At 43.3% G+C, this 120,620-nt stretch overlaps 2 protein-coding genes across 11 annotated transcripts; both read left to right on the forward strand.

The window, feature by feature from the left end:
* Positions 1–28,160: 28,160 nt before the first annotated feature.
* Positions 28,161–29,402, forward strand: prmt6 (protein arginine methyltransferase 6). Its single transcript, XM_028969811.1, has one exon. The coding sequence runs from the start codon at positions 28,231–28,233 to the stop codon at positions 29,284–29,286; it is 1,056 nt and encodes a 351-aa protein (XP_028825644.1). The 5' UTR covers positions 28,161–28,230; the 3' UTR covers positions 29,287–29,402.
* A 2,786-nt stretch (positions 29,403–32,188) lies between these two features.
* Positions 32,189–115,269, forward strand: ntng1a (netrin g1a). Of its 10 annotated transcripts, none has more exons than XM_028965842.1 (8): positions 32,189–32,336; positions 39,484–40,282; positions 71,246–71,889; positions 88,991–89,163; positions 96,855–96,881; positions 103,988–104,155; positions 106,552–106,686; positions 113,593–115,269. In XM_028965842.1, the coding sequence occupies exons 2-8, from the start codon at positions 40,037–40,039 to the stop codon at positions 113,850–113,852; spliced, it is 1,653 nt and encodes a 550-aa protein (XP_028821675.1). In that variant the 5' UTR covers positions 32,189–32,336; positions 39,484–40,036; the 3' UTR covers positions 113,853–115,269. The 10 variants fall into 10 exon arrangements, with proteins under 10 accessions (XP_028821675.1, XP_028821679.1, XP_028821683.1 ...); XM_028965846.1 differs by lacking the exons at positions 32,189–32,336; positions 103,988–104,155; positions 106,552–106,686 and adding exons at positions 33,688–34,455; positions 99,902–99,946; positions 102,173–102,232; XM_028965850.1 differs by lacking the exons at positions 32,189–32,336; positions 103,988–104,155; positions 106,552–106,686 and adding exons at positions 33,688–34,455; positions 99,902–99,946; positions 102,176–102,232.
* Positions 115,270–120,620: the final 5,351 nt, after the last annotated feature.

Raw genomic sequence — 120,620 nt, forward strand, 5'->3', positions numbered from 1 at the left:
AATCGCCTTGTTGATATTTCTTAGCTGTTGTAAGCATCTGCTTGTACCATATTTAGCTTTCCACAATAAAATTCAGAATCACGACTGATCAGCGGATTTTTGTCTCCATTTGAGGCATGTGTGTAGTGCCTGTTTTTACCCACAATTAACATGGATAGTGAGGCCCTGTGTTTGTCCATGTCTCAGTGCAGCCAGTCTCATCCTTTTCTCATTTTCTTCAAGCTGCTTGCTTCACGAGGGATTCAGAATCCTGACAAAATCCCTGTAGTATTTGCATGATGAGTGTACAGTTGTCACTTCATGCAGGTTCCCCTACTGCATTAATCATTGCCATTGTCAAAAAGGGATCAAGTTTTAACCATGTCCAAGAAGTATGATGGGTGGAGCCAACAATAATACGAGCCGCAAATTTGGCTCAGCCCTGCAAACAAAGGAGAAAAGGACACACAATCATGTCTGGATGCAGATGTGACAGTAAAAAATAAGGTGTGTATGACTAAACAGGCTTGGATGGTTTTGAGGTCTGCTCTGTCACCAGGTATCTTGAATTTTGGGATTTATTGGTCTGCTAATGGCTCCTACAAAAAAAAAAGATGTTTCTCAGACTTGAAAGGAAGGGCACATTTTCTGGGTCACATTTGAAAGAGCCTCAGATCTGGGACAGCTTTGTCACAGTAGGCTCTTCAAATGCAGCCTTCAGTAGTTCAGAAAGTAATTTGTAGCAATTTAAACATTGCTCCAAAGCAACAAGTGAAAATGCCGATCCCAGGATGATGTCAGCTGGGTGACAGGATGAAACAAGGGACAGGGGAAAACTACGACAAAGGCAAGGACCCAGAAAAGCAACATAACCGAACTGAAACACGCGACTAGCCTAAAAACAACATAAACCAAACATGAACTTTACATTCACAAGACAATGACAGGTGAGTCCAGCAGGGGCTCCCGGGACCGTGACAACAGTTTTAATTGTTGTGTACGGTGTGCAAGATAACAAAAATGACTCTCACAAACCATCCAACAGGTCAAATTAATATCCTTTAAGGACATCATGTATAATTTGCCATTCTGGGGTCAAGCCTTGTTTTGTGTTCGCTTGCAGAAATAAATTCAGTGCTGCCCGTGTCCTGAGGCTTTAAGGTATTAGATCAATTGCTCTTCATTGGGCAGGCCTCTATGTTCCCTCATGCGCTTTGCTTTCTCACTCTCGCTGCATATTCAGTGGTGTTATAATCTTCTTGGCATGTAGGCATGGGAACTGGAGAGATAAGCTGAAGAGTTCATTTGTGCGGATGTTTATCTGAGACACCGTGTGGGAGAATGCCGCAGAGAGGAGGTTGTTACGGACGGCTCAACTGGGTGTGTGCATACATGATTTATATGGTTTAAGGAGGGGAAGAGTAAGCGAGGGTTAGAGAGATGGGATGAGGGGGACATGAGAGTCACCTTCCTCTGGTCACCACTTTTCTATAAACTTTACATACACATTTATACAAATGATTATTTTAATGTAGATTATCACAATTACATTATTACCATTATATTTAAAAAAATATATAATATAGATTTGCTATATTTGGATATATTTGATAATTAAATGCTTGTGGTATGGTGAGTAAATGCAGAATTGTCAATGCAAGAAGTTGTGATAGCATTTTCTATTTTTAAAATGATTCCAATAATGTGGTCCAATGAAAGACTTCACTGGACCTCCAAATCAGGTTCTTCCTTGCTTTCGTAAAACAGGGTTTCATAATGGAATAGTCCAGTATATGTGCAAGTTGGGGTTAAGCTAAAAATTAATATGGTATTTGGAAAATTACACAAAGTGGATAATTAACTAATATTTGTCTTGTATGTTTTTTTTTTACATGATCTGTATTTGTGAAGAATGCAGAAGATGCTGCAATTCCCAGTAATCCTGTGTGTTAAGCTGGAAAACAGACTCTGATTAAAGGGATCTCAACAAAGTGATGTTGTGCCACTGTTTATTGCACATAAGTGAAAAAGTCCAGTGCAGCCTGAACATGTGTTTGTGTCGGTGATATTTATAGATATTTATTTATTTATTTATATTTTAACTTTATTAATTCTGAAGGAAATTGCTTCTCTGCTTTCAACCCATCACTTTTGGTGAGCAGTGTGCAGCCATGACAGGCGCCCGGGGAGCAGTGTGTGGGGATGGCGCTTTGCTCAGTGGCATCTCAGTGACACCTTGGCGGATCTGGGGGCCGCTTCCTTAACCGCTAGGCATATAAACATTTAAATCTATCTGAACATTTCAACATAACTGTTTCAATGCTTCATTAACAAAATGTATTTAAATGTTCCACATATACAGACCAACACAGCTGTCACACCCATTCACACTTTTATCAGGAATACAAATAATGTTGCTGCTGCAAGCACGTGTAGTAGTCTCTCTGCACAGCCATAGGGCCCATCCTTGCTAGGATTTGATGATTGATGACGTAGCATCCTTGAGATGTAGTCTTCATCAACTTTCAGAAACACTCAAAGTCTTTCTTCACTTAGGTTAAGCATTAGTAAGGTGCACAGCCCCTGTCGGGTTTTCCACTGCTGGAAGGCATGTCGTTACACAACATGCACTACTGTAGTAGTAATATAGGCATTTTCTTGACACCCATCTTAGGTGTGTGGAGAATCCTAATTGTGTACGGGGCTCTGTGGACAGAAAGGTAACTCGTCTCCATGTCGGCTGTGGAGACAACGTCTTGGCGTACCCTGGAGCAAAGAGATTCTGACAGAGCTGCTTAAATTCAAGGAATATGTGCAGACAGCAAGAGAGAAAATGGGACAGGCGGCAGTGACAGCCCCCTTTTAATCTCTTTTATCAGTTAAAGATTCCTATTAGATGCCGTAATGCAATGCTGAGTTGTGCTCTGTGAAGATCAGGGTTGTGGCAGTTGGGAACTGCTTCCATCCCCCTTGTTATTTACGCCTCAGCCCGATCATGTCACTTTTTTTGCAAAACAGCAGAGCAAACCAGCAGCTTTATCCCGTGGTTCTTTTGAGACAGAACTGATAAACTCAGTTAACTGCTAAATTATGAGACTTTTTTTCCCTCTCTTGAGACCTTCATGTCATTAATTTTCTCCTAATGGAATGTCCACTGTAGTGGAATAATAATTATAACTTTGTAACCTCTATAGGCTTTAACCACCATAAGAGATTTTGGGGCGTAATTTCATTGCGCTGTAACAGGCATAGTCTGTGGTGAAAGAAAAAAAGAACAAGACGTTTTTTTACATAAAATAAAATTACAATGCTAGGAGGCCACAGGTATGATTGACAGCTCTCAGGCACCCTACTTCTCTGGAGCACGTCCACTATCAATCCAAATATGCTGATAAATGATCGGCCCTTTTATTCATGAATGTTTTATAATATAATATACTATAGTTTATATAAAGCCTCAAAAATAGCTGCCGTTGTGTTCACAATAACAGGACCCATATGAGGTCAGAGTGTTTATTTGTACGAAATGTGAAGAAGTTCAAAGCTTCATACACGTCCTGTGCTTCATATTCATTTAAGATTTATACAAGATTTCCCACATAATTGTGTGCCTATCCCTCGTACGGGAACGCAGCTATGCACACAGCGCCCTGTGCAAACGAAGGTCTGAATATTCATGGGTTTCTTCTTAATTTAGAAGAACAAACAGGTGTTTTCCCCCCTCTCTCAAAGTTCAAATCACAGCCCGCTCCTGACAGATTAGCAGGGAAAACATTGGAGGACGAGCATGTGGAGTGTCTCAGAGGCTGGCTGTCATTTTACGCCTTCGAAAAATTTCCTTGCCTGAGTCTAATTCGTATGGTTTCTACAGCCCTTTATTACATTCCGGCTTTTTCCACTGTCAACACGTTTCCAAATCGGTTTCCAATTTTTCCAGTGCAATTTCCCAGCCGCAGATGGCAGAAATTTGCCAAGACGTTTACTTTGAAGCCCAGACTGGCTGACATTATTCTTAGCGTGATGTACTGTGTAATGAGAGCAAAGTGATGCTGGCAGCGTGTGTGCCACTCCTGCATCCTCGCTGACTGCGTCTCGGCTTATTGTGTTTTTAGAACACACAGCATTTCTTACCCAGGAATATTTTATGTGGAAAAAAAGATTATAAACTGATGCCAGCTTCTCTTGGCTTTTGTGCCTTTCGGTGTCTGAATATCATAATCCTTCACTCCACAATCGCAGTCTTATGGGACTCAATGCACGGCTCCCCCTGGAACGGCAAACTAGATTCAGGCAGCTGTCTTTAGCCAACAGAAAAAAAAGAAAATGGGAAGCTGGGCATTAAGAATACTAAGGTGAGTCGGATAATCCCCATTGGAGGCTTTTGCCATATTAAATCATCCAGGAGCCGAAACCTGAATGTGCAGTTCACAGACACAACCCCTCAGGCAACAATCCACCACACCGGCTCACAATAGTGCGTTAATAATCTAAAACTCTGCCCGACCCCACATTTATCTCCCTGTCTCTGAATGGGAAATCCAGCACATCCTGTATAAATCCTTAATGGGGTGCCACGTTGCCTTCTACTAATTACTTCATAGACGTCATCCATTTATTGGTTTAAACAGAGCCATATGGTAAAGATGTAACCGCTTGATTAATTCAATATGTACATTTTTATTGATCTTCTATGTCATATCTATTATGTTTCAAATATCAGCTGCATTAGTAATTTTACTGAGACGTAAATATCATTGCACAATTTTAAAGGCAATCCACAGCTTCATTTTAAGTAAATAAAATTACTATATAGATTTATATAGAGAGTCATGGTCAGCAGTACATGTAGTAGCTGTGCCACTTTTCTACTTTAGTAGTTTAGTACTTTAGTAGAAAAGTGAAGGGTAAAATCGGTCAGTTGGCTGCATTTGATCCTTGGGCCTGGACTTTGGAATTCCCTGGCTGAAGAGGTTGTCATGTTTTTAGGCTCCATGACCCAGAATGCACGGTGTCAGAAACATGTACTTCAAGCAGACACTGCGACGACCGGGCACAAAAGGGTGTAAAATCAGATGGCAAAAGACAGAAGCACAGAAAGAAAAGTACACACTTCTGATGCTCTCATCAATGTAATTCCTTTAAAAAAAAATTTTATTCGTTACAGTGTCATTATTTAAATCACGAAACAGCTTCACGGTCATTCCAAAACATGAATATAATCTGAATAATACAACGTTGTGGATACAATTTGTGAACCCGCTGCAACATTTTACACACCCACCCCACATTCAGCAGTTAAGACAGTCTTGCCAGGACGTTCATACCCAAAATATGTAAATGTGCAAAATATTTTGGTTAATTCGTGAATTTATGGCTAAATCTTAATCCTGCTTCATTTGGAATAATGGATTATTTGGGACTTTAGAGAAAAAGAAGATAAAGGAGATATCTGGTGTACCATGAATGCATTGTTATTCTGTGTTTTGTGAGTTGAACACCATCAGCTACAGTTTTGTCCACAGCGATTCTGCAGAAAAATTGTGAAGCGACGTGACCTAAACGTGAGCCCTCTTCTGCCGTACTTTCTGTTTCCCAGCATTCAGATGTCACATTACAGACACCTGGCAGTAAAAGAAATAAAGAAATCAAGCCTGGCCTCCCCTAATCCCACCGGATAGGCTTTCTATCCATCATCGGGAAAGAATGCAAATCCTACTGGGAAATTACCTGGTTCCAAGCACATTATGAGTCGGAACATTTCTAATAGGCTTCTTGTGAGGCTCTGATCTCAGCTATTTCCCATGCTCATAATGTGACTTCAATTTTTCCTTTGTTATCGTGCAAATTTCACTGCAAAGAAATGAATTTTTTTTTAAAAATAAATGAAAAGAACAAATCCAAAAAGTGATGTGTAAACTAAATGCGTAATGAAAAAAATCATGGCGTGCCTGTCCCATAAATCTTTATTTGATGCTAACATTGGAGCAGCAGACCTTGAGCCACTTAAACTGTGTATATATTTACTGTGTCCATCAAGGCGTTGTGACTTAATGGGGTAAATTGATGTAAAGAAACTCAGATATTGTTTTCTCCCCTTCCACAATAGACCTCTGAGGCAAAAGTGTTTAGTGCGTGTGGCCCTATAAAATTGATTTACTGGCTTTCCCAGGGACTCCATTTCCAGACGTGAATGAACAATTTTCATTGGGGGGGGCAAGACGGCTGCCACACCTTGAAGACGGATGCCTCCCGTTTAAAGATTACATCTGTGAGCTTTTTTGCAGGCGAAAAGGGGTGCTCCTTCAGCCAGAATGGCACTGCCGCCTCCCATTAGGTCTCTATCTGTGTGTGTTTCTGTGTGACAGGGTCGCCTGTCACCCGCTATCAGGACAAGAACATGTTGTTCACCATCGACAATGATAAATAACCTCGTGGGGGGGGGGGCTGCCGCAATTCCTGGTGCTGACATGTCAAGAGGTTGTCGTAATCGAAAAATAACAAGTTTCCTATAGTTGTTGTATATTATTTAATTCCTCCTATAATTGAATGACCCTTTAACAACTTCAGTCTGTGTAAGATTCAGTTTTCTGTTTTTTTTTGTCACAATTTCCATTTATGCACCACAAAAAAAAAAAAAAAAAAAGAATTACGTCCCCTGGAGCTACTGCAGAATAAACAACAGTCAGGCGGCCAAACCAGTGCAAGTCGTTCGATTTGGTCGTTAAAATAAATAGGATGTCATTAACTCCCGAGAGGACACATGGCGAGGTCCTAAAGCCGTGATCCAATTATCATTCGGGCCTGGGAACGCACTGATGGGTTGAAAGGCTGGTGGATAGAGAGGAAGTTGTTTCGACCTGCGACTGTTGTACGAGGTTAAAGATGTCGCTCCCGAACTGCGGCGGCCGTAATTGCTTTCCCGCGAGGAGCGAGCCGTTTATGTATCGCGGTGCAACGCCGAGTATATCTTATTCACACAGTGTCGGCTTCTTAGTGGATCAGGCCCCCGTGTCACGCTGAGGCTTTTTAAATTACAGAGATGAAACAGCGACAGTGGGGGGGGGGCACGGTGAGTGGGACTAATTTTGGGCCCTCGCTTCCGCCCTCTGACTGATCCTCGAGCAAATTCTGGATCATCAAGGTTCTTGCGAGAGCACTTCACTTGATGACCTGAGCTGCTCCGCAGCACAAAAGGAGATCTGCAGCGGCAACAATCACGGAGCCAGATGGAGGGGATCACTCTGCTTCAGATGCTGTTTTAATGTTTAAAGAATTACATATGATCAGATTTAATGTAATATGAAGTGATCACAAATGACAGCAGAGTGGGATATGAGAGCAAAGGTGTTATAAACAAGTTACTCCAAAGGTAGCAAACAAATCTATGTAACCATAGCAACATAAAGTACTATACAAAAAAACTTAGGTACCAGTGCAAACCAGAGGATACAAGAGCACTGTTTATCTAAGATGCAATCAATTTTGATAATGTAACAAACTAAAAGTCAAACATTGACCAAATATTGGTTTCCTTATTTTTATTAAACACTGACATTATAAGTGTAAGGAAGGAGGAAATCGAAGAACCAAGTGGGAAACCACAGCAAACTCATGCACTGTCTAGAGCCCAGGTTCGAACCCACAGCCTTGGAGGTGAGAGGCCGCAATGCCAACCGCCATACCATTGTGTGCCCATCTTTTGTTTCATTATTTAAATATATAATTAAAGAATTTTCAACAAAATATAAGTGAATGCTTTCTTCCTTTTTTGGTGATTGATGGTATAAATGGGATAATCTCCTCCAAGGGGTGGGTACACCCCCCTTGCCTACATGCCCCTTTGACATGGATCATCCCTTATGTAATTTGAACTAATTAGTCATACTTAAAATAAAATTTTACAATTCTCACATACAATACAATTGTATGTACATACAATATAATTTCTGACAAAGGACATGCTGTCAGACACAATTATCCATGGTCAGGTATTTCCTGAACAAGGCCCTTGTGTAAATCAGGACGACTTCCTTTGCTTGATAGTTCTGCTGAAATTTAATTTGACCCGTTGCCATTGCGTCGGGCATCAAAAGGGGCCAGCGGTGAGGCACCCCGGCGTGTTGTCAGGGCTGTCTCCAGCGTCTCCGGGACCTGTCATCCACTGCCTTCTGTCTATCTCCCAACTCACACCTCCCCAGGATGCAGCACAGGATCATACCCAGGAGATGGTGTCTGAGTCTGTGCTGGGTTTCTGAATACGTGGAGCAACTTTAATCAGTAAAAATTGGATTTTTTCAATTTCCTGGTTATTTTCCAAACGAACCCTGTGAGTGAGAAGGTGGTTATTATTTATGCTAGTCATTTTAGAGACGTCAGCAACATGTGTTTTGAGGTCTGGAGTGAATAAAAAACAGAATTGAACATGACAACAGGTTGTTATAAGAATGATGAAAAAGTTTAGATGGTGAATTGATTTTCATTATGGTGCACAGCAAACACAGCATATGGTGCAGACAATGAAATGTTTACTCTGCAATTAACTACAAAAGTTAAGTACAAAACTGACTAGAAAGGCCTTTTTTTTATTCTGTTATGTATGGGCATGTCTCACACATGTAATTGTCTGTAACTGTTCATTGTTTGACGACAATGTCATTTTGAAGGGCTTTAGGATTTACATATGTATAATGTTACGAGCCAGTCTAGAGGTCCGGCCCGTACCAAAAGAAAAGATGAATACAAAAACCTACTAAGACGAAACAGAGAAATTTAACCATTATTTTGTTAACAATAAATAAATAAATACACACGAATTACAGTGAATAACGACAAACTAAAACGGGAAAACAGAGAAAACCAAACAAACACCGGGGAAGGGGAATCCGGAAGTGAAGCAACCCGGGAAATGCTAGGGAGGCCGGCGGGGTGGATGGCATGGCAAGCGCTGCAAACACCACACAAACACAGAACAGAAATGCACCACAAAAAGCAGGATGTTCCAATATATATGTTTCAGTTGTAGCTTTGCATCATATACACAGAGAAATAAAGGTACACACAGGGTACAATATTAAACCTCCAGGTCCAAAACTGGTCCTTTCAGTTGATTGTACCTCAAAAAGTACAGGACAGGATCTTTGTGATATCATGGTGTACCTTTAAAGGAACATGATTTCAAAATGTACATATTTGTACCCATGAACCGGCACCACATGTAAATGATCATAATTAACCCAATGTACCAACAAAAATGCTTGTAAATTGCTAGATTTCATATGCACAATAGTGATAGAATGGCTAGTTGATTTGACCAATTTTTCCAAAAATGACTGATATTCATGAGTCATTTTTTTCCCAGCAGCATAACACAACAATGGATGGACAAAAGGAATGTACATGAAAATACATCAAAGACAAAAAAAGAAAATCACAGACAGCAGCATATAGCTCAGTGAACTAAGACTGTGGCTCCTTATGCAAGGTCTTTAACCCTCAGCGCCCTGGGCAAAGCAACAAGTGTGCAAAAATGTACCTGCGAGGACAGGCACGTTATTGTTCTTTAGAAGGGTGCTGCCCTTCTGTGTACCATATAGGTACACAGTGGTATTTCCATTTCTCTGGGTGTATACCATGCATTCCAACCAATCCATCAAGCTCAACAGTTGCTTTTTGAGCTTTAGCTCTTAGCAGACTCTGAACTGGGAAGCAAAGTTACTCAAAGTTAAATAATGTTAGCCAGTCAGCATCTGCCTCAAGCAACCATTTCCACCCTCTATCCCCTCATGCACAAACCCACTGACTTTACAAAAGTGTATTTGAAGTCAAAGGTAGCAAATCTACAGTATAGCAATATGTGAAGGTGTATGCGCTTGTGTCTGTGTATGTATTGAGTCACAGGGCCATGCACAGAACTGCAGGATCCATACTTGAAAAGCGGAGGGAATTAATGCATCGGAATTCAGCACACCACTTGGAGTGGGAGCCTTTGGATATAAATGTGCCGGTAGCGCTTTTAAAATGTTGAGATGAGATCTTTGGTTGTTCTGAGCCCAGCCTCAGACAGTCTCTTTGTTAAAGATGATATCCCCATGGGTTGCCAGGCTGCTCACCATGGCCCCAATCCCCACAATGCCTGTTCGGGTGGAACAAAGCGCAGTAAGGCAGCATTTTCATATGTTAAATAGCTGCATTTCCTGAGGTCACACTTCTAAACAATGTACAAGAGCACTTAGAATTCAATGTTAACTGTATTAAAAAGAGTGCATTTGCATGTCACGCTGTCCACTTGAATTCAGATGTTTTAGGGGACAGAAAGGGGAAGATTATTGCCATCAGCTATTTCTCAGAAACTCCTGAAAGTGATGTCCATCTGAGAAGCCATGAAGAAACAAATTTTTTCCCAGGGTTGGCACCAGGAATATGAATAAATCTTGCAATCGGCCAGTTTATAACCTCATGCTTTATCATGCTTTCCTCCAAACTTAGTTGCTCTTCCTAAGGTTTCTCATGTCTGTTGGTTCAGTAGAAAACTGGACATGTCTTGTTGACTTTCTGAACAGACATCCCCGCCACTCTAAACAAACAATGGGCCCTCGCTGGGAAAGGAAAGCAGATGAGAGCTACCAGTTTATATAATCGATACACTATCACCTCACAGCAGGGTGTGAGGAAGCCACTCTTACTGTCCAAACACACAGGCAGGTAAAAAAGAATGAGTGCAATAATAAGACAGATTGGAAAAGAGAAGACGAAGACAATGGAGTGTATATTGTTCAAAGTCAAACGTGGCTTGACCTGATCTGTTGCTGCTAAGTGCTCATTCAGAACTGGCAACACTTAACTTGGCAGCAATAGTTCATTTAAAAAAAGATTGTAATGTACATTTGTATCATTTCATTTAAAATGGCTAAATAAACAACTGTATCCAAAAAAGCCCCTAATATATTTATAAAAATGTCCACAAATGTATTTATAAAAATGATTCATGCATTTGCACATGCATGAATCATTAAGCTATGTATCATTTGGAATTACACCATTTAGGAGACGGCCTTATCCAGAGCACTTTTCAGTCAGTTGTTACAGGGACAATCCCCCGGACACACTCAGGGAGAAAATAATAGGGGTTTGAACCTGTGACTTTCTGGTCCATATGCAGGTGTGTTATCCAAGAGGTTAATATCTGTAATATTATCAGAATTGGCATCTGTACATGCAAAAAAAAACACATTATCATGTGACCATTTGTGTACACTGGTCACTGTACATGCTACAATCAACAAGAAGCCAAATGTGCAATTATTAAAAGGAAATGGGAAATATGAGGTGTTGCTCTTACCTAAAGCAACACAGTACAGATGAAGTAGATTGAAATTCATGTGAATTCCAATTCATGAGTGTCCCCAAGGTATGAATAACTAATGATTTGGCTTGATTTTGCGCAATTATTTTTCTTCAAACCAAAAACAGCAGAATAAAGTTCTAAAACTGAATAACAGGCAAAAAGGTTTAGTTAAATTGATGCATTTTAAAATGCATACTGCATATGCTGTGTGGTACATGCTTATCTAGTTATAATAGGTAAGTATGCAGTTCAGTAAGAAATGCATATTTCAGAAACCACCATCACTTGCACAAATTAATATTGCACACCCAAAAAAAACTCTTGGAATGCCATTCAAACAGCTTCAGGGTGGTTGCTGCCAACCCAACCTCCTTTTCTGCCTCCTTCTTACCAACTCCCCACAGTAACACAAGGATCTCTTTACAGTTCACTTCACATTTCATTTGAGTGCCAGGAACACAAAGCAGACCCACGTCCACCCTCCTTTATGCTGCTCGCTGAGCCGAAGGGACAGGAAATCATTACAGTCAAAACATTCCTGCCAAAGGTCACTTAAATCTGGGGAAATTAAATTAGTCACCTTAAAGAGGAAGAACAGCTACAGCAGGTAGTTGGACTGTTTGAGAGAGAGACCAAGCAAGAGATGGACGCCTCCCCTCACATCAAGCAGAATTTATTCTGATTGTCTCATGGGGTTTACCATTTGACTGAAGGCAGGCATGGACTGCACATCTTTTGATGCTGACATTGGCAATTAGCAATCATTTTCACTTGAGGCTCATACTATGTGATCATGTCTAAGACTCAGGGGAACCAGCAGGAATAGACTGAAATGGCTGAACGGAAAGCACCTCATAATCAGTCTATGGACCTGTATGGGTGTGTTCACTGGCATGTATAGTTTGTCTTTGTTTTTTACCTCAAAACTAGGTGTAACAGTAGCTTAACATTAGTCTGTGTCACATCCACGAGCACCAATAAATCATTTCATTAAGTCATTCATAAAATAATCTGCCAAACAATGGGTCAAACAATGCATATATCTTCAGATTTAGGTCTTCATTCATAGTTTTGATGCCTTCAGTGAGAATCTTCCAATGTAAATGACCATATTGGATGGCAAGATTGTTGTAATCTACTAAACCTTGCCAGGCATCCAGATGACGTGAAGCTAATACTCTGAAAATTGTAATAGCAGTGATTGTGCAAAAAAATATATGTTTTGGGATATTTAAATGATAAGTTTTGATTAACTGTACAAAGTAAACACATGCGGAATCACAGGCAGTAGGCAACATCTAGACACCAATGGTGCTCTTGAGATTTACTACGCCAGCACAGTATTTTTTGGACACAGATACAGTCTTGACTGATTCGAAAGTGCTGTGTGAGCTCGTCTCCCCACGCGTCTTCATGTTCCAAGCGTCCAGGCCTGTTCCGAATCAATGAAGCAGTCCAACTGTGTTTTTGTTAGAAATTTAACATTGACAAAGATGACTCAGAGACTTCATTAACTGTAAAGCTGTAGAAGGGTGTCTCAGTCGGCTGCTGCTGCAGTACCTGGAAACGCGAGGCCAAGGACGGCGATGGGAGAATGGAGATGTGAGCCACAGCTTATGCACACCAAAAGCATTGGGAATGTTAATGAGAATGAAACTGTTAGAAGCGCTTGTGGTCTTTGAAAGTTTTTTTCTTGCTTAACTTTAAACAGAAATGTGCGCACACACACAAAAATTGAGAGAAATCCTTACTGAAAAGATTCTGTAATGAGTTTCAGGATCAACCCCGCAGACCTTCATGGGACATGGGCAGAAAAGTAGGAAAGGTCACAGGCAGAAAGTGTGTTACTATTGTTGGACCAGAGAACCTCTGCAGATTCATTAAGGGACCCATTCATTCCACCATTAACAGGAGTGCATTAACAAATGTCAAAGGGTCCGAGACTTCCACTGTATTTTTAGACCCGGGGAGAGCATTACAAATGATCTTCTCACTGTATCATATAAATTTAAAATGTAATGTGACGGATTGAGGCACTTTATCATATGTGCTTATATTTCATTTATGACATACAGTGTGACTTGTTCTTCTTTCTAAAATTCACACAAAATGTATAGCAGGATTAGGGTACTACAGTGATACTTCATACAGTAATTCCAAAATTCCAGTGCTATTTAAAAACAAAACACGGCCTCGTTTTTCTAGAGTGACTTAGTTTTATCATCTTTTTTACATTTCACAGTTTTACATCTTCATAGGCATTGAGGTTGTATTCAACTTTATATAATGCTGATGATTCTTTTTATCCACTGAATGAGAGCCAGTGAATGGTTGATGTTTACATTTTTACAGCATTTACCAGGCGCCCTTATCCAGAGAGACTTACAATCAGTAGTTACAGGGACAGTCCCCCTGGAGACACTGAGGGTTAAGTGCCTTGCTCAGGGACACAATGGTAGTAAGTGGGATTTGAACCAGGGCCTTCTGGTTCGTAGGCGAGTGTGTTACCCACTAGGCTACTACCACCCTTGATGTGGATAGAAATGCTTTAAATCAGACGATATGGACCTTCAGTCACCAGAGCTCAATCGGCTTCACCACCACCATCATCAGAAAATCCATCTGAATGATTTCTTCTTTAAATCATGACCCAGATAACACAGCGAAACACAAGATTGCATTTTTACACTTACGTTCAGGATCCAATGGTCTCAATAGAGTCTCAATGAATGAGAACTGATTAAGTTGTTTCAATATCCCCATAATTAATCCCTCAAATCCAGAGGGACTTTAAATCTCTCATCAGACTGATTTCATGTGCATGTACATGCACAGTCACTGTTAAAACACTTGTTTAATAATCCTAAGGATGAGAATGTGCACTTTGGAGTTCATTTACATGTTTTGCGGCATGGCCCACCAGGGCATAAAGTCGGTTGCTCTGTTTTAGCCTTGCAATGTTTAACGACTTCTGCTTTGGGCCCGGAGGGAATTGCAAAGTCTGCATGTGCATTCTGACCAATTTTCTTGGAAACATTTTGAAAGCCTTTTACTTATATATTAGTGTGTTTGTTGACCCAACTGTTCACCAGTCCACCTGGTTCAACAAACACCATGCCTCTCAAGTATATTTTTTATTAGTTCGTGGAAGGCTCCAATATGTGGAACCTCTTGGGCCAAAGCTGATTCAAAGCTACTGCAGCAATTCCTTCCAATATCAGCCACTTGATTGTGAGCGGATCCTCCAGAGGAAGACACTCTTCATCATTTGTGCTGGGCTTCTCTCTGTAAATCCCTCTTGGTTCTGACGAGGTGTTGGCAGTCCACACGCTCGGAAAAGAGTTTTACAGAGGGTGGTAAAACTGAAGATAACAAAAAAATCGGGCTTATTTAGATGACACGCATGGTAAAGCATTTTACCATGCGTACCAGCGACCCTGTTTAGGCCAATTTCAAGTTGTGACTGTTGCTCAAGGGACGAATTCCAAAAGCTATTAAAACCACTTCATGTGGCTTAATTTTTCTTTATTACCCACAGCAAATACTTGAGAAGGATAGGGAAGGCCTCGGACCATTATTTAGATCTTATTAGCCCTATGCAGAAGAGTACACCATGCTGTGAGGCCTGCCACCCTGCCTGCCTCAAACGATAATGCTGTCATCTAAAAGCAGCGGTCCTCCTCGCGTTTGCACTTTTGCCAAAGATGAAGTGGAAGTTGCCTTGGTGGCATGCCCGGGGGAGAGGAAAATGACCGCGTTAAATCGGAATACACCGGGCATTCGCCGGAAGAATTCGCGGAGGGATGTCATGCACCGCGCCAATTAAAGTACAGAATGAAAGGGCTCCCCTCAAGTCAGCTTTAGCGGTTGTTTTTGAATGCAGCACGACCCACATGCTTGAATATGTCTGCTGTCGTGAAAGGAGAGGCTGCACAGATTTCACACAGGTTATGGGCATTTCTTATTCCTGGTGTGTGCAGCACGTATAAGAGCCTCTACATACACGTCCCCCCTGTAATACTGAAAAAAAACGTGGTGCAATCCAGACCCACGTTCTTGTGGGGTCCTTGTAAAGACAATGAGAATGGCCTGGTACCTTGGCTCTCAGCGTCCATTTTGGCAATGCCCAAAGGTGAAAAGTAGGCCAGAGGGATCCAGTGCTGCATACAGCTAAAAGATTCATTGCCAGAAGATGAACTGTCTGCCAAAAGCCTTCAAAGCCATTGTCATTGTCGCGGTTTCAGCATGGAATGAACCAATCAACACATAATGCATTTTTTAAAGTAATAAATGTTACAATTTTGTGTCTATGATTTTAAGATTACCAAAAACAAAATGAAGTAGCCAAATGCCGTAAATGTAAATGTAAGAAGCCCTGAAGCAAATGTCATTTTTCAGATATACTGTTGAGTCTCTGTTTCTACTTGGAGGACTTATCCCATATCTGTCCTTGCAAATAATGTATTGGGTCATTTTGCATTTGTTCTTAGGTCAGGTGTTTAGGTCATGGGACAGTGAGGGTCACAGCTAAATCTTCAGCTTTCAGGTGCTGCCCAATCACATATGTGCTGGGTAAAGTTTTACTTTAACTCTGTTACACTTCACTGTCAAATATATTACTTTTTATTCCACTACATTTTCCTCAGGTAGTCATTTTTTTACATTTAAACAGCTGACCTTTGACCTGTTAGACCAAAACTAAGATGTGGGCTGTAAGTGCAATAATTGAATGCCAACATTTAAGATGGAGAACATGCCGGAGTCCATCTTGCCAGAACATCTATGGAACTATTTGTGAGATTTTTTATTTGTGAGTTTCTTCACTTTCACTCTTCACTTTCAAGCGCCTTATGTGCGTGCTTCAGGCCCATTCGATTTTGTCTTACAAGAATTCACAGTCTAGTCTAAGGAATAATAGAGGTAATAATTTAATTCTGATGCAAATGCTGAAATGCCGAAATCCGTTTCACCCGTGACAATGGGTCCACCAATACACTGTCTCTGGCTAAATTTCCAAATCGCTCACAGTAGCAAATTGTATTATTTTCTTCATTTCTTCAGAATACATCAAAGAAAGTGTTGTTAACAACTAATAGACGTACTTAAATAAATGAGGAAGTTGCTTCTAACAGTCCTTTTTGGGGCCTGGCGGGTAAGGTAAGCGGACCCGAAATCATAAGGTTGCCGGATCGAGTCCCGAACCGCCAAGGTGCCACTGAGGTGCCTCTGAGCAAAGCACCGTCCCCACACACTGCTCCCCGGGCACCTGTCATGGCTTCCCACTGCTCACTAAGAGTGATGGTTAAAAGCAGAGGACACATATTGTTGTGTCACGTGTGCTGTGATGTGTTTCACAATGACAATCACTTCACTTTCACTTCACTAATATAGGAAAATATTTTATTGAAATCTTAGAATCCCTGTCAGCCGTGGATCAATGTGCAGCGTGGAAAAGAAGGACACATTCACTCATCTCTCAACACACATACAAGAACATGAACCACAGGTGAAACGGTGAATGACACGAATAAGGTTGGGACACAGCAAGGATGCTAATTATGACAGCAGAAATTATCAAGATAATCAAGGGACCACCACACAAAGCAAACACAAAACACGGACAGGACCGGAGTGCTGGGAAATATCTGGGATCATGGCAATCATGCATCTTCACAGTATAGGCTCAGGGTGGTCTTGTTACTTGGGAAAGCTCTGCTTTTTTTTTTTTTTTTGCTTTCTGTCAAATTTATTCCTCTGTTTGATAAAAAAAAAAAAATCTTGTAAGTACAGAGACTATTTTTGTCCTCACTAGGGGTGTCTACTACTCTAGCCTCAGGCCCGATGCCCCAAGTTACCATTGCCGGGTGGTGTGGGGTCACTTCATGTCCCCTCCAGGCAAAAGTTTACTTTGCAGCGCTGAGGTGTGAGCTGTGGTTCTCCAAATAAATACACACTAGCATGCAACACTGCTGCCACATTCAATCCTACGTATTTCTGGATCCACGGGACTTTCTTTCTCGCTTGTGGCCCCTTGCCGAAATTTAAGACATGGGGTGTTAGAAGCACACAGGACACTTATTCAGCATGACATACGTTTTGAGTGCCTTATATCTTACCCAGACAACATGCTTCTTCATTTTTGGATAATGTGACTGCATGTTTCCCAAGCCATTAGTAGGACCAGTATGCAGTACAGTTTCTGGTTTAATGGTTGTGAGATCTACTTTTCTACTGTTTTTAATAATTTAATAATAATAGTAATTTGAACAATTTTTTATTTATTTATGCTATGATAATCAATTTTTTGTTTTTCATTGTTGTGTAAGATGAAGTATTTTTAGGGTTCCAAAAGTCCAACAAATTGCCTGAGGTGCCATAATGGGAATTTCCTGTGGGGGGGGGTCTGATGACCACTGCGCTCCTGTATCAGGAGTTCTGTTTGGACAAGACATACACATCACAATCTGATTGGTCTGTAGCAACCTTTCTGGGAGTGAAATGCCCAGCATAGAGGAGGTCCGCTTTTTCGCTGCGGGCTCCTTTTTTTTCCTTCTTCATCGGGGTTCTTCCCCCCTCGGCTGCTAGGGGTTCTCCCCTAGCTTCTGACCTCTTCTCTTCTCTAAGGTGTAAACTCCCTCTCAGGAGCCTGACCCCCTGCTCTCTCTCTTTCTGCTTTCTTTTATTTAGGGTTTTTCTGTAACATTTGGATATACAATATTTCTATGTAACTGCAATAATAATCTACCAGTGTTAATAAATCAGAAACTGTTCTTTCCTGAAGAACTTTCTTTCCTTTTTTTTACTGTTTAAAACAAATTTGAAAGATTTAAAAATGTTCTATACAATGAGTCTATGAAACGTATAACTCATCTAGTAATAATTAGTGAACTATAACGAACATGTTTAACACTGCTAAAAGATAATTCCTCCACTCAGTGTGATGCAAATTAACACTGAATTCATCAAAGGGTTCTTATGTTAAACTGCAATTCAGCAGAGGTAGAGTCAAATGAGAGACCTTCCTACAGATGTCCACTGATGACCCAATACATTGAATGGACAGGTGGTATGTGACCATCCTGGATTATTTAGAGAAGGGAGAGACAGAGAGACGGAGGGGGAAAAAGTGCAGGTTGGTCGTTTTAATATTTCATTGGTTTGTGGGAACCTTGAACATGCCGTGCATACCTAAGGAAAAAAAGTGATTTCTGTCAAGAGCAGAAATGCTGAATGTCTGCAATGTCCACTAACCAATCACTCACAGTCATGTTTTTTTATTTATTTAGGAGCCAGTGATGTGGTAGGAGATTAAACACCTTGGGATGCCTCAATATCACCCAGTCATTCTCATAAAGATCCTGCCTACACAAACAAGCCAGTAACCAAGGACAGAATCACCCCAGGAGAGCACACCACCATCCCAGCCCCCCTCAGCACACTTACGGACAGTGCACAAAGGCGCCAGGGGATGGGGGAGGTACAAACCACAGAGAATGAGGAAATAAAGAAGCGCTCGGCCAATGCGGCGGTGGATATTGAAGGTGAAAAGCAAATACGCCAGGCCTTGAATGAGAGGTGGGTGGTTTAAATGGAAGGAGGCTTGCGAATGAGGCCAATCTGGCCAATGAAATAAATATCCTGCGATATCCCTGTGACCCGATATGGATTTGGTGTTGTTATTTGCCCAAGCCATGATGAGGAAAAAGTCAGAGCTAAGTGCAGCGATACATGCTGGGGCTTAGGACTTACATTGATAGGTAACTGAAACTAGTTTTTTAACTAACTAGTTAATTAACTTGTTCAAAAACAGTGCCCAGTGTTTAAAAAGTCCTCTCCAAATGAAGAAATTAAAAGAGTCTGTCAATGAACATGAATTAAGGCCGAATGGAACTAAGGTTTAATAAGCTCAGAGGCTTTTTTTTTTTTATTTTCCCCTCAAATGGCTAACAAAGTAATTATGCCTATTGACAGCAGCTTGAGTATGAAATCAGCCTTTTATTATGCTTTTACAGTTGTCATCAATTTCTTAATTTAATTTGAAGCACAGCCATGCGTAAATCAATGCATGCAACTGGACGACACAGGACTCTGCAATTATGCCTTTTGCTAATGTACTGAAATGGATTTTCCTGAGCTGTGCTCCACTGCTAGATGTCTGGCCTCCCACATACCGTTTGCCGCTTAAACCGTTTTTAAAACGTTTTTTTATACATCTGGAAAGCAGATGTATATCTAGCCTATGTCCAAAACTACGTTCATAATTCGACATTCTGAGGTGAGAGGTGGGTGATGGTGCCATTTCTCTCGATTTAATGTTTTATATTTCAATGTTAGTTTTTTTTTTTTTTAAAGTTATGAAAAGCAGAAGTGCTACAATTCATAATGAATGTGTTATGATGTGGTATGGGTGCATGTCTTTTGCATAAAAGATCCAGGCTAAAATAAAACATTTCTCACATCTGTATTGTGATGTTGACCAACTGACCAATTAACACAAATGAAATGTTTAAGGAAAAAAATAAAACAGCTCATAATAATGCCCATGTTGACAAGATCATCCTCAACCCATTCATCGTCATATCATGTCCTTCGCTGATCTCCAATTCCCCAGTCCCTCAGCCCAATATAACATACGTTCAATGGGAAATTTTAATCAGCAAACAGCACACAGAAAAAATGTATGCATACAGAGGTGCACTTGGTAGTTGGTGTTTCTTTCTTTCTACAGCACCGGGGGGGTGACTGAGGACTGAGGATGACTGGACACACTGGACACAGATCTGACTGACTGAAATTCCTCATCACAGCTGTCTCAGCTCTATTTGGCTCTTGAGAGACATTCAGAACAGGGCACTTCTTCTCAGTCAGGAAACTATTGATTTTATTTCTCAGAAGCTCAAGGTCAGGTATGAGGAGAAACTTCAAGGCTTTGCAGTTTTTTTTTTTAACTTCTTCTTCTCTCCCATAAATTGAAATATTCTCTTTCGCCCTATAGTCTCTCAGTTTGTGTGCAGAAGAGGAAAGGCTATATAAAGCACCAGAACAAGGGTTTGATGACAGGCAGGAGTCCAGCATCAACTTAGTCTTCCAGCATTCAGATTTAGAGCAGGCTGCTTAGGGCATGTTTGTTAATGTCACATCAAGGATGTCTTTAGCATTTAAAAGCACAAAAATGAGAGTACTGGCCACTAGTTACCATTATCTTAGCTCAGAGGAATGGAACTACCCACCCAGTACCCACCATAATTCCTTATTCTGAACATTGTGTTAGCAAAATAGTCAAAATCCACCAGAACACACACACAAACTGTCAAAATAATCTATTTAACATACTTTCATAAACATTCTCAAGTACATTTCAAATTCAGATGTGCCCAACACAGCTGTCTCCACCCCTCCAGCTCCCCTGCATTTTATTTGCTCGCAACACCAGCTCATATTACAATCATGACCTATGCCACTTGATACCCCATCTCCTTCCAAAGCAAATGTGCAAATACCATCATCACTTTGATTCATGATTGCTGAACCCGTGAACATCCCCAGTGTCTTCTGTAGCATGATGAAAATATTACCCACAGACCCATGGCTTCAGCACCCTCCTCTCTGAACCGCGACATGCAGAACAAAACAATTACACATTCCGCGTTGTCGTAGCCAGGCAATGTCTTTACAACCCTTTACGCACGAAATAATAAATACTTGCTGTGCCGTTGTTTATGATGCCATCTGTTGTTATAAATACGAAGCAGGCACGTTACCTCACGCTCCTGATGTACCGCGCCCCAGAAAAGGCCCTGAGACGCAGTGCTCCTCTCTCCTGTGGTATCAATATCCCAAGTAATGCAATCGCGCCGCCTCCCCGGGCCGTTCTCAGCACAACGCTGAGTTCAGGGATGCATAGGCTGCGTTCGAGCCTGTAAACAAGTAATGGGCCTAATCACGCCAGATGACAGCTTTCCCAAATTAATTGTTTCCCCTTGAATGCCTTAATGTTTGCCAAAGGTGTGCAACAGGAATATGAATGGTCGGCAAGTGTGTTTGTCTAAACTGTGTGTGTGTGTGTGTGTGTGTGTGTGGTTGGGGCTGGAGGGGGGGTATTCGTCCTACCTGCAGCATGCCTAATTAGGCCACTCATATTTTAGAGTGTTGCGTCACTGCTTGATTTTGTTTGACGGCATGTTCGGCTGACTTAAATTAAGCTCACGGAAAAAGAGGGTGATTTTCTCCTCACGTCCCTTCTGTTCCTGCCCCAGATGTCTCTAGCGCTACCCATTAGCACCTCTCATCTGATGATTTCCCTGAAACGCACACACACACACACACACGCGCACAAAACGCACACACCAGCACAGTTCTGGGCGCGATTTCGCCTCCTGAATGTGGAGCGGCCAGATTCTCCACGCACGGCCTCCTGCCTGATGCTCTGTGTACCCATTTTCTCAGTCAGGGTCAGCACAGGGTCAGACCTGGGTGTCATCAACACTCCGCTACACTCTGACATTACCGCTACCTTCAGACTCTGGAGCAGGTCATGTTATGCAGTAGCTTACAGTCGTGAGGTGTAAAGCCTTTCATAATGAATGGAGGGTCAATGGTTATTGGATCTTGTGAGCAACATACAGTACCTTCACAGCATGAGGATGGCATTTATGTTATTTTAAGATATGATCAGGAATAGGAATTTTGAAATTAAGCTAAATTTGTATTTATGTAGGTAAAATGCATTTTTCTGCAATTTGAATGTTGACATAAAATGTTGTGTGTATGGTGCAGCATAAGTGATTTTTTTTTTTGGCTGTTGCCTTACACGCCATTAACTGTGCGCTGCACGTCAGCAACGCTGCAGGACCCCTGTGGTGGAAAGGCTTCCATATCTGGAGAGGCCCATGGAAATGACACATCACTGAAGTCATTTGGACAGACTGCTTACAGCTGTCCAGGAAAAGAAAAAAATGCCCTGTGTATGAGGGACACTGCCCTTGTAGTGTTCTTGAACAATTTTAAACTGATGCCGGGTGGCATGCTAGTCATGTGGCCTCACACCTCTGAGGTTGTGAGTTTGAATCCCGGCTCGGACCTCATGTGTGCACTGTGCATGCTCTCCCCGTGTTGATGTGGGTTTTCTCCAGGTCTCACTGGTCTCCTGCTACCGTCTAAAGGTATGTACACTAGGTTAAATGGCAACTCTGAATTATCCATAGGTGTAAGTGTGTGGGTGTGTGTGTGTGTCTGCCACCTGACCTGGGTGACTTTCTGCCCAGTGTCCCTGAGTGGAACTAAGCGGTTGTCTGAGTACAAATGCCTTCCACAAAACACGTAGAGAGAACCTGTTCCAATTTAATACATGTGAACAATGTAAACACAGTTGTAATCAAAGGCCCCTCAATAATTACAGAAGAGCTCTTAATCAGTAACAGCACACCAGGCCCCAGTTCTCAGACTGTAAGTGCAAGACCGTGGGCGCTTTACCGCAAACACCACAAGGTTTTCCCGAAGCTCTTAGCCTTTTAACCCGTCAGCAGGTCCAGACACCCATTGCAATGTCTGTGTCGCAGAGTTACTGAATAATAAAGAGGAGCTGTCTATGGTGCTGATTCCTGCATTTTTTTAAAGGAGCTAAGTCACTGCACCAGGAATCAAATAAAAAAAAAAACTTTTTAATATAAATTTTCTTCATTATTTCTACTTTGCAGTGTGTTTTATTTTGAAAAATGACCAGGCTGTCTGTGCACAATGGAAATGTCACCTAATTGATATTTTTAGATGAGCTGTCTGTAAGGTACAATAAATGGTCTGTTTGGTTGGGTTGGTTAAGGAGACAGATGAAACAGAGGGGTAATATAAGAAAATGACCAAATAAATTCCCAGTTAACAAACAATATTCAACAAGTAACCAATTTCAACCACAATTAATAACCATTTCCAAAGTAATTCAAAAACAATGACAATGTGTCCAATGTGGTCAGAACGCCTCTCTTGCTTTTCCTTTCTATTTATGTTGGTGTCTCCTCCGTGGCTGCCATAATTGCAGTTTCCACGCAGTAATTTAATCTAATTGCGGTGTAGTGTTTCTGATCCAGGGATAAGGAGTGTGCATGCAGGTCTTCAGGGAAAAGGAGGATGTAATTATTGAATTGATTAATGGTCTCAGAAGTGACGAGACAACGTTCTGCCAAGCAAACCGGTCAACAAGGGGCGATGGAAACGTGCATCAGCAAAGACTTTTAGCTTTTAGCACAGTTCCTTCCTGATACCAGTAATCAGATCATTTTTTATATTTACTTTTTTAATGCATATTCTCTGGCCACACTGTATATGTCCCACTGTATATAGTTACCTATAGTTTTACTGTTAATACCACCCTGTGTAATGTATTTACGTGTGTATGTATTTTATGCTATTGATTTCTGCAAGAAAGATTGGAGTGATGATCAATTTTCAGAGGGGAAAAATGCATTTTCGATAAGCCACTGTTCTCTAATGTTCCCTATTCTCTGGGAATAAAATATCAAAGTACTTCCACATTGATCCCCGGGAGCGGTCGATTCTCTACCAGAGCATCCACATATTAATTTCTCGGCAGGGCATTTTTTTTGAAAAAGGGGGGGATGGGGAGCATGACTGTGAGTGACTGGTGGGAGGCTGGGTCCCTGGGCCCAAGGCTGTTGCAAGCTGGGCTGCATGGGCAAACAGGTGACAGGTTCAGTCTTGCTGACAGAGGCCAGTCGTCTCCCCTGAGTCCACACCAACTGACAGCAGCAAGGCAAGAAAAAGGAACACAGTTGTCCAAGACTGACCTTTTTTGTTTCAGTCTTTAGCAGCCTACAGAGTCTAGGACAGCGCTATGTTTACGCAATGCAAATCTTTATTGTGTAAAGCCCTGAATCTTCTTTTTCTCGTTATATTTTTCTAAGCTGACTGAATATAATGTATAATGTATATATGTAGTGTTTACATTTGAATAAATTAAATGAGAAATTTTCATTAAATATTCACCTAGGAAATAAAGAATACAGAATATACAGTGGCAGATTCAGGCTGTTAGAAGGGCAGGGACAAAAACAATAAAAAAATGGCCTTTAATTGCATCATATGGAGCACTGACTCACATTAATTTTATATAGCTCTAACCTATGTAGAGCTATATCTCATTTCCTCTGCTGGAGGGGCACCAAGTGGGAGATTCCCCATCATTCTTAAAGCACTGCATCACATTTGGAGGTTCACCCTCAAGGGTTGGCTAACAAGGCACCTTTAACATCAAGTCTGGGTTATGGAACACAACGTTTAAACAATTAAATGTCTTCAATATATGGGCACTCATGAAAGTACCATAAGAAAAAAAAATGAAGTCACTCTGTAGGTGGCATTTTTCCAACTAGGAGGCTCCATACCCACCCTCACCCCTTTCACACTTTTCCAATGTGAAAGGAAAAACAATCCTTCATAAATAAACCCTTTGACATTTTGGACCATTTACAGCACAAATAAGTAAATTCACAGCAAAAAAACTGTCAAAATAATAAATCTAATGATTTTGATAAATGCAAAAAATTCACAAAACAACAACAAGCAGGCACCGATCCAGTAGAATATAAGAAGAGTCTGAAAATTAGGGTCTAGAAGAACAGTCATTTTTTTATCTGTATTCATATGTTTTTTATATAACCAAGCTTTATTTCCTAATAAAGAATAATAACAGAAAGCTGCCTTATGTCTCTCTTTGAGGATGAACTCTGGCACACTAGCATTTATAGACAGGTAGAAACATACATGTTCAAACTAATCATATATTAAGGCATTCGCCCATTAAAAGCTTTGAAATCAAGTATAAGAATATCTGAAGAAAATATGTTTCCAATGCATTGTTTTTAATAAAGTGCTGCCATGGAACAATCTCCAACGTAAGCCTTGGAGGACAAGGATTTCCAGCACAAGACGTATCCGGTGACTCCATCTTTTTTATCTCTAAACTCTAAAGGTTGCTGAAGGAATGTGGAATTTATGTAGAATTGTTCGTGTTTCTGAATATCCGTTCAAGACAAATAAAAAAATCAAGTATCCACAGAAGGGATTAGAGCCACTTACGTTCACAGCTATAAAACAGTTGAGGTAGGAAGGTGGGGAAGTTGACATGCACACCGATTATTCTACACAGATGAAGCGTGATCAGAACAGGTCAGAGGATGAATTCCTGTCACTCCACATTGCACAATAATTGTCTACAATCAATGTTTATTTATTAATCACGTTTTGTAGTTTATATCATGTCATATATCATATTGATTTATTACATTTTTTTATAATACAAAAGCCAAGTTTGGAAGAAAAAAATTATGAAGTGAATAAGGAAAGAACAACAAAAGCCATGAATGCACAAATCATTTTTATTTCCCAATGTATCTTTCATTTTCTGGAATCGTTTTGGAACTGATTTCTTCGAGAGGTTCCCAGCATATTTCTTCCTTTAAAATTATCTCTGGATTCACCAAACATGTTTTTTGGGCCACTGAGCAAAGCTCCAGCTCCGTCTTAGGCTGTATCTTGCAGTGCCCTAGATGGGCAAACACCGATCTTCCACTTTAATTAAAATGAGATCAGATGCCGATGTCTGCACAAACATACAAGCTTTAAGCTTCCAGCCATTTTCAGAAAATGGAATTATATTGCATGGACCTGGATTGTGTTTGAATTGTATGTTAATTTGCATCAGAAGTCATGTTTAATCATATTTTAAATACATTTTATACATGTTATATCATATTGGTAGAAACCTCAACAAATCTGGCCCACAACTTCGAGCAACTTGTCATTGCCTGGTTGTACCTTCATGTCTTCTTGGAGAATTTTGAAAAGAGTGCTGCTGGTCTGATCTCTCTGTCTGTTATGTGGGGTAGACAGATGTCTCTACAGATTCTCGAACCATACAGGAGCATACAGTGCTGGGCTGTTAAATAAAACCCTTGCCAGCACTTGTAACAAATTCACCTTGAACCATGAGCTCCACTCAGGGCACAGGGTCATTTACTGAAATCACACTTTTACATTATTTTCTTTGAATGCTTGCTACCGCTTGCCACACAGTGTTCTACTTTAGTTACTTTAGTTGATTTAGTCCCGTTGTGTTATCATTGCAAACTCAAACTTGAGTCTTGATTCACATCAAAATCTATATAAACCCAGTGCCAAATACAAGCCTCTAAAAAATAATAATAAATCCTAAGAGAATGACAGAGAAATTTATTTTAGAGACATATTAGTCTCTTATGGACTTTTACATTGTCATTTTCCTCATAGATTTAAGTTCATAGGCTTTTAATGGGTCTAAAATATAAAAACATTAATATAACATTATAATATGAATAGAATCCCAAGTATTACATACAGATACTATATACCATGACATACATTGCGTAGAAGCTTACATCAACTTTTTGATGTTTTTTATGCTTGCTTCCAGAATAACATGGATGGTGTATGCAAGAAAATGATTGTGTCAGATATATGAAACATATTTTTATCATTGTTGATTAGACAGGAAATTGGTCAGGTCATTTTGAGCTGGAGACCAAAAGAACAGAAATTTCCGGACCAAAAGTCTATTTGTTTTGGTATCTATCCCTCTGGGGGACTTTATATGATATACGCTGACAATATAAAAACAAAGAAAGTCGTGTCATGAAATGAACCCTAAAAATTGCAATGACAACGGCATATTAATTCACAGTGGTTTTCAGGCCACAACAGCTTCTCAGGCATACAAAAAAGGGAGAAATGTCTCCTTCTCCTCCAATATTTGAGGATTCATGATTTGGTTAAACAACAGAAGTTCAGCATCATGCAGCGCATTGATGCAGAAGGATTTGCCTTGTGTCAGGTGGAACCTCTTTGCGATAGCCATGATGATGAATTGTTATTTTCTTAAGGTTAAAGGCAAATCACGTCATCCATCATCAGAAGGGATGTGGTTTGGCTCTGGCGGGGCCTTGGTTCCCAGCCAGAGATGCTACAGCTGGGAACAGTCAGCTCAAACAAACAGCTGCTTAGTTCTATACGCCAGGATAAGCGGGGGAGGGGGGGGGGGTGCATCCACCTTATTAAGGTATAAAATTGCTTGCTCTTTGTTTTAGGTGTTTTATGTGCTGTGTCAGTCGTTCTGTACACAAATAGGCATCTGATGCAAGAAGCATTAGTTTTTCATATGAAGCCTCTTACAGTCCTTTCGACTGTCCTTTACATTTGTAAAAACTGTGTAATTGTTTTCGTAGGGGAAAAAAAACGCAGCGGCATATCAACATTTGACACGGGGACATATGCAAGCATAGCTTTTCCACCCAAGGTGGAAAGTTACAGCTGCACAGTGCACACCACCACTTACAAGACGCCAACACAATGACACAGGACAGGCAGGCTGTAATTTCCGTTCATTTCTGCTTGCCGTGAATTTGCATTTTGCTGTGAGTGCTGCACTCAGTCTGTCGCCAGTCTTTTCACTGTGTCATTTCATCTTTTGAGCTACCACCACCCAACTGTCTATGAGTCTGTGCACCTTGCATGTGCATTACAACTTATCATTAATTAATAATTAAATATGGATAATTTGTTTCAATTTTTTTGTGATCGTAAAGATAAAACAACTACCGTCACGTTTTATAATGTAACATAAATTGGGGTTTACGCTTCTTATTATTTGACGCACCGACCGCCACACAGATTAGGTTGTGCGTAGGAATTCGGCGACGAAACCCTCAGCTTCTAACGACGCTGTAGTTCTGAAGGGCGAGCTCGCGGTGCACCGAGGTGACAGGTGCACTACAAATCCCAGAATGCAACAGTAACCTCCTCTCCGGAAGTTTAAGGAGTTTCTCAGCAACTACCCGAACCTGGTCGCATTTTTTCCAATCATGTCTCAGTCCACCAAAAAGAGAAAGTTGGATAAACGTCTGCAGGACAACTTGTACTTCGACAGCTACTCGGACGTCACTATACACGAGGAGATGATCGCGGACCACGTGCGCACCAGCACGTACAGGACGGGCATTTTCAGGAACCGCGGCGCGATCGAGGGGAACGTGGTGCTGGACGTCGGCGCGGGCACCGGCGTGCTGAGCGTCTTCTGCGCCCAAGCCGGGGCCAGGAAGGTCTACGCGGTGGAGGCGAGCTCCATCGCCGAGCAGGCGGTCGGCATCGTCAGGCAGAACGGGCTGGAGGACCGCGTGGACGTCATCAGGGGGACGCTGGAGACCTCGGAGCTGCCCGAGCAAGTGGACGTGATCGTGAGCGAGTGGATGGGCTACGCGCTGCTGCACGAGTCCATGCTGAACTCGGTGCTCTTCGCCCGGGACCGGTGGCTGAAGCCCGGCGGCCTGATTCTGCCCTCCAGAGCGGAGCTGTACGTGGCGCCGATCAGCGACCTGGTCGTGGAGGACCGCCTGAGCTTCTGGAGCACGGTGAAGAGCCAGTACGGCGTGGACATGTCCTGCATGACGGACTTTGCCAAGAAGTGCATCATGAACCGCGACATCGCGGTGAGCCCGGTGACGGTGGAGGACGTGCTCTCGCACCCGGCCAGGTTCGCGGAGATCGACCTGCACACGGTGACGCAGGAGCAGCTCGGCTCCGTCCGGGGCGCGTTCGCGTGCGAGTGCTTCGGCTCCGCCTGCGTCAACGCCTTCTGCGTGTGGTTCACTGTGACGTTCCCCGGGGGCGACAAGCCCCTGGTCCTCTCCACGTCCCCCTTCCAACCCGAGACGCACTGGAAGCAGGCGGTGCTGTACCTGGACGAGCCGGTGGACGTCGTGCAAGACACCAAGGTGACGGGGGAGATCAACATGTACCCCTCAGAAGAAAGTGCCAGGCATATATGCATCGACATGCAATATACAATAGGGGGATGCAAAAAGCACTCCAAGACCTTTTCCATCCCGGACGGGTATTCCGAGGGCCTGCACCAGTGTTGAATTTTGTTGTCCTGTGGATATTACGTAATGCGTGTTGCCGGCCAACGTAATATTTTTACCGCTTTGCCTTCACACGTTTTTTTCGAGTTTGTATCGCAATAAACTATCCGAAAAGATTTTTGTAGTCATTTCAAGTTCACGTTTGCAGTAGACTGCATTGGCTAACCTTTAGATTTCATTACAGTCAGATGTGGGCGGCGGAGGGGTGTGGACGCCTCAGGAACACGCAATTGGGACACTATCCCGGGTATTGTCCTTGTTGGGGGTTCAGGACAATCCGAGTCCCCAAGAATAAGTTGGTTTTTGTGCAAACGATACAAAATCCATATTTTCATATTCCTCTTGTATTTTCTTTTGTCCTTGTGTTTTTGAAGTGCTTTGCATTAAAAGAGTCAACAAACACTAGTTTGGCAAGAAGGCCGTGCTGGTACCATTGGGATGCAAGTGGGCGGGGCGCAAAGTGAATAAAATACACATTAATCAATAGGCTATGCCTTCTCTTCCTCCGTTCCTGAACCCAACAGCAGGTTGCTGAATGCTGAATACGGATTTTTGTCTACCTGTATCCATCTATACGAGTTTATGTTTGTTGCTGTGTCTTTATTTTGCTCTTGGCCTGCAAGTCATTCCATGTTTTCGCTAAATTGCATTTGGCTCCTGCTTAATCCTGTGTTCCTCCATTAATCTTCAGTAATCTCAGGTCAAGGTTCCCAAGTTCGACTGACCCCCATCGTCATCCCACGGGCATGTGACAAATAGGGCTCATCAACCCAGGCGAAAGCTCCGCCCCTGCACCCGCCACAATGCTCCCGCCAAGGCTTTAGCAAATAAGCCCGTAGCGGTGACTGGTGCCAAAAAACTGTTCGCTTCGGTTGGAGCAGACATTTATACATGGGGGGAGGGGGGGTGTTTAAAATGTGTCACGTTGAGAATTTCCTGCTTGTCAGGCACACGGAATAGCAATTATACCCCATTTTTATTCTGTGTGTTGACACTGCACAAGCAAGAGTGTGAAAAAACGCATTAGTGTCATAATCTTAAAGGCTCAAGAAAGCCATATAGATGTTAGGTCCATGTGAAAATGAATTTGAAATGGCCTTTTTTTTAATACTAACAGAATGACGCAAGGTGCATAATTGTCTTTTGCTGGAAGAACATCGTGGTGATGGAGCTCTGTCTGGCTTCAGCCGCCTGCCGCGTAGACGTATTGCAATATCCAATATACAGTATCCCGCTATGCTAATTATATACTGTAAACGCGCCATGAGAAATCATTCGCCACCGGCCTGTTACAGTAACCAATATCCCTGTCGAGATCTCCTGAGATGACAAATTGGTAGTATCGGCAAAACTTAATTTAGAAGACCAATTTCCTCGGCTCTCGCTTTATCCCAAAGGCAGATAGAGGGAAAATTCCGTGTCCCATTTAATCATTTAATCTCTTTTTTTTTTTAACCTTTATTTGATATGATGCCATTGCATGGGCCTGTTTACTAGAACAATTATAGGTCGCATAATTGCAGTTGGCATAGGTTGTTTAGCACCGTTTCATTGCCCGTGCCGTGCATTAAACTGCAGGGGGTTTTCAGCACCTACACATCTGTGCATATTTTGCATGAAATTGCTAGTCGGCATGCAACCCGCCTCACTGGCGTGCTCGGCGAAATTCGAAAAAAAAAAAAAAAAAACTCATCTGGGCTCTGAAACCACGTGTGGCTGAATGGTAGGAGCAGGGCTGCCCATTGGTGCTTTAAAATAAATCCTAAATCACTGGCACCACACACACACACAAAAATCCAGACAGAATCCCGTATCGCCCCAATCGCTATCAGCCAGAGCCTCAGGAGCCTGCCTGAACAAGCACAAATCCACCTACTGTGTCAGACTTTATAATCCGTTTTCAATCATGCACTTTTTGGATTACGCCATTGTTTTTGACTTAATGTGATATTTCAATATAAGGGAAAAGTCCCTTTTAGGATTTAAGGCACCAGGACGGATAAGTAGGAGCTCTGGACGTGAACTGGAGCAGGTTCCTCCTCTGAGCGCATGCATGTGTGCCGTAGGAAAACGGTTGCTTCACGTGAATTCAAGGGTCGCCGTACCTCAGGATCAAAACTGAAGTTTTGTGGGTTTATTTTAGAAGGGCACCATTTTGTTTTTGTGAATAAAACTTCCATGAAAAGGGTTCATGTGGGTCAGATTTCATTTCTCTGTGACTAAATCCTGAAAGAAAAAAAAATATATGCACAAACGCACAACACACACACACAGACAGGGTAGTATGATGGATAATAGGTCATGTGACCACTGACAATGCCCGCTATTGATCCTACACATTGGTTTTTAAAAAGAAGTGGCCACTGCAAACGTCCCGAAAGCTGTAGCGTCACACGGACTATTCAGGTGGCTGGAGATGTGATGCTCCTCCATCCGCAGCAGCGAATTAAAGTCGCCCTCCAGCAGCCAAGGTCATGACCCCTGAGTCAGCCTACACGGCTCCCAATGGGTTTATGCCATTCGGTTGTATCAACGGTGGCCAGATTAAAGGGGTCGTGGTGCCATTTTTAACACACAGCCGATTCCTCTCCTTTTTTTTTTTTTTTTTGATGCTAAAAGCCAGAAAGGAGCCAGACTCCAAATGTCCAGGACCTCAACTTTTTAAATAAACGGAATCGCAGGTGCACATCTTGAATAGAATTACAACCGATGTAATAAATGCAAATATTCATTTTGTAACGTGTATAATTTTTTTTTAGCATCTTTTAGCAAAAAAAAAATCGCGAACGACTTGGTTCATCTTCTCGAACGCGGGATTTCGATCCGCCGAGAGAGGCGCTCCGGACGCGCGGCGCGCGCTCGCGTCCTGTGCGCGCGCCCGGTGCGAGCGGGCGACCGTCGGCGGCGAGATCGGTCCATCCATCCATCCATCCATCCTTCCTTCAGCGCAGAGTGCCGCGATCCATCGCGTTAGCGCCGCTGTTCGCCCGGCCCTGGTTCGAACCCGGGACTGGAACTCCGGAGAGAAACTCGTGAGAGCGCGGGAACAGGTAAATAAATGAATACATAAAATAAATAAATGAATAAATAAATGCTTTCAGCCTCAGATAAGGAAACTTTTGCCTGGGAAAGTTCCAGGACTACATAGACTGTGTAGACGTTTAGATTTATAACTCCGTCAGCAGTTTTTTTATTATTATTATTATTTTATTATTGAATCGCTGAACTGTCCGCCGTGTCATCGATAATCTTCCGTAAACCCGACAAGAAACGAAACTTCATGATAACTTGCAGCGCCGTGGCTTCCCCGCTCCTCTCCCCACGCTGTGATCCACGTGCGTGTGATGGACACGAGTGGAGCGGATGCAGGAGACCTCCCCGCTTTTATCGGCGTGAGCGTGTAAATATGATCCACCTGTTTCTACACATCGCGTCATATACGTATGCACGGTTCATATATGTACGTTTTTACGCTGTAATGCATGAACTTGAGGATCACGGCCGAAACGAAACTTGTTGAACTACAGTTTACTCTCTCTCTCTCTCTCTCTCTCTCTCTCTCACTCTTCCGTTTAATTGTCCTGCACGTTGTTCTTCTGCGTGGCTACGTGTGGCCTAGTGTCGTGAAAAAATGAATCTCGTGCTTTATTGAACATACCTGCAGTGATGAAATTGTGCAGAAATACACATTTACTTTAACTCATATGTTCTATCTATCTATCTATCTATCTATCTATCTATCTATCTATCTATCTATCTATCTATCTATCTATCTATCTATCTATCTATCTATCGATCTCGCTCTACACATCGCTGTGGGTTTGCTGGACGGATCGAATGTTAATAGCAGGGCGGTGTCACGCCGATCAGCATCTTCCACCTGAACGCGAGCAGGTACATTCAGAGCAGGTGACACTAGCAGCGGTTTAAATGCGACAGGAGCCACCGGAGAAGAGCGGAAAGCCACGCGGGACGGAACGGGCCCGAGTGGGTGGCATCAGATTGGAAGCGACTTGAAAACTTCCGAGGCGAGTGGCCCGTAAACGGCAGAAACGGCTGTTCGAGCGAAATGGCAAACGTGTGAGCGTTCAACCAGGTTTTTTTTTTTTTTACTGGTTACGAATTTGTGTCGCTTTTCTTGGGCGCGGAAGCGTCACAACCTTTAAACGAATCAGAACCAACGCAGCCTGCTTCGATAACACGCGACTGGTGCACTTAAAAAAACTACACATGATTAATATGACGCTGCCCGTGGACATGTGCTTATATAGTTTTATATATATATAATTTTTTTTTTTACTCAACGCTACCTCTAGGACCCTGCGGCGCGCTTTATTTTTTGCAATCGCTATATTAGCGCCCATTTGTGGGGAGACTTTGTTATCTCGCCGGTATCTCGACGGGCGCCTCTTCGTCGTCTCCTTCGATTGTCCCCACCGTGTCCCCAAACAGTTTCGCGCGCCGGGAGAAAGCCACACGCACGCACGCACGCACGCACGCACGCACGCAGGTCTCCTCTCCTGGAGGAATATCGGGGCCGAGCGCGCGTTACATCAGATGGAGAGTCCGAGTGCGTAATCTGGACGCGAGGAGGAGGAGGAGGAGGAGGAGGACGCGCGAGATCAGACCTCATCTGCTGACAGTGTCCGGGGCGACTTCGTAGATAGTCGGAGGGATAGCGAGATTTTATTACATTTTTTTTTGTCTAATGAACAAAAACGAACAGCGCCTCGCCTCTAAAGTTTCTCGCGAAAAGGCGTCAGCGTTGCGAAGGACCGCAGCCTCCCGTCACCTGGTGACGAAGATGGACTGACGAGTGACGGATCCGCGACCTGCGTCTCATGGGGACACAGAGAGGCAAAAAGCCGATCACTTTGAACGGTGCGTGATCAGCTCCCCGTTCCGCCGGCTCCTGGACGAGGCGATGTGTCAGGTGGAGATTGACGCGCGGCAGGACGCCCCCGACGGCGCGGCGCGGCGCGTTTAGTCAGCGCGTTTCGAACTCGCGCCTTCATCAACTTTCACGGGATCCCCGCGCTCGCCCCGGGACCCCGGCGCATTAAGACCGAACGCGCGCGTCCGTGAAGACGCGTTCCCGCGGCCGCCCGGCGGACTTGTTGAACACCCGACGGAGACGGGACGACCTGGACGGATTTACGGATTCTGCGTGTAAGTCCGAGCCACGGCCCGCTTTTTTTATTTTATTATTTTTTTTATTTAATTGCGTCGAAATGTATTATGTATCGATAATTCATACACATATATAATCGAGTAATCGATCATTACGATTTTACGCGACAGGGTGTGTGTTTGGCGGACACGGGACCGTCTGCAGCATCGCAACTTTCCCGGTACCGGGAACCGGGGTCTCATTTCAACTTAATTCCCCGGCAGGGAGGATTCGTTGTTCTGATGCGTAAAACTCACTAGGGTGATGATTTCTTTTTTTCCTGCACCGTATTAATTCAGAGTCTTGTAGTTTACAGACTTGGTGGAGAGTAAAAAAAAAAAAGAAAAGCCTCGACGATCCTGTAAATGTGCATAATTGGGCACCGCGGCACGTTTTAAATCCGAAAACGTGAATCCGGAGGGGTTTTCTGTAGGCACGAGGAACGGGACTCGAGTGCAGCGCCGTCTTGTGGCCGCAACGGGAAAAAAAAACGGGATATTTTCGATCAATTTACTTGATAATTTCGCTCTTATTTTCCACGGCGTTGTGCGTTTTACATTGGGGTTGGGGGTTTTCTCTGCGAGTCTGGGGGCTTGGTCAGTAATCCCTGTAGATGCAGACGACATGCAGAAGTTTGCTGCTCTTTGGACTTTCTTTTCAAACGAATCCGTAACTAATCATATGGACGACTATGCCGCTTGTTATTGTATTAATATTTCGCTCATTATTAGCTGGATGAACTGCGATTGATGGCAGTTGTCAGCGCCGATCCAGCGCACGGTCTCATGTTGTGTAATCACTTTAGCCAGTTGTATTGGATATCACCATAATCGGGTTTACTCTATGATGCTGGAGCAATTTTCTGTGCCCTCCTAGAACCTTCGTATTCTCATAATGCTCCTCTGAGCTTTTTTTTTTTTTAATGCAGCTCCATACCTGTGTTCTGCAGTTGCGTCACTCACGCTCACGTCGAGTGAATTTCTACAAGCTCGTGTCTTCTTACATTTGGGTAAAATATCAGCAGTTGACTGGCTGGCGGCGTCGAATGTTTCTGCACAATGATAAATGATTCGAGTGTGACGGCTTGTTGTGTTCTATAGTAGTCTCTTTTTGGAAAAAAAAAAAAAGTGACTTTAATAATGCATGGGGTCCCCCCATGTCACTATAAGAAACGCAGAGTATAAGGTGGCCGAGTCTTGAAAGAGAGAGAGAGGATTGGGAGGGGGGGGGTCGGGAACGTGCAGAAGATGAGGGGCGGTGGCACGCTGTCGAACTCGTACACGGCCTCTTCATTTATTTCTTTTTATCCTGGACCAAGATAAACCTCCCCCAGAGCTGAGTAGCTCGAGCCTGTCAACTGGACCATTCCGTCACACGCAAACGGCAAGTGGCGGCTCTCCAGCCGGTGCGAGCGCGCGACTCTGGGGCAAATCCTGTCTAACCGCCGGGCTCTGCCGAGCCGTTCCACCGTCGCCTGGCGTGAGTGTTCTGATCAGACCGCAGGGAGAGATTATAACCGTTATAGCCTCGTCCACGTTATCCGGACGACGTCAGGCCGCGAGGCCGTGACACGGGAAGGTCTCGTTGGGGTCTGTGTGAGGCCACCGCTGTAGTTTATAGGAGCTCCCTGTCTGAGGCCTCTTCACTTCTTCTTGCTTACTATTTTTTTTTTTTACAAAAATGCACACTGCTGAAAGGAATATTTTTTGAGGTAATTCCTTTGCACAAAATGTCAGGTCAATTTAAATGATGTCGAATGAATTATTACCAAAACAAACAAACAAACAAATAAATAAATAAAATGAAAAATGTAATTCAACGTGTAGTAGAATTAATTAAGTAAACGTTGAAAGATCTCTGTAGTTTTTTTTAATAAAAGTCATTAAGGCCAGCAGGAGAGTGGATTTAAAAGGAGGACAGAAGGGTGGGAACGAGAAAAACGAAAGTTTGAATCATTACAAATGATTAAAAAAACGAGATTGCAGGTAGGTAAATCTGGATATAAAAAGCAGACAGTGAGTAGGAAGTAGTAAGTAGGTCTGGTCAGGAAAGGCTGGTCATGACTATTCCTCGCTCAGCTATGCTTCGGCGGCCCTGGGAGCGAAATGGGAGTGAACTTAAGAAAGGAGGGGGGGGGGGTAATAAAATATCTCGTCTCAGTTCCACCCAGGCCGTATGGAACATGTAAATCATTTATGAGGTCTGATCTAAAATCGTCTCGAGTCCCGGCCTTTTTCCAGGCATTCGCTTGAAAAATAGAATTAGCTGTTTATTCAGACGTATTGTTGTTGTTCCTTTAAACAGAAGTCAGTCATTTATTATCATTACTGCCCGCCCTTTTCCCGCAGTGTCAGACATTTAAGTCTAACGTACACTGACATGCTCTACTTCATTGTAAATTTAGGCATCATAGCTTCCTTCGTGTCCCACCAAAATGCCCCTCGCTAACGGTGATCGATGGGAAGGGAAGTGACCTGGCCCCATCGGCCTCGGTGCCTCGATTAAGATTCGCCCCACGCCTCCCTCTCGCTCTGCTGGAACTGCCAGTGCTGGAGTGGCGTAATGAGAGAGGGATGGAGAGCGAGAAAGGCACTTGTCTGAATTGTAGGGGGTGATAATGACAGAGGCCTGTGTGATCTTTAACTTATCTGGCCCCTGTATCACCGTAGCCTCATTACCGCACGCCGTCCCCTCCCTTCAGCCAGCCCTGCCCCCTCGATTCCACGGACGCCTATTCCCCATTAATGTTATGTCCATTAATCACAGGCAGCTCCACAAGACCCAGGTTCGGCCTCTCGAATGGGTTTCATTTTAATACTGAGAAGATGCTTTCATTGACGTTCCTGCCTTTCACAGCACTCACATTCAGTAATCGTCTTCTTCTCCACCCATGTTCCCTTCCCACCATCTCTCAATACCAATTTCTCACATTATACATCCAGTAATTAAACTTCTGTTTTGGACTGTAGTTATTATAATGTTAAGGGTCTTTAATGGGAAGGTACCATCCCTTTAAACTCATCAAAACGGACCTTTTCACATTCCGCATGCATCCCAGGGTAAAATATTGAAGTTGAGCTTTGAAAATGACGATAAGCTGGGGCCACCTCTTCGTCAGAATAATAAGAATTTAGAAATCGACAGATTCATATAAGTGAGGGAGCCTCAGAGGCGCGCTAACACGTTTCCCACCCGGTTGGCGGCCGAGAGGCGGGAGCTGGCCAAGTGCGATCTCCAGGTTTTGTCATCATTCTGAGAAAACATAGCCCTGAAATTTGGCCTTGGTGTCCGCCAGCAGTGGACTAATGGGAGTCTTGGAAATGAAGATCTCCCGAGCACAAGGCCTAATTGATTGCTCTGGAGGGGAGCCGCTGATGCCGGGTCAGCAGTCGCATCGACTGGCCCGGCTGATTAACGGCCGCTAAAATGCGCATGCCTCCATCTCCTGGAATGTTCGGTAAACTGCTGCTGTCATCACTTGTCCATCCGCTGGTCACTGTAGTTAAAGGGAGGGGACGGAAAGCGCAATCTCTGGTTGCGGTCGTGTCTCTGTTGCACAACCAGCCAGTTGCTGGTTACAGGTGGGGGGAAAATGCAGGGGCGTACGGGAGACCCTGTTAGTTCTCACCCTTTCCCAAATACCAACAAATCTATACATAATTATGTCTGATGGCCTTACAATTGATTGTAGAATACATGCCATTTCTGTGGCGTCGTTGAACAAAAGCTTATGAATCCCCCCAAAAAAAACGTTAAAAAAAGGAGGCGGAGGATGAAACAGACCCCCCCCCCCTGTTAGCAGAACATGGGCTGGTAAATGGAATAAAAGTGGGTTGTTCCTGTTGCACCATCTCCACCTCTCTCCCTTCAGGTGTTTAGGAGACAGGCTGTCTGTGAACGCCGAATCTATTTCAGGCCCTCTTCAAATGTGACTCTGTTCTTACTGTCACCAGTCGGCACTGAAACATTAAGTCTGGAGAGCTTTAATGCCACGTGTTGGCCAAAAGGATAAAGGAAATGGTGCAAATATGATGAATTGAGAATGAACAACTGACATTAGACAGTTTCATATATTTGGGGCAGAACATAGTCATAGTCATATTTTATTCCATATTACTTCCTCAGCACTACTTATTTTTTTGGCGCATGGTCATTCGCTGCACAGAATGCATCTGCTGTTCACAATTAATTAGTATGCCATTTTCTGGTTACAGGGTCTCCACGAAAATTGCTTGCCTTTTTTCGTTTCGCCGATTGTTTTGGCGCCGCATTCCTAATGCCCCTCAGCCCACTGCTCAAGTCGGTCCTAGTGCCAGCTTACTTACGGGGAGATTTGCGGTGCTCTTGAAGGTGTGTGGCCGGAATTAGACTCTTCAGCCGTGGATGGGTTTGGCATCTTCAAACGAACGGGAATCGTTTGCTCTACCCCATGTTTGCGCGGGCGCGTGTGGGTGCTTTTAACTGCAGAGGTCATTTCTGCACTCGTCCAGTTCACATTCTCCTCATTGACTTGCATCTGCAGTTGAAATGCAGCTTCCTCCTTCAAGCCGCCAATAGCACTTGTTACTATAGTAACTTTTGTTACAGTTCCTTTAGCTATTTGACCGTGCTTTCTGCACACGGCGACATTTTTCCCCTCTCATGAGCGCGTTAAATGTTTGAATTAAGGTTTGCAGCATAAATCATTCACGATTGTGAGCACATCGTGTCGGATTGAGAGCACACCAGAATGCAAAGCAGTGTTTTTCCGAGGTTGACTGGGATGCCATCGGACAGACTGATGGCTCATGAAGGGCAGGGGTGTGAAGGGAGGTGTGAAAGCGGCGTATCGCATTCTCTCTGATGGCCTTCGGGTTATGCGATCTTTCTCCAGCCACGTACACAAGACACCCACCTGGCACCGCGAACCTCGACAGGTCGCCTTCTACCCTTCCCGTCGGCATCTGCTAATTCTCAGCTCTCTGCCAAACCCGATCTCCCCGCTGCATGCGATGCTCATCGTCTGCTGTCATTGTTTCCCTCCACAGCATATGGGTGCAAGGCCACAACACAGGCGAGCCGAAGAAAGGAAAGAAGAAGAGACGGGAGCAAAATGATCGACGGGAAACAAAGCTGAAGACGTCCGCCAATCACCGGCACGAGCCGACGGAGAAGGGCGGCCCGTTCCGGCGTGTCTAGAGGCTGTCTCTCCAACCTCTCACTCAAGGTCCCCTATTCCCAGCCCCACCATATTCAAGAACCCCCCCCCCCCCTCCCCCCTTCCCCTCCTGCTTCCATATTCTATCCATTCTACCTGACTGCCCTCCTGTCAGCCAAGGCCTCACATTCAGCTTGAGGGGTTTGGCAGACGAGACGCGGAGCTCCATCCAGCCGAAGAAGCTGCGACCCCTCGCCCCGCAGGCTGGCATGCAGCCGCAACACCTCCGTCTCAGCAAAGGTTGGATTAATTCATAATTCCAGGGGCCTGGGCTGCATTTCCTCTTTTTCCAGAGGAGAACGAGGAGGAAGGATACTACGCGCGGTTCTTTTTGAAAAAGTCATCGTAAGATACAGTTGGAAAAAAAGAAACGCTAGGCAGCCATGCGTCTCCCCGTGATCTTCACGCTGCAGGCGGCGTGGCTCAGCCTCTGTCAGACAATGCAGCACTACCAGTCCACCTGGGGACATTACGACATGTGCAAGTCACAGGTGTACACGGAGGAAGGACTCACCTGGGATTACATGGCCTGCCAGCCCGAATCCGCTGACATGACCAAGTTCCTGAAGGTGACCCTCGACCCCCCCAACATCACCTGCGGAGATCCTCCCGAGACATACTGTGCACTGGTAAGTACTGCTCAGTTCTTTTCGGATTCGTTTGGGGTCATTTCTAACTAAGAGATTAGGGATAGTCTCACTAAATCAGTGTCTTAAAAGGACAATCTGAGATCAGAAGGTAACTAACTAAACCCTAATCTGTTCCAAACTTTAAAAAACAAAACAGAAAAAAAGGAACATTTGCGATGATTTAGTACAAGATTAGTTAGTTAATCTGGGTTTCAGTTGTCAAATTGCAGATCCTCCACACATACTGCACATACTCCACACCCCAGTCTTCGAATCTGAGCAGATCATACACTGTGTGCACAAGGGCCTTGTTAATCAAGCTGAGCTCTTTATAAAGTTAGTGGCCCACAGGTCTGGTTAGTGGGGCGGGTGGGTTTTTAGGGATATGCTGTTAGTACAAGTACAGGAGCTAATAAAATATACGGTAGCCCCCCATGTTCTCAAACCCTGTGGTCATTAAAAATGCAGTGGTGACAGGATTTTTTTTTTTACTTCCGTGCATTTTTCTGCATTTAGACATCATTTGCAGATTTACGAAGTGAAACTGTTGAGTACCATGTAAAATTCCGGCTTTCTGTCTCTAGCACGGGGATTGGGGGGAGGCGAGCGCTTCATTAGAAAAGTGTCTCCTCTTCATTTGCGCCTCTTCTCTTTGAACCTCTCAGCTGGCTCCTGTCTTTGGGCGACATGGAGACAATGAAAGATGAATCCGCTCTGGGCTCTGGGCGTCTGCATGGGCCCATCGCAGATTCCATCAGAACAAACGCACTCCTAAAAACTTCAGAAGCCTTTTAAATCAATAGGAGCGGTTTCAAGAAAGCAGCTGCTTATGGCACTTGAGGAATAAAAATAGTGTCTGTGAGTGAGTGGAAAGAGACGGGGGCAACAGGAGGGGGAAAAAGTCTGGGAGTGACAGGAGACCTAATATCTGTAGTGCAAGGGGTTTGAAAAGTGAATTATTCAATATGTTTTGTGGCTAATGTGTTTTATTCATAGGATACATTATTCAAGGCCACATTTCCCAGGCACTATTTGAAAACGCTGACTCCCTCTGATAGATACCCAAGGTTAGGAAGTGGGCTGGCACCCATATTTGAGGGTCAGCCTCACATTTCCACCCCCTTGCCCGAAGGGGTGCTCTGCACAAGCGTATAACACACCCGCCAACCCCCACGGTCACCACTGCTAAATTAACCATGGGACAAATAACTGTTTATCCATGCTGGCTTTGATTTTTCGGTCGGCCATGCTTAATTTCATAGCCAATGGCGCGGCAATATGGCTGTGTTTATGGCCTCTGAAGGGATGATTGAAGCCAAGTTATCATTATTAGCGCCGTCTTTTAACAGCCCAGTGCTTTTGCGGTCCATTACCATAGAGATCCCTACAGCAAACAACCATTACCCTTTTTTTCCCCCTCTTTCAACTCTTTCAATTAAGCAGGCACTTGTCACTTATTAGTTTGGATACGAAGGCTGCCTACCAGGAACAGTTTACATGGGCGAAGATAAAAGCTCGCTTGAATTCCTCATTGCAGGCAGGCTGTCATTGAATCGCTGGTGGTTAGACTGCAGATCAATTTCTGAGCAGTTAGCGGAGAATTGGCAGCTAAAATGACGGCAATATACAGATTATGCCAATAACAGTTTTCATTATTGCCGTGATCATTCTTTTCTTTCCTTTTATGTCCTCCCCTTTCCAATTTTTTTTTTCATACTCGTGCGATTGCCATTAGTATGCATTATCAGAGAATTCAATCCACTTAAATTGATTTCTGCGTACACTGAGACCAGGCTTGGGGCCTCCTCAATGTTCGGGCCTGTGGGGATGCTTCCTGTGATTAGGGCTGTATCAGTCAGACAGACCAGGTCGGCCCCAGTCGGGGGTCCCAAAGTGAACTGCTCATCCTAGGATCTGTGGCACTGTGACCTTTCAAGGACTGTAACATCACCGGTAATGAACTTTGACATGCATGCTTGTTGTCCATTTTAAATCCACTGAGCCATAAGGGTAATTGTATTATGTGATGTATGGTGTAACTTCTGCAGGTACTCCATCTTTAACTATAACTGGTGAAGAAATGTGAAATCCACCCACATTGCAACCCACATATAGTCACATGCCTGCTTTTGGTTTGACACAGAACTATAATTCACCCCTTTTGTGGGTGATTAGGGTGACTACATTCAAATTTTTTTCAGACTTGGAGACACGCTTGAGAAACTCCCTTTGTTGCTCAAGCGTTTTTGAACCTTTTAGTGTTCAGCTATCAGTAACAATTGAAAGAGGAAAAACAGCACTGATGACTTTATAATCCTCTGAGCTGGTTTTAAACTGCTGTTCCTTTTGAAACCCATCACTCCCAAAGTTGCCATAGAAGCAGGTCAAATCTATACGAGCAAATAAGGAGATTATTAAAAAGAAAAAAAAAAAAAACATAGCGCGCTACTGCCATAAGTATAACATTATGAGAGGGTCATTAAAGTTATTCTAGGGAGACAGGGAAGCTTTGCTAATGCAACATGTCCTTAATTATGTCCTCATCTTACCATGAGTAGACATGCTATGCCTCCCAAGCTCTATATAATATGATTTGGCCAGGAGACGGTCAGGGAAGAAGAGAGCAATCTAATATGAAGAGCACTAGAAATGGGAGTCTGGCTTCGTTCATATCTCAGAACCGTTCTTTTATACCAATCAAAGAAAGAAAGGAAGAAAGACTTTAAGTGGAACACAATATGCAGCAGTTTATCAACAGCGAGGTGCCCCAAATGAACATCGCCACATCCTGGAATCCATCAGGCGCTCATTATCCAATGAAATGACAGTGCTTTATTTCTGTTTTGATCTATAATTCTGACCTTTTTGCGAGTAGTTCCCAGTGATATTGCGGCGCTAGGGGGATGACGGAGAGCACTTTACCTCATCATTCCTCCCCTCGCGATGGAGCCATTCCTCACGTGGCCGGGAGCTGACATTTCACACAAAAATGAGTCTGCTGTCAGCAACAATACTGTATGGCTTGTTTCATATTTAAATTTAGGCCTCGATGAATGCAGAGACGAAGGGTTCTTGCCAGTGCTGTGTTGTCTCAGAAAAATGGCGACATTCCACTCTGTCCGCTTTAATAAGCGAACGAATGTGAGAATCAAGCCGTAAGGCCGTTTTCCTTTCCTCTGTGGATATTTTAGGGATGAGCCTGGATTCTATTAGGACACGGTAGATTGTGCTAATAGGACGTTCCAGCAAATATGCATTTTATGTAAGTTTTGAAATAAAAAAAAAAATCTTTAAATGGTCTGCAGTAAGAATGGCTTGTGCCATGTGTGGGACCATTAAAATGGAGCCACCTTAAGTGGGTACATGTTTGCTTTACACAGAGGATGACACATCGGTGCCTCTGTGACTCATACACAGAGTGTGAACTCTTGAAGATCACAAATTGTCATTATCACACAGTCCGTCAAGACCTGCAGATTCCCTTTGTAACCACAGGCATTAACATAATGGCTCTGGCTGCCGATGGCAGGTCCATATTAAATATTTAATAGGGACTTGACATACAGTATGTCTGCTTTCAAACTGGCCACAAGCAAGAGGAACAAAACGGAGTTGCAGGAATAAAACCGTTTAGCACAAACAATGAACAGTATGACATGAATTACCTCAGATGAAACAATATGAATTCTGGCCCTTTCTGTGTCGACCATATCCTGATATCTTATAATGGAACTTATGACACGCCCCCTGCCATTTCCGGGATCTGAAATTTAAACATCTTTAAACATAATTTTATGACGTCTCAACATTTTGTAGACATTTTTTATGGTGTGATTAACTCAGAACGGCGTTTTTTTTACGGCTTGTACTTCAAGGCCCGGTTCTCACTACTGAAAACCAAAGACCTGACATTATGGTTCTTTCTGACTGCATGTGTTCCTAAACCCGGTGCGCTTACTCGTACCTGTAAGCCTGCAGCAGGAGGGCCAGAAAAAGCCATTAACTAGGCGCCAGTGGATTTTTTTGTTTTAAGTCGTATCCTGGCTCAGTCATGGATCTCCACATTGGCCCCGGTATCCCTGGCAACACAGAGCCGCAGAGGTATTGTCACCCCGGAGCGCCCCCTGTATCTGATGTACACTTGCGCAAACCAATAGGACACAAGTGAACAAGCGAGCACATTCATCTCTCCGTGGACCTGCTGCGGGCAGCGCTTGGTGCCCAGCACAATGCACCATGGGTATTTTCGGCATCGTTGGTAAGCTAAAGACGCTAGCTTGCTATGACGTAATTAGCAGGCTAGGCACACACAAAAGCTCACACCCTCCTTTAGCGCTAATCTCCACTGTAATTCTTTAATGATCCTAATTAATCATTGAAGTATTAAGTCATTAAAGGTTTGAGCAGAAACGCGGCAGGCGAGAAAGTCTTTCTCGCTCAAGGAAAACGAATTGTCGATTCTACCCATCAGACTTAGCAATCCGGAGGCCATCGCTCTGTGGACTAGATGTTCACAGCTGTCGGGTACAACAAGATAAGCTCGGACCTCCCTGCTCTCCCCCGTCTAGCCGCATTTCATCAGCATTCATCGTCCTTCCTGAAATGTAAGTGGAAGGGCTCGGACGAGGGGAGTCCATTTTACCCACCCTTCAAACCACGCCCGACAAGTCATTTTGCATCGGCGGGAGGAAGCAATAGTTGTTTCCGTGTGAACTGGCGTTGCTCACAGAGAACGCTGAACTAGGCGGCGCAGCAAATGTCTATCATTTAAAACGGCCGATCAAATCTTAATAAACGTTATTTCGGACTTCTGGGACAATCCAAGGGTGCAATCCTTGCACCCTTAAATTTCTTCTTTCCATTCAAAATGTGTCCTTTTGGAACAGCCATGCCCTGCGAAGAACAGCTGTGTGAGGAACCTTTCTGCTGGCTGGCTTCATTTCGGTGAGAAAAAAAAAACAAAACGCTCTAATGTATTCCCTTTGCCAACGATTTTTAAATTATTATTTTTTTTCTGTGCTCTGCAAAGCGATCCCAAATCCCCCCTCCTCGTAATGGGGCTTTTGTTGTGTTTCACAGTTCATCATGCATGGAGAATTAGCGGCTGAAGCCCTCCTCTGTGTACGGCTTCTAAGAATAGCTGTAATACAGTAGTAGCCCATCTGACTCAGGGATCCATTGACTTTTAATTGCTGCTGCAGCCTCTCCCCACCTCCATGTTCCTCTGCGTTTTTCACCACCATATCTTCCCCCGCTGGATGGACAGGGCTTCCGCAGATCCTTAAAAAGTCTATAAAAGTCTTAAATTGGATTTTCCAAAATTAAGGCCTTAAATATCATTTAAAAATGACTAGTAATCCTTAAATCCAGAGTTCTTAAAATGGTCTTAAAAATACTGCAGACCCAATAAATCAAATGAAACACCTCGTCGGACGCACCTTGCAAATAGATTCAGGCGCCATGCCAGATTTTCAGTTTATTATAATAAATTAATAATAATAATAAATAAAAATACCCCACACAGGTTTGCCAAGGGATCTGACAGTATACCTGAGAGGCACAGCACTAGTCATAAAGCAGCAGTCTGAGCAATGCAACACACCTCTGTGCAGGTTCAAGCTCAATTTCTATCATCGGGTCGAGTCAAGGCGAGTTAGCACGGTAAATAAGTGGTTAGCAGTGTTACCAGATCCTAAATTTTGCAGCATCTTAAATGAGCGTATTTTGAGAAAATTATTATACACACATAATTTCCATTCTGAAAATCTGAAAAATATTATATTAACTATATTATAGTTACGCAATTTAATAGAATATTAGCAAAGAATATCATTTGCAGCTTGAGACACACCTGGGCCCAATCAGGACAATGTTATAAAAGGCTCTGTGGTTCCACCCATAGGAGCTGCGACATTCCTTGTGACCTCTTTAGTGGACCCTGCAACTGTTTGTGTTAAGTTGTCTTGAGTTTTGGCAATCGCCACACGCCTGCGGGCTAGTTTTGGTTCTTCTCCTTTGTTTCCCCATTTTTCGGCCATCGTGCCTGGTTTCCTTTATTGTTTAATAAATCATTGATTCCCGTTATGTCCCGACGTCAGCTCATGACATGATGTGACATGCACCTTGCAACAGCGGCCTTTTTCCCATTAATTTCTGTAAATATGATGGTGACGCTACTCTTTGCGTCATCCATAACTGCAACTCCACCATGCAAATCCACGCTTGTCCACTCATCATTGTTTACTTTGTGCGTCACCATGTGTTACATTGTCCGTTGAAAGATTGTAAAGAAATTTGAGAAAACTGCCAGATGAAATCGGTGATCTATACCATGTCTTGCTAAAATTAGGATCTTTGTAATTATTGATTATACAGAGGGTAAAATTACAGTACAAATATGATAATTATTGTACATCTGGCAAACACGAACTTCTGGTCTATAGTATCTATGTTTTCCTTGTGATTCGCTGCTTACATTTGTTTCAGTGATTGGCAAAAGTTTCGCATGTTGTAAATTATTTTTATTAAATGAAATGTTAATTTGATTCGCAAATCTCAGCCACCGTTGCCAGGTGATGCACATTTAATTATCACATAGATGCGAAAATGGATGCTGATGGGGCGAACGTAGGCTAGCCTCTAGCGATTTAAACCGGCTCATTTAACCGTAAATTTAATTTTCTTCTTAGCTCAGCGCTCCTAGCGCACGCTAAGACAGCTGGTCTTTTAAAAAGAGTACTTGTGTACTTGGGCCGGGTCACGTTTGCCGGGGGCAACACCCACAGCAGATTTTACATCCTCAATGACCAATGACCAGCATTTGAGTTATCTAGTTTTAGACAGCAACTCTCACCAGAGTTTAAAATTCAAACCAGAAACCTTCTGATTACAGGTCCACTTGCTTACCCACTAGGCCACCACTAAAAACTAGTTAAAAGCAGGGATGGATTTCTGAACAGGCCTACCAGTCCCAGGGTCTCAAAAGCTCTTGTGCTCTGCACAAAGATGCTGCTGAAAATAAAGGCTTAAACTGGGTTTATTCATCCTTTGACTTCCACAAAATTCACCAGAATTTTTTATTTAAGGGTCTACTTAAAAACAAATCCTCGCAGGGGAGCATACTCATGGACCCTGCTTTACAATAATGATGATGAATAAGATCATATATCAGGCTGTTTATATATCTCGGCTCTGGGGCCAACAAGTTATGAGTTAAAAGTGAGGTACTGCTCACCTCTTGAGCATGGAAAAAAGTTCAGACTTTCAAACTGAAAACTGAAAAACCGATGCCCCCGATGCCACCTCCATCCACAATGCCATATTGAATTAATCAATAATATGATTAATTACATTAATTACATACATTAATTATATATTAATAACATGTAAATTATATTGTAAAAAAAAATATGTAAATAATATTGGATTTTAGAAGAGCATCTGACCCTCAGAGTGTCTGCCGAGAAAAATTCTGGCCCTTGGACAAATGGAGTTGTCGATGCAGGGTCTTAAACTGGATGAAATTGGCTTTAAAAAAAAGGTCTTAAATAGTCTTAAATTTGGCTTCCTTAAGCCTGCGTCCATCCGGGGTTCCTTAAACTTTTTACAATCTGCCCATCATTACAGCGGAGACAAAACAAACCAGCATCCAGGCTGACTGGAACTGACCGCACGATTCAGGATCCAGGCAGATAATGTTCGCAGCGGGAGAGACAAATGTATGCATTTTAAATGCCTATATCACTGATGGCATCCCTTGCTCAGATTGCAGCGCTGGGGTCACAGGGTCCCTCGGCTCCGAGACTTCCTCTTTATTTGACATCGGCGTGCTTTGATCTCAGCCGCATTAACTACCCAATGCAGAAAACGTGTGAAGATTAATGAGCGCGTGCAGTTCCTGGACGTCAAAACAAACCCATTTACTAAATGGAGACGGAGAAAAACGGGCGGAGTGAAGAGAGGGAAGCTATTGATAAACAAACGGATTCGCTTTAAACGGGCAACGGCCGACGAAATGCAAACGTGTCCTAGCGAGGCAGATTCCGGGGTTTGGAGGAAAAGAAACTAGATGGGAGGGGGGAATTAACAAACGTATAACATTCAAGTCCTTGTCTCACAGCCGCTCAGCCTCCCTCCCTCCCTCCGACGGGCTGGTAGAGAAAGGGATTAATGGGTCTATTCATTTTCAAGGAGAGCAGAGAGAAGAAAGCTTTGAGCGAGCCACTCATTTTCGGGGGAGAAAGACGAAGAAGCCTTCTTTTCTGGCCTGAAGGGTGTCTTCTGTACAGGACAGGCAGATAGAAGCTGCCTCGTCGGCCTCCATCAAGCCCCAGACAGACACCATGACTCCGCTGACTGACAGTTCAAAACTGCAATGATCTGTTGTGTCTGGGTCCAAGCAAGGTCTGGAGGAAAAAATGTTAAATTGATGGCAGCTCTCTCAGAACTCGAAATCAAACGCTACGTCTGTCCCTGGACATTCGATGCATAATGACATTTGCTGCTCTGATGAGTCGCCAAAGCATTTTCCTCTATTGACAGTAGATTCGTTTGGTATAGGATCTTGCAAGAGCGACGTGAGCCGAAGCGTGGACTGAAGTGAGAATTCTGCAAAAGCGCTCGTTCGGTTTCTCAACACCCACGCCTAGTTTTCCATTTTTTGCCCAATTTTGTGAAATTCTGGTGAATAATCAATATCCCCATTCTCAACCTCCTTCTCCTCCTTCCTTCGGAGGCGCCTGTTAGGGGTCGCCACAGCGAACCAGGTAAAGGTTCCTGGTGCAACCCTCCCCATTTACCCAGTCTTAGGACCATCACCAAGAAACGCATTGTCATTCTCATTCTACACTAAACACTATCAAATATCAGCTTGAAGAACAGAATTGTTTTTTTTTTTTCTGGAGTAATAAAGTATTAAGTAATACCTAATTCCTAGAATTTGAGTCATTTCTAAATTTCTCTATGTCGTTATTCGATGTCTGAAGATATTCAGTGCTTCAGTTGTTTGGATATTTGGGAAACGTACATTCAGGGCTGCAGGATTGTCTTATTAGTGATTTAAGTTTGGAAGGAGCTGGTCCATTTTTCACTTTTTTAGTCAAGCACCAGCACTTTGAGTCGGATGCCAGACAGCCAGTTCAAGGAGCCTAGGAAAAGGGTGGTGTGGGCAGAACAATGTTCAGAACAACACTCAATTCCCAGAGCATTTGGGGTTTAATGGCACAATTTCTGATGTCACTGGTCAAAGTTTTTATCCTATTGTAGATGTGCTTCACAAGGTGCCACTGAGGTGCCACTGAGCAAAGCACCGTCCCCACACACTGCTCCCCGGGCGCCTGTCATGGCTGCCCACTGCTCACTAAGGGTGATGGTTCAAAGCAGAGGACAAATTTCACTGTGTGCACCGTGTGCTGTGCTGCTGTGTATCACATGTGACAATCACTTCACTTTTCTTGTTAGTCGCTCTGGATAAGGGCGTCTGATAAATGCTGTAAATATAAATGTAATTATAAACCCAAACATGCTGACTCAACAAACAGACAGTGATTCTGCCCCGGAATATTTACTGAGGTGTGGTGTTGCCTCAACACCGGTCACTGCAGCAGAGATCCGAAATGTGTTTGGCTTAATTAAAGAGACAAAATAGGGTGGCCATTCACACCCGTTTATTATATAAATCTGTCTTTATTGTGCAAATGAGACTGTCTCAGGACCAATTTAGGAAAAGCCCAAGAGCTTTCTTTTAATTAGTAAGACTCTGATTAAGAGTGGGAGAGGCGAGGGTGCGGGGGAGTGCAAGAGAAATGAAAACGCTGGGGTGCACGGCTCAGAAATGCTGTCTGGACATCGAGACGGTTAGGCCTTTATTGGCACCGCCCGGGCCCATTCGGTAAATTGAGTCCGCTCGTGTGTCGGACTGCAGCGTCTGCAGCTCCCTGTCCTTAAGGCGGGGGCTTACGCGGAGTCTGGCATTTCCACACTGACAGCCTCATTTGCTCACCCTGCAGGATGCTGTCGGTCAATTCATTTTCAGGTAATTAGCCACTTCTTTCTCCCTTCTTCGTCTTCGGGATTCAGCAAAACACTTCGGCAAAAGTGACAGTGGCAGAGTGTTGCCATAAATGTACTCAGGAATACCCGGGGGCAACTTTTTTAGGCAGTGCTGCATGGCGATGGCACTGGGACAGCCAGCAACATCCTTTCTGTCTGAACAATTTTGTTGTGGGCTGCTTTTTATCATTCTTTCCTAAGCTTTATCATTCTTTCATAACCTTCCGTAACTAGAAGGTTGCCGGTTCAAATCCCGATCCGCCACTGATGTTCCACTGAGCACCGTCCCCACACACTGCTCCCCGGGCGCCTGTCATGGCTGCCCACTGCTCACTCAGGGTGATGGGTTAAATGCAGAGGACAAATTTCACTGTGTGCACCGTGTGCTGTGCGGCTGTGTATCACATGTGACAATCACTTCACTTCATAATGCAAGCAGCGAATGACCACATGTGCCCGTGTTCTAATTTAAATTGCAGTTACCTAACCACCGAACGGGACAGAGTTGACAGCTACAGAAACTGATGCAGAACGCCAGGCGGAACGCCAGGCCACCGCAGGGAGCACGCCCCAGTCGCACACACCTACGGTGCAAATTGGAGTCGCCAATCGGGAACCCACCAGAAAACCCACACCAAAGGAGAGCGCACAAACTTCACAGGAGGTTTTTAAGGTGTGAGGCCACAGTGCTTCCCACTGCACAACAGTTCCCGGCCAAATTCGAAATACCGTACTCTGAAAACATATTGGCATTACATGGGGGGGGGGGGGTTCTGTTATTCCATTTCCCGTGCTTGCCAGCTGCAGACAGCCCAAAAGACAACCACTAGCGGTGCTACATCTCCAAAGCGCCCTCTCGCGATGTTCCACGTGTCCTCCCGCCATGTATTACAGCACAAAATCGCGGCAGCTGTCGGACACCGAGCTATGCCCGGGAAGATGTTCAGAATGTGCACTTCTGACGCCTTTCGGCACGTTTCTCTGCTTTATTCCGCCGCACACGCTCACGTGCCGTATCGGGGTGGCAGATGCCACGGCGGTCGACTATTTCTCCTGATAAATGCCTGCAAATTTTCTTCGTAGTGCTGTCCTCAGCCAAAATACTACAGAGAGAGAGAGAGACAGAAAAATGTAGATTTAGAAAAGGAGCTCAGAGTATGCAAATGGGTTTTGTAGACATCCATGGAAAAAAAAAAAAGATAGAAAAATCCAGTCCTTTGGCAGGGTTATACACGCCCATGGATTCGGTCTCACTTGCCAATTCATCATGCTGCCTCTCTCCCGTTCTCCTCTGTCGCTCTTTTTTTTTCCAGAGTAAACAGAATCATTACTTTAAGCCACATTGCACTTAAATCTCGGCTGACCGGGGACCGTAGACAACAGGTTTCAGTTTCAGATGCTGCTTGGCGCTCGTGGGAGACTGGTGGGGGGAGCTCATGTGCACCGCTGGCTCCACAGCATTTGAGCAACTGCACCAAGTAATTCCTAAATGAACCCTAGTGGGACACACCCGCATCCAAATGGAAAACAGACAGACGGATCCCAAATGACGAGGGATAAAAATATACGGATGTCTTTTTTTCTTTTGCATTTCACAGCAAAACGAAACTTGCGCGCAGCTCATCTGGGTTACTATCCTGTTATGTATATAATCGTCTGTAACGCAATAAAACGCTAATGACGATTATGTATTCCCAGCTGTGGAGCAGGGATCTGCGTTTTAATAAAAAAAAAATAAAAAATCAGCTGAAGTGTTATCATCCTCATTTTGACATTCATTTGGTGCTTTTTTATTTTATTTTTTTTCTCGATTAGACCCGGGAAAAGCCTCTGCAATTTGTTTCTATTCCCTCTTGAGTAAATTACACCCCACTAATAATCCTAATTAGTCCTGCTAATGTACTTTTTGCTCAAACCTCCTCTCCAGGGTGTGCTTGGAGCGTGCGAGCTAAAACGGCAGACTGGCCCGCCGCGATCTGCTCCGATTGTTTTCTGTTTGGCTCCCGTGATCGCAGACGCCCCAGTGTAGAATTTAATATTATTCCACCACCGGCAAATATTCGACACTCCCTGCCGCACTGGCTGCAGAACAAAAAAAAAAAAAACGAGAAAAAAGGATGGGCACAGGTGAATCGGTGATGCTCTGCCCAATTAGCGGCCGCGCGCCTCGAGTTTGGTGCCGTCCCCGCAAAATGATCCGCCTCCCCTGATCAGACGGCCGCTCCGCGGGGCCACTCCGGTGCGCCGGTGCTAATGATCCGCATTGCTGCCGCGGCGCAGGCCTCTTAATTCCGCCGGATCCTGGTAATGCTTTTGAACTCTGCTCCGCTTTCGCGGAACAGATGAAAGCGCGGGCCTGTGCCAGCATGCCATGTGGCACCGCGTCGGGGCTTACCCAGGCAGGAGATAAGAACGGCCCCTAAGCTCTGTGCCGCAGGAGCCGACAGGCTTTTGCCACCGCATTATCTTCGTGGAAAAGTTGTCTTGTGTTGGTTCGCTCCACCTCTACAAAAAGCTACTTTAACGGCTGCCATAAGTAGATCCCCTATCTATGTAAACGCTGTTTTCGAAATATGTAATTCCGGTATGTAATTAAATGATGCCCCAATTTGCACATATTTGACGTGATGGACATCACATGGGGCAGAGGTGGCCTAGCGGTTAAGGAAGCGGCCCCGTAATCATAAGGTTGCCGGTTCGAATTCCGATCCGTCAAGGTGCCACTGAGCAAAGCACCGTCCCCACACACTGCTCCCCGGGCGCCTGTCATGGCTGCCCACTGCTCACTCAGGGTGATGGGTTAAATACAGAGGACAAATTTCACTGTGTGCACTGTGTGCTGTGCTGCTGTGTATCACATGTGACAATCACTTCACTTTATCACATATCTTGTTCTTAAAGTCAGCCGGAACAGGTCGTTAAAGCGAGATCATGTGCTTTCTGATGAATGGCAGTTTTCAAGCACTTCTGTCTCATTGGCTTTGTTTTAAGTGGGAAACCTGCCTGGTGGAGGTGGGTGTCAGACAATTACACTGCTGATAAAAACAGGCGAGAGACACTCATTAAGACAACAATGTCTTACTTTGTTTCCTTTTTTTTTTTTTTGGAGGAGGAGGAGGAGGAGCATGTCTGGCACTCACACTTGGCTTCTTTTCTGAGTTGTACTGAAAATCTAACAAAAAAAAAAAGCATCAATCAACTTGTATCTCCAACCCATCCAGACATCCAGCTCACCTCATACCCTCCTGCCGATCCCCCCTTCCCGGTCCCTTGATGGCAAACTCCCACCTACACCCCCAACAACAAGATCCACGCTGTGCCATTCGCTCCAACATGCCCATGGCTGTCATCATATATCATGGCTCATCCTCAATCTCTAACACGACAGCTACAGAGGCCTGAGCTTTCCTTCTCTCTTATCAGTTACTGTTCATTTGTTCCTTTTTAAATAGAACATATTCAAATGCTGAGAAGCAAAGTGTATCCAGCAGATACATTTGTTCTGCTTACAGCAGCCTTGTTGGGTGTCGGTGCACCATCTGCAGATGTGAGGAAATCTTATTTGCATAATCCATTGTCATTCTGCCTGATCAGTTGCAGATATTTTGTGAGTGTGCAAGCATGCACTTGCACAGAGAGGATCAAGGAATGGTACAGATTAGAATACTGAGGCCACTCCTACAGAGGCACAAAACTGCCTTAAAACTCATCAATGTTTTATCACATAATGATCTGGGATCTTTTTCTCATGTTCACTCTCATGTTCACACTCATTTGTTCAATTCTGTATTCACAAAACATATTGTTCATCAAATGCTGTCAAATCATCAGTCATCAAATCAAATTGATCTGCACTATTTCTACACTTTTATTTTTTGGCATTTAGCAAGCACCCTCATTTAGAGAAGGTCATAATTAAAGTGATTACCCTTATCCAGAGCTATAATCAGTCGTTAATGGGACTATCATCTGGGCAGTTTGTGGCCTAGCAGTTAAGGAAGTTGCCCCGTAATCAGAAGGTTGCTGGTTCAAATCCCAAGATGCCAAAGTGCCACTGAGGTGCCACTGAGCAAAGCGCCGTCCCCACGCTCTGCTCCCCGGGCGCCTGTCATGGCTGCCCACTGCTCACCAAGGGTGATGGGTTAAATGCAGAGAAGCAATTTCCTTTGGGATTAATAAAGTATAATAAAAAATAAATAAAAATCTTACCATGGTAGGAAAAGGGGTTTGAACCTGCAACTTTTGTGGTCATCTGTGTGTTAGACAGCTTCCACCTTCCACATAATGTTGCTTTCTGTTTATCGTAGGTAGGTTGGTCTTGCTCTCTACTTACAAGTAACCATATTTTGTTGTTAAGATCAATTGGTCTGTCTTTACGTTTGTAGACTTCATTGCAATAGCATGTAGGTCTTAAATTAAAATTAATGAGCGAGTCTCCGCCCTTTTAATTGTTTTTTTGAAAAAAAAAAAAAAGTTTGCATTCTTGATTCAGGGGTATCTTATATCCGGTACAAATATAGTATTTTGGTTTAAATGAGTGAAAATGAGAAACGACTGAAACGGCTGTTTATGCATTGTCCTCCGATATAATACATTGTCAAGGACGAGGCCTTGCAGTCAGACACAAGCATTTCTCATTTCCTGCTCTATACCTGTATGTATAATACAGAGGCTCATCTCTGCTCTGCTCAGAGGGTGCAGCAACCTGGAGATCACGAGGAGCAACGAAATCCCAGATAAGTCCTCAGCAGCGTTATCATTACATGCGACACAATTGCATCAACCCCGTGACAATCCAGCAATCTCCAGAGCATGGTGATCTTAAGACCTGTGTGTGTGGAACACTGATGATGGATTAATCAGCTGGATCCAGCACCAACATCAGCAGCAATATTTATTCAAAGAAAAAGACACAAATTCCAATTGCATGACACCAGGTCTGGCGCTGGGCGTTGACTTTGTCGAGGTGGGAGTTGTGAGAAAACATTAAGAGGACGCTACGGTTAACAATGGTCACCACCCCTAACCTTAACCAACCCTTAACTTGACAGGAAGGCAAGGGACGCACCACATGCTCGCTGCAGCTAAGTGGATAAATGCCACGGCCGTCAGGGAGAGAAAGGGAGGGCCTGCAACCCCCCAAGGGGCCAGATAGGAATGACGGATGTGGAAATAAAATCCAGTGAAGTGGCTGACCGAGAGGATTCCTCCTCCTTTTGCATGTATTGCAGAAAGTGGCTTTCTCATTTCCACTACATAACTATAAAGGAGGATATTTTTACTGTGCTAATTAAGATGTCGTGCGTTGGGAGTGTTCACCAGTTCACCAGTCAGAATGCTTGATGATCTATCTGCATGTTTGGTATAGGCTGAAGTCTCATGATGACTATGAGCATCATTGTCAAACAGTACGATGCGGTAAGTGTTCTCAGGACCTACATAAATAGATCAAACAAGAAAGAATCTCTTGGCAACTACCCTAAAACTTTTTAGAAAAACATCCTGTTGAAGTTCATATTTTGGCTGTTAGCTCCCTCTCTTCTTTCTATCTATCTATCTATCTATCTATCTGTCCATCTTTCTAGATCTAGATCTATAGATGGTTTCCAATCATGCCATCACCGTCCCCTCCACACTAGCAGCCGCACGGCACGTCTCTCGTTTTTTCCTCTCTCCTTCTCCTGCTCTACGCCTGAACTCCCGGGAGCTGCACACAGAGCCTTTGTTACAGAGGTGAGCATCAGTGGCTCTCAGAAGAGAAGGGAGCTCTTTGATTCTAATCAGGCACCTCTCAAACCCTCCCCTGCCGGGTTCTGCAGGGTTTTACAAAGCCAGAGAGAAAAAAAAAAAAAGGGTCATGCGTTAATGCCTGATGCTTTTCAAAGCACGCTGCTTTGTAGCACAAATCTTGCCCGGCGCGATTCTGTCGCTTGAGTGTTTGTCATATCTGCATTTAGGAATGTGACAAGTTCAAACCTACTCGTGTGCTTCGGCAAAGGTGTTGTTTGAGAAATAGCTGTGTTTTTCCCTTTTGTCGGAACAAAATATCCCACTGATCATTTTTTTCAGCCTCTGAAAAATCACTACATTGGGCAATAATGTCTAACAACTGCAGCTGTTTGACAACTTAGTTTGATTCCAAATGCCACTGGATTCAGAAATGAGCCTGGATTAATTAAGTGTATTATCTGCATGGCTAGCAATATGGGCTCCATCAAAACCTAACATCCTGGGAACCACCATTCAGAATGAAAATAATGTCATGAACAGTCAAAAAGCAATGTTGTAGTAGTAGCATAAAGGTTTGTTTTACATGTTATGAGATGAAAAGCAAACAAGAATATATATGGATTTTTAATCCATATATATTCATATAATATCATGAGTGTGTCATACAGACACATGCTTGAGCTTGGTTAAATCCCAGTAACCTCAATAACAATGATATTGTAATATAATCATTGTAGTTCTATTGGTTATAGTTGTAGTATTAATTGTGTACAGTACCATATCGAGAATATAAGACATTTTGATATGTTCCAAAAAACTACATTAAAAAGTAAAATTAAGGCTACCTTGTTCATTAGTGTCAAGACACATTACAATTACTCACGGATTTAAAATGTCAGAAATGTCTGTATTGTGATCAAATACACTCATTTACGGCATTTATCAGACGCCCTTATCCAGAGCGACTAACAATCAGTAGTTACAGGGACAATTTAGGGTTAAGTGTCTTACTCAGGGACACAATTGTAGCAAGTGGGGTTTGAACCTGGGTCTTCTTGTTCATAGGCGAGTGTGTTACCCACTAGGCTACTACCACCCAACACCCTTCCATCATATGTGTATGACCTTCAGCACTTTCATAAACACATGCATTTTATTTTCAATAAACTGCAAAACAGAGGTATATTTATTTAATATGTCTTGTTTTTTTATGTGCATTGTTGCTTTAGAAATCCATGACATCCATGGCAGGAAAATTACACAACTTGTTTGTAAAGCTCCATTGGCTGCTTTGTTTCATCTTTACTGTACAAGTCTACAAGAACAGAGGCATCTCCCAGGTGTGCAGTTATGGTGTTAAATGTCTCAGCTCTTTAAATAGGTTTGCCCAGTAAGGGTCCTCTTTCTAGCCCTCTTTGTGCATTGTCAGCTTGGTGTTTTTTCTCACATATTCATGGTGCATCATGTCAGGAAAACAATTATCTTTGAATTGCATAGCCCCTACACACAGCCAAGAGATGATTATACCTATTCACCAAATACCAAATTGTTTCCTCATAATATTAATATTGTTATAATCTCTCTCTGTATTTATATATACTTCCTTTTAGCAGAAAATCTGGATAGACAAAGCCAGCTAGATTTTTATTTAAAATCACATGACATTTCTTGTTGTCCGTATACATAAGCACATGTTCATTAATGTCCCATCAAATAAATCCTCTGGGTTCTCTGAAATGCACATGAACAAGAAATGCCTTGGTTGTTGGTTTGCTTCCAGCTTTTTGTTTTTCAGTTGTTTTTATGATTATTTGGAAGACTTGTTTGTTTGTCACACCAACCTGATGCCAACCTGAATTTTATTTCGTATCAACCAAAAAGTAAATCAGTGGTATAGCACATCCCTAGTGGAAACTGCTCCTGTACAGATTCAACTGCAGTGTAAAGATCATGTTCGCCAAGGCAACTGAAGCACTGCATTATGGGATCTGTATTTTTTTTTTCTTTTTTGTTATCAGTGCTTCATATTGCCTGGCCATAATATAAGATCTATATAACGTGATCTTGCAGGATGTGGCCCGTGACCCGCAAGTTTGCATAATTTTTGGCATACTTACTGTAGTCTATTATTGGCCAACAAGGCTGTGATTATGGGACTGGAGCTGCCCCAGAAGGGACAAGTCAAAATCACCCATATTTCAGGATGTCCCAGACAATTTGGAACGGTTGGCAACTTTATCCATCTCCTAAAAACACTCAGATGGCTGCCTTCCTGTGGTCAGAATGACATCACTTATGAAGGGATGTGAAGATCCCAACACAAATTGTACATTACAGGCCAGATCGGATAGAAATCTCAGAGGAATCTCAGTGTGGACGGGGCCTGTTTAACTTGCTTAACTAGGTTGTCTAATCAATCAAAATAAAAAAAATTAAAAAATAAAAACATTGCACTAATTAATTTTCAGAGAATACACTGCTAATGGATTTGAATTTACAAAACAGAGATCTCATTTAATGACTCATGCGAATCTGTTCAGTGACATATAAATGTAGTGTCAGACCACAAATAATCACTAAATCTCTTTACACTTGGTTAATTTTTCCATTTTAATAGCCCCCCTCTAATTATTAACAGTTTGCTCGGTTCACTGGCATCTGATTTAATTACATGTAGCGACTTCCATATTTTCATTAAAAATGAAGCCAGGGAGAGGGACTTGGCATGGCCTCTGCAGCTCACTGCCAAACAACGGCCTCCCTGCAACTCTTGTCTGCAACGCCGGCTGTAGACGTGGAGCTCATATCAGTCTTTCTCTTCTCGCTTACTCTCTGTAGGGTTCCTTATCAAAAGTGCGTGGACTTCTGATATTTTTTTATTTCTACTATTGTGTGTGTGTGTGCCCCCTGCATCGCAGGTTTTGTGCAGCCCGTCTGCTTTATGTATGCCTGTGCGAGCGTACAATGCCTGTGTTCTGAGTGAGGGCCAAGATGCCGGGTAGGCACCCGGGAGGACCACAGGTCTGACCTGTGACCCCGCTGAGACAGGAGGTTGGGAATGGCCAGGAGCAACGCCCCACAATGATCCATTTTCTGGCTGGCAGAGAGGATGACAGGCTGAACATCAAACGCCCGGCCCGGATGGTAACGGCAGAGATGCCCTCTGTGAAGTGCAGAGTACTTCTGACACATCCCTGCCATGAGAAACACAGAAATATTAACACATTCGGCACCTTCTGACATTAAAACTGTCAATTTCTATTTTTTTTTAAAGAAAAGATTATTCAGTAAACTAGTTGTAGATTAAATCTCTGACTTACTGCAAAGAGAACTGTCACTGGCCATTAAAAAAACCCAGCACACTCAGTTGTTACAGTTTGTGTTAGATATCTGTTCTTTCATCACTTTTGACAACAGGACAACTGCTGTCTGGATATCGATAGGTGATGGAGCACTCTCTACCTAGCTCACTTTCTCTGCCTTATACACATTTATCAAAACTACATCAATATCCCACTGCTATGCTGGGAATGATCCTATACACATGAGTTATATACATTTTCTGCAGCAGCAAGTTGGATATTGATGCATCTAGTAGCTGACACGTATCAGCGATGTGTATGGCAATGAATGTAAGAATAATAAAACGACCAAACATATTTGATATTTCTTAGAATATTGTCCAGCTCCATGGGTAATTAAAATGACACTTTTTTAAATACATGGAACTGTTGCAAGTGACAATGTTAGAAAGTAGGGCAGGCTGCTGAAATATTCTAGTGGTGCCTGGGCACTCGCAGGTGCTGCTGGGTGTAGAGTGGGAGGGGACGGTACAGTGAGGCAGTCTGCTTGGAGCCGGAAAGCTACACTTGACGAGGCATCAGAGGCCTGTCGGCTGCATCCTCGATGTTACGTTACGCTGGCACCTCCGCCCATGTTTTTCCCCCAACTGCATAGTCATGCCTTTAATGAAGTGACTCAAGGAGGGTCGGGGGAGCCGATCGAGGCTGGTTAAGGGAAAAAGAGAAAGACAGGCCAGAAAAAGAGAGATAACAGCAAGGTGGGGATCTGTTGGAGGAGGCGGCTAGGCCTGGGAGATGCAATGGGGGTCTAAAGACAAAAAAAAAAAAAACTCCTATGCCTTCAGTCAACTCTGTCAGCGGCATCGATCTCTAGCAGAAAAGTGTCAGTCTGCACTGAAAGCAGGCTGGCTGTGGGAGCGGGCGGCCTTACAGAATAACAGATGGAGAAACAGAGGAGGAAACCGGGAATAGTTTGACAATAAACACAAACTGGAGGGGGAAAGACGTCATGGGAGACAACAAAAGGGGAAGATGAGGGAGCTGGGGCAGACGAGACGTGTGGAGGAATAGAGATTCAGAGTTATGACAAGTTATTGAGGGGAAATGTCTTGATAATGTTTCATAAAGCATGGATGCAGAACAGGGTACTTCCCCAAACATTTCCCACAAAGTTGGAAGCATCCAATTGTCCAAAATGTCTTTGTTGGCTGAAGAATTAGGACGAGCACTTTGGTATTGTTTTTCAGCTTGGCTCAGTAGTTTTTGTACTGAGGTTCATGCCAGTGGACTTTTATACATTATGTGCGATTCCACAAAGCCGCGCCTTGTTTTGTACTGCAGTTTATGGGTGACCATTTCATTTGTAATTACAGTGAAGCAAAAAATTGGCAGCTGCTGATTGTGCAAGTTGTCCTGCTGAAAAGAAAACAAACCAGGAAATCACATTGCATGGTTTTTAAAGAATTTATTTGTATAATGGTGCAGAAAATAAGTATTTTGTCAATAGCAAAAGTTCAACTCAATACTTTTAATTTAATATTGCACAATCAGTGGCTGTCAAACACTTTTTGCCCTACTGTATGTACCATTACTTGAATGTGTGCCAGCAGAACAGTCAAAAAGAGTGTCAATTTTTTTATCCAAAATATTAAGGTATTGTCTCCCACCACTGTTACTAATGTAATGTCTTCACCAGCAGGGAACCATCTTCATGCCTTGTGTAGACGTGCTACAAAATCAGATATGTGTTAACGGAACCATGCTCCCATAGACAAAAATTGCAATAAATTATCTTGCTTCAATCTCTGATGCCTCTGTCCAGTGTCCAGTTGAACATCATTGTACTCAAGATGTTTGTACTTGCAGAAACTGGGCTATGGATTAGTAAGGAATGTAAAAAAACAAACCATGCAATCCAGCTCTAACTTTACGTGGTATGCCACTTCATTCCAGGGTTTTTGTTGTCTCAGACCTCATTCTCACTTATAGCTAAATATGTATATCTGTCATGGAAGATACCTCATGGCCACACAAAACATGGCATCCAATGAGAGAAGCATGCTTCATCAGAACAACCCCTTCTCAACCAGAAACGTAACTGCAGACTACTGCTGCTGGATTCTCTTCACCTGGGGCAGTCGGTCTGAAACACTTGAATGTACTGAATAAGAGTCCCAGTGAGGGTGACAACCTTCTAGGGCTATATTTTCAGACCGAGTCCAATAGAACCGGTGAGATAAGTCTGTCCCATAAGTCTGTATACAAGATTCTAAACTATCTAAAACACTCTCAACATAATTTTGTACTTGGTCCCATCTACCAGTACTGCATTTTTTTTGTGCTGATCACGCATGGCCCCACGCATGCATTTTGAGACCCTTAAAAAGGACTTCTATTTCAATATGATCTTATTTCATGTTCCATTAAAATTGTTTGTAATGTACATTTTTACTAATGTTTGCAAAATGTATGGTCAGTGACACATTTAACAATACTTGGAGACTGCAGTTTTCAAATAATGCGGTCATAGAAGACTGTGTATTTTGGTGTCTTGCAACTGAATTCAAACATACCCAAAATGCATTTATGCTGATGGGAGGTCCACCATGGATGTCACCATGCTCCACAGTCTAATTTTCTCCAAAGGCTCTCGAGATGGGGCTTTTTAAATTAACTTGATTTTCCCGCACTCACCAAAAATTTGCCTTGATTTCAAATGTATTCTTGGTAAGATTGCATCTCTCCAGAATCTCCTGACCTTATTTCACGGAAACCGGCTGTTGACAGGATAGCACTTGAAACACTCAAATCTGCTCCTGCTCCTATGATCCCCCCATGACTCCCCCCTCCTCTGTCTCTCATTCAGTTCAATGCCAAGTCCTGACAAGTCAAAAATGAGTTTTTCCAAGCCAAGCTCTCGTTTTTCTGTGTGGTCTCATTAGTTTAAGTCTCACGACTTAATTAGACAGTATCAGAGCGCTTAATTCGTCTTTTATTTCTGTGGAGTGGAGCTGATGAGCAGAGCTGCTCCCCGTAGCCCTTTTAAAGTTTTTAATGGCTGCTTGTCGCGGGGAGGCGGCGGCAGGTTCACTGAGAGTCTGTTCCACATCTCCAGGGCCCTGATTACGCATGCAGAGGGTCAACACCACTGTCACGGATGGAATAAAGATGGCTAACGTTGTCACAATGCTCCAACGAAGCTGCCGAGGGAGGGGGGGGGGTCACACAAACTGAGCGCGGTGCTTCAAATTTCTGCTCACAAACAAAATATGGAAATGTTATCTTTTTCCGCATCCCTTTATCTTTTGCCCTCTTTCTTGCTTTCATCTCCTCATCTCTCATCTCGCTCCCTGCCTGTGAATGCTTGGAAGTGCCTTTTTTTTCTCCCTCTTCTCCTCCTGTATGTTTTGGTTTGGAGAAACAGCGGACTGTGCTCTGGTCCCCCGAGCCACCTGTCAATCATATCTCACATTCAGGAGGAGAGAAGAGCAGTGTCCCCAGAGGGGCGGCCAGCGAGACCTGCTGGCTCAGAGCAGACACTGAAGCTAGGAGAAAAGATTTTTTGAAGCGGCATCCGCGTGTGGGCGCATTTACCAGCCTATTGATTTTAATCATCTTAAAACGCATCTAAAAGACAGGAGATGCAGCGGATATAGCAGAGTGCCAAACTGTAGCGTAAAACGTTCAGATCTTGCTCTGAGGAGATGGGGACGGGGTGGCTTATTAGATTCTGTCACAACCTTCAACACTTTGGCCATCAATGAATTCCTCAGAGACAATTAAACAGCAATCTACCCAGCGCCGCAATAAGGGCCTAAGCCAGTTAGCATTGGAAACGCATTCTCCAGTATAATCCATAAATCCTAATTAATGGGAGTCAAACAGACCTTCCATACATGATGTTCCCAAGGTCTCCATGAGAGATAAATATACAAAAAAGGCTTTCAAATATATTCAAAGATTTTTTGACAGCCAATAGCAAATGAGTCTAGGTTTAATCAGGCTGATATTGAGAGTTCACAGATGTCAGGGAAGTATCATCTTCAAAGCGTGCCTCATAAAACACTTCAAATGGGATGTGTGTGTGAACCCTTAGATGTTAACAAAATTGCCATTTATACACATTTCTGCCTCACTATGATCTGTTGAGGAAACGAGTTTGACCCTTCATATTTCTAATATTCATACATTTTCATGTCATTTCAGTGGTGCCGAACATCTATATTGGACATCTGCGCATTTTAATCTCGGACCTCATTTATCTGTTAACTCCGTGCTCAGTTAATTAGTAATTGTCTTAAAACCATCTTAGTACCAGGTATAAAAACGACACTTTTAAATATGGTTTGTGTTCCCATCTCCTGCTGTTACCAACAGTTAATAACAGTATTTTAAAAGCAAAATGCTCTGTGTGAGTTAAAACAACCACAGTTAGTGTACTTGTTAGTTTATAAACCTTAAATGATGTATTGCAAAGGATGAACCCCTCAGACGTCTTCAGCTAACTCTCTGCGAAGTTTGGTGAAAGTTTCCTGCTGAGGTTCCTTGCCAGGTTACCACATCTGGTATAGTTTTTGAGTGTCTGTCTGGACTTCCTTCCTCTCACATTCATATTTTACTCTGCAGTGGCTACACTTATCTTGACAGTGACTTATTTGGTGATTTGATGGCACAGTAGATGAAGAGTGACTCTGTATAGAAGGGATTTAGATGCATTATTTTTCTCACCAGGTCAAGGTGACAGTGAGAAATACCTCTGTGACAGACTTTCTGGATCTATGCCTCACCGAGCTTGGTGAGACACAGAGAGATATGAGAGGGAGGGAGGGCAGTAGGAAGTCTGGTCTCAGTATCCAATCACCGGGGGATTTATTACTGAAAGGGAACTGTGAACAAGTCCATTCTTCATGGGCAGAGCTGCCATAGAAATCTGGCCACCATGGCAATGGCCATGGGCCAAACTGTGTAACCGAACACTAACGTTAACCAAGTGCTTTATGATTTACAAACCTGAGTCGCAAACGGAAGCGGCACTGAGTGAGCGATACCATCACTCAGGAGAGTGATGATGGAGAGACTCAGAACACAAATGATCAGCACCCCATACCAGCCAATTCTACACAGTAACAAAGTCTTTGTAATTAGTCTCTGCTGTTAAGTATCTTTTTTCCTTATTTCTCTGCATAACTCCACTACATTTCAAATTAAAATATGTTATTATACACTCCATACATACATTATTGTGCTTTATTAACTAGGTTTTAAATGATGGAAATCTTTTGCCTCCAATGCTTTGTGCATTGAATGTTATTCATTATATTAAAAAGTAATTTACACTTGGCAGCCAGACTACTTAACTATATAATATTATATCAGATTTGTGAAAATGTTATCACTATTTTGATCTTTGTCCATGTTCAGTGTGTTCTTTGTGAATAGCAAGAGAGTGGAGGGTACAGTTGCATAGATTGTTGTGAAGCGGGGAGCACTAGCCTTCCGTGTTGAGACGCCCACTTTTTGGTTATTATTAAATCAAGTCAAAGTGGGGAAAGAGCCGGGGACCTTATTATTGTCACCAGGCACACCACACTCAGACACCGCTGTAGGATACAAAGGCTCGGGTCGCGAATGATTCATCGCCAGAGGCACCGATCCAACTGGAAACTGTCACGAATATGGCTGCCACTGGCCGTCAACATTTATAAAAGCCACAAGGTTATTCTTTTCTGCTGCAGATGGGAAAATGGCACACAGAGGGTTCGCCGGTGTTGCATTGTTTGCATTGGAACTTGAAGGCGCAAAAAAAAATAAAAATTGAGCCGTCTGAAACTTTTAACAATGGCGGCTGAATGAGCTGATGCTTTCAAGTTCCACTCAAATGGGGAAAAAAATGCTAGTTTTTATTTCCTTTCAGCGTGGAGGCTGTATGCTTACCTTCACCAGAGATAAAAACTGCTTTATCATAATTCCGGTGCAACGTAGTGTGTACAGTGGTTGCGCCACGCACCGCGGGTATGTATAATTCAGCGCTGATGCATAATGCATCGTCATTGTTTGGGTAATGATGTGTGATGATTAAGCGTGTTAAGGGGTATTAAATAGGCACTACGCTGTTAGAGTGAAATATATCATCTGTGAAGCACGAGGAGCCGTCACCTCCTTCACTCCCTTCAAGTCTTTTTATGAGCGTGCTCTAGGGAGTCCTGAATGGCCAATAGAATGTAATCTGTTAAATAGAGCGGCACCTACTGTAGGATTTATGTAAAATATATAAGTAATTTCTTTTTTCTTTTTTTTTTCGGTACAGATTATTTTAAGGCTCACAAAGCCCACAAAGTATGATGCTGCAGTGTTGCAAGGGTCACTTCTTTAAATGTACACACCGTCTTGCCTCATAACCCCTTCTGCTAGGCATGGAGCCCACACGCCGACGCTGCTCATCACCCACAGATAGAGATTGAATTCTCCATGCTGAAGCAGCAGCACACACAAACACACACACAAGTAGTTTCAGCAGGCAGCTGAAGTGATTGCGATACACAGCAACACAGCACACAGTGCACACAGTGAAATTTGTCCTCTGCTTTTAACCCATCACCCTGAGTGAGCAGTGGGCAGCCGTGACAGATGCCCGGGGTGCAGTGTGCTCAGTGGCATCTTGGCGGATCAGGATTCGAACCCTTAACCACTAGGCCACGACTGCCCCGCTAGGCCATCACTGCCCCAGTGTAGATAACGGCTTGTTAACACTCACCTCAGCAGAGCCAGCGTCATAATCACCTTTCAATGGTGGAGGGAGAGGGCAAATTTGGGGCAAGGATATGTATCAACTCTTTCTTTTCCGTCATCCTTTTCCTCGATCTCTCTCTTTCCTCTCTTTTTTATTTCCACGTTTGGCGTGAAGACCTGATGACCTCCTCCTGACATGCAGCAGTTTCATGATGTAACTGTAATCCTTGCTGGGATTTGGCTGGGTGTCTATTACCCGCGGTAATCCGCGTTCCGGCATTCCCATATTCACGCTGCATTAGGGGTTAGTCTCATTCATGCTGCGGTAATGGGTGTAATGCTGACTTTGTTGCACACAGAGTCAGGCCATGGAGTTTTTCTTATTAAGTGAAACATGTTAAATCTCACCTTTTAGAGTATTCTTCCCTCAGGCGTGTGTGCAAATACATATTTAAAAAAAAAAATCTCCAGGTTTGGTTTGATGTGTGTGTGTGTGTGTGTTTGTGTGTGTCATTGAGAACCAAGAACATGAAACATTCATTTTCTGAAGACGACCCCCTCAGGTCCTGCATTTGCATTTTAAACAGAAATGCAAGCTGCTCGCAACGGCCCGTCAGGGACATGGAAACTCTTATACCCCAAACATCACCATGGCCACTAAAAGCAGCTATTCATGGAGATAATGGGTAATATTTTTCACCCAAAATAGAAATGAAATGTATCAATTTCCCCGCACTTGCCAAAAGTAGTCACAACCTGCTGAGGCAACGTGTACGGTGGCATTTTATGTTAGAATTGAGGGTAACTGGACTCGACTGCATTATTCCTAGCACCGCAGTGCTTGTTTATTCTGTGTGTGTGTGTGTGTGTGTGTGTGTATGAGAGAGGCACAGAGCAATCTGTGGTCTGGGTTACAAGTCAGAAACATCTGTCACACAAAAGGATTTGTTTGATTGGTTGGGCCCCATACATCAAGCTGGTGGTGTCAGTGGCCAGTAAATTTACTCTCCCCCCCATCCTCCCTCCGAGCCACATCTTCTATCGGCGATCGCGTAATCTGCGAGCGGTGCTGTCAATCTCGAAAGCCATATCTCATTCATGTTAATAATCGGCCCCGGCCCCCCCCCCCCCCAAAAAAAGCCGCACCGGATAGCGGAAAAGGCGCCAGCTACACGTGGACGCGTCCGTGACACGCACTGGTTCTCTCTCTCCATCAATCTTCCCCTTTTTCCCCTCGCTTTCGTATCATTTCTCTCCCATTCCGCGTCAACTCCTATTATGGTTATTTATTCAGGTTCGGGTTGAGTTCAGTTTTCGGGGTTTTTTTTTTCCGTTTTCACCTGAGAATTTAAATGCAAGACCCATTCTGCTTTGACGGCGGTGACTTTTGATGTTTTATGTAGGAGGCATTTGCAGACAAAATAAATAAGGTGTTTCAAATGGCGCAAGACATATCATCCGGTCCCTCCAAGTAAGGACGTCTGAGACAAATTGCATCATTAGTTATGTGTCCCCTTGCCAAAGCTTTTGTGTGAGCAGGCATGACAAAAGCACTTTACAGCGACCCCGCGAATCAAACGCAAACGGGAAAAAAAAAAAGCAAAGCAAAGGAACATTTGTCGGAAACAATCGCCCGTACGGTGAGCGCGGTGTCGCCAGAGCGATTCATTAAGTGCCGGTGCTGCCCAGTCGGCGGGTGAAATTAGCCAGAACACTTTTAATGGGGACGACAGGGCCAGGATTAAGAACGCGGGCTGCGATGCGGCGTGAGAAATAGTCCCCCCGTCTGTCAGTGACGCAGACGATTAGATTCACCCAACGTGTTTTCAGTGGGGGCTAACAATATCATTAGCTGCATTTTTTTTTTTTTTTTTTGCATGACCTATATGCTCCGCTGGATACAATCATCTGTAAAACACTCTGGCCGTCTGTCTAAACTGATCAGATTAGGATTAATAGAAACATCTTTGGTAATTACAGTCCCGGGCCAGAGCAGCAGGGGTGTCAATTATTTTAATGGGCCCCCAAACCATTAAATCTCTAATAGAGCGCTCAGTGCCATAAAATAAAACACAACTTTCGTATTGATTTTCAATGCGACGTCCAGTAATGCTATCGCTCTATTTCCTTCGGCCCCCGCACTCTTTCTCTCTTTTTCTTTCTCCCTCTCTTATCTTCACCCTCTCACTCTGCCCTGGTCTGTGCGCAGTGGCCAGAGAGCGTATTGATCTTCATAAGGCAGTATTTTGTTGTTAAATCAGTACTGGAAGTGACTGTAATGAAAGGTTCTAACCCGCATGTTAGTATCTATACGGGGCTGCCAGGTGCAACTCAGCACATTTCTACCTCCTGCCAAAGGAAATCAATATGGATGCATCTCTGTCTGATTAAAAACGGTTGTGCCGGGCAGTCGAAGTGTGCGTAGGCCTCTTTAGGGCCTTTTCTGTTTTGGCAGATACATAAGGAAAACATTTTTTAACCCCCATGAACTTAATTAGGCCGCAAGACAATTGTCCTTTACAGCAGCTCTTTCACAATTTCTCCTAATCCCCAGTATCCATTGTCCCTTGTTAGGACCTGTCTGTCTTACAAAATACCTTCATGTGACATTTATTTCACTGTAGGTGGACATTCGTCAAAGTTATGCATGGCAAGGACACTCCGACGTGGACCACTGTGGTGATGCAGTTAGTCTGTGTGGAATAGTGGAGCTTTTATTCTTATGAGCAGAGTTTAATTACAGAGAAGGTAAGGGGAAATCCACGTACTGATGAGGACACAAGCTCCCTGAGATGCTTTGGGGGAGTCCTAAAACGTTAAATATTACAAGTAAATTTGTAATTGTTGCATTGCTTTAGTTACATTGCTTTTTCTGAACATCCAATTCTATTCTTACTTCTTGCATTACTGAAAAGCACCGTCCCCACACACTGCTCACTAAGGGTGATGGGTTAAACGCAGAGGACAAATTTCACTGTGCGCACTGTGTGCTGTGCTGTTGTGTATCACAAGTAACAATCAGTTCACTTTCACTAATATTTAAAATAATACTTCAATGTAGTCATGTGCATAGAACATTTTCGTTCATGTTTTGTTTTTGTTTTTTTGTGCCTGTGGGTCAGATTAGAACGTGATCAGTTTATACTGGGGCAGTGGTGGCCTCGCGGTTAAGGAAGCAACCCCCCGTAATCCCAAGCCGCCAAAGTGCCATGGAGGTGCCACTGAGCAAAGCACCGTCCCCACGCACTGCTCCCCTGGCGCCTGTCCGTAATCAGAAGGCTGCCCATCACAATGACAGTCACTTCACTTTCACTTTCATACTGGAATCTGATCATAAACATAAGGCAGTTAGACGACCCTTCTTTTTTTAGACTAGAAACACACCAAATATACTATTTATCTACCAGTATTGCATTTATTTGGTCTAGACTGTGGACGCAGGATGGCACCACCTTTAAATGTGTACTAGTAGCCTGTAGACAGAAGAGATCTGTATCGTCCATTCTGTTTCCAATTCCCACAGCCAACGTGCAGTTGTTGGAAATAGATAGTGATTTCTCCAGTTCCCCAAAAGCAAAAAAATGGTCCGCTGCAGTCGTGTAAGTGAACAGATGGGAGGTAATGGCACCCCTGCCCTCTTGAGTGTGACATCCAATGAGACCCTAGCAGAGATTTTTTTTTTTTCCTCCTGCTGCCAGACCCTGATTGCTCTCCCCAGGTTCACAGTGTCCAGCGCACCAAGACGACTTTTGGGGACTGAGGGGACAGGATATTAATGCCACTCTGATAGAGTTAGAAGGCTAAATGGTTGGCAGAGCAGTGCTTCATTGTCACCTTGCCTTGGAGGACGAGGGAAAAGTAAAAGCTTATTAACAAGGACCCTTAATATCCCCCCTCCCTTTCATTTCTCTCCATCGTTAATACTGTCACCTCCTTTTGTTTCTCTTTTTGTCCTTCTCTCCCCCTGTCTCTCTGCATCTCAGCAGACTTCTTCATTCTCCTCGGCTGTGAAGCCACACCACGAACCTGACATTTTCAACCTAATGAACTGGCGAATTATCTTGTCCTGATAAATTGTGGGCTCGTAGTTCTTGAAAGGTCTTTCTTGAAGTACTCCACTGCTAGGCCACAACAAGCAGTTCATGCCACGGAAAGGTAGAACATTCCATCACAATGATTCCTATCCGTGTGGATGTTATGCTGGACGTTACGCTGTCCTCTGTGAAAACCCATTCGAGCCATGCTCGTGTAGATTAATGTCAGTATCAGGTTCTGAGCGGTGACCCTTCCCATCTCAGATGAGCCCGGCATCCCTCACAGTAACACCACCAGTGGGAGAGGAACAGCGGGGAGGAGACTTTTTTTTTTTTTTTTAAATTTCACTATCCCTCTGTGGCTTTCCAGACACAGTCTTTGACTCTGAACTGTGGATATTTCTTCATTTGCCCCGTGATTCAACAAAAGCACCTCTGGGCCTCTTTTTTTGTGTGTGTGTGTGCAAGAGCTCCGATCAAGGCTTCCTTTATGTGAAGGGATGAATGCTGGAGAGAGCAAACTGTAACTCATCGTTCCCCAGCCTGACCTTCAGAGAATTCCCGCTTCTAATGAAAGTTTGGCGAGGGGAATCCTCCTCTGCGGCTTTTTGAGTCCTCCTGGGGCCGTTCCACACTGACTGGTCTTTTCATAATTGCAGGGAAGCTATTATGACGAGTTTTATAAATCATGCGCCCTGAACAATTTGTAATATTAGCATGAGACTGTTTCTTTTTTCAACAGGCTTGTGGCGGAGGTGTGTGTATGAATGTGTGTGTTTGTCAGGGGTGGCTTCTTGACTGTAACAGCCCAATAAAAAATGGATGTGTCTCTCTGGGTGTTTTATAACCCCTCCTCATCTGGATTCAGCCCGTGGCACAGCTGGAGCAGGCAGAGGCTTCAACCGGCACATCAATTACACATGCGATTATGCCATGTCACACCGGGCCGCGGCCGCCATTACGCCGGGCGAGTCCTCAGAACCCGCTACATCGCTTTAACCTCTGCGGCCCGGTCCATTCAAAGCTAATGCTAAAGGGTCAGAGTGTCACGCAGCCTGTTTAGCTCATGCTCTTCTTGGTCACTTATCGTTCTCTGTTGTGTTTTGTGCTTCTCACAGGAAAACCCCTACATGTGCAACAACGAATGTGATGCAGCCACAGAGGAACTGGCCCACCCCCCTGAGCTGATGTTCGACAATGAGGGACGAAACCCAACCACGTTCTGGCAGTCCACCTCCTGGAGGAAGCACCCCAAGCCGCTACTGGTAAACATCACCATCTCGTGGAACAAGACCATTGAGCTGACGGATGACATTGTGATTACCTTCGAGTCGGGTCGTCCTGAGCAGATGATGCTGGAGAAGTCACTGGACTACGGGCGCACCTGGCAGCCCTACCAGTTCTATGCCACGGATTGTCTGGACGCCTTCACCATGGAGCCCAAGACTGTGCTGGACCTGTCCCAGAACACACTCCTGGACATCATCTGCACAGAGGACTACTCCAGAGGTTATGTGTGGAAAAATGACAAAATGGTGCGCTTCGAGATCAAGGACCGTTTCGCACTCTTTGCTGGTCCAAAGCTCCACAACATGGCCTCGCTGTATGGCCAGTTGGACACCACAAAGAACCTGAGAGACTTCTTCACCGTCACTGACCTGAGGTTGAGGCTGCTCAGGCCTGCGACCGGAGCCACGGGGGTGGACGAGAACAACCTGTCCAGATACTTCTACGCCATCAGTGACATCAAGGTGAACGGGAGGTAAGCCTCTTCAGAATGAGAGTAACGCAGTTGTTACTTTGGGTTTTGCCTACAATTCCATTCGCCTGAAAGCCTGTTCTGCACAGAGTATACACCCTTCCCCCTTCGCGCCTCCAGTTGAAACAAGAATGCGAAACGATGAAGTGTTTACTCATTAGGGACAAAAACGTTCCGAGATTTAGTTGCTATTTTCTCCAGACAATATGTGCTTCAGAGTGCTTCTCTGTAAAATTTATTTTACCAGCCACACTGACATCTATGTCCAATTTCCTGCAGTTGCACTTGGTTGAATGCAGTTGTTGAATGAGATTTGTTGCTGAACTGCCATGCAGCGAGTGTACTGACTTTATAAGAATTTGCCACACATAGACAGCTGGTTACAAGCATAAATAGAAATACATAATGTTTTAACATTTGTCACATTTTTTGCCATTTAGAAATATTTATTTATTTGTAGTCCCTTGAATATTACATCTCTCAATCGTCTAATTTTGCATTCTGACTAAGAGCAAATGAACCATTGTCTTGGACATATCAGGACAGTCAGTCAAGTGTCTAGTTTGAAAATGCCCGGACAGATCAGAAAATTGCACAATCACAGTGCCATGCAAATGTTTTTGTCGTTATTTGTTTAAGAAATCAGTTCGGCTAATGGTACAGAGGGAGCAGTTTTACAGTGCATGACTTTCAATTAAGCAAATGTGCTTGAAGGAGAGGCGGGAAATGAATGCTTAATTGTTTCTATTCCACATGCTGGATGATCACAGAACAATTGTGCAAACCTCCCCCCACACACTTTGCATAATAGGCTCAACACCCTCCCATTCTACTGGACGTCACTGATTATAATTTAGGAATCCTGTAATGATGTTTAGGCTATGGTGAGCGTGCAGGAGTGAGAGCGTTTAAAGAATCAGTCAATCTGTGACCAGACACACATCCTGACTGCCTAGCATATTGTGTATCGTAGGCCAGATGTCCATGCTCTGTAGGTGAGCTGCAGATCGACTGTCAATAAAAGACTGTACGGTTGAATTACGGTATGTGTGTGGCCTCAGGAGGACAAAAAAGATTGTGTTAAAATACAGGTGAATATACGATTCAAGTATCTTAAATGTGTATCGTATCGTTCAATCGTACAAAATTACTAATCTGACGCCATCTACTGGTATTACCTTTTTTGTCTAAAATGCCAACAATTAAAACATATCTCATATTCAGGTCAATATGTTGAATAAGACTTAGTGGACTCCATCATTGATAATAATTTGCACCAAGCATTATAAGATTTAAAACGCATTCTCTGTTAATGTTCCTGGTTATCTGCACGGTTCATTCCTCCTTTTCCTCCCACAGCGAATCAGTGTTCCATCCCGTCTCCATGCAGTGTTCCCAGGGCCCTTAAGCTCCTTAACCCTGAAATACAATTCTGCCAGGCAGCGTGTGAGATCTCAGCCTCGGCAGGGTGGAGGATGGGTGTCTTAGATCTGGCATAATTCGCTGGACCCTCTTTCCTATCGCATAGGAGGCCCGACTTGCAATTACGAGCTCTCGGAATCAGTTCTTCTAAGTGTGAAACAAAAGGAAGGAAATAGTGCAGCATTACTGGCTGCAAAGTAGGTCAGTGGGGAGGGAGAGAGCGGAGGAAAGGTTGAAAAGTAGACCTCTGTCTGTGCAGCATGCGCCGACTGCATACTAAAAGTTTGTTGTCTGGGTAGGGCTGTGAATTATTAATGCTGATTTCATTATAGTTAATTATGAATGGCAACGCGAGCGAAGAAATTGGGGAAAATAGGAGTGGATCGATACACAGCATTAAAAATAAAAATGAAGCGCGCATTCGCGTGATGGCGGTGAATAATGCATGGAACGGATAGGCAGAAATTAATTTGTCACCCCTGCTGCCTGAGTCTATCAGCACTATTTAAAAAGAGCTGCGGAGGGTAAAGGAGACGCAGATGGAAGAGACGGAGCCACGTTTTCTAATTACTAATTGTGTTGATCTCTTCTTCGTTCTACCACCACCCCCTTTCCCTGTCTTTTCCTCCTATCCATCATTCCCTTCCCTCCATTAGATCAATAAAGTGTAATTAAGGCGAGGGAATGCAGAGTTGGGCCGGAGCTCCCTGTCGCAGCCGACTCTGTCTCCTCTGACACACTGCCTTCCCCCCAGTCACTCGCTGAATTATACATGGAGCGACACGACCAGCCGCCCCCCCCCGACAAAACCCCAAATCCCACAGAAACAAGAGGCTCCACTAACCACCCAGGTTCCCTTTCTGCTGGGATGGTGTGGCTGACCACCGAAATGATATACCCTCAGCAACCTCTTTACCAACCAGTCCACTTTACCAGTGTCATTTCCTTTTTCTTGGTGATTTAATTGTTTGATTACAGTCACGTGGTATAGAGCTGAACGGATTGCCATAATTACGTGGCATTTATCTCCCTTCAACATTAATCTGTGAAGCTGGAATTAAATTAGGAAAAGAATAATGTTGACTTTCCTAGTTTTCAAAAACGGCCTTCAGTGGCAGAGATTAAATTTCCCTGGTTGCCATTTACACATCGCTATAATACAGCTTCAGGGGGGAAAGGCAGTGTTAGAAAAGTGTTTGGACTGCAGGTGGATTCATGATTTACTTTTTTGCTGGCTGGGAAGTGATTATACTTCTTCTTCTTTTTTTTACATTTTTTGTAGAGCTGGCCAACATCCTGTGGCCATATTAAACTGAGTTACCGTTTTTACCGGTTTTCTGTGGCTGTATCAGTCTCTCAGCAAGCCCCAGTATCTCTAAAACAGCACCTTGCAGAGTGGACTTTCACTCTGTCTGGCCCCCATTAACTACGGCTACAGCCAGAACGTGCCTTTGGTCTGGCCACAGGAAATACACTGTCAGTCAGGGCAAATTGTGACCCTGCAAAGCAGGAATTTCAGAGCATGGAAGCCAGAGGAACGGTGGACAAGGCGGAACTAATTCTAATTTAATCTTCATTCGTTTCTGAAGAAAACCACAGCACTTGAAATACCTGGCTTGCCAAGGTGGCCCCTAAATGTCATGAAGACGGAGAGACTAGACAGGCTAAGTAAGATAGGCTTTCTGAACACAGAAAAACAAAGAGGCATTACATTTATTTAATCAGAAGCTACAATTAGAAACAAAAATGGACCTCTTCCTCTTAATGCTTTTAATTAAGTGGCCTTCTGGAATTTGCACTAAAATTGATATTGATATGGTCGTCCAATGTGGGGATGTACAAGAGACTGTACATGCGATGCATCTTGCAGTTTTGAGAATAATGTAAAAACAGCATATAAATAGTGCCTGTAAATAAAGAGGAACGTGACAGAAACTCCCGTCTTCCTGTTGAAATAAACATCTGCCTGGAGAGAAATGTTCCTCACTCGGCTTTTAGATGCAAATGAACTGCATTTCTGCATGCATATACATATTTACATTTTCTAACAGCGCTGAACAGTGGAATCATTAAATCATCTAAAAATAGCGAGACCCCGTAGTGACCTGTGAGAAGCAGCTTCTCTCTCAAACAACAAACCGACATTGCTTGACAACAAACATAAAAAACTGTCTGAAGCAGAGATTGAAAAACTGAGCATACAGCGAATTCTGGTGACTCCACACGCACCTTTGATTGCCAACTACTGTAACAAGCCACGGCGTTTTCTTCTGCGGCCTCCTCAAATAGTTCATGACCATCTGAGTTGGCGAGGTGTAGAGACTAGAAAGGTTTGCACGCCGCTTTTGAGGTCAGAACTGGAGGATGGTGGAGGGCACAAGCATCTTCGTTGCATTGCAGAGCTCTGGTGGGATCCATGGCAGTTGGTGGAGAAGGATTAGGCGACAGCTCAAACAACTGTTACAACAAGGAAAAGGGGAAAAAAAAGAGGACCTGGTCCAGAAGGAAGCGATGTACCTTGTGCCAAGGCAAACGTCACTATTTCTGGTAATAATGTTACTGCTATAGCCACATCGACCACTTTAAGCATCTCAAGGCATGGAATCAGAGCAAAAAAATAGATCAATTCAAGATTGGCCGCTGAGGGTGGACCAAGGAAAGCAACTCAGACTGCCAGAGACCACCCTTTTGAAATCATGCTGGAGCTTGGGAGAAGCATATGGAGATGTCCAACAAGAGGATTAAGGGAAATGTGTGATTGGTGAAAAACACCAAAGCCAGTTGGTGGCTTTGTGCAAAATGCATTTTTACAAAAGATACATCCATGGCATCACTGGAGTACAATTTTAGTGGCAGCTAGAAACTTCCAGATGGGTGTAGATCAAGAGGGACAAGTCATGAGCTAGTGGCCATTGGACATGAGAACTGATCACTTCTAGTTGAAAATATTTATATATTTGTTTTTAATTCCAGTACCCAGTGACCACATGTACTATGAATTAGGATCCAAGTGCATCACTAGATGCATGAATGCATGCATAAAAGTGTAAAACACTAAAATTACAATTATTAAAACATTTTGTACTTGCTTGCAGTTTGGATAGTTTTGTTTTCACTGGTTTGTATCACACAGTACAAACTCACTTCACTTTCAAAAATGCAGATGATATGGAACAGAATATTTGGCTAAATATTGGCCATTCAGATTAGTGTGGTCAGTTAGATGTTTTCTGCATTTTCATTCATGCTACGTGCGAGGTGGATGCTGTCTGAGGACAGCTGCTAACTCAGGACTGGTCATAATGTGATTGATAGTTTAATTGCAGTCCCAAACACAAGTCACTTTTTTTCCCTCCCCGCCTCTCCCCAATATGGTGTCATGAGAATTGAGGACAGATAATCCATTTGTGCTAATTTCCAGATTTTTCCTTTTTTTCTCTCTCTATCTTCTTGTCCTCTGGAACTCATTGGGCATGCCTCGTCTGCTCAGTTTGACTCTCGTTCCATAAGCATCTCTGTTAGCATGTGCTGGGGTCGGCACTTTGAGCTCCTCTGCATCAGCACATTTGATTTGTCTCGTTGACTGGAGCCTTAGCAGTGAGGGCTGCTCACTCATTTACAATTACTGTCTTGCATCATTTCATCTATGCTAATTTCCCCCTAGGAACATTATGAATGCTTATCTGTCATTTACTTGTCTTGCATTATAAGCATTATGCAAAGATCAATATACACACATTGGCATTCCCATCTAAGAAGTACTTGATGTCGTTTTCTCATCTTGTATGGATTGCAAAAGTTGAGCATTGTGTGTCCCAGTGTCTCGTTAAATATATTCTTAAAACTATATTATTTTTCAGTATGTGTTACACATCAAACCCATCATGCAAACATTATCACTGGACCTTTAGTTAAAAATTATAGTGATCATGACAGCTTTTGGAATCTTGTTTTAAACTGAAAATGAATTTATTTGAAGATGACAGCAGTAAGGTATAATTATTTAAATTATGTCATTACATCACTTGCATCTTTTAAATACATTTGTCACATTTAAATGAGATAAATGAGTGTGCATTTCATTTACATTTACATTTACAGCATTTATTCATTTATGTGCAAATTTCATTTATGTGCAAAACATTGAAAAACATAGCGTAAATATGGTATTGTATCAACCAATATGGTATTACAGTATTGATCAAGTACATGTATAAAAATAATCATTAAAAAACAAAAGCCAATTAGGCAATTACACAGTTGATTTTTTACTTAGTTTTCAAGCAACTAATTTATCTCCCCTGTTCTATCTCACTGTAATTTATGATCCGGTCATTTAGTGTTACAATATAATTTTATAATGGAACACAGTTATTAAATAATCAAAATTAGCTGTCCATGGTGCTGATTCTTGGTCAATTCTTTGACAATTTTACATCCCATTATTTAAATGAAAATGTACTGTATATAATGAATACAGCATAGAATGGAATAGATAATGATAATATGGATGCAAAACTGGTGCTTATTGATATAATAGTGATGCTCCTTTCACACGTATACTTTACTTTTGGTCACATTGCATTCATATTGCATTCAGTCCATTTTTTCCATAACAAGAAGTGTTTAATGTTCAGTGCTACATCCTGTGTGTCTGAGGTGATGTGGTCCAGGAGGGATTGTGGGTAAAAGGAACTTCAGTGAAGTGGAGATGATGCGTAATTACAGCCCCAATTGATTCTGGCAACTCATTCATCATTCCGTCATCTTGTTATCCACAAACGCTATTTCCATATGTCAGCTCAGCTAAGAAAACAATTTAATATGTAAAAATACACACTTGACCTAGCAGATCTTCCAGGCATTCACAGCAGTTCTTTCCCTCAGGGGAATCAAGATATCCTCACAATTCTGTGTCCTCATCAGAAATCCTCTCACTTGGATTTCTGGCAGAGAAAGGAGCAAAAAGATATATATCTTAAACAGAAACTTTAAAAAGGGTTAAGATTTCCATGGAAGATTTGTGTGTTAAAAATGAAAGATTTACCTTTGCACTTAAAATGCTCAGGGGGCCGACCTGCTTTCCAAGATTAATGTTTCACTCCTTTGTGATTGATAGTGCTCAACCAGCCAATCTGCTCAGCCTCAGAAGCCACAAATCTCAGCTGGTCGCCACGTCCGCTCCATCTGCATCCCAATTCACCCAAATACTGACCTTGACTCCTCTACGACTTCCGTTAAGGCCGATTGCACCGAGTCTCCTCCTGTGCCAAGTTCCCTTTGATCACAATCCCTTCCTCCATCTCTCCCGTCAGCCTCTCTGTGCCCCCACTGAACCAAGTTTCTTCCTACTTATCACCAGATCTTAGAAACCAACTCACAACTTTTTTTAAAACACAGACTTCTCTCTCTTCCATCTTCCAATCTCTCCTCCATCTGCTCTGCTCAAAGGCACCTCAGTGGCACCTTGGCAGCTCGAGATTCGAACCGGCAACCTTCTGATTACGGGGCCGCTATCTTAACTCCTAGGCCAACACTGCCACCACTAAGTAGAAGATCTGAGTTGTTCCTGTTCAGGCCATACAAGCAGAAGCGCTTTTCCCCATTACTTTCCCTCCACCTGCTTCCTCTAGCTGCTGCTCATCTTCTGCCGGTCGTGATGGAGAGGCAGGACAGACTCAGAGACACGGCCTGACATCTGACTCCTCATCTCCATTACCATGCCTGCTGAAAGAAAGGCTATATTTTCAAGCCTCAACAAGTAACTTCAGCAGTCGCACTACTTGGACACCTTTCATCTTTCCCTCTCATTCTTTCTCTCCTACTGTATTGACTGGCTTTAGTGGCATGGTAGTGTCGGCAAAGAAAACCAGCTACAACAACAGCAGTAACTATCAGCAGCACTGCCAAGCAATAACAAGTCTGACGTTGCACTCCTCTTGTCCGCCTTTCCCGCTATCCTATTATTATTATTTTAGAATTTGATTTCAAATGACTGCAGCAGAATACAGGGCCTCAGTACATGGATCTGCACTCAGAGCTGCTATCTCTCTGGGTTTAGGGTACCCATCCCTGGGGTTGTGGGTCATGATGTAGCAATCCATCCCCGATTCAGCCGTCTCACTTTGCTCTAAAACGTCCTCAAGCAGTTCACCTGTGAACCATGAAGGTAAAAACAGAGCAGGCGAGCGAGAGAGGGCATGCATGCGGGTGGGAGGGAGAGCGGGAGAGAGAGAGAGAGCTGGGTAACCTGCCATGGTATCTAGAAGGCCCAGCTGGCAGGTCCCATTCGTCTGCATATGGCTGTTGGCAAAGTCATCCGACTGCCGCTCCTCCGCTATCAGGACTGAGGGGGGGGCGGGCCGGAGCAGATGTGTGTCACATAGCGACATGTTACCTGCCAATCACCACTGTGCTCAGATGCTTAATTACTTTTCATTAAAAAAAACGGCTCCTGCATTTCTTCCCTCTGTCTTTTTCTTCTTCTTTTTTTTCTGTATTGTCGTTGGGAAATTATTGATGAGCGACTCGAGATGCCACTGCGAAAACATAAACTCTCCCCCGAGGTGAAAATCTGCAACACTGATATCAACATATCAAATCCGTGTGCCAGAAATAAATAGGCTTCAAAAGCTGAGCAGCATGTCCACTAATGGATGGTGCCACTTGATTACATTAACTCTTATGAAGCCACTTTGCAGCATTTTTACTGCCTCCCACGGCAGCAGGGTATATACACATGAGTGACAAATTAAAGGATAATGAGTGGAGGAACTTAAGTGTAGGGGACATGTTGGGTCCATTTTGCCAAACAGTTGTACTGGGAGTGTTGAGTATCCATAGTTGATGAATATGGATGAATGTGTAAATCATATGAAAGGATATTTGGTTGCCAGGTCCCAACTAAACTCCGGTGGAGTAACGGAGCAAGTCAGTTCTGTGAACAGATACTCTGGTGGGTTATACACATCGGTATGACCATACACTATTTCTAAACATTTAATTTCAGTGAGTTGGCAATGTATCTGCAAAATAGGGATGCCAAATCAAACCCCCTCCAAAAAAACTCCGACCATGGCATGGTTTTCACTTGTGATCTGTATTAGCTTTGAAGTGGATTAGGAGGTAAGGAATAATGAGTGAAATATTGAAAATTATATATTTGAAATTAAGAAAAAAAAAAACTGCAGCTATGCTGATAGTATTTTTTATCGCCTGTGCAGTTTCTCTGGAGGTAGAGTTTTGAAAGAACATAAGGTAGTGCACGCACACACACACACAAATACACGCGCACACACACACACACACACACACACACACACATACTGCTCTAAAATATTTATTAGAAAAACTGTCAGAAACGAAGCTCAGCTCGCAAGGCCAACATTGGGAAAGCATTAATTTATTAAGCCTTGATTATGTTTCTGTCCTCAATAGAAGACCATCAAAGGCCCTCTAAAAAACACAATGACCTCTCACTTGTAAAACCTACAGGCGAGGAGAATAGTAGGAAAATTGTTATTATAGCTACATTTTCCCACCTAAACCAGCATTAACCCAAAGGAATACAGGCACAGAAACACACAGACCTTGCATTGCATCTTTAAGAGGCCCAGAAAAGCAGGTGCTCTGGCTTGCATGGCCTGTGGGAATGAGGTGATTGCGTATTTCTAATAACAGCCCGAGCATTTGGGGGAGCCCCCTGGGGCTCAGCTGATTATTAGCCAACACACACGCACTCTCTCATGATACATTGCATAGCTCTCAAGCCACAGGATTTTTTTTTTCCTCCTCTGTCCTGGCCGATAGGCTTGGAAAATGAGAACAGCAAGCAGGAGTCTGAATGAAGCATTGACAAATCTACGTTTATATTTATTTGGCTGTTGCTCACACTGTTTCCTATTGGTTTCTGCCTTTCGGTTAGGCTAATCAAGGCTGAAGAGATGAATGTAGCCTGTCGTTTGGAATTGTGTGAAAGAAGTGGTAAAAATATGCAGCTTGGCTCATACATTCTTTTCTTTTTAGATAGTGTGTGTGTGTGTTAATGGAGGCCAGTGACAGAAAAGGAAGGGACAGGGCATTACTCATAATTTTTTGCTGTAGTTTGTGACACGTCAACCCGTTCGAGACTCCCCAGGTCTTGTGTTTCTCGTGAGGGGAGCGGGACTGGGGCTTTAGAGCGGAGGAGGGAGCGGAGGAGGGAGTGAACGGGTGCAGGGAGGCATGCACTGTTCATGCATTTAAATGACTCCGTATCCCCAGCCCATCACTCTGCCACACAAAGACAGGTGGAAATGACATCACCGGATCGTGCCCATGCACTCACCCATTTTATGTTATGGATGGTTACACTGACACTGACAAACCTGTGTTGTTGGCTAATGTGTGTGCCTGTAGATCAGTGTATCATGTGCATTATGTGCATTTACATATGCACGTATGCATATGTGTTTGTTTGCATCCTTAGGTCCATGTGTGTATCACCTTGTGTGTGAAAGTGCATTGTGTGTGTGGGCGTCAGAGTGTGTAAAATTTCCCTGGAGTCAGGGGTGCTGTTAGTCGCTCTGTAATAGAGAAATACTGCCTCCTTCCTGCAGATCTCCCAGACTGCTGTTCATCAGCTCCATCAGCATTCATCTCACTCTGCCCATCTTCTTCTGATCTCATCTCATCTATCGCACATACAAATGACACAGCACACGACCGGGGCTGCTGCCTGTCTCCTGTTTTTAACATCCAGAGATAGAGACGACAACAACAACAGCAACATGCTGGGATTAGATACATCACATACACTGATTTCTTTCCTTTTCTGGTAGTAGGGGTGTGGTAGCAGGCCACAGTGAAATAAATTAGCAGCCCACACCGCTATCACGTTGTAATTGAATTTTTATGTTTTGGGTTTGGAGCCGGAGACACGGTGTGCTTTGAATGACAAGTCAGCCACACGCAGACGGCCATGCCGAGCTCAGCGCCATATGCTGCTTAATAAACAGGGAAGAGGCTAGGGTGAGAGCAGAGGCGGTGGTTGGCAGGGGTTCATTGCCCAAAGATAGTGTGAAATTCCCCCAAAAATGAAATAAAGTAAAAATAAAAGAAAAGGGGAGACAAAAAAAAAAAAAAAATCAGTGTCCTTCAAACTGATTTTCAACTAGAATTTACATTGAGAAGCTCTTGACTTGGACAGAGGCCATTAGCACACGCCGCTTTAGAGCATCAGAAACTTCCTGCACGAGCACAGCTTTAATTTTCTCTCCTAAAATATGAAAAGGGGACCTCAATGAGAGCACTGAGGCATTAGCGGCCTGGTTCTTAAGAATGGCCTTCCTGCACACATTAAAAAAGTCAATTTCCTCCATTGTGCTCCAGTGGGTAGAAAGAAGGGACTTCGTATTAATTTTCTTTTCTCCTATATATATATATATATATATATATGCAACCCCTGCTTTGGTGAAAGGCACACATTCAACATTCATAGGGTGACCCACTTAATTAATGGTGAGGCTCATGGGCGTGCAGCTGGGTTTTCTTTGCCCTGCCTTCCGGACTCAACTAACGCGTGCCACTGTTACCACATATTCAGGACTAATCCTCATGGTGACCTTACACTCGTGTCCACCCCCATTGGGACGAGTGTCATCGAATGTTTCAGATCGTAATGTGTCCGCTATTCTTTTTGCTTTTGTAAAAACTGTGTTTTAAAAAAATGACCCCCAATTTTTTTTCCTCCTAACCCCCCCAACTGGAGAGTTTTAAATATGAGTCCATTCACCAGCAGCCAGCTTGAACACTTGTAACTACAACAAAAATGAATCTGAGTGAGGACATTCGAGGTGATATTGCGTCTCTGCATTAAATTTCACTACATATCATGTCAAGTTCAACCCGACCGGCAAGATATTATAACTTGACTGTACCGGTGATGTGTAAATGCATGCAGTGCAGTTGACAGGCTATAGCTTTAGTTCTCTGTGACTAACCATGTCTATTTTGATAAACGTGTTTAAATGGACATGCATTTAGTGAAGGCCTAGCCTTATTCACATCAGTGGCACTGAACAAGACTATATGGGGCAGAAGAGCGATGACGCTCTTTTCGCTGCTGGACACAGAATACCGGTTGGCTCGCGACCTTGGCCACATCTGCACATTTCCTGGAGATTCGGCTGATGGATTAAGAGTCTTTAATCATCACAGTCAGGGAGTCTTGGCAGTCGTAGCTTCGCCAAATTAATGTGCTCGCGCACTGAGGATGGCCAAGATTTCCCTGGTTCTTTCTCTTCCGCTTGTCAAAACACCAGTACTCTCAGCAATACATGGAGACAGACCGTCTCGGTGTTGCTGTGAGATTTGTATTCCATGTTACACCTTTCACTAGCACAGAACATGACAGTGCCTGACTGTAAAAATTGGCGCTGCAGGAGAGACGTTCACCAGTTTGAGTCCTAAGTCCCAGCGCTGTATTTTAAAAGTCTCTTTTTAGGTATTTTAAAGAGTTCATTCAGCCTTGTGTTCTACTGTGTGTCAGTGCCAGCTTCATTCTGTTTCATGTGTTGATCTCCTAATTGCTCATAGGCACACAATATAATTAATCAGGCGGCAGATTTTAGGAAGAAACTACAGAAGATCTGAATCAACTGCAAGATCTATGTGACTGATCTTAAAAGGAGAATAAATTGAATATTATGGATGCCAAATTCAGTTTTGTTAGAAATTATTATCAAGACTTCTTTGGCAATTTTAACTGATACCATGATTCTACTGACTTCTACTTTTCCTCTATACTTTAAGTCCAAAGATTTGAAATCATCATTTATGGTCTTTCATTTCACCCTGTTGGCTTCTCTAAACCACATTAAGCTAGAGTTCCTGTATTGAACGCCTTTTGACTTTTTTCTTTACTCATGATAATGAGCATTTACTGAAGCAACTTACTCGTTACTTCAGACCTGCGGTTTAGTACGGAGTTTTGTAGTGTCAATAATGTGTTCCGGATTGCCCTGATTGTGTGCAGCTGTATAGGTCTATAAATGTATCGTTGTATCATGTCCTTGTCGGGTCGTGGATTGTTGTCCTGTCTTGTATGTCCTGTGTGTTTTCTGTATTGCACTGCACTTGTTGTGCAAGTGCGTCCATCCATTCACCTTGTCTCCAATGACAACACACAATAATCTGATCATTGCTTCCTGTCTTCAAAATGGATATTGCGTAATTTGACTGGTATTGTATGTCTTTGAGCAAATTGAGACAAATTGTTTAGTAAATGTTTTTACATTCATTTGAATTAAAATTTGCATTATATGATTGCATTAGAAGCCTCGCATTAGAAGTCTTGAAAAGTATTTTATTCTGTAAAGTGTCAGTCTGGTTATTTATGTGACATTTATGTGATGACCAATATGGTTTAGGTCCATGGTGTTTAGCACCCAGAAGAGGTTGTCCGGTTTGAAGGGGGCCAATTGGTGGGAGTTTTCCAGTATATGTTGAGCTTTATTGTCTTTTTTTTGTCTTCATACATGTTAAACAGCGCTTAGTGAAACAAAAAAAACAACATTTCTCCGTAACCTGGTGCTACATGGAACATTAACATAAAGTGCAAACATGGGATACAGTCAGTGCAAGGATAACATTTAAGGCAAGTAAATAGTGCAAATACTCCTGGGTAATAATAGATAATATATTATAAACATAGACAAGGTTGTGTGTGTCACAGTCTGGAAGTGAGGGCCCGTATGTTGCGGTACCTGTTTCCGGATGGCAAGAGTGTGGTGAGTGCATGTTAGGGTTGTGTAGAGTCCTTCACTCTTCCCTTAAGGTTCAGAGATGCCCCTGAACGTAACTTCTCTCCCTGTCAAGACCAAGCGGGAAGGGCGAGGAGATGTTTGCTAAGGGCCATCTCAGGAGAGATAGCAGCCTTTTCTCACTTCCCATACCGCGCTGCAGATCGACACAAGGCATCTCCGGCAATTAGGGCAAGTGGGAGAGACGTCGAGATTCGTTTATTGCTAATGCGATGTGAAGTAAGTCAATCCAAACCATGACGCTGGAGAAGGCAGGGTGGAATTAGCCATAGGCGCCCACTTATTATAACCACCCTTTAATTGTGCCCCTGCCCCCAACAGTCAACAACACATTTGTTCACAACTCTATTTAGTTTTTCACCAACATAATGGGTCTAGGGAGTGTGTGTGTGTGTGTGTGTGTGTGTGTGTGTGTGTGTGTGTGTGTGTGTGTGTGTGTGTGTGTGTGCATTTTGTTCCGCCGCTGATATGGCATTTGACCCACATGGTTTTATTGGAATAACACCTGCACATTTGATTAAATTTAATTGCCACACTTACTTAGCTCACTTAAAGGCTGCTCCACTCAGTCGGTTTAGAGCAGACTGATTACACATGCATATGTCGACTTTGTTTGCAAGTAATTATGATTAATTATCCACTGATAAAAGTAGGAACCGAGCGCCGGAGAGGAATTTCAACCAAAACAGAGAAAAGAGTGAAAAGGAGGGAGAGAAAGGGGAGCACTGTTGTTGTTGTTTTTTTGTTTTTTGGGGGGGAATTTTAATAATAATATTAGTGGCGGAACTGCAATATGTTGTCTGGCTCTCGTTGTCAATCACAATTCCATTATCGTGGAGGTCACAGACTCTGCCGCTCCAGGCGAGTCTTGCGTGGACGCACGTGGCTCGTTCTTCTGCTCGTCTCTGAAAGATAAATAAATAAATTACCAACTATGAACTGCGTCTTCTGCAGACTCCTGCAGGTCAAGGAGAACCTTTTCTCTCTTTTTTTTTTTTAAAGACGTCTTTGACAGAGATTGAGAACCAGAGGCCGTGTTCATTTAGTGCCGCAAGTTAAGTTCCCTTTCGGTGTGACCAGCTTCTGAAGGAAGGAGTTGAGGTAAAAAAAACAGACCTGTCATGTTGCACACGTGTAGACCCCATTTACAACCAATGCTCTTGATAGAATTGTATGAATGAGGCGCACATGCAGCGCCAACAGGAGCGGATTTGTCATTAAACTCTAAAAAGGCACAGTTTTGACAGGTCTTCGGTTTCCCATGGCGACAGTTCTGAGTGAAGAGCGTTCTGTTCTTGATTCCAATGCAGCCATGCCAACGGGCAAAAAGACCCATGCAGGGCCACCTCTATTTCTACCCGTCATCCAAGCCAGCATCGCTTTAACCGCTGGGTCGAAACCTTCAGTGCATTAAAGGGACCTGGAAGTCCTCTGAATTCCCAGACCTCTGACGTTTTGTGGATTAAACTGTGACGAAACCACCCCATTAGCATTTTATGCATGAGTGTCTGAATGCAACATTGCACAAATTAACAGTCTAGCCCATATGTACATGTCTTCTGTATTGACAAAGTTTTATTTCACAGCCTTTGACGTGGAATGATTTACTTTGCTGCCCACAGTAGTGATAATAAAAATCACTTTTTTTTTTTTTTTTGTATAAACATCAGGTGGGGAATAACATGTGTTAACTCCACCCGATTTGGAGTTTTTAGAGATTTTGCCGGACAGGTGGCAGTTTAAGGAATGACGTCTTGATAATCGCGAATGCCCGGGAGCGTAATGCACCCTTCTGAAAGCCCCCCTCAATAATGAGATGCAAATCAGTCCCGTCTGGAGAATAATGGCCCATCATTTATGCATGGAATGTGTACCTGCAGGGGCGGCAGACTCATCCGTCAATGAGACGTGCTCTCGGCGCATCGCGTCAATCCGTCCGCCCCAACACATCCCCTCCGCACACAGAGCCGTAATGGCTTTAATGATAGGCCGCATAGTCTCACTGAGCGAGATTTACATTGCGAGGCCTTTCCATTTTACCCTTGTAATCACTCCAGAGACGAACTTGAGGGGAGTTATTGGTTTAGGGGGACCACTGGTTTCTTACACTGTCATAGCTATCTGCCGGATCGGTTTAAGCATCTTAAATCTGAACGCTGGCTGTGACCGGATCAACAGTGCCAGCTGTCACTAAAGTCTCTTTGCCAGGGAAAGCGTTGGGCTGTCTAGACTTTCATTTTATTAATGATTTTGTGTGTGTGTGTGTGTGTGTGTGTGTTTGATGCCAGTCTGCTGTGTAGAGAGAAAAGGGAATTAACATCACTCAGCTGCCTTAAGATTCGCGTCAGAGTTTACATTTTAATGCTTCTCAGGCGTCACGACGCTCGTGTATTTTCTTAGTGCTTTGGGACCGTTTTACCCTTTTCCAGTCTTCGTTTTAATTTGTGGTGATATTTGTGGTAATGACGATAATAATCTTGGAAAATGCACTGTAATTATTGTGAAGTTCATGAAGACAAATCGCCCTTTATGGGGTCATGAATGTGCATCGTCTGATAGAAATGAGTTCACCACCGGAAAGATTGAACAAGTTCTTCTTGCTCTGGGCATGTCTGGAGTTTTGCCAGTAGTGTTAACACAGCACACATGATATTCCGCTGTAAACAGACTCCCAACCCGAGGCTCCGGTTACAAACCCTGCCGATACCCACGCGCGAAAGCGGTTTGTTTGTATGCTACACACTGGTAACCTTTTGCTCTCTTGCACCAAAGTCAATGGCCTCGTCTTTATATGCCAAGAGGCAGATCTGAAAGCTAGACCACCGTGTCTGGTTGTGATCTGAGGCAAAACCATTACTCTCCCTGATGTACACAGCGCTGAATATTTAGCAGAATTTCTCTTCTGTTATTTTCTAATTTGTTCTCTCTTATTTTTGTGTACATATCTATTTTTTTCAGCAGTCGCGCTCATTAGAGATGCATAATAATTGCGCCATTACATCAAATTAACTTCAACCTTGGCACCAAGCCATGGCCATGCAACAAATCTCGAAAGTGAAAAGAATGCATGTGCCGCTGTTTGCATGGTATTAAGGAACCGTTGTCAAATTATTTTTACTATTTTAAATAACATGAAGGGCGGGAAACCGTTCTTTGTATTTTGTTGACGTCAACATAGAGCAGAGGCAACTAATCTAGTACTCTGTGGGTCAAAATATATATGCAGATTTTTGAGCCACTAATTAAGCCAAACCGTAGGTGTGAAAGCACTTGAGCCAATCAGCTTCCTTAATTAGAAACGCATTGAGGGATTTATGCATCAGGCACGAGTGCTCAGCCCGCACTTTGTGGACAACAGAGCCTGCATCTGCTGCGGGATAAAGGTTTGGGGATAGCAAATGTGTTTAAGATTTAAGCATCTTATTATGCAATTCATCATTATAATGCCCCAGCAGGCCTGCCCCCCTGCCAGTCCCCTAGTGATGCGCTGTTGGCATTATCCGATCCGAAAATGAGAACTTTTTTTTTTTGCCTTTCACTGCAATTGTGGCATCTCTTCAATTACCCATCTTCCTCGGGGGCACTTATGAGGAAGTTGTTAACCTTAGAGTAAAGGGAAAAATGTTATAAAAATGTGGATGGTGGCTTTGCTGAATTGCTCGTTCCCCTTACATTGAAGCTTATTTATTTATGTGGAAAACACAGGATGCTGGTGTGGGTGCTGACGTTCCTGTTTAGATGTTCTGTTGAAATGCAAATTTTGTCCAATGTCACACCAACCTAATTTTTTTTTCCTCTTTTGCCCTTTAGTTGAACCTCCTCATTGGATTAAAAACCAGATATACTGATGCAATCTTTTTTTTTTTCCCTCCACTTGTCAGGTGCAAGTGCAACCTTCACGCCAACAGCTGCATTTATGACAAAGAGAAGCTGAGCTGTGAGTGTGAGCACAACACCACTGGCCCTGACTGTGGCCGCTGCAAGAGGAACTACCAGGGCCGCGCCTGGAGCCCTGGGTCCTACCTCCCCATCCCCAAAGGCACAGCTAATATCTGTGAGTTTACCTGCACACACTGTCAAACACACTCTCACAAAGTTACTCTTTACAATGCACTATTGTCCCAAACATCTGCTCACCTTTTTGAACATTTCCTAAGACGTCTATGTACTTGGCATGTCCCCAGTAACAGTTGCTGGTGTGTATGTTTTGAGTGGAGAACAGGCTTATTTGACTGTTATTTAACCAGGCAGCCTCCGTGTACCACTGCGCTGCACTCCCACCTCTGGCCTTGTTGCGAGGAGTCGGGAGAGGTGGCGCAGCTGTGACAGGGGAGTGGTAGTATTCAAAGCCGTAATGCAGTGTGTCAGGGCTCAGAGACACCTAGCAGACGGCCCGGTGCTGACCAGATGGCGGCAAATAGCCACTTCAGGCCTCCAAACGCAAACTTGCCTGTGAGTGAGTGGCTATCAGCAGCCCAGTGCCATATGTCACTGTACACACGGCATCAGTTATTACACATTAATATGGTGTTGATTTCTTAATTGTAGGACTATCGTAGATTTAGACTGAATAAATAATGACAGAATGCACAGTTTGTGGGTGTAGAAAGGTTCAGGGTAGATATTACAAATCGAGATTGATAGAGTGTAGTTAAAAATTAAATTAATGAAAAATCATTGTAGCCACAAAGTCCATAGTAAACTTATTGTTTTATTTTTAAAAATCTATAAAGTTAATATATATACAATCTATCATGCCTCTGACAGCAGGGGCTCTGAAGACTGTTTGTGATTCAGAAAAGCCTGAACACTGTCAGTTTTGCAAACAACACGGCAAGCATATGGCAGCTCCCATTGAGACAAATTAGACCAAGATGAAATAGTAATTAAGATTTAATATCTTCTTATGATATACATCAACATATCTGATGTGCTAATGAGGCCAATGAATCACTTGGCTGGTGGTGACGTGTAGCCCCTCCTAGAACTGAAGCTGTCAGATCCAAAAGCCCAGTAACTCAGGAGGAAGCTGCCCTCTTCTCCTGCTGAGTGGCTCAACTTATCAAAGAGAGATGAGACGAAGAGGAGAGAAGTGCAGATCTGTATCTATGCTCAACTGCTTGTCTATCAGGAGAGGATGGGAACAGAGGGAATTATACTTGCTGAATTATTCCGTGTCATACAGCATACAGAGTGAGGTGGCACAGGTGCGAGGAAAACGGGACTTTATTTAAACAGCGCAAAACAAACCATTAACGGGGATGGGACAAAGAGAAGTGTCTCAAGCCATCAAATGCCATGCACGCCCAACGATTGGCAGCATTAATCAGACCAGAACTCAAATATATATATATAGGAAGTATATGTAGATAATCAGCAGAACGAAGAGAGGCCGGGAGTAAACAGAAAATGAGAAAACAAAGAAAACTGAAAAATGAGAGAACAGAAAATGAGGGGCATCCTTCAAATGATGTGGTCTATGAATAGTCCCCAGCTGTCAGCCACATGCGCCGATAGATTCAGCCTGTGACTTGTGACTTACCTAAGAATGTAACTCAAACCAGGAAGTGAAACGAAATTTCTGAAAGTCCTTTCACTGCATCGAGGACCCACTTAGGAGTCCGGTGTCCGTGACAGGACAGGGAGTGAAGGCACCCAAATCTAGGCTGTGGACCTTTGAGACCTTCCTCCTCATGTCCAAGCAGTTGTACAAAGGTCATATTCAAACCCTTGGACTTCCTCCCACGAGTCTCCTTAATGCCCCGTCGTCTTTGGCTGCTGATGGCCGATTTATAATACACGTTCTGCCACCACTCCATTCTTCCCCCTTTTTCCTACTGTTCCTCTCCTCCTATTGCAAATGTTGAGATGAGGAACAAAGCAAGAGCAATAAGAATGGAATATCATTTCAGTCCTATAGAATGCGTGGTTCTGGAGCAGTTTCTGTGTTTGGACCGCATCAAAGATTCGCTGAAGGAAAAGAGTAGGATAGAGCTTATCAATTACAGGTTCAGTCATAGGACCCTTAGAGCTGTCTCCTGGTGAAAGTGCTGTTCTTCAAAGCTTGCAGAATTTGAAGAGTGGACATACTGAACATGGTGCTCCTCTGTAATTCAGCTCCCACAAGCAGGATTATACAGCATGTAAAAAAAAATCCAAGTCTAACTGACCCTGAGCTGTAGATCAGACGAGATCAAAGGGCTAAAAGTGAGGAGCATAACGTGGACCCAAAATAGGTTTTAATTCCATCCCTTGACCTCGACCTCTGTACATGTGCCATAAGCTCTGCATACTTGATGCAACTTATTGATTTTATAACTCCTTAACATTTAATTATTCACCATTACAATACTCTTTGCTGCATAAATTCCAGATAACGAGATACATTGTGATCAGGCTAAAGCAGGCTAAACACTCCCAGCAAACCTCAAAAAGAAGCTTAGCAGCTATATGAAAATACATTCTCAAGTCCTAAAAGTGTCCACACCTGATGGACGCTTTTTTTTTTTTTTTTTTTTTTTTTTTTTTTTTTTAATTAGCGCACATTAGCTCAGAACCGGCAGATGCCAAGGAGAATCCGTGGTGCTTATTATCTCACCGTTCTGGAAAATAAAAACGCTGTGGTTCGGGGACTCGGCGTGTGACAGATGTATTTCCCTCCCCCCTTTTCTGGCCCTCCTCTCGCCGAGGAGTCTGGCCCCCGTTCCTCACCCCACCCTGTCACGCCGCCTAACCTGAACAAGCGCGGAGAAGCAGGCATCGCAAGAGGGTGACCGAGGCCACAGCCGCTCCAGGGTTCCCCAGGCCCTCCTGCAACGAAAAGATACTAAACGCACCTCTGTCCTTTTTACTAATTTTCTTTTTTTTAAGCGAGCGATCGCGAGGCATAATTACCAATGTTCGTATTTGTCTCTGGTGCATGTGGAGTCTACAGTAATTACATGCACATCTGAAAGGCCAGGTGGCCATGTTGTGTGCTGAGCTAAAGGGAAGTGTGTTTTTATGGACGTGTGCATTATCCGATTTATTCAATTCAGCTCTTTTGTTGAAACCTCCCGGCACCACCAATAACTCCCCGAACCTCCTGCCTTACCCTGCCTTACCCTACCCTACCCCCACTCACCAGCCTAACCTTGGCACATTTTATTCTGTATTATTATTATTAGTATTTAACCAATTCATCTTATTTGAGACTTTCACGTTTTTTTTTTACCAAAATCCATGATACAGGACTGTGAGCATCTTTTATCTCTGCTATTCTCATTCTTCGTCTTCTCCTTCTCCCACTCTCCATTTCATGTTCTCCCACCCTCTGTCTTTTCCTTTTGTTTTATGTTCTTGTTACTCTCCCTCTTGAGACCTGGCTTGTTTACTTTGCCTTATCCCCAAAACGCCCTCAGTCCCCAACCCCACGTTTCTTTCCCAACGCCGCAGTGATAGCAATCTCTCTTTTAAATATTTGTTTCTGCTGTGTCGAGTTTTTTTTTTTTTTTTTTTTATGTTTTTATGCCATGACAGGCCTGTAGTCACATTGCTGGTGTATCTTACCGGTGCATCTGGCAGGTAGCGCCACCCCACTACTCCCCACCCTCAGTCCGATGCTATCCCCGAGCACAGTGAGGTGTTTCAGATGGAGACGGTGGGTGGGAGTGGAGGTAAGGCACGATTATTGCTCCCTGGGAATTACATGGGCTCGGACCAGCCGGAATCTTCCTGCCCAGGCGCAGCAGTGGATTGTTAGAAGTTCTTGTCATGGGCTGTGGCTAAGAAAAGCATGATAGATTGCAATGAGATAGCTGCAGCCAGGCAAAGTAATTACCAACTTTGCCTTGCCTCTCTCTCTCTCTCTTTGTGTGTGTCTCTTTCTCCTCTGCACTGGCCGGGTGGACGAAAGAGTAAACATACCCGACATTGTGAAGGTCAAAATGCGATTTCATACTAAACAATATAATGAGGCCACCAGGCATTTGCTATCATTCCAATGACACCAGCAAAACAGGAAGGTGCGCGCAAGCGAGAGATCGAGCACGGGAAAGAGAGGGGGAAAAAACTGCAACAGTGGCGCCTCAGGCTAAGGTGGCCCTTCACCGACTCAATCAGCGGGTGGCTAATTGGCAGATTGGCTGTCCAATGGGAGATAGCAATGCAATCACAAGTTTAATGCTGGCCAATGGCCGTCCCCAGAGCTGAGCATTTTGGCCAACAGAAGAGTGTGATGTAGGCCAGGACGGATCTCGTGTCTCTCTCAGCGAGGGTTAATCGCCTCCTGCCAACCGCTGGGACGACGCCTGAAAAATGAACTGTCAGCACAACATGTGTTTAGGTGCATGCTTGCTGGGGAGGGGAATTTCTGTTTTCTGCTGGAGCATACAGGGTTTTGTTGTACATCATTGTGGCCTAAATTTTCTTGGGGGAAGTCAGGAAAAAGTCTGTTATATAGGTGTGATTTTAACACACATCAACAGTCAAATTGAGCCAAATCAAGATTTTTTTGTCTATTCACATAATGGTATTGTTTAATGAAAGTAAGGTTTAGGTAATTACATTTTTTTCCTTTGAATTAAAAAAAATGGTTGCAGCTTACCTAGACAGTGGTTTTGTTCTCACTGGTTTGTAGTGGTGCAGTAAGACTTTTGCACAGCACTGTATGGACGTGCACATTTTTGGTAAAATTGTCAGTTACTGTGAATTGTTAAGTGAGCAGAAGATGAACAGATCCCCAAAAGGCATAAGGTCTTTTTATGATGCTACTGTATTTTGTACAATTGTATAGTGAAATCTATATCTGAAATATGAAAAAACGATAAAAAGCTGTTTTCTCTGATATTAATTAAAAGTTATATTTTAACAGAGTACAATCTAAATCCAAAATCAGTCTCACCGTGCAAGAATCCCCCAAATAAGAACAGAAAGACTGGAAATACAGAAAGACAATAGAGAACATAATGACTTCATTCAATTAATTGTTTACAGTAACAGACCATTTAAACAGGGGTGCCCACATTTTTGTATATCTGTACAAATGGGTGACAAAGGAAAGGATGAACCAACATAAAGAGAAGTGCCCTCCATGGGTCTCCAGTTTTTGCAACTCTAACAAAGAGATGTGCACCGTTCTTCTAGAACATGTTTTAGTTTTCCTACAATTTAGCACCTCCAATTACCATACATTGTTAATGTGAACTATATGGTAAACTATGTGTATGACTATATCGCAATAGGAACAGAGCTCCTGCAAACGTGCAGAGTGATCATTTAAAATGTTCAGTGTGCTCTCATGTTTGTCATGTTGGTGTAAATGTGAGTTTGTTCATATGTTTAATATGTTTGTATGTATGTGCCCCCGTCCAATCTTGTGGACTTAGAGATTTTTAGAAGATTGGACAAAAAAAAAAGAGAATTCTGCTAAACCATAACAGGACTAATGCTTTTCCCACACAGTGCAGTTATAGTCACTTAGGCTCCTGCTATGAACCAAAATGATGGGCATACTCAGTGAAGACTGATTCCTGAAGAAAACGGATGTAATGAAGTCACTTGACACTCAGTATCTGCATTTTTTAATAGAGTACATAAGAGTACCATAAGAGTACATAGTGACACAACATTCCTACAGGATTTTGGTGCAGTAACACAACAGACAGATTAGCGCAAATAGGCTGAATGGTAAGAGTACTAAAATTTTGTCCAAACGAGCAAAACAACAACCGTTTTAAATTTGATTGAGATAACAACACACACACAATGTGTTTAAAGTGAAGTGATTGTCACTTATGATACACAACAGCACAGCACACGGTGCACACAGTGAAATTTGTCCTCTGCATTTAACCCATCACCCTGAGTGATCAGTGGGCAGCCATGACAGGCGCCCGGGTAGCAGTGTGTGGGGACGGTGGCTTGCACAGTGGCACCTCAGTGGCACCTTGGCGGATCGGGATTCGAACCGCCAACCTTCTAATTACGGGGCCGCTTCATTAACCGCTAGGCCACCACTGCCCCACAATGTGCATTGTGTGGGGGGGAAAAAGTCAACCACATGCACTCTGTTCTTGGCACTTCAGCTCAGAGACTCATCCTGAAAATCTGTATTATTTAATAAACTTCTCTGCATAATTCATATAAATATTGTACTCTACCAAAGGGAGAATCATGCAAATGAGTATATATATGCAAAAGGCTCACTGTATATGTTCTAGTATTTTTCTTATTAATGTAAATGGTGCAAAAATATTGACATTCTTATAAGATATGATATCTATGTAAAATGTTACTATTATTTTTTTGTTCACACAGGAGCCTTGCTAATGCACGTGTAAAGGGCGCGTATAATATTACAGCGGCTGTATACATTTCTGCCTTTTCAGCAGCAAACTCCCGGTGCTTATTTTGTCATCAGTTCTCCGAGCATCCGCCTCCCCCACCCAACATCACCACTACCTCTCTCCTGTTAACAGCAGAAGTGCTAAAAATAACCCTCTGCTGCCTTCTGTTGAACTTTTCTCTTGCACGCTGATAACCAGACATAATCCGAGTGTGGCCCCTGGATTGGTTTATTAGGCTTTGGTACAAGGCGTCCACACTTTTAACCATGCTTAATTGGAATTTCTTTCTCATTTCATTGTGAATGTTACAAAATCGGCGGCTTTTGAAAACTTTTCCTTTCGTTATTTCGCCTGCACTGTGTGAAGGACATTCTAACTCAGATGTTGACACGATCTGGAGAGGTCCTTCATTCCAGCTGAATACAAACATACAGCATCTGTTCCTCTCCCCTCTATCCCTCTTTCTCTTTGTCCCTTTCGATCTCATTTATGCGGAGAGACATGGAGTCTGACAAGAAACATGTCCGCCTTTGCATTTATTTTGACACCGTCCCTCTCTCTCTCCCTAATTCCGTCTTCCTCGTCTTTTGTTTACTTCAATTCGCGACGTCCTTCTGTCCCTTGTTTGCGTCCTCGCACTCATCAGCGCGGCGAATCTCCGGAGGCCCCGTTTTCTCGCTTCCCTCCCCCGCCCCCCGGTAAAACAAAAAAAAGGTCACAAATTTGGCTCCTAACTCTGTCTGTCAAGCAGGGATCAGAGAGGGAGATTAGCTGGTGTGCGTGCAGGAGCCATCCTTCCGACAGCGACGGAACATTATCAGGAAATCCTGCAGAACCCCCCCGGGGGGCCGACGGCTCCGCGGCCCGTTTGATGCCGAAAGGCGGCCAAAATGCCCGCCGCCATCCCTCCTCTCAGAGAGATGATGAAGAGGAGCTGGAGCGGACCTGATGTTCCTCCACTCATTGCCTTATTTATGCCTGTTTACACGCGCTTATTTATTCATCTGTACGCCCACCCGCTGGTGTCAAGGTTTATTTGTTTGCCGGCTCCAGGGAGCGACACGGAGCCGGGCGTGGAGTTCAATCGCTCAAATTAGTCGAACGCAAGACACTTTTCACGAGCCATCAGCATGTCTCTCAGTTTCCAGTTGTTAAGCATGCAGTGATAAGGAGTCCATATGGAGCCCTGGAGCTCATGTACACACGTCATCTCTCGTACCTCGAGAACGTTTGGAAATTGTGACACTCGGCTCAAATGATGGATGTGATATGGAATCACACTCTTAATAGTGTGTACGTGGGTCATTTTTGCATGCTGTTGTTCGGGGGAGATATGTGTGTAATTTCTCTTAAATGTAATTTCTCTGTTCAACTTCCTGCAGTTAATCTTTCTCTCCTTTTTTTTCTCTTTCTCTTTCAGGCGTCCCAAATAATATTGTTCCAGTTAGTAAGTAAATTAATACAAGGCAATAAAAACAAAACAACAACAAAAATATATATAATTATGCAAGAAGCTTGGCTTTGCTTATCATGTCCCTGAGGTCCACTTGGTGTTAAATGTTCATTTCTGATTAGGATATCGGCATGGCACATACACTAAAGAGAGACACGCGTTATTGAATTGAATTAGGAAGTTACAAAAAAGGTGTTAATTATGCTGCGGCTTAGCAGTGTGGCCCCCGATAAACAAGCACCGAGCTCTCGGCAGTATTTCTTTTCTGCTGCTGGAGCGCCGCTCATTTGCATTCTGAAATCACGCCTTTCAACGCATGCAAAACACCGCAGTTTTATTTTTATATATATATATATATATATATACACACATTTTTTTTTATTCAGTATGAATTATAAATAAATGGCACATACATTTATTGAAGTTGGAGACCTCTCTGCCGGCATAATGCTGGAAAGGTCATTTAATATAAGCAATGCAATGTCGGGCTGTATTATCTGCCGCGGCCAGGGGCCTCAGAAGCCGACGGGCGTGCAGAGTTACCGCAGCTGGGAGGCTCAATAGAAAAACAAGGAGCCGCGGAAATATTGAACAAGTCAAAGTGCATTCAGCTTTCCTTCCGCAGCCTCCCTCCCTCCGAGCAGCTCGCGAAAGAACCAGGCCCGCCGTAAAAAAAAAAAAAGAAATGGGGAAAGAGAGAGAGAAGGCCAACCATTCTTCTCAGATACGTCGTGACATTCTAATTCTACCCCGGTGTCACCATGTGACACAGAGGAAATAAGGTTAACCCACAATCTCTTATTATCGTCAAAGGCCTTCCGCTCTCGCTTGTTTTGAGGCGGGGTTTCGGTGTCAGAAATGAGCACAGGACTAAGTGGACCTAGTCACCTTTCCCCTTCCCCTGTGTCATTCCATGCATTGGCTGCGCTGTGCTGTGTCTTACATGTGACCGGAATTCTCACCCCAAACACACAGTCATGCCACACCGCTGCCCGGGTTTTTTATTTATTTATTTGTTTTTTTTTCCGTACGGCCCTTAATGGGGAGAACCAGCACACGGCACAGAAAGGACTCACCTTGTGCATCCAGAATCAGTCACACAACTCTTCCTCCATGTCTTCCTCCATGTCTCCTTCTTCACTTCTGGTAGGAATGATAACCCCACCCCCCGAAACACTTCCAAACATTTGCTTATGTCTGTGTTGGGGCATGAGGAGAGTAGAAATTGTAGAATGTCCTTGAGGAAGGCCAAAGAGCACTGGAGCTTGAGTGGAGCACCCAGAAACAGAAAGCGCTGCAGTTTTTCCTGCACTTGTTACAAGGTAATTGAATTCTTTATTGACTTTTTCTCAATTCTATTTCAAGTGTAATAAGTCGGACAGAATTTCCTATTGCGGACATTAAGGTAAAAATTAATAATATATATATTTTGTAATGGCATTTTTGCCCCTGCGAAATTGCCATTTATTACGGAAAAGATATTGATTAAAACGTGTCACTTCTCGTTTGAGTGCTCGTACCTAAATTTTAGCCCCCAACAAAATAATTCATGCAAAACAGATGTGACAAATAATGGACCTAATTAACTGCTAATGCGGTATTACGGACTTTTGATTTTATATATTTTCTCTATTAAATTCAGTTCAGGTGATTGTGGGTAAAGTGAACATGACACCCGCTCTACATGATGTTGTCATCTCCAAGCCAGTGTGCAGCAATGTCATCCCTCATTCTGGGTGCTCCAGGCAAAGCTCCTTTTTTCCCATAGCACTTTCACTTTTTAAAGCAAAGTAAGTCCTTTCTGTGCCACTTTATGAACCATCCTTTTCTGTGTTAATGGGGATTTCCCATTAAGGTTGCAGAGTGCTGAATATCACATCTAATTTGCAGGGATATTGAACAGTTTTTCCGTCAATTTATTTTCATTTTTGGTCCCTACATTACCTTCTAATGGAGCTTGAACTGAAAAAAATCTAGCTGGGAATAAAAAGGAATTCTTCCAAACCTGGAACCTTTTTAAAATTAAAATGAAAAATACATGATCTAATGAATCCAAATGAATTCATACACAGGAGATCTGTCATCTGTATTCATCTATGTGTGCCTGTGTGCATGCATATTGTTGTTACCACCGTGACCCTGCAGTCAAACCAACCCATGTGTTTCAAGTTCACGGACACATCCCCTCCCGAAACCCTCCGGTCACGCCAGCCCCCCCTGCAGTCAATGACGGAGCAGCAGTGGCCAAGATTGAAAGAGGCTTTTGGGGCGTTCGTTGGGTGCGTGTAGGGACCTTAGGGGGTTTTATTTAGGGGAGTGAACCAGTTTTCTGTGCTCCCTCTGCTTGACCTGAAGGACACTCCACCCTTCCATTTTCCAACTATATTATTTCCCTGCAAAGGAAATAAAGAATTGTATGTAATTATGAGGTTACGCCCGACAATCCATCATCTTGATTCTCAGTATCCCACATTATTTATTCATTGTTATTGTCCTTCCAGAAATACACTGTAATTAGATATTGATTGAATAATCAATTTGACGGATTGAACAAACGCCTCCTGACAGTCCTAGACTTCTATATATAGTCTTGCATGTGTACATGGGGGATAAGAAGAATTAAGGACCACCATAGCACATATAAGAGAGAATCTCGAATCAGATCTCTTTTCTGTTTACTTGCTTTCCCTCCCTCTTTTGTTTACCGCCAAGCAAAAAAATAAGCCGCAAAACACAATTACATACAATGTCTCTGAGACGTCTGCGACTGGTCTTGGGGGTGCATCTTGTGCTCGTTCTTATATATTTCTTTGTATTTATTTTTGTCAGGCTTGGCACTTCATATGTTTTGCAAGAGAGTTATGCGCCAAAACACTCAAGCCGGACATATACTGTCTGTGTAGCTGTGTATGTGTCCACGAGTCAACCCTAGTCCAGCCATTCTGTTACTGCATCTTATGTGCAGTCGACTGGGTGCATCCTAATAACTCATGGTTTCTCCCGATTGCATGCAGTTCGCCAGAATGTCTCGTCTCTAGGGGTTGCTAACCGAAACCAAGGTAGGATATACTCCAGACTCAGACAATGTACACTGGGGGGTCTCCAAAGTCTTTCTGAAATTCAGGTTTTTTGCATATGGAAAGGCCACAATCCGTGCCATGTGATATTTTATATCAGAACTTCTGACCGTTAGTTACTCTAAGGCGTCATTCTCTGCATGTTACAAAAACATAAGCATGTTACCATCAAAACAAGCAAAAGGAATATATATATATACATGAAAGCCATACTGTTTGCATATGTATTTAAACTTGGTTTTGCCTCATAGGTCTTTAAGTCATTTGGGGTAAGTATGTACCAGTTTTGGACATTGTTGCAGGGTGTTTCTAGCATTATTGCTCAAGTTTGACTTAGTCAAGTTTATGGCTGGTATTTTTAAATCTGTTTTGTATCAGAGCTTTGACTCGGCCAGTGTAGGACAACCATCTTCTTGTTCATCTTCTTGAATAATGCTTTGGCCTTTGTCCATTGCTTTGGCCTTATTGTTACTGTCTTGCTGAATGCAAGCTTTTTTGGCTTTTAAAAGTTTATACTGTTATCCAAAATCAGTCCAAAGTCATTATGATATACTGCTAAAGAATAAAAAATATCAAGTGGCAGATCGAGAATCAATTAAGGCATAATCCACTCAATGCTGCCAAGTTTGCTGCAAATTCCTGACCAGTGAAATATTGATCTCAGTGGTGTATGTTTCATGTGGGAGTGTTGCAAAAGTGTGTGGACTGTACTTGAGTTGACCTCACATGCTGAAGAGAAAATGTTGGGAGATTCAACTGGGCAGCAATCCATAAGCAACTATGATTAAAGACAATCACAAATTTCTCTCCCACTGACCCAGTCAAAGGCCTGATGTCAATGGCATCCACAAACTTTACCTGCCCAGCCTGTTACCTGCTTACCCCAAAATTGGTTCAAGTTTAGGAAAATATTTCTCTAGCTAGTATTTACACATTAATATTCTAGCATTTTGTTCTCATAAAAATAGAAAGTAGTGAATTGAAGGACAGTTTGAAATAAAATATCACATGACATGAACGTTCTTTGCTTGACATCTTCCCATTAATAAAATCTGAAAATTGTGTAGTGTTTTGTGACATGTGAAATTAACTAATTTCTTCTACCTCATATTCATATGGGCAAGTGTTCGACAGTGTTCAAGTTTGTTGTATGTGAAGAATGGGAACATTTAGCCATTAGAAATCCCCTATTTTTATCTGGAAAATGAAGGTTGGGATTTCACAAAGAAAATGTTCATCACAGCTTCCAATACAGCTAGCAGCGCTACCATACTGCATCGTGCTGAAACGCCTTTACATCACCCTCCATGAGCCCCCACGTCCAACACACACACACACACACACACACACACACACACAAAATCAATCTTCCCAGGCACCCACACTTTGACTCACTGCAATATTCCTTTGCTTATCCCCCCGTTTTAATTAGCCGTGACGTTTTGCAGGGATTGGGAATTCTATCTCAGGCCAAGCTGTAGAAGGCTGTGAGAATTTTTTTAGGCAATCTCGAGTTAATCCACAAAAAAGACAAACGTAAAAACAACTGCCGGTTATGTGCGCGCCTCTGTCTGAAGCGAGAAAGAAGCAACACTGGTGTGAAAGAGAGAGTACTGGGGACAGAACCCCAGAATACACTGTATTTCTGGACAAAAATTATTATTTTTTTGGTTCGGGTTGGTTTTGTTTTCCTTCCTGGATAGACGTGTTGGCAGTGCCACTGAGCCAGAGCGGTGCCATTTGGAGTGGAGGGTGTGGTGGGGGTGTCGGGATAAGCCCTGCGGGCTGTGCGAGAGAAAGCCCGCTGTGTTCCACTAAAGCTAGCACAGCCACAGTCACAGCTGGCCATGTTTGCATGCAGAACTTCAAAGTACTTCTCCGGCAGCAAAGGATTGTGGGTCTCTCAAGGACATCAGATGACACTGTGACGAATCCTGCTGGTGCCCTCTTCTGTTTGGCTTTTGAACATTAAGTGGGGTGTTTAAGACTGAATGAGAGTTAACTCAGACAGAGGAAATGTAGAATCAGATATTTGGACAGTCAAAAATTTCTTCTGATGGATTTTTGATTTTGTCTCCATCACCATGCATTAGCCCAGCCCTTAAACCCCAATATCCAGAGTTATCAAATATTTGAAATATTTTCATTTAGTTTTAACCAAATCATCTTGTTTTCATTTTGTTTTGTTTTCTTGTTTAATTTGTCTAGTAGCTCCACAAGTTGCTTTGTCCACTGCCCCCTCAGTGCAAGTTGCAAACAGCAAGCGAGGTAGGTGGCCCCTTTTCCCACACCTAGAACAACCCCTCCCGTGTCAGTGTGTGTTGTTGGAAACTCCCACCCACCCCTGTATGAGTCTAGGATCAGTCGTATGTGTTTGTTTATTAGACCCCCTTCCTTGACCTTACTAATGATCCACAGCACAACCCGTTGGCCTGTAGTATCTGTGTATCTGTGTTGATTGACCTGGCTGAGGTAGCTCCTGAGCCTGGTTCCGTTCATTTATATTATGTTGCATTGGTGAGTTGTGAGGACCCTGCATTTTGTGCCCAAGTCTGTGCCTTGAGAATCTGGCAACACCTCTAGAACCTCTAAACCTCGGGACAGTCTCGGGATTGTCTGTCTCTGGCACTAAAAACATGTCTTGGTGGTCAGAGAGGGAGAATGGCTACTGGAGGGGTGACTTGACCTCTGTCAAGAGATCGGTAATGAGATTTCCTTTCCCCCTTAGCCCAACCCCAAAAAAGGCAAAAGCAGTGATTGGGGTGGGGACGGTGTCATGAGTCTTTAGGGACACATTTGTCTCGTTGTGACACACTGCTACCTCTCACCATACCGTTCAGTCACCCACTTCCCCAGAACGAGTTTGTCAGACTGAGGCTGGATCCTGTACCAAGTAGTCCTCATTTGGGCTAAAGGGAGAAATTACGCATGGAGCGGCTTATTTGAAGCGTAAGAACAGAAAGTCGGTACATTTACAAGATGTTTGAAGATCTTGTCATTACATCTCTCTGGGTTTCAGATAATAACAACAGAACCATAAGGGATACCGTCTATTTTTTTTGGCAAAATAAGTTACAGCATACAGCACTTACAAAACCTATAGATCTGTTCTATTCGCCACTCAACATGCTAATTAATTCTTACTCTATTGTTTTGGTCTGTGACGTAAAAGGTTAAAGGGAAAAGGTGCAATATTAACAAGACGAAAGGGGTCAGCCATATCGCCACCTATCGTATCGAGTCGGCCGGGCATCAGTCAATAAATGAGTTATATGGCGTAGTCCAGCTATAATCGTAGCTTTGTATGGTACCGTACAGAGTGTGTGCTTTGCTTTCATTTGACACCACCTTATTGCTTTACTTCTCTTTACTGGTTTCCACTAGAAAGGGTTCAACTTTGAGGCTCTGCTGTAGAACCATTGTTTCATTCCAGCTGTCCTTTCATGGGTACGCTATGGGTACTAGGTGTCTATGCCTAACTTTCACCGTTTCAAGATATTTGTGAAATTTTGTAGCATTCTATCCAAGTTCCAGCTCCATCACAACCTCTCTTGGTCATTGTACATCTCATTGTCAGTGAAGTTAGTGGTGTCCTGTAGATGTAAATTTCAAACCGTAAGGTTGAAAATTACATCCACGCACCATCTGATGCTTCGATTTCATCTGGTGGTGTCTGCTTCCGTTTTTTTGTGCCTCTGCCACATGGGGAACCGTGACTCCTCTTTCATCCACTGTTGTGTGCTTGCAGCCAACATCTTCTCGCCCTAACTACATGCCTTTCCATGAGTCCTCGAGGTGATATGGCATCTAACTCTGCTGGCTGCTTCTCTGCTGTCTTCTCGGAGGCCTTACTAACCTCGCATGCAGTGACGTTCTTCTATACTTCTGCCGTCGCAACAGACACACACAGACCCCTGCAGATGCACACTCAAAGGCAAACAAGCATTAACACACACAATGCTGAACCCACCTTCATCTGTGCTCCTTCCCCCCCCCCAACACTCCTCTCACGCCTTTTGCAAGACTGCGAATGCTTCGCCCACTCCAACCGGTGCAGCTACATCGAGCTGCTAAACACGGTCATTTGTGTGAGCTGTAAGCACAACACCAGGGGGCAGCACTGTCAGCTGTGTAGGCTGGGCTACTACCGCAATGCCTCTGCAGAACTGGACGATGAGAAAGTTTGCATAGGTCAGTCCTCCTGCTGTCATCTGCTCCGTTCGACAAACACACACACACGCACACAAGCACACACACTCACGCTCATCACGCCATGATGCCACGTCAGATGCTTCACCTTTCCACTGCTGTGTGTTTTTCTTTTCGCTCATTCACTTTCTGTACGACTGATGTCACACCCTCACATGCACTCTTCCACGAACATTCAGTAATGCGGACTTGGTCTTAAATAAGCGCAGAGCCTCTGGGGGCCAATCTGGAGGGTGTAACGAACTCGTAGCTCAAACAGCACGCCCACAGCAGATCGCACCTGCTCTTACTCTGCCACACAAACACCCCTGGGAGCAAAGTGTGAGAAAGTTACAGCAGGAGGAGGAGAGAGTGAAAGCAACACACTGAATACAATATAGCTATATTCAAACATGAAGGGAAGAAAAAAAAAAAAGAGCAGAACATGCTAGAGAGATGCAGGTTGGGGAGGAGAGACGGAGGAGGGATGGAGAGCATACTGACAGGTGCTGCTGGAGGGCCTGAGGACAGTCCTGCCATCACACGTTCGGCAAAGGTGTGGAGGAGAGATGGCGCCAGGAGGCCGAGGTGCAGCTTGCTGTGTGTATCACACTGAAAGCCCATGCCAGCGCTGGGTGACAGGTCACGTGCTGTGACCCCTGTTTGACCCTGGCAACTGTGGCATGCCATTGGTTAAGTATTGCATCATGCTCACCACCCAGTCGCATCAGGGTGCAAGAAATATAGACGAGCACCACAGATGAATGTGGGTCATGCAGTTTGTACCCTTTATTTAGTCATCGATCATGTAAAAATGTAGCATGTGTATAAAGAACATGGTTGCAGCTAATCCGCATGTTAAAATCCAGTCTTTGCGTAGATTTTGTTTGACAGGAGAGGAGCTGGCTGTCAGTAGCGTCACTGTCATTTTGGCATCGAGCTTAGTGGTCGACAAACTCGGCTAGTAATCTGTTAACCCCAAAATTACCCTTGATCTACACATAAAGCCCCATGTTTTTCCAAGGGGTTTTCAATGTAGTTATTACATAAGCAAAAAATAACAGATCATTCTATAATTAAAGGTACATTTCACATCAACACGATGTATTATGGCCTGCCAAACAGTACATATAAGGAAGTTTATATGTATATACACACATACACATATTTTTTTATATATTGCCTTCTTCCCATTGTGCATCCTGAAGCCATGACTTTCCACAGGTAAGTGATGCACAAGACACATGATATAAAAGAAAATGTTATTCACCAGACAAGGACACTCTCTTCAACTTGGCCAGTTCTGATGCACAACATGCCCATTGTTGGCACTTTTGGTGTTGGACACGAGTCAGCATGGGACTGGTCTTCAGCTACATAACCCCATGCTCAGTAAACAGATGTGTATTTTCCATCAGAACCAGCTTTTTCATTAAGTTTATCTCTACTATTGTGAGTGAGTGAGTCAAACTTTTGTTTGGCATGACCACTTCAGTCCATGAGCGGTTTTGGCCTCATCTAGCCTTCAAATGTGGTCTTTGTCAAAGTCTCTCAAAGAAGTTACACTTGTCCCTTTTTAAACATGAAATGTACCATCAATTATAGAATGATCAAAAAGAATATATACGTAAATGAGAATTACTTGTTTTTGGTATGGTTATCATTTGCCAGTAGCAGTACAGTAAGGTCCAGTGATCCATTTCAAGTGGAATGATTGGCATTCATGTTTCTGGCTCATATCTAGAAACAGATACAGACACCCACCACATTTCAATGTGTACCTTTGATGTGGTCCACCATTGCACTCCAACCAACCAGCATGAAGTGAAACCGTTGAAGCACTTCTTACCCGGCCCTATTTTTATATCTGTCTTTCTTCCACCATGTCCCGCCTTTTATCCATCTCCTCATGGCATTCATATTCAAATGCCCCTCTTATTGAGAAGCCATTATTACACCAGTCACTATCCATGGCCTCTGAAGTGAAACGCTCCAGTGCAAACGCATTGTCATCTATTTGCCTTCATTTTCCGAGCAGCGCCATATCAGGAATCAAGGGTCTCGCATTGCAGCACATTCTTATAATGTCAATCTGCCCAGTGTACACATTCAATCACCCGCCCGCCAACACTCCACCTCATTCCCCATTGAAATGGTAGCATCTCAGTTGCTATCTTTAGCTCAGAAAAGTGCAGTTGTAATGTTCTCTTTTAAATCTGCATGTACTAGTCTAAACAGTGTAAAGAGTCATAGGGGATTTGCTTTGACCTGAAAGCATTGTTTGTTCCGGAGAGAAAGAAGTAAAAAAAATAAAAAATTATTAGGAGCTGCTTGTGAGTCTGAAAGCTGTGCCCCGACTCCAGCGTGTGTGTGTGTGTGTATGTGTCTTGTTTCTACAGACTGTAATTGTAATCCCTTTGGCTCAGAAAGTGATCGCTGTAATGGCACAGGATTTTGTAAGTGTAAGGAGGGAACTACAGGGGCTAAGTGCCACGAATGTCTGCCGGGATATTTGTGGGACAATGGCTGCAAATGTAAGTAGAACCTCCAACAATTCCCCCCCACTACCCTCTGCGTCCCCCCATGCAGCTGCAGTTCCCTGCACAATCTGTCTCTCTCCTTCTCTTTCTGCTCTCTTTCTCGTTCTCTTTTCCTCCCTTCTTCTTGGCTGCTGTGAATTTGCTGGCCGGGCATGCAACGCTTTTGAATGCCTGTAAGGCCTGGTATACACTGTAAAGTTTTGCGGCATCCAAGACTACAGATGACAGTCGAGAAGCAGTCGTGGCAGTCAGACTACAATCTACGTCTTCTGCAGCGTCTGTCAAATGGCATGGGAGTGAAATCAGCAGAGGACAAACACTTTTGGCCTTGTGACAGCATAGGTACCACTTCTGAAAAAAATTTAGCTCCCAAAACACTGCCATTATAGCTGTCATTAACACTAGAGTAGGCCTGTTTATACCTAGTCAACACTAGTTAATTTTATTCCTACTTTGAATATTGTTAATCATTGACTTTGATTCACTGCCATACTTAAAAACAGAGGAAGTGAGGATATTAACTACTACATCAAGGATATTAAGAATAATTACACTTAATTATTCTCTTCACACATAATTAGTGCATGTTGGTGGCATTTTGTTTTTAGAAAGTAACAAGTGATTCAATAGGTGACATCATCGTACAGTCTGCATACTTTCTTACATACCATTGTTAAACTCTTCATATCTGTCGTATGTAGGGTTGCCAACCGTCCCAAATTGTCTGGGACAACCCGAAAAATGGGTGAAAAATGGGGCGGCTCCAGTCCTGTATTCCAATCACAGCCTCGTAAGCCAATATTAGACTACTGAAAGCATGGCAAAAATTCATACAAACATTGCTATAGGTTATAGACTGTTTCAGGGGTGCCACATCCTGCGAGATTACGTTATATAGAGCAATTATTATGGCCTGGCGAAATGAAGCGCTGATAACAAAAAAACTACAGATCCCATAATGCAGTGCTGTTGGGGGGTTCTGCTGATGAGTGTTCCTCGTTTGGGGTTGAGAAAGTAGACAACCCTTGTCATATCCAAGTATATTACATTTGTTTAGCACAGTGTGATTTGTAATGATTTTGCTTAAGATTACACTCACACAAAAACAGTAGTTCACCTAAAGAAAATCAAAAGCTATCAAAATTTCAAGTAAAATTGAGTAATAATTTTTTGCACTTTCAAAGTTATGCTCAGTGTGGACAAGGTGTAGAATCGTGCAGGAAAACAGGGGTAAACGTGTGCGTGTGTACAATTTTTTTTTTTAAATTAGCCCAAGCAGTCCGGCGCATGGGAGGCACAGACAGGCGCAGCTGTGCTAATATTTGCAGCCCGCGGCATGCTGGGAGCTGCCGGCAATGCGTGGCTCCGGGGCTGTTTGTGCAGCGCCCCCTTCCCAGCCTGTTTACCGTTATGGCCAAACGCTGACGTCTGGTTTTATTTCCCTCCTGGTTCTGTCGTGCTGTCGCAAATTATCAGCATGCCACCGGCGGCGGTTTGGCGCGTCGTGTTTTGGCTTGGCCCATGCTGTGCATGCAGTTCGCTGGTTTTCCTTTAAAAGAGAAAGAGAGAAAGGAAATAAGAAATCAATCCTTGGGGATATAACCCCTGGGTGGGGAAAAAAAAATATTTATTTGAATTTATTTCTCTCTGTTTCCCTTGCTCTCTCTCTTTTTTTTTTTTTTTTACCTTTTTTATGGTCTTTATTATTTTTATTTTTTATTCTAGTCATGTGTTCAGTCCATTGGCAGTGCCAGGTTATGAGGTTGATGTATCCTGTGAAGACAAGTGTGACTGACTCAGTCACAGCTGCACGGTCGCGCACACACACACACACACACACACACACGCTGACATGATAGGGATGCCATCTCTAAACAGGGGAGCTCCCGGAGAGGGGCGGGGTGGGGAGTGAAAAGGTATTAAACCGTGAGAGCGGAGGCGGGTTACGCTAATGAAATTACACACGCAGCACCTCACCTCAACGCGCCGCACTTACCGGCAAAGGATACGGAGCACGTCCCCCGGTGACATACTCCTTCCATGCACCACATTCATGAGGACACAAGCAGCCATTCCTCACGAAGCGCGCTCTGTCCAGCCACGAGCGCTGCTGGAAGCTCTTAAAAACCATTCAACACAATCTTTTTTTGTGCACTGTTTACTGATAGAGAGTTCTGCTATTAGGATAAAGTGGCTTGGAAGTTGCTCGGTGCCACGGTTCACTTTTCCACTCTTTTGTTCCACAGCGCTTCCGAGGTTCCCTGGGTTCGGCTCATTCGGCATGCAGATTCGAGGATGCAATTAAACCTCAAATCTCTCGTCAAATAATCCCCCCTTCTGCGGGGAGGCCGCACCTTCAGTTCATTGCGTTCTCAATAAATATTATCCCTCATATCAAAAGCAAACCTAATAAGTTGCGCAATTTATTTCCTACCCAGGGTCTGTTTACACGCCAGTAAATTGTGAACGTGAGAGGTGGCAGAAAGCCTTCCGGCGGGGTCCCCGCGCTCACACTGCACCCGGATCTTCGCATGCCGTACCTCCGAATACTAATGGCTTCCGAAGGACCTCTGGGTTGCACTCTAAAAATAGGGATACCTATTTATTAGACCCGAAATGCCTCTCAGCTGCCGCCTTAATTCACTTTGGCAGGCAGAGGTTGAAGCGTTAGTTTGGGAATGTGCTGTGTTTGCGCGCCGCATTCGTGAAAGGCACCTCGGTCCGGATCGCTTTTTTACCCATGCTCCATATTTGCGGGGTCGGAGGAGGGAGAGGGAAATAAGGAGGTCCGTCAGCCCCGCCCAGGTATAAATCATAACTGGGACTTCCGGGCTCAGCACCTTCACCCAAATAAATATCATGAAAGTGAGATTCAGGCCCTGGGTTCAGCATTAGCAGCCTGAATCTCGCTCGTTAGCGGCCCTTTTTCAGCAAAGCGGGACGAGGATCGATCCGTCGCTCTCAGTCTCCGTTTTCAAACGCTCGCCCTAATATACCATACTCTCCCATTATTACCATTTATCAATTCTTTTCTCACACTCCCCCTTTCTCTCTCAATATCAGATCTCTAACAGGTGATATTGATGTTTTAATTCAAAGCGGATCAATATCTCCCCTCCATTCATTCAGGCGAATGGTTGAAACAGCATATGCATTAATAGAAAAATATATCTATTTTGGCTAAAATAATGCTACAGAGGTCGGCAGCCTCATCAGAACACTTAAAGGGGGAAATTGATAGCCTGAAAAAAATCCATCCAGGCAGGCTCAGTAGGACCCCTATTACAGAATAATCCCATTTTTGCAAAGGGCAGACTCACAGATAAAAATGGGCTGACTGGATCGTGGGTAAAAAGTGGATGTATAATTCATAATGACATGTACATGTCATGATTGCATCAGAGCCCCTGGAGTCCAACATGTCTTTCTAATTTAATCATCTGGCTGCTCTCAGTGCGGTGGCTACGACTGCTTTTCCATCAATCTCCCAGACGGGGAGAGGCAAAAGACGAGACATTTCTGTAAAAGATATAAAACAGCTCAGGGTCATTTTTCAATTGATCTGATCTGAATGCATCAAATTGGTTGTTAACTTCTGAGCTCCAAACCAGTGATATAGTTATTTCTGAATTTAATAAAAAGTTTAACACCTTTTTTGAACATATGTCCAAATGGGAACTTATTCATACATTTTTGATAGTTATAATGAAAGTGAAGTGATTGTCATTGTGATGCACAGCACAGCACACGGTGCACACAACGAAATGTGTCCTCTGCTTTTAACCATCACCTTGGTGAGCAGTGGGCAGCCATGACAGGCGCCCGGGGAGCAGTGTGTGGGGACGGGGCTTGTGTTCAATCAGTATCACCTCAGTGGCACCTTGGCGGTTCGGGATTCAAACCGGAATCCTTATGGGTTTCCTTTATGGCTACCTCTGCTCCACATATCATATGTACACTGGTGATCCAAGGGCATGATCAGTTTTAGGAATTTAAAAAATATATATTATTGTACATTTGTACAGTGGAATCAACATTGGGACAATACTTTATTGTACTGAAATATTAATGATGATGATCATAATCATCTGTTCTTGTGACTGTGAGTAAATCCTGAAATTTGTCATGGTTCAGCTGAGAATTTAAGAATTAGAATTTAATGCAGAATAGAAGTATTTTCACTTTCTCAGTTGATGGCCATATGTTTTATATTCTTCAATGAACTACATTAACATTCTGGAGAACTAGAACAATGCAACAATGTCAATATAGCTCTTAGACACTATTAAATAATATAATAATAAAACAGTTTACAGTTTAAGAAGGGACACAGCAGTAGTTCTCAGTCCCTTCATTTTTTGGTGAGCTTCGGTTGAGAAAGCTTTGGTCTTACAATCTCCAGCTTGTCATCTTATGGAAGATGTGTTAAGTGTTAAAATTTAACACTAAAATTATCTCATGTAATTGTTCCACATGTAAGGTTTTAATACAGCAATAATAATAGAGGTTTAAGTCATTAGCTCAGTGTTTTTTACATTAAGGAGAGGACGTACTCATATAAACTTAGGCCAGGCACTTAACATTAGTCTCACGGAGCATGTCAGATGGAGTCACCAGGAGAAAGGTCCGTCCGAATTTTAAAGAGGCGCAGATGAGCAGCGCACGTGTTGAGGGACCCCAACCACCTTTTTTTTTCTTCTTTTTTTCTCCTTTACAGGCATAAAAGCCCCAGATCTGGAGAGGACTACTGTGCAAACGCTCCGCCCCTCAGCCGCGGTCTTATTAAGTCCAGCATTATGAGCACCAGCCTCTCCCCTTGGTCCCCAGCGGTGCAGTTTTGTTGTGCCAAAAATAGCACTATAAGATCTCGGGAACAGATGTGGTAATAAAAAGCGGTTTGTAAAAATCCACTCTAAGCTGACCGGCTGGTGTGAGGGGACAGCAGCTGAGGGTCACCATCATCGCCCCGTATCCTATTTTTCTCTGGCTTTTTTATTGTTTTTTTTTGTTTTTTTTTATTAGCTCACTGCACGGGGCGTCTCACCTGTCAACTAAAATCCGAAGTGGAAGGAAGTTTCTTGTTTCTGCCGTGCCGAGCAGGAGCCAGGGCTGCTTGGTTTGTTTATCTGTTTCCTTTTCCTCTTTTTTTTTTTTTTTGTCGGTTTGTTAGTTTGTGCTCTGGTTTGTTTGCCTGCAGCTTGCTTGACAGCTCGGCTCCAGAGGGAATGAAAGCTGGCCTTGGTGTCCCTGTCGCTAAACATACTGGTTATGGAGACACTCATCTAAAGTCTTGAGGTTTATTTGGAGGGAGGGGGAGATGCCCACAGGCAAAGGAAACTTTATGCCGAGCTGTGATTTACGAAAATCACAATAGATGGCCTTGGGATTCTGGGTGGTTTTATTTTTTGACTCATGACTCAAGTGAACATTTCCCACCCTTTACTCAATGTTGTAATGAATCTGCTGTGAATAATTAGAGAACAGTCCCCCCCCCCAATTTTCACATGCCCCAAAAGGTTGCAATTACAGAGAGACCGAGAGGGTGAATACAAAATGCATTTATTCCCACATTAAAACACTGAAATCATTCGACTTTTAATGTAAATTCGTAGATGAGATTCATGCCTGGTTTTGCTGCACTGTGCGTTTCATCAGAATTATTACAGCAGCACGTCCCTGAACAAACAGATGGGAAGGCATAACAATACCACAGCGTCTTTCGGGAGCATAGCTGCAGCGGCTGATCCGGGGGGCTTGGGAAAATCCCGTGTGCTCCGCGCCGGGAAATGGGTTGGGAGACACGAGTCCCTGCAGAACGGGGAACAGCGTAGAGTAAACTGCGCTGTGGCTCGTTCTTCCTCACGTTACCAGTCTGCATGATTACTAGTCAGGTGATTACCTGGTAATCTGTGGACCTTGGGAAGTTGGTTTAGTTTCAGACTTTCACAGCACATTCCTAGACACTGTCAACATACACGATATTAATATTTCACATACATCTCTTAAAATATAATAACAGCATAATAAGCAAATGACTCCTGTTTACTAATCCAATATAATCTTGACCCAAATATAAAATGACCCGCCCCCTTTATTTGAATACTTTATTTGGTGATTAGGTAGACTGTTGTTCATTTAAATGAAACCATTAAATAAATAAAATTCTATTAAGTTACAGTAAGTAGTTGCTGGAGTACGTACATTTCAAGCCTGCAATAAAGCAATTGTAAAATATCTTATTTGCTGCAGTATTCTCTTACTTGTCTAGACCTCAAGTGTAAGACGAAACCACTTTTTCGGACATATTTTGAACAACATTTGTGAGATGTCCCTTTGTTTATTTCAAAAGGTCCTCCATACTCCGTACAACAACATTAACACAAAATTAAATTGTGCAGGTATCGGTTAAATGTGATATATGGATAATGGGTATGTTAAATATAAATCTTAATGTGATATATTAATTATATATTATATTAATAACAGGGCAAGGGCTTATTTTTAGTTGTTATATTGATTGGGCTGTCTCCCAGGTCCATGCAAGCCCTGATTGGACATGAGGCACACGCTATGATTGCAGATGTTTTAACCACACTGTTGCAAATGCTATACTTTCTCAGACACGGTGACTTGTGTCCTATAATCTTCCTACAGTATTGACTGTTGCTGGTTATTTTCGGGGCAGGGAAATCATCTGATATCTCAGTAGGATGTTCATCCCTGTCATGTTACAGTAAACACTCCGATTAGTGGAGTCATGTAGTGTTTTGTGGTTCGGCCCTCATTTTCACTTCTCTTCACTTCTTGCCCTGTCCCTCTTTCTTTATCCCTTGTTTCTTCTCTGTCTCTTTCGATTCTGGCTGGTCTTCCTTTTTCTTTCTTTCTTTCTTTCTTTTCTAGCGCGGGTGTGTGATAATGAGCTGCAGCGCTGCCAGAACGGCGGCGTTTGCCTGAACAACCTGCGCTGCCAGTGCCCCGCAGGCTTCAGCGGGTTGCTGTGTGAGAAGCCGCGCTGCGAGAACGAGGCCGGGGGATGCGGGGACCCCGATTCCGGACAGGCGGCCTTGTCCCCCACCGCGGCCCTGTCACTTCTGCTGCCGCCGGCGCTGGCCCTGACTCCCCTCCTGCTGGGGGACGTCCACTGGCCCACCCTGCTCTGAGAGACGCCATGCACACCCAATCAACGACCACCGCCACCACCCACAACCCCTCTCGCTCCCACTCCTCCACCCTCCCAACACTCCCCCCACATCGCGGGACCCCCGGACAAACATTCAGCGAGAAGAGCACGAGAAGACCCTGCAGACACACAGCTACAGATCAAAAGCAGATTTAATGTTTAAGAGATTAAATTCAAAAAGGAATAGATACATATTCAGATAACAAACAAAGTAAATATATTAATGCATTTGCTTAATGGAGCGCATATGTCAAGGGAGACCAATGGACTAAGCCATACCAGAGTACTCCACCCACACTATAACAAAAGAGGTACTGAAGAAGACAGTCGTACCCCCAACCCAGCCCACCCCTACCTCCACCCCACCTTTATCACTGAGGCAACGGGAAGTAAAATCGGCCAGTGGCGAACTCTACCCCAGCCAAACGCTGCCCCCTGCTGGACGGGCTATTCTGTGTTGGCTTGGACCGCTTTCGGAGCTACAGAGAACTGTCCAGCTTGTGTGGACTGGCATTTAAGAAAAATAAATAAAACAACAAAAAAATGTCGGAAATGGACTCATTAAAGAAAAAAAAGCGAGCATTCTTTGCTGTCAGTGCGTTGTGGACATAGGCTAGTTCACCCGGACTTTCCACATCCGATCTGCATTAAAACCAAGCCAATGTCGCTCTCTTTCCCTCCCTCTCGCGCCATGCACCCATCTGTCCATCCCTCTCTTCTCAAACCCACTGACCTGTGCTTTTGTGAACGTTACTCTGTAACCCCTGTTGGTTCTACGTTTTTTTTTTTTTTTTTGTTTGTTCGTTTGTTTTGTTTCGTTCATTTGCTTATTTTATTATGTTATGTTCTGACGACTCTTACTTTTAGTCCGATGTTAGTGACGCACATGTGTAACCCTCCCTCCCGTTTTCCCGGAGTATATTCAGACAAACCCCCTATACTTATTTGAACTCTTTAAGGCACTGTGTTACCTGAGGATAAGGCTGGAAATGCGTGTTCACTTAAACAGATGAAGTGCTTAGACGAAAAGATAATCTGTGTATTTAATTTTTGTATGACAAAAAAAGAAGTTATTTTCTTGACAGAGCGAAAATAGTGTAGAACATAACCGTATACTTTTTTGTATTATTACCAATTTGTGTTAAAGGGCAACTTGTCATTGTTCTTAAGGTGAAGCGGATTGCAAAACGAAATGTATTGCTTTTTTATCATGATTATTTTACTTTATTTTTTTGTTTTGGTTGTGCAGAGTTTCCTCAGTATTGGCAAAGTGCTGGCATCAAAGAATATGAGTTTACATATATATAAAGTGTAATAAAATCCCACCAAAGGACATTCTAAATGTTTTCTTGTTGCTTTAACACTGGAGATTTAAGTGAATAAAAGTTTTAAAAAGATCCTTTTAGATGTGTTTTAGTCATTTGTGTGCAACTCAGCAGTAGATGAGAAATGGCTTTTTTGATAATGGCTTGTTTTTGTTTTTTTGATTTTTTTGTAATGACTTTCTTCAAAGGAACGTATTGTTGGCCAATGCTAATTAAATATTAATGGCTATTGAGCCATTGTATTGAGCTGTTAAAAGTGGGTCCTGCCAGATCACAGGCAGTTCATTCGTTACTCTGAATCCACTTTTCCCGTCCCATAAAGCTTTCAGAGAGGAGCCTTTCTGTTTATTTTGGTTGATTCTGTTGACTCAGGGTGTGCCTCCAAAAAATCAATCTTAAATGGATCAGCCTGGGGCAGGGATCTACAAATGGTGTGTGAGTTCTGATTTCAACGCTAGATCCACGTGACATTTTATTACAATTTCTCACAGTTTAGCCAATTTAAAAGAAATATCATAAATACTTTGTGAAACTGTAAGCTTAAATTTAGGTGAAATTAATGATTATACCGGTTTCAATAATTACATATTATCATTACTGTTAGCTTCTAGCAACAATGCTGGTAAAATGCTTATGGTATTGTAATTACATGTTGGACTATTAGCACTATTAATGTTAATTGCAAAGACCTGTATGATTATGGAAAGCCGCTGCTGTAAAAGAAATGCAGATAGGCCTCCATTACAGTCACAGGTAATTATTTGTTCTTTTTTTATGATAATTAAGTTTTAATAATTCACAAAGACCTTGAAGTGAGAAATAAAATATACAAACCAGTATATCAAAAATATATCCTTGCAGTGGTGTCCTGTACATATAAGTACTGATCTTATAAGCTGTAAAATTCATTGCATCATATGTGCAGTTTATTGTGCTTTTAAGGTTTTTTTTTCTTTATTTCTAGGGAATAATCTTGGGCAATTAATGAACCACTTCTCTACAACACAATGAATGAGAGCGTTCATTCCCAGTTTCTTATCGAACTGCAAGATTCAATAGATACATACTATTTCCAACACCTCTTTTGTTATTAATTAGAATTGATGGAACATGCAAGCAAATAGGTCTGCACTTGTTGCATCAACTAAACTAATTAGATTTATTACCATTATTATGTGTGGACGTGTAACGCTCCAGGAAACAGTACCATGGACAGTTCATCTTCAATATTTTGGAAGTCACTACTGTAAAAGTGATTTTACAGAGAGCCTTTGGAGCTGACACATCCATGCTGGCTCACACCCCCCCAACAAGCTCCCCCTAGCCTGGGTGTTAGGACCTGTGTCTGTGTCAATGTCACGTGTCCCTTGTAGGCACGGGCGCCCTGGTAAATACTCAATCATATATTATGCAATTGCCTATACCTCATTCATGTTTTTGTGGGTTCCTCATCACATTCCCTTCCCATGTCCCATCGGCACAGATAGTGACAAGTGTCAGGTACAGCTTGTCCCATGTCCCTGTGTTCGTGAGTGTTTCTGACTTTTTGTATCATACAGGAGTGTGAGTAAACCACAGGAGAGTTTTGGGCTTTACGCGTACCAGCGAGTTGTACCAATCTCCTCACCATACCAGTCACCAGATTTGTGAAGTGTGACTAGAGGGTGGCAGAGACCTGCATCCCAGAGAGATACTCGTCTGCTCACAGATGGAAATTTTTCAGCCCTGGGCTTGGTGGGCTTGGTAGGTTTTTCCCTCTTTTCTGCAACCACAATAAACTTTGTTCCCGAACATTGGTGTCAATCGTTCACTTCCCTCCTTGGTCATGACAGTGGAAGCAGTATTGTCACCTGAATCTTGCTACTTGCTACATATTCCTACCTGGGATATTCTGGCTTTTCATTTTTGTCAGCATGATGAATAAGGATTTGACAGATTTGAGTTCTTTTCAAAGTAAACAGAGCTGAAAACTTCTGATTGATGGACCCCAGGACTGAACCCAGCCTCAGCTCAGCTTATTAGCACATTAGCCATCCATGCAAAGTGGTCTGCAGTGGGCATGTTCACAAACACGTCACTGGTGGCAGTTGGAGTTCATCACAGTGGGTAAAATGTGAGTCACAGAGCAGAACTGATTTCAGTAAAAAGGTACTGGACGATGATTGGCTAACCTCAGAGGTCAAGGAGACATTTGAGAAAGTGAGGAACCGGGCTGTCAATCTCTCACCATTTCAAAATGAAAACAAATTCAAATGGCCAGTGTTTTTGAGGAAGAATGAATGATTCTGTGAATGAAGAATGCTTCCCAGAATGAATTTCTTGGTTTGTGTCCTGAAAGCCTTTTTTTAAAGAGGTTTTGTTGGAGATATGTAGACAGACCAAACTTTTGAGCTAATGCTGAGTTGGTGCAGCTTCAAAGGCTCTTCACCATTGTATGGAAAGACCTAGATGGTTGTTTGAATCTTCAAGAAAGGCAGGCTCAACCTCCAGGCTTAAAGCAGCGTTACAAACATGTAAGCAAATAAATGCGCAAACACTCATAGGCCTATACACCTATACAAGATATATGTACAGGGAAATGTCCTTCTCGCTTCTGCATTGGCATTATCTTCGCTTTAGTACTAGGTCTGTCAGAGTCATGCCTGTATCTAATGTGCAGAGGCTGCTGAGCGTATGGCTTGTTTCAAAATAGGTCAAAGGCATTACCTGTGCTGGCCTGGATGAGGGTCATTCACCAAGGGATGAATGCTGCAGAAAGTGAATCCCACCCAAGCCCAACCCTGTAGCTTTTGCCACTTTGCCACCCATCCCATCATGCACGACAGACCAGAAATGCACCCACGCCTTTCGCTATTGATAATGTGCAGCAGTATAAGCCTGGACGATCTCAAAGCATGCGTAAGATGAGAGGCGGGGGCTGTCTGTGCGCTCCCCCACCTCATCTAATCCTGCTGTAGGGCAAACTACACAGCTAGCAGGGGTTGGAGTCCGGGGACTGCAAATCAGATCACGTTATGGTGTTTTCAATGGATTTTTTTTCTCAAGCCTTCTTCGAAAGCATGAGCACATGGTGAAACTGTGAGAGTGCTGATTTCTTGAAATAGTGGACCTTTGATAGTCATCCAGAAAAAAAAAACACTGTAAGCATTGTCACTGAAAAAAATATATTAGTGTAGGTTCCCTATTTGCCATAAAATAATGGGTCTGACCAATGGAGACATGTGCTCCACTAGACATCTGACGTTCTGGTATCTGGCACCAAGCTGTCAGTAGCAGTAAGTTGTGAGGACTTGTTCATCTAGCACATCCCACAAGTGATGATCAGTAGTAGGGTGGTTGCATTATAGTGTGTAACACACTTGTCTATGAAGCAGATGACCACTCTGGACAACCATTCATGTTTTCAAATACTTTTTCAGTGTTTGTCTTGGTGTCACTTAATGTCAAGAACATGATTCATCAGACCAGGACATAGTTTTTCACTATGTACCATGGCCATGTACCCATTGTAGGACCTTTTAGTGCAACCTTTACTGCAACATTAAGGCCCTTACACAATGAATTGTGATGCACTGTGTGTTTTGTGTGTTTTTTTTTTTTGGAACCAGTATGAACGTTCCATTATTTATTTTTCACCAATTCGTCACCAGTGTTTCCTTCCTGGGACCACTATTTCTAGGTGCTTATCACTGCAGAATAGGAACATCTGACTAAGATTTGGTCTTGAGGTTTTGAGGTTAGGTCTTATTACCCAAGTTGCTAAAATCCTTGCACTTGCCAGACAATGTGTTTCTGATTCACTTACATTTTTATTTTTGGCATTTAGGAGAAGCCCTTATCCAGAGAAAATTATAGTCAGTAATTACAGGGACAGTCCCCCTGGAGACACTCAGGGTTAAGTGCTGTTCCCAAACCTGGTTCAGGAACATCATCTGTACCAAGCTCCTGTCCTTCAATCAATCTACAGCAAGCAGTGCTGGACCAGGGCCAAGAAGATGGTGAAGGACCTCAGCCACCCCAACAATGGACTGTTCTCTCTGCTGCGATCAGGGAAGTGCTTTTGCTCCCCGAAGACCAACAAAGAGAGAATGAGGAGGAGCTTGTTCCCGCAGGCTATACGAGCGCTCAACAACCACAACACTTCAACTCTAATACACTCCAGCACTTTCACTTTCAATCACTTCTGGACTCAATCCCCCCTTGCACAAACCTTGCACAAACTTTTTACCTTGACTTCACTCATTTGCACACCTTCACCCTGTTAAATGTTAAAAACATAAAAGTGTAATATTTGGTTATGTTTGCAATATTTGCACATTGGTTCATTGTGGTAGTAGCCTAGTGGGTAACACACTCGCCTATGAACCAGAAGACCCAGGTTCAAATCCCGCTTACTACCATTGTGTCCCTGAGCAAGACACTTAACCCTAAGTTGCTCCAGGGGGACTGTCCCTGTAACTACTGATTGTAAGTCGCTCTGGATAAGGGCGTCTGATAAATGCTGTAAATGTAAATGTATACTTGCAGTGGTCCATTGCAATATTTGCAATACTGTGGTCTATAGCAGTTGCTAAAGCATTTCACTGCATATCATACCGTGTATGAATGTGTATGTGACAAATAAAATTTGAATTTTACTCAGGGCCACAATTGCAGTATCCCAGACACTGCCAGGTGCTACTGTAGATAATGCAGATAATCAAAGAAATTCACTTAATTCCCTGGTCATAATGTAACAGCTGATCACGTTACACTGTGTAAATGTACTATAGTCCAAATGCCTGGGGGGGAGTAACACTGGAAGTTAACATTGAATGGCATGGCAGCTTTTACTGCAGGTTTAACTTATTATTATATTTTTCTTTTCATTCTGGCATCCCTCTTTGTTATTCCTGGATTAAGTTGTTTGGGTGCCTTTCAGCAGCTGTCACTTTTGGCAGCAACATAGCACTAATGCATAAAAAGCATGGTGGAGTGGATCCGAGTTGAGTTTCGCCTTCTGTTTTTAGGAATGAAATAAAATGACCTGCCGGTAGAAAACAGAATTAACCACAGACTGACGGTAACGTCGGGTAAAGTGTTACATCAAACCCGTCCTGAAATCCGTCCTATTAAACGCTTTCAGTCACCTACACGGCATTTCTGCTCTGGCACGGTACTCCATAGCTCAGTGCTCAGGTCCAATTTTACAATTCAGCCAGCTAGCTAAGTGTGCATTTAATTATTTTTCATTTTCAGAGGTGAAGTGAGAAGAAAGGTCCCAAAGAGCTGCTGAGCACAACTCTTTTCAGAAGAGCGTGACCCGCTGTCCAGGTGCAAGTGTTCCTCTGTCCCTTAACCACTCGCAGCATTGTTCTTCCAGCACCCGGTCAGCTGCATAGTGGTAGTGAGACTAGGTCAGCAGGGACTAGACTAATCGGTCG

The sequence above is a fragment of the Denticeps clupeoides genome, chromosome 2, assembly GCF_900700375.1.
Source record: "Denticeps clupeoides chromosome 2, fDenClu1.1, whole genome shotgun sequence".
NCBI classification, from domain to species: Eukaryota; Metazoa; Chordata; class Actinopteri; order Clupeiformes; family Denticipitidae; genus Denticeps; species Denticeps clupeoides.

Bases quoted from the DNA above. Each gene is read 5' to 3' on its own strand.
- ntng1a (XM_028965842.1), top strand. From the start codon at position 40,037: ATGCGTCTCCCCGTGATCTTCACGCTGCAGGCGGCGTGGCTCAGCCTC. The intron at 71,890-88,990 runs GTAAGCCTCTTC...TCCACTTGTCAG, and splicing joins GACATCAAGGTGAACGGGAG to GTGCAAGTGCAACCTTCACG. The intron at 89,164-96,854 runs GTGAGTTTACCT...TTTCTCTTTCAG, and splicing joins CAAAGGCACAGCTAATATCT to GCGTCCCAAATAATATTGTT.
- prmt6 (XM_028969811.1), top strand. From the start codon at position 28,231: ATGTCTCAGTCCACCAAAAAGAGAAAGTTGGATAAACGTCTGCAGGAC.